The sequence below is a fragment of the Acomys russatus genome, chromosome 3, assembly GCF_903995435.1.
Source record: "Acomys russatus chromosome 3, mAcoRus1.1, whole genome shotgun sequence".
NCBI lineage: Eukaryota > Metazoa > Chordata > Mammalia > Rodentia > Muridae > Acomys > Acomys russatus.
In genome coordinates this window covers 70,923,911-71,048,246 of record NC_067139.1, presented here as the reverse complement: position 1 = coordinate 71,048,246, position 124,336 = coordinate 70,923,911, and the positions used below count along the sequence as shown (strand labels likewise).

The window sequence follows — 124,336 nt, the reverse complement described above, 5'->3', positions numbered from 1 at the left end:
CTGTGGTGCTGGTTGCTGTGGTGTGGTAGTGTTGGTTGGTGGTGTGGATGTCGGTGTAGTGTGGTGTGGTGTTGGTCGGGTCTTGCGTGTGATGTGCGTGGTGTGTAGGTGTGTACAAACAAGTTGGATGGTCGTTCGTAGTGTGTCGTGTGGTGTGGTGTGGTGTAGTGTGGTGGTTTGTGTGTGGTGTGTGTGTGGTGTGGTGGTGTGTGGTGTGGCGTTGTGTGGTTGTGGGTTGTGGTGTGTGGTGTGGTGTGTGTGGTGGTTGGGTGTGGTGTTGTGTGTGTGGTGTGGGTGGTGGTGGTGTGGTGTGTGGTGGTGGGTGGGTGGTGGTGTGGTGTGTGGTGTGTGGTGTGGTGTGGTGTGTGGGTGTGTGTGTGGTGTGGTCGTGGTGTGGTTTGTGGTGTGGTGTGTGGTATGTGGTGGTTGGTTGTGGTGGTGTGGTGTGGTGTGTGGTGTGTGTGTGTGTTGTGTGTGGTGTGGTGAGTGTGGTGTTGTGGTGGTGTGGTGGTGTTGGTTGTGGTTGGTGCGTGGTGTGTGTGGTGTGTGTGTTGTGGTTAGTGTGTGTGGTGTGGTTGGTGTGGTGGGTGTGGTGGTGGTATGTGTGTGTGTTGGTGGTGTGGTGTGGGTGTTTGGTGTGGTGTGGTGCGTGGTGTGGTGGTGTGGTGTGGTGGGTGGTGGTGGTGGTGTGGTGGTGTGGGGTGTGGTGTGGTGTGTGGGTGTGTGTTGGTGTGGTGTGGGTGTGGTGTGGTGTGGTGGTGTGTGTGGTGTGTGGTGTGGTGTGGTGTGGTGGTGTGGTGTGTGGTGTGGTGTGGTGGGTGTGTGTGTGTAGGTGGTGTGGTGTGGGTGTGTGGTGTCGGTGGTGGTGCGTGTGTGTGTGTGGTTGTGGTGGTGGTGTGTGTGGTGTGGTGTGGTGTTGTGGTGTGGTTGTGGTGGTTGGTGTGGGTGTGTGTGGTGGTGTGGTGTGGTGTGGTGTGGTGTGGTGGGGTTGTGGTGTGGTGTTGGTGGTGGGTGGGTGGTGTGTGGTGTGGTGGTGGTGTGGTGTGGTGGTGGGTGTGTGTGGTGGTGGGTGTGGTGTGGTGGTGTGGTGGAATGTGGGTGGTGGTGTGTGTGTTGTGGTGTGGTGTTGGTGGTGGTTTGTTGTGGTTGTGGTGGTGGTGGGTGGTGGTTGTGGTGTGGTGTGGTGTGTGCTTGGTGTGGTGGTGGTGTGGTTGTGTTGTGTGGTTGTGGTGTGTGGTGTGTGGTGTGGTGTGGGTGTGGTGTGGTGTTGTTGTGGTGTGGTGTGGTGTGTGGTGTGGTGTGTTGTGTGGTGTGGTTGTGGTGGTGTGGTGTGGTGTGGTGTGGTGGGTGTGGTGTGGTTGGTGTGGTGTGGTGTGGTGTCTGTGGTGGTGTTGTGTGTGGTGTGGTGTGGGTGGGGGGGGGTGTGGTGTGTGGTGTGGTGTGGGTGGTGTGGGGTGGGTGGTGAAAGAGAGTAAAGGTTAAGAGGAAGTTTGGGGAGTTTGGGGATTTGGCGTACGAGAGACTTGGGAACAGGTGAGAGGTGGTGAAGACTTTGGGCTGTGCAGGAGGGATGTAAGAAGTGTTCCTGAGTTGTAAACTGGCCTCTTGTAAAGTTCTTCCAGAGATTCAAGCACAGAATGGCTTTCTTGCCTGTTTTCCATCTCATTTTAATTTTTTAATTACTTTCTGTTGCCAGACTATGCTTCTTTTTTAAAAATATATTTTATTAATTTATTCACATTACATCTCAATTGTTATCCCATCCCTTGTATCCTCCCATTCCTTCCTTCCTCCCATTTTCCCCTTACTCCCCTCCCCTATGACTGTGACTGAGGGGGACCTCCTCCCCGTGTATATGCTCACAGGGTATCAAGTCTCTTCTTGGTAACTTGCTATCCTTCCCCTGAGTGCCACCAGGTCTCCCCATCCAGGGGATGTGGTCAAATATGGGGCACCAGAGTTCATGTGAAAGTCAGTCCCCGCTCTCCACTCAAGTCTGACTATGCTTCTTCATAAACAGTTCAGCGCCAAAATGGAACAAGACATTTCCCCAGACTTCTCTAGGCTTTGTCTATATAACGAGTATTCAGAATTTGGTGTGCATATAGCTAGTGTTCTGCAGTTTGCAGGAGACCAGGGGGGAGGGGGTAGGACTGTTTCTTTACAGGCTAAGTTCTCATTTCAGACTCCCCCCACCTCACCCCTTCCAAGGTACCCAAAGAAAAGAAATACAAAGCTTTTTCTTTTCAGTATACAAACATCTAGGAACTACCTGCTACATTAGTTAAGAATACAAAGGAGCCCAAACTAGAGGGGTGAGGCAGCCATAAGCAGACCAGTCTTAGAACAATGAAGTTCCATGAGCAGAAGCCTCTGCAGATGGGGCGGGGGGGGGGGGGGGGGGGGGGGGGGGGGACGGACACACTTTCATGGCCAGGGGAGACTTTTTTTCTTTTCTCACAGCTGTGACAAATACATGACAAAGGCAGCTTAAGGAAGGAAGGGTCTATTGTAGTTCACATTTAGGGGGGCAGCCGGTGGAGGAAGCGTGCAGCAGCTGATCATGGGAAGCAAAGAGATGTGAGAGCTGGGTCTCTGCCCACTTTCTTCCTTTTTCCTTTTAATTCAGTCTGGGCTCCCATTCCATGGAATGGTGCTCTCCACATTCTGGGTGTCCCTCACTCCCACCCCCCACCCCCAGCTAGGTACCTCTGGGAACACCTTCACAGACACATCCAGAGATGTCTCCTTTTAAATCCAGTCAAGTTGACAATGAAGATTAACCACCATAGAAGGCTTCCAAGAAAGACTGCCTTGAATGATAAACAGGGGCTTTCCAGACTACTTCAGGGAGGGAAGGATAAGGGTGTGCCTAAAGACAGAACTAGGTGTCTCAGTGCCGAGGAAGGAGGCAGGTTCTTTTATTCACCCACTGGTAGACACAAGATTTTAAGAGGCTAAAGGCTGCAGTGTGGACAGGTGACATCATGCAGGGTCTTGTGTGCTGTATAAAGGGGCTTAGGCCTGGATATCATAAGCCATGAGGAGGGCAGAAAGGGAAGAGTGAAAACAGGGCAGTACAATTCCTAAAGTAGCTTTTATTTGCCTGATGTAATTGTCGTCTCATAGGCTTACTGCCTCCGTCTGCTAACCTAGGCCTATTCCTTGAAGCTTCTAGTTTCTGTACAATCTAACCTAGGCCTAGTATGTTTTTAGCCTCTGAGACTTATTGCTGAATAATCTCACTCTTTCTACCTCTTTCTGAACTCTGGCTGGCTGTCTCAACTGTTCTTACTCAAACTCCTCTCCTAGCTGACTTAAACTAGCTTCTCTCAACTTCTGACTGAATTACTCTCCTTGGCCTCAAAATAACTCTAGCCGTCTGTTCTAATCTTCTGGCTCCTTCTCATTCTCTGCCTTGTTCTGTCTTCACCTGTGTCTAGCTCTTCAACCTCTCTGTAAAACTCTCCCAGTAAAAACTGCCTCCCCCCCCCCCCCCCCATCCCTCTCTCTTTGACTTGTCACTTTTTCTGCCTCTCAATTAGACATCACTTTCAAACATGGATGCTTCCTTCTACAAACTGACTTTACCTTCATTGTTAGGGATTAAAGGTGTGCACTAATGGTGTGTCCAGCTGGATCACACAGACCTAGAAGGTCTTTGGATGTGATCAAAGTGGCCATGTTGCTGGATTAAAATTCCTCAACATGAACCAGTCAACTCTTTTTGGAACTGTAGTTCTGGTGAGCTGACTTAGAATGGCTGGAGGTGGAACTGCATAGCAGGGAACATTGCCGTCACACAGGGAAACCCGAAGCAGTGGGACAGAAGGTCGTGGACAGCAGGGGTAGACAGAGAGCATCTGGAGTAAACAGATAATTTAGAGGTAGCAATCAAAGACTGATTTACTTTCAAACAGCAAAGAAACAGGGGTCTAAGGCCATCCTAATACTGTGGGTACAGTTGGTTGATTTGCCTCATTAAGAAAGAGGAGACTAGAGAGAGAGAGATAGGCTTCAGATCCAAGTAGTGTTTAGAACTCCAAAGACCTTCTAGCCAGAATGTGCAAAAATACAAGGAAAACATCAGGCTAAAATGATGCCCTTTGTGTCCTTATCAGCCCCCAGTATCAGATAAATACAATACATTCAACAAGGCATTAATTTCTGCAAACAAGAACAGCAATGAATGTTAGGGTGGTTTTCAGATTTTTACCTCTGCATCAATCAAATGTATGTAAGGTAGCTTGCATCTGACAGTTGACAGCATAAACATTTCACCCAAGGGCAAATGCTCATTTTTCTGATGAAATGGATACTTTGTAGACCTGGGTCAGGGCTTCCTACGCTTGGGCTCGAGCCCTACCCTGGACTAATCTGTTTCCCTGGCCCAACCATATACCCACATTTGATTTTTGTCTCCTAAAAAAAGAAGCTGCTACAGCTGAAAGCAATGAGGCTGAAGGCAGGAAGGGAAACATCTTAAAAGCTAGTTTTTGAGTTTGAGGAGTTTGGCTGGCCTCTCCTGGAGCTGGGCAGATCAGCCTACTATGAGTTTTATGACCAGAGATGAAAAGATGGATGAGGAGGCAGCAAGACAAGTTCTTAGTGATTAATTGTTGAACAGAGATTTTCTTCTAAAAGCTAAAATAGAAGTACCAACCCCTTTTTCAGAAAGAGAGAGAGAGAGAGAGACAGAAACAGAGACAGAGGATTAAAAGTAAAGATCTATCTGAATCATAGTTAATGCTAGATTCAACTGGTCTAAAAATGACCAAAGTCTTGTTTTTATAATTTCTTCAAACTTTAAACACGTTTTAAAATTTGTCTTGGGCTTTTGCATCACACACACACACACACGCACATGCGTGCGTGCGTGTGTGTGTGATATGTATGTATGTAATTTACATTAGAAATTTCTGTAACCTTTGGCACCAGGCTTCCTGGCTCAGTGATAATCCTTCTGTTTGTTGTTACTTTAGACTTGGTCCCTAGGTTTTCACTTGAAAAACAAGCAAATAATCAACGACAACAAACAGAAAAACTTAGTTTTGTAATTTCAGATGTAGGTCCCTTACAACAAAATGATTTCCAAGAAACTCATGGAACTTGAAATCAAAACAAAAAAGGGAATCCAGGGTTGTCCTAGAACATTCCACTGAGACTAAATTCTGTACCTGCCAGGACGACGTGCTGTGGTCCCCAAGGTGTGTCAGGAAGACCCATGTGATGAGCCTGCATCAATCCTGGATTGCTAACATTCCTGTCAGATTCCCTGCTGGAGAATGGAGGTAGAACAGGACCTTAAAAATACAGCTGCTGGCCTTCTTCTTCTTCTTCTTCTTCTTCTTCTTCTCCTTCTTCTTCTCCTTCTTCTTCTTCTTCTTCTTCTTCTCCTCCCTCATCAGATTTATTTATTTATTTTGTATGCAGTGTTCTGCCTGCATACCAGAAGAGGGCACCAGATCTCATTATGGATGGCTGTGAGCCACTGTGTGGTTGCTGGGAATTGAACTCAGGACCTCTGGAAGAGCAGCCAAGTGCTCTTAACCTCTGAGCCATCTCTCCAACCTCTCCTTTTCCTCTTTCTCCTTCTCCTTCCTCTTTTGAGACAGGGTTTCTCTATGTGTAGGCTTGCCTGTCCTGGACTTGCTCTGTAGACCAGATTGGCCTCGAACTCACAGAGATCCACCTGCTTCTGCCTCCCGAGTGCTGAGATTAAATGCGTGCGCCACCATGACAGGCTGGAGATTACTTTTAACACTTGAGAAGTTAGTTTTCTAGGCCCTGGCTTAAGGAAGGGTTTATTATTTACACTGGAGACAGGGCCTCACCATGTGGACCAGGGGAGCTTTGAGCTCAAAGTGATTCTCTTGTCTCAGGGTACTAAGTACTGAGACTCCAGATGGGAGCTACCACACATCACCTCCCTTCTGGAGGACTCACTTTGCCACCCCAGCCCTCCCACTCTGTCCCCCTGCTGGTGTTTAAATGGAAGCTTATGGCGTGCTTCCTTAATCCAGAGAGAGAACAGCTCAAGCCTTGGGTAAATTGTTACCACCAGGGCTCAGCTGTGAGGATAACTGTGGGGGAAGCCAGGGGAACAAACACTGGTCTCAGTTTGGCTACTGGCCGCCCAAGCCACTTGTCACCTCAGTTTCCACTTCTTGTAAATAATATCCACTAGTATGTGCTGAATACTTTTCCTCTGTTCCTGGAATATTAGAAGCACCATGTGTCTTATTTAGCTTTCAGATTTTTCACTGTGAACTATTGGTGCAACCATCTCTGTTTTTCAAGTGGGGAAACTGAGGCACATAGAAGTTAGGTAATTTGTCTAAATTCACCGGCCGGAATGAGAGCTCAGATTCTAACTCTGGTGGACAGCCTGCCAGTAGGTTCAACCTTTACCCACGACACTGTCCTATCATCTGAATTGGTAGCGCCCCTTCCCACCTCAGCCCTACCAATATATATGTGGCGGGTGGAAGAGGGGACCGTTCAGGACCACCCCTTCATTCATTCTTTTCTTAGCCGTTTCACTGTTAGGCCCCTCGGCATTGCAGCACTTGGCTTCACTCCCCTGCCACAGAAGAAGTCCTGTGGGGCCATTATTTTCTAAGCATATGGGTTAAATAAAATCTCAGTGGTAGGGAGACCGTGGGGGAAATGAAGGCCCAGGAAGGTTGGCCACAAAGGCAAAAACTCTGGCAGCAAGAAGCTGCAAGCTGCCTGGGAATGCAGATGGGCCATAAATCAGAAGGAGCTCTCCAGGCTGGGGGGGGGGGGGAGTGGGGGAGCACTGGCCCAATAAAACGCAGTAGCCCACCGTTCAGAATGAGAAAGCAGTTAGGTGTTGAGAAGGAGACCCACTGAGGCAGTGTGTGGACGCTGTTGGGAGATGAGGCCTGGGAAGCCAGAAAGGGAAGGAGAAGACACTGAGCAGGAGGGAGGTGGGCGTGGAGGGGCGCTGGAACAAAGGGGTCCCGGGGATCAGAGACACATTAGCAGCAGGCCAAGCCGCTTACTTAGAGGAAGCCCTGAAGTGGAGTGAGAGGCAAACAAGAGAGCTGGCTTGCTACCCGATGCTAAGAGAGGAGGAAGTGGGAGATGCGCTGCTTCCTGTAGAAATGATGATTGAAGACAAAGCTGGGTGGGGACTCACGCTTGGGTTGCAGGGGCTGCTACACAGGCAGAGACGCTTGACGCTGCTCTCTCGGTGGGCAACTCCTACTACGGCTGGGCTGGGCTGGGCTGGGCTAGGCTGGGCTGGGCTGGGCTGGGCGGGCCGAGCTCACCACCCATCTGCTCCGCCAGGGGAAGCTGCTCTCTAACCAAGCCTCCGGAGCCAAGCAAGGTAAAGGACACGTTTTCCGTGTAGCTCCTTTTGAGATAAAATGACCGTGCCTGTGGGTTTTAGGGCGATTTCTTAGGGAAGCGAGGGACATTGTTTCAGGCTTGGGAGAAGTGATGAAGATGGGATTTTATTTATTTTTATTTTTATTTTTCGAGAAAGCCGGTCAGATCCGTGACACATTTTGTTTGGGGTGTGGGGAACTACCCTCAGTGTTTAGGAAAACAGCTGCATGTGTAAGAAGTGGTTTGCTTAGCTGGCCCGCCAGGCAGGCAGGTCTGAGTTGCAGTCAGCTAGGTTGTAAAGCTGCACTGTGGGCACCGAGAGTGGCAGACCCTTGTTTTGGGGTGTAAATAGTGAAAAATGTTAAGCACATTCATAATATGTATGTATTTCGCTGGGCCGACTCTTTGCAGCATTGTGGCTGTGGTTTGGCTATGAGGAGGTTGGGTCCTTTTGTACATAGATTTTTATTTATTTATTTATTTATTTATTTACCAACAAAGGCTCGGATTTCGCGAGTGAGGGGAGATATTTACCACTAAGGACCCGGTGTCTTCCTTTCTCAGCTGCCGTTTGTCAATAGGTCTTACCCTAAAGTTGCATCCTTGTTCAAAGGACCATGGCCTGACTAGGGACCATAACTTGCTGAAAATCGGATACCAGTGTGTGAATGGATTTTTATGCCTATATGGATTTTATTCATTTCCAGACCAAAGCGATTGTTAATTCCAGACAGAGAGATGTTATCAAAGTGATCTGGTGTGTTTCCTTGTCTGTGTGTGCTGTACACTGAAGTAATACAATCAGGGTACAATTTTTTTTTCTGTAATTTTTCCGAAGCAGTGCATGCTGCTAACGAGTGTGGGATGGTAACTCATTCGCGCTTATGCTATATGATATATGTTTATGGTACATGTAAAAGGGCAGGAAAGAGATCTAATGGGCTTGAACTGACATGAGTTTTCTTTGACAGATCATGTAGGATAAACAGTTTAATGAACTGTAGCATAAATTTAAAAAAATCTTCAGCACAAAGTGTGGTTAAGTATAACAGCATTAATTACAATGATTTAAAAAAAAACTTTTTTTGTATAATGAAAGGAGATAATTTTTTCAAAGCAAAGAAAAAAACCTTCACTGGTAGAATGAAAACAATAAAACAGGATGTTTGAATACTCATGAATTATTAAAATACAAGTTATTTTTTTTAACACGCAAATATACCAATTGAGAAAGTATGTACATTTGTGCTAAACCATTATCAGTTGAAGGAGCCATATGGTTTTGATTCTGTTTTGTTTTGTCATCTTTATGAAATTAATTTAGCTTCTCAGAATTTGTGGAGTAACAGTGCATTTTCTGAGACAGGAAGCTTTCCTGGGCACTGAAGAAATAAATTTCTGTTTCCCTGGGTATGTGTAGGAGTTGCTGTAACCATGGGACTCTGGGGAAGGATTTCTTGAATTGAATCAAAGCAAGTCATGTCAGGATTCCACAGTCCCCATGCATCCTAAAGGCAAATATGTAACCCCCTTCTTCTGCATGGAGACCTAGGCCAGATCTAGGGGCTGGCGATGGGGCTGTGTGTCTCTAAATGAAACAGGAGGCTGGGCCTCTGGGTTATATGGCGGGCAGGACTTTGCTTTCATACGGATCCGTCTACAGCCTGTGCTCCTCAGATGATGCCAACACCCTGCTTTGTTTGGGGGATGTCTAGAAAATATGCGTTGCTCCTCCCATGTGTCTCACACGAGAGTGAGATGAGGAAACCTTGGCCAGTAGGCACAGGGGAGTCAAGGGGCCCCCTGCCATCTTCCTGAAAACAACTGAGAGATGCCTGTTTTCCCAGCACAGCACAAAACACTTCCTTAATTCCTAAATTTCAGCTTGGGGCAGAATGTGAGAGAGGAGCTGCAGATCAGTGAGGATGAGGGCAGGGCTCTTTCTTAAGCAAGAAACAGATGGGTGGGTGTGTGCTTCTGCGATGCAGAATGAAGCTGTTCCTGCTGTTCTGGCCAACAGGCATTCTTCTGCTCAGGGTATTAGTGGCAGTGGAGGGAGTCAACAAACACTGTGTGTGTGTGTGTGTGTGTGTGTGTGTGTGTGTGTGTGTGTGTGTGTGTGTGTGTTTTCCTGACATATGGTCAATGGCTGAATGGAAACACGACTCTTATTATTTTATGGCCGGCCCTGGGCTTTGTGTGGTGGGTATGCAGTGATGTGTTCAGCTGGATAACTTTTTTTAGTCTGCTTCACCAACTTTTAAGTGTAAAAGTAGAAAACCTGTTCACAAAAGATCAGTGTGAGGAGAAGAAAGGAATGCCAACGAATGCCAGGAGCACGGGCTTTGGAAGCAGAATGTCTGCCTTTGGCCCTTGCCTGTGCTTCGTACCACTTGACTCAGAGTGGTGAGCCTTAGTTTCTTCCTCCTGAAGGGGGATAATGACACATAGTCAGGGTCTTCTGTGGCTTGGCCTTTGCTTCTGTGTGTGGATAAACGTTCAAGTGCCACTTTGTCCTTCTGTAGTGGTATCCGGAAAAGTTAGCTTAGGCTTGGCCTCTGCCGCCGCCTCTGAGAGTGGAGATTTCTTTATTGTAAAAGAATATTCACAACACAAAGTGTCTCATTTTGATAACCTTTAAGCGTGCAGTTCTGTAGCATTAAATATAGCCACGTTATCGTGCTGCTTTGCCACCATCCACCCCTGAGTTCTTTTTAATCTTGTAAAACAGAACCTAGTAGAAATGGGATCACATAATGTTTCATGATAAACTTAATTCATCTTCTATATCATCTTCAAGGTTCATCCATGTTGTAGCACAGTTGAATTTTTCTTACCTTTTTAAGTTGAATCACATTCTATCACATATATTTGTCACATGGTGTTTGTCCATCGATTGTTTGATGAGTACATGAACCAGTTTTTTTGTTTTTTGTTTTTTGCTTTCACAAACAATGCTGCTATGCATATAGGTGTGTAGCGTCCCTGGCTTCTGTGTTCAGTTTTTTGAGGAGCCACCATATTGTTTTCTATAGCAGCTTACACAATTTAACATCCCACCAGTGAGGCACAATGGCTCCAGGTCACCTACATCTTCACCAACACTTGTGGTTGACTCTTTCTCTTTATTTCTTTTGATAGTTGCTATCCTAGGGTAAAGTGGAGTCTCTTTGTGATTGGATGTACATTTTCCTGACTGTAGCCACAGAGCCTCAAATGCCCCAACCCCATCTTGCAAGAGCAGATCTCATGTGTTTGACATTTTCCCAATGAGTTTCATTTTTCATTTACTTTTGGCCACTGGTATATCTTCTTTGAAGAAATGTGCACTCAAATACTTTCCAGTTTTGAATTTAATTTGATTCTTCTTTTTTAAAAAGATTTTTTTTCTTTGTTTTGGGTTTTGCTTGTTTGGTTTTTTTGGGGGGGTTTGTTTTTGTTTTTGTTTTTTCGAGACAAAGTTTCTCTATGTAGCCTTAGCTTTCCTGGACTCATTTTGTAGACCAGGCTGGCATTGAACTCACAGCAATCCACCTGCTTCTGCCTCCTGAGTGCTGGGATTAAAGGCATGCGCCACCACACCCCGCTTGTTTTTTTTTTTTTTGTTTTGTTTTGTTTTACTTTTAAAACTGTGTGTGTGTGCGTGTGTGTGCGTGTGTGTGTGTGTGTGTGTGTGTGTGTGCGCGCGCGTGTGTGTGTGTGTGTGTGTGTGTGTGTGTGTGTGTGTGTGTGTGTGAATATGAGCACATGTGTCTACAGAGGCCAGAAGGTGTCAGATTTCCTGGAACTAGAGTTACTGGAACTTGTGAACTGCCTGACCTGGGTGTGACAGACTATCTCAAAAGCCAAGGTGATGGTGCCCATACACACACACACACACACACACACACACACACACACACACACACACACACACGCACACGCACGACTCTTCCCATATGAACATGTACACAGCAGAGGGTACTCAGTTATCTTGGAGTGATTGCATGCTTCTTTGAAGTGACTTGACTGCAGAGGTTTGAAATAAGGTAGCCCGAGCCTCCTATCTCCGGGAAAGTATGTGCAATGGGACTTGCACTTAGTGGGAAGGCAGGACTTGGCGCTTAGTGAGAGGACAGAAAGACTAGCCAGTGTCTTAATGGCTTCATTGGCCTAGTTGGCCTCAGGCATCCACTTTCCTGAGCAGCTCCCATGTGCCTAGTCTCCGAGGCAGGAGAGAGGGCCTGGAAAGTAGGTTGCCTGCTTCTCTTTGGGATTTACCTCCCTGCCGGCATCCCCCTCCTGCTCCCCTCTCTCTTTCTTTTTTGTATTTCACTGTCACTCTCTCCCATGCATTCCCAGTGAAAGCTGTACAGCCCCAACCCCCACTCACTTTGTTCCTTACAGTTGGCCCAACCCTCTCTCTTTTTCTAACATGCACTATAGGTGTCCTCGATTCTTGTTCCTTCAGACTTTCTGTTTGTCTTCATTTATCTTAGGCCGTTCAGACTGCAATAGCACCAGCCACAGGCCAGGCCATTTGTAAACAACAGAAATTCATTTCTCCCAGTTCCTGAGCCTGGAGATCATGATGGCAATAGAATAGGTGTTTGATGAGGGACTCTTTTTCGGGGGTACTGTCTTCTTGTGGCCTTACCTTCCAGAAGGCTCTCTTCCACAAAGGTATCAGTCCCAACCATCACCTGATCATCCCTGCAATGACCCTGCCTCCTCTAACCCCAGTGCGGCTACACTAGGGTTCTAACATATATGTGGGGGTAGGAGTTCAAAGATCCAGACCAGAGTCACTGTCTGAAGACAGTTTGTGGGAGTCAGCTCTCTTTCTACCGTGTGTATTCCAAGGCCTGCATTCAAGTTGTCAGCCTTGGTGGCAAATGCCACCTCAACAGCGCAGGGTTTCTTTCCTTAATTCGCTGCTCCCCTATTACCTTAGTTTAGTTTTCCTTACACTCATAACTTAATAAATAAAAGCTACTGCCAACTTTCTTTGAGAGGTGTGTGGCTGGGGGGGTCCTCACAATGTAGCCCAGGTTAGCCTTGAAGTCAGGCGTCTCCTGTCTCAGTGTCCTGAGTACTGGGATTACAGGTGTGTTCCCATGGTGCCTGGCTCCACTTGACTTTTGTAACCTCTGCTGGCTCTTTTGTTTTCTCCACTCCCCTTGAAGGTTCCCAGATCCATTAACTCCTACATAGAACGTTGGGCTCTCTGCCCATCCTCTTTCCTTCTCCCCAACTCACCGTTCCTTCCTTTGGTCCTAATCATGGTTGTGTGTGTGTGGGGGGGGGGTCAGCCCCACCTCACCTCTCACATCTGCCCGTTCACTGGCTCCCAACCTGGCTTAGCAAACCCTCCAGAGCACCTGACCTAACTCTCCTGTCTGAAACAGTAGTCACAACCCTTTTTACACCTCAGCTCCACTCCTCCCCTGGGGCCGTGGCCACCGGTGATTAGCAGGCTTCTCTTTCAATTTTGACAGACAAAAACTCAGCCTCACTGTCGTCCTCACTAAGCAATGTGAGTGGCAGTAAGCTGAATAGCTCTTGCAGCTGAGATTGGAGGTAAACCCCGATGCTGTCTACTCGTTTCCATGGTAATAACAGTCTCTTGGTCCAGAGCCTCTTGGTCTCTAGCTGGACTCCTAGATTAGCTTTTCTACTTCCCCCTCTGTGTTTCACCCGACAGTCAGGCTTCTGCAAGCAGCTAGAGTCTAACTGTTCCAGTTTAGGGCTTACGTCTTCTATAAAACCTTCACTTGTTACTTCTGCAACCCCCCCCCCCAAAAAAAAAACCCAAAACGATATTTTCCTTCCCTGATTACCTGTTCTTACATCACAGCATTTAGCTCACTCTGGTGTGTCTATGAAGTTTGCGCACGCCCTCCCCACTTAACAATGCAGCAAGCACTTTGCGGATGGCAGCTACATTTGGGTTTGTCTCTGTCTCCCTCATAGCACACAGTGCAATTTGTTTATCGCCCAATTATCTAATGAACTTTCTTGAGTGACTCATAGTCTTGATGCAGAGTGAGCTAGACACAAAGCTTGTCCTCTGGGCACCCCCAGACCACTGGGGAAAATCGACAGATACAGAAATCACAGGCAGGCTGTCCCCGAGTCTGAAAAGAATGTCTGCCCTATGCCACCTGCCCTTGGAGATACCAGGGAACAAAAGAAGCCAGTTCCTTCTTTCCTTGGGACTTAACTTCTAGTTTTGAGAGAGACTCAATAAACATACAAAGCAGAGGCTCGTAGATTCAGCTACACATTAGAAACCACAAGGGGTAATTGGAAGGGGGGAAAAAAAAGTGTTGTCCCAGCTTCACCCCAGACTATGAAGTCAGAATCACCAAGGATTGGAAACCACGGGCAAGACAAATGACAGCACGAGAAAGCGTCGGCTCCTACCGTGTGCTGTGTGAGATGGAGGGTGTGACGGTTTCTCAGTTGCTTGTGTGATGGTGGTGGTGCTGGGGGTTTTGCCCGTCTGGTTTTTGTTTTGTTTTTGGTAATCCCAGAAAGCTGCTGAAGAGTCAGGCATGTGCAGCTCTCGTCTGAACAGAGTGTTTCCCGGCAGAAAGTACAAGTACCTTTCCCAAGCAAGGATAAGGCGAAACCGCAGAGGGACTGCACCCATCCTCCCACACGACCTACAGACTCTCTTCTGCTGGAAACAGCTTTCCAGTTAACCTAGACCGAATGCTTGGCTACTTTGTTGCGTATTTGGCCTGGCTTAGATTTTATTTAGATCAAATTGATTTGCACAGTCAGAAAGACTTCTCCATTTAATTATAGACTTTCCTGTGCTGCAATCAACTCAACAGGGCTTGTTGTCTGAGGTAAACACTACCCTTATTGTTTAAAATAACCTTAGCTACACACCACTCATCTCTTAGATGAATAAAGAAGAGAAAGCAATGATTTCTGCCCTTAATTGTGTTTGGGGGAAGCAGCAAAAAACCCTTACAGAGGAGTCATTCAAGGCACACGCAGGAAAGCACCCCGCCTTGTCAGAGGGGACGGACGGCCCCACTCTCAACAAGCCAGCATTTGAGGAGCTTCAGTTAGTCCCTCAACTTTGTATGTTCTGTTTTCACTCATCTTGAAATTAACCATGTGAAATGAACTCCCCCCTCCCCCCGCCACATTATTTTGAGCTGCTGGTGAAGGGGGGGTGGTAATGGGGGGGGGGGGGGGGGGGGGGGGGGAGAAAACGCTGTGGCCTAAATAGGAACAATAGGAAATTTATCTCAAGATCCATCCATAGCCTGTTATTTAGCAGCTGAGCAGTGTCCTTAACGAGATGGATTCTTTTATTCCTCCCACCCTGACATCCTCCTCAGCATGCTGATAAGCTCTCAGGCCAGCTCCCTCCGCTATGTGGCGAGGCCTACTAAACTCCAAATTAAGGGCAGCTCAGTGTCCGTAGGCACAGCTGACGGCTCAAGCTCTTCCCCTGAAGCTGGCCTGTTCGTTCGTGTATTGTCAGTGTCCCACTCAATACACCAGAGACTCCTAGAGCTCATCATGTAGTTCAGGCTAGCCACAAACTTTGACAATCCTCTTGCCCCAGGCTAGTAAATGCCGAGATAATAGGTAGGAGCCACTATACCTGTCACTCACGCACCCTCTTTTAAAGCCGAAAAGCAGCTTGTGTAGTCAGCTGTACACTGGGGAGGAATGGGTGGGAACTCCTCAAGGATGACTCTAGCCTGGGCTACGTAGGGGAATCAAGGCCATAAGAAGCTATGTGGACAGATCCTGTCTCAACAGATAAAGGCTGGAGATGTGTCTGAATCACAGAGCACTTGCCTGCGTGCCCAAGACCTCAGATGTGCTCCGTAACACAGCAAAAGAGGGGGGGGGGTGAGGCTGCTTTAAAAAAAAGGGGGGCCTCTCCAGCTGAATTCTCCTCCTGATTCAGGCATGACCAAGCAGAAGGAACCACAGTGATTGGCTAATTTGGGAGTTTCCTTCCAGAAAGCCTTGGAGCAAACCTCTGTGAAAACCATGGTCACTAGAACCCAGGAGAAAGACGCTCTACTATTAACAAAAACAGAGAGAGTTAGTGGTCCCCGGGGTGGCTTTCAATATATTCTGCTATTGTTAGTCCCACTTGGCAAGTGACAGTACCAACACTTGGGAAGATCAAATAGCCTCCCCAAACCACACAGCTTGATCTGAGTGGTTTTCTTGTACTTCTCTTTGAGAGAGCAATGTGCATGTGCACACATATTTACACACACACACACACACACACACACACACACACACACACCACTTCAGTTGGTTCTCTGTGATTGGTCATGAAAATCAGTTTGTTCTAAATAAAAGCCAGCCTGGCCTGAGTAATGAGCTCAGAGCCCAAGGACTCCATGAGCACTGTCAATCCAACTTAAACGAGGAAGCCTGTTTTCTCCTGCAGCGGCGGCGGCGTATATTTCGCTGATCACAGACCCTGTAAGAGAGGCCTGAGTGATCTCTAGCTTGTCTGATTACCCATGACTTAGACAACAATGACTTCTAACAGTAATCCGTTCGCTCCGGAGGCAAGCTCGGGCTTCAGACAGTGCATGGTTCGTCTCTGCTCCTACTTCCTACTCAGGTGTATTTCCGAGGTGACGAGTGCACTGCAGCAGTAGGGAAGGTGGGGTGGGTGGGGGGGACTTCAGTGTTGTGACAGCTTGTCGCCCGCCTGTGTTTCTGGGTGTTCTCATTCTAGCACACAGGTGCTGGTGGGAGTGTGCTCTCTCTGCAGTAGATGACTGAGTGCCTCCTACTCCTAAATTCGCATTTTCAAACAGAAAGAAGAGTTAATTTCTAGGCTTTGCCAACAGAGCCCTGTTTAAGAAAGGTGTTTATCTGATCTGTGTCGAGCCATATAAGAAAAAAAAATTGCATAGGAACAAAAACTTCACTGTCATTTTTGAGGGGTTTCCTTGGAGTCTTTGGAGTAAACTGATCTCTCTTGTCTTTTTTTTTTTTTTTTTTTCTCCTTCATCAATGTATTTAGGGATCACTGACACCCACGAGTATTAGTAAACCATCTCACTAACAGTTTTATTATTTTTTCTATTTTATGCAGAAAATGTTGATACTAAACAGTTTAAAATTTTTTTCATAAAAGCGAAAGGAAAGATAAGAATTTCTAGGCCAAAATATATAATCGAATCTGTCTTTTATCAGATCTTAAAATAATCCAAAACAAAGCAGTGTAGAAAAATAAGAATGTTAGGCTTAGCGTATAGAAGTCAAGCAGTTAAAGGAGATTTCTGTGGAGTCAGAAGAAGTTGTTTAAACTGCCTATGGGTTTCCTTATCAGATAGCTAGATGGTACCTGTTTGTCGTATGCCTGAGCTGTAGTGATTATTCCAGCAGTGGAGATAGTCCTGTAAGTGTTATAGCGTTACAGCCCTGAAGAAGAAAGCCTGTTTGTTTAACTGAGGCCTTCTTACCACTGCGCAGCGGAAGGAGCCATTCTGACCCTGCCGGTGTTCACTGGTGGAGTCTGGAGTCAACCGAGGAAGCCGGTTTCCCTGGCACAGAGCCGGCAAGGCTCTGACTTAGTAAAGTGTTAATCTGAAGTTTGAACTGTATATCTAGGAGGCCACGGGCTAATCCATAATCACTTCCAGTTTCCTCCCAACTCCTAATAGGCTTCCGCTTCCCAAGCCTGCTTTTGCTAGCTGTGGCTCGATGGGTAAGCAGCGCGGAGCGTGCCGTTTGTAGAAAGAAGTTGTAAGAACCGTATGGGAACTGGCCGTGCTGGGAGGACAGCAATGGCAGCCACACCCTGAAGCTTGGATCTGAAAGTGAAGAAGACACAAGTGCGCTCTCTACACTGATCTGTAATGACCAGAGTGACAGCGATAAACAGGCTTTGCTGGGTATACAGGGGCTGTTGTCACAGTACAGCCTTTCCCATAATGACCGATAGGTCTTTTGCTTTCTGCTTTAAACCATGGGGGTGGTTATTGCCGTTTTTGTTTGTTTGTTTCAAGACAGGGTTTCTCTGTGTGGCTGTCCGAGACTCACTTTGTAGGCCAGGCTGGCCTCGAACTCACAGGGATCCACCTGGCCCCTGCCTCCCGAGTGCTGGGATTTAAGGTGTGCGCCACCACCGCCCAGCGGTTATTGCCATTAATACAAAAGACATGTGCACAATTCTGAAGATAGGGCTTTTAAGTGCCCTTTTTGTGACGTTAGTGTGTATATAAATGTTACTAAGGGGGGGAGATAATTATGTTTGAGTAATTTATGTTTTAATTTCTTTTTGAAATAAGGCGTACTTCCATTTCTCATAGAGGAGATTGGTATACCAACATGATTAACATAGCTTTCTTGGAGGGAGCCAATAGTGGTACCAAAGTCAGAGCTGCGGTGCTCAAGTTAGGAGGGGTCTACACACAACAGTGCCTTGTGGGTGTTCAGAGAGAAGATGAAGAGCCAGGCCACGGGCCTCTATCATGTCCCAGCTACAAGCAATGATTCGTAGTTCACACACAGGCCTTAAATGGTGTTTATTAAATAGATAGAAGTCATTTTCATTTCTTCGAATATCTGGATTCTTTCATGATCTAATTCTAAAAATAAATTAACTTGGGATACCCATTTTAAAATATCTTGATATTATGATTTATAATTATTCTTTTGTAACAGCCTGTGCTGGATTTAAGTTATTTTGTTTGGTATTTCTTATTAAATGTTTTATTTTACCTGCTTATTTCACTTGAGTCTCTACAACTATTTGTATGGGATACTTAAATTATTTAGAAGCAATTAATTATCTCCCATAAGCAAATTCAAATTAATTTCATTGTAAACCTGTGGTATAAATAGATTAATCTTGGAACAGAGGGCACTGATTCGTTCTTTTCTACTCCTGTTTTCTTTTTCTTTCTTTCTCTCGCTCTGTGTTTTCATCAACAAGGAGAAAGGCCTGTTTGACTTTTAGATCCTTCCTCATAGCAACAGATATGCAAACAAGAGCCAAAAAAAAAAAAAAAAAAAAAAGCAAAACCCAAAACTTAAAATGAATTTCACAAACCAGCCAGAACCTTGTGTGTCTGGGGCTTCTGGGGAGCAACCTGTGAGTCATTGCAACGAACACACACTCATAATCTCATAGTGCATGAGGTTACCATGGTAATGAGGCCCTTCGAGCTGCTTTTGTTCCTGTAGAGGGAAGAAGGGAAGAAAAACTGTGAACTCTGAACTTTGACTCTCTGCTTCGGTGAGGGGTTTCCCCTGAACACACTGGCGCGGTCACCCTGGAGGGAAGTGGAGCCATCTGGACCCCTCCCTCCCCTTGTTGTTATTGAAGACAAATGGCCTATTAGTGTTGGAGATTGTGGTTCCCGGGGCAGAAAAGGACCGATTGGCACTCTCTGGGGGAAGGAAAGGGCGAATGGTTTCTTTAGCTGATATATAATTACAGGTAAGTCTCTAAGGTCGACCTGGTGAAAATGCTTTGAGTGTCTGTGCACAGGGCTCTAATGATCTCCTAAAAGGCACCGGATGCCTCTGGCATATCATTATTGCAGATTTAAAAGACTGCTACCCAGTCAGAGTCTGATTCTAAGTCTCTGATCTGATTCATGGGTGAACCTGTTGTCTTTTCATTATTTCTGGACTGGATTTGACTCCTTTATATTGGGCAACCATCTTATAATGCAGGCCCACAGGTCTCCAAGGAGACCATCAGACTTACAGGAGTCCTGCTAAATCTGTCCTTGCTCCTAAGGAAACCAAAGTCAAAGCACACACTGGCTCAATGGCTGCCCAAGATGTCCTGGCGCCCACCCAGTTGGTGGGATTTTATAGACACAAACAAGCAGAGCCATGGGCCGAAGACACGGGGGCACATATAGGACTTTCCAGACTCCCCTCCCCAAGGCTGTGCATCCTCTTATATGGATGATTACTCTGTATCTGCTGAAATTTCATCCTTCAGGCCATGCCTCTTCAGGGCAGGTTTTATTTAGAGTTATGTTGAAATTTCCTCATTCCAAAGTCTTGAGATCAAGTGAGGTGTGCTTGATTTGAGCCTCCCTTACAATGTTATCAGTTCTAAATTACACATTCATTCTTATTCTCAGAAGTAGAAATAATTATTACCCACACTTTATTCTAGACTTGATTGTCTTAACATGAATACATAAAACTTGACTTGGGCCAGTAGGATGGCTTGAGAGGTAAAAGCGTTTGCTGCTAATCCCGAGGACCTGAATATCGGACTCCTAGCTGGAGAGAGAATTGACTCCTGAAAGTTGACCTCTTGGCTTTCCCACACACACTGTGGTATGTGGGTCCATCATCACCCATGTGCACACACACTGGATAAACATGCAGAATAAAAAACACACCTTTTAAAACCTAATTGTAAGCCCTAACAATATTACTGATCATCAAATGAATTCATGGGGAACGTTAAAAAATTGGAGATAATATTATAAATTATGAATAACAAAAGTAAGAATAGCCCGGTTTATTAACTTCGTTATGGGTTGAACTAATTGATGCGGTGGGGACCCGATCTTACAGTGGCTGAAAGCAATTAGAGAGTATTTATTCCTTTTAAACACAACAACCCAGAGGTAAGTGATGAAGAACTGCTTTGGCTGTGCTACAGGTCATTCAGGGGACCCGGCTCTTCTGCCAGATTGTTCCGTGAGTCTCTTGTTCTTGTGGTCTGAGGTGGCTTGCTAGAAGGATCCAGCAGGAGGGAAGAAAGGACAGAGATGGACCCACAGCTACATCTATTACCTTTGCACTTCTCCCATCAAACTCTGTTACATGGCTGCACATCTAGCAGCAAGGGAGGCTGGGAAAAGGAACTCTTCTGAACACGCACAGGCATGTAGCCTTCCTCAAAATGCCTTAGTCCGGTACTCACCCGATGTGAGATGATAAAATTCCTGCAGGATAAAACAAATTACATTAAATAGTACAGGTAGTTTAGCATAGCGTTAGGCTGCTATTTGAGGAGTCTTGGCAGCAAAACTCTGCGACGAGATGTCTAACAAATGACTCCAGTAAGCGGCGAGGAGGCGGGCAGCATACACAGTGTGGCTACTTTGTGCAGAGATGATGTTTAGTATCCCGGGAAGGACTGAGGAGATCAGAGTGATGTAACTTAAAACTTCAGAATTATCCATTCCTGGAATTTGCTGTTTTCCATATATTAACAGGCTGCAAGTAACCAAAACTTAGAGGAACACGTTTTGAATGGGACTGCAGGATGTACAGAGTTACACGTTAGGGGAGTGGCTGACATTATTGCTGTAGATAATGCTTTGTCTTAACTATCCCAGGTGCATTTTCCTCATCATTTAAAGTTCTTGCATCTGGACCAGGGATGAAGCTCGCCGATAGAGTGCTTGCCTAGAATATACAATAAGCACCCTCCCCAGCGCCTCCCCCCGCCCCCCAAGTCTCGCATTCATCGTCAGTTCACCGTACAGGGTTTCCTTTGCGTAGGAAGTTGTACTATTGACGATTGGGCCCTTCTTTGGTAATAATTTCTGTCTGCAACTGTTGTTAGAATCAAGGAGTGGAATCACGAAAATGATGATTAAGCACATATCTAAGTCCTTGATAAATAATACCAAAGTGCTTTCCAGGGACTTGTGCCAATTTAAGCTATCAGCAATAATATACCAGCCTGCACCTCAGAGCACCCTCGCTCGCTCGGGCTTGTTTTCTAAGTCTCACTTAGTCATTGTTATCCCCAGGGTTCAGTCTCTGAAAATAGGTTTGTTTTTTGTTTTTTTGTTTTTTGTTTTTTTTTCCCCCCCTTGGCTTGTTTTCTTTTTCTTTGCTGTCATTAATCACAAGATAATGGTTTTCTTTTCTTTTCTTTTTTTTAAATAACTTTGGCTCATTTAAAAATATGCAACCCCTTCTAGCACTCCAAGAATACAGTTGCTTGGGCTGAGATTGAAGCATACATGCCGGTCTCGTGCAATGTGGGATCTCTGGAGACACCGCTGTCCATTTAGTTCTCTGACCCAATAGGAGTTTGAAGTCCACCCCGAGTCGTGGTCCTCTTGGTGTGAGCTAAGACACTTTTTTCTTCCTTCTGAGTCAGACATGAAGCAGGGCTGGGAAGGTGCCCCCCAGTGCGATGGAGTGGGTGCTCTGAAGATCGCCAAGAGGGAGAAAGCTGCTCTCTCTGGTGGGAAGCTCAAAGGCAGGAGGCTCAAGTTCACAGGAGCATTAGCAGCTAAGAGTGCAGCTGCCTTTCCACCTCAAAACAACCGGTGAAAGACTACAAGCTGAAGAGGACCCGTTACACCTGCCCGCTGGCTTCCACCTGCCCTCTTAAAGGGCGGATACCTACACACTGTGCACTCTAGCTCTTCCACCAATGCCTAGGGCAAGAGGAAGTACAGTCTTTGCTTTGGTCTCAGTGGGAACCAATCAATTTAGCCCAGGAGGAAGAGTTTAGGTACTTATCTTCTGCTGCTGAGTACAAGGTACTAAGTACTCCCAGGGTACTCAGTCTTTGCCACCAAGGACTCTGCTTTGTTGGGGATCTTCAGTGGCCATTGTTGTCACTGTGTGTTTTATTGTTGCTGTTGTGTGTGTGTGTGTTGAGGAGGATGGTGAATTTCACAAGGCAAAGGATTCCTATTTCAGGTACTATACACATTTCTAAAAAAATAAAAGTTCACAAAATGAAGGTTCTGATATGTAAGTCCACGAGCCCTGACCACAGAAGCATTCATTTGTTCATTTAGCTGTTATACATTTTGCTTTTTCTCATTTTCCTAAAATATGTTTTCTTCTGCTTCCCAAACAGCCAGATCTGCCAGTGAGCCTCCGGCCTTGAACATTGACCAGGTAAGAACTCTGATATATTTTCTTCTAGGATTGCCATGAATCTAACTGAACTTCAGAAGGGTCCATGAAAACCTCAGTGATCTTATAGACTTGGACACTTACGCATGTGATGGTTTCACAGAAAACAACCAACAATGTGGGTTGTTCAACAATGTGGGTCCGCCTTTGGTATTTAAAGAAAACATGGTTCTCTTTAGTGATAGTTAAACTCAGATTTCCCCTTATCTTCTTTAAAAAAAAAAAAAATCTGAGCTGGAGAACATTTGAAGTTGTTGACTTAATAACGGTGTCCCTGTGGTGCCAAAAGTGATTAAGGGATTTCAGACATTAACATAACCTGTGCAAGACAGAGTCTCAGAGTAATTAGTTTGGAGACGTTAGCCTTGATCTTAATGGATTGTTACAGACAGTGCAGGAGCTTTTTCCCTTAGCAGCAGCCAGAACAACAGAAGGTCAGCTTAGGGCTGGTGGGCTTCTTCTGGAAGACACTTAATTAACTTTGGAGATGAGTTAAAGCCATTCAAAACTGGCTGCAGACTTGAAAGTCCCTGTTACCCCGAGCCAGGTGATACTGTAGTTTGCCTATTCCAACCCGGATGTGGAGTTTCCATTAGTCAGTGACTCGGAATTTTCACTCCAATTTAAAGTTCAACTTCATTATGAAAACACTTAAGCATATGTGAAAAAGGATATGTCTGTCATTAAAAAAAAATCTCATGTCCTCATCACCCAGTGTGAGCCCTTATCCACTCACAGCTGGCTCTTTTATGCGCTCATCCATTTCTCTCCTGTCTCCAATGGCTTGAACTGGGTGGCCACATGAAGTTGGTGGTTGGACCGGCATGTATTTAGTTCTGTATGTCTTTAATGGCCACAGCAAAATGCTGGGTAAATCAAAAAGCCTCATAGCCTGGCTTCCTCGCTTTCTAGAACTCTCCATTTTTGTTTCTTCACACAGCAAATGTGTACTTGGCATTTGCTGGCCACTGGACCTTCCTTCAGATAAGAGGGTCAGGGTATTTTTTTTTTCCCGACTCACAATAATGAGGTCCCCAAATTGGGACTTTTGAGATCATGAAATGAAGTTATCCATCAGAGACACATGGTCAGAACAAAAAGGTGAGGTCCACCATATGACTTTAACAGTCAAATATGCATTTCACATATATTCCACATTTAGGAACTTGGTAGGGGGTTGTTTCTTAACTTAATCATATAGTGGGATTATAAAGACCACACACAAAACAAAATTTCTCCCAACTCTCTCTCAATCTGTTTAATCATGAATGTTCTTCCAGTGATCTGGAAATGCCTTCAAGAAAAGCTCTGAGAAAGCAGGTGTGGTTTCCAACCTAACAATTTTGCTTCCGGCGTGTAGCCAGCATGCTTGGCATTTGTTATATACTTAGTAGAGGTGCTGAATGAATGGACAGAAGAATTAATGCCACATGTATGAGCATGAAAACCACACAGGCCACAGCATTGCCAGTTGCATGGGGGAGTAATATGGTACTAGAGGCCCCATGGGTAAAGTGTGCACAAAGAGTCACCAGCAGGTGGAAGAGGGGCCTGGCCTGATAAGCGCTGTAGAGAAAAGCTTTGAGTAGTGGTGAGATGCCCTCAGTCTAAAAGGGAGAGAAAAATCTGACCCAGGTATAAAGAATCATGTTGGAATACACACAGACTCCAAATGGCCTGGTGTGTTCTGAAAGCCTTCAGACATTTAGGGTGGCCAGAAAGTAGTTGACTGAAGAAATGGGGCTTGAGTAGCAGGCCAACTAAGCATGGAGGAGCTCTGCAATCTTCTGGGTGGGAAAGCAGAAAAGAATACGCAATGAGAATTTTTCTTGCAAAAGATGATCCTACAGGCAGCAGGGAAGATGGAAGGGCAGTGGCAAGACTTGGGTCTAGGAATAGTGGGATGCGTCTGGGAGAACTGACAGGATTGACAGTTGAAGTGAGACATAGAGGAAGCATCTAGAATACCTTTGAAACCTTTCTTTGGGGAGTTGGCCTGGGGAGTAATCACCAAGCTTCAGATGCAAGAAGAGAGTATAGAATTCAGGTCTCAGGAGTGGCTTCTTCCACAGGGGTATGCCTGTAGGCTGCTTCCTGCTCGGGAGAGCAGCATTCTGAGTTGTGGCTGTCCATCAGCACCTGCAGAAAAACATGGAGACACATGGCTACACGGAAGTCTCCCCCCCCCCCCCCACCGATCAGTTGCATCAGAAACTTTAGCGGGGAGGCCTGGATATCTGTGGTTTCTCAAAGCTCTACAAAAGGTTTTAAGGTGCAGCCAGGGTTGAGGATTTCTAGTTGAGAGCTTATTTAAAGATCTCTCCTCCTCCTCCTTCTCCTCCTCCTTTTCTTCCTCCTCCGTCTCCTCCTCCTTGTCCTCCTCCTTCTCCTTGTCCTCCTCCTCCTTCTCCTCCTCCTTGTCCTCCTCCTCCTTCTCCTTCTCCTCCTTGTCCTCCTCCTCCTTCTCCTCCTTGTCCTCCTCCTTTTCTTCCTCCTCCTTCTCCTCCTCCTCATCCTTCTCCTCCTCCTTCTCCTCCTCCTCTTTCTTCTCTCTCCCCTCCCCTCTCTTTCTCCCTCTCTCTCCCTCCCTCTCCCCTCTCCCCCCCCTCTGACCATGCAGAACTTCTGCTGCCCTGTAATCAAGTTCTTTAGATCTTTTGGGTGAGGGTTGGGTCACCCCAATATTCCAAATATCACTAATAGCTAAGACTGTTTTATACATCCCTGATGAGGGTTGGGCCACCCCAGTATTCCAAATATCACTAATAGCTAAGACTGTTTTATACATCCCTGATGTATTTTTGTTGCGTTGTGTGGGTTTCATGCTAAAACATAAACTAAAAAACATTCTAGTCAATCCAAGCAGAGTTGCCCAGTGGTGCTTGTTCATGTGTTCAGAGGCACAGCTCTTCATTGTGGGCTTGGTACTCATAAAGGATGCTGGCATCCTCTAGTCCTTGTGGCCTCTGGAACACTTTAAGGACACACTGAGAACTACCATGCCTTTGCACACAACTTTAAAGGAGTTAGTTGGCATTTTATGCTCCTCCGAAAGCATTTTTTTCCTTCAGACAAAATTATTGGTCTCAGAGCTACTCAGTGGTCCCTTACCTAAATAGTCTGTGGGTTAATAAAAGAAAGAAAGAAACTAAACAAAGTAGACATGTAAAAAGTGGTGTTGTTTTGTACTTTCACAGGGATTTTTGAGTAGATTTGGTTTAGTACTAAGTCTGTTTTTTAAAGTCTAAACAGAGAAGCAAGTTAGACAGTAGGTAAGAAATGGTCAAATATTATGGTTTGAAATAAAATCTTGCTAAGGCACCAGGCAAATGGTACAACAGTGTTGGAAGAGTATTAGTTTTCTGTTGCTGCTGTAACAAATTATTATAAGTTTAATAGCTTACAAACATACAAATGTATATTCTAGTGCCGTGGGGTGGGATCTGTGGGGATCTCACTTGGGCTGAAGGCCACATATTAAGAGAATCCATCTCCTTATCTTTTTTTCATCCAGCTCAATTTTCAAAGCCTGCGACATTGCAAGTCTGTGTGGCTTTGCACTGTAGGCACATCACCTTCTGACCCTTGAACAGAAAAAAAAAAATTCAGACCAGGCACATCTACATGAACAGGGATAACCTCATCATAAGGTCCTTAATTTACCCACATCTTTAGAGTCCCTTTATTCAGGTCAGGTCACACAGTCACAGGCTCCAGGGGATGGAGATATGCTCGTGCCGCGCATTTGGAGGTGGTTATCTCGCCTACCACAGAGGAAACAGGTGAACCGTTCAGAACAGTAGAAATGCTTCAAGTAGTGGAACTGGGATCACATGACACTTCATTATACCAGACTGAGACTGTGTCGTGCTCCGGAGTTAATGAAGCACGTTCTTGGCTTAGTGCTGCAGTTTCTATTCTGTGGGTCCCAGCACTGGAGGCTACTGCTTTCCTTAGCATACTTGGCAAGTGAAGCAGGCAGATTGAAATCCAGTGCCTCCCTGATCTTGGCTAGACTCTGGCAGCACTGTGGGTGTGGCCTCTGGCGAGGTTGCTGCTTTTGGTGTTTCTCCAGCTCTGAACGCTTGTCTACTGCTCATAGGTTCCCAGGACTTTGAATAGCACCAAAGAGTGTGAGGGATTTATCCCAGGCTGCTATGCCTGCCTGCCACCTCATGCATTATTTATTAGGCTCAGAAGTGTGGAGACTGTGAGGAAATGCCTTAACGCTCAGCATCTCTGTGTCGCGTGGCTGTTCCAGGTGTGTCTCAGTCCCCTCCACATGGTAGGTAGGTTACCCTTGCCAGTAAGAAACCATTTCTTGGCTTGTGGACAAAATGGATTGCTGGAAGCTGGGTGAGGTGGTGCATACCTGTGATCCCAGCCCTCAGAAAGGCAGAGGCAGGTGGGTCGCTGTTGAGTTCAAAGCCAGCCTGGTCTACAAAGTGAGTCCAGGACAGCCAAGGCTACACTGAGAAACTCTGTCTCAAAAAAAAAAAAAAGTATTGTTTTTTTTTTTTAAGTCCATCTTTTAAAAGACATGTGAGGTTGAAGACTTTGGTGGAGAATTTAACTTTAGATACTCCAGCCCACAAGTCTGAAGTGTAAACCTAGAGCTATTGGCAAAGCATTAAACTGTCCTGATTTTTCCCAGGAGTGGGAGACACAGTCTTTCTTTCCCCCCCCCCCCCAGGACACAGGACTTTCAGAACTAAAGCTTGGAGACTCTTAAGCATTATCAGGATAGTGGGTGCCCTGGAAGCATTATCAGGATAGTGGGTGCCCTGGAAGCATTATCAGGATAGTGGGTGCCCTGGCTCCAGCAGACGTTGCTGTCATACTGATGAGTTTTTAGGGCACACACAATGAAAACAGCCCCCAGGGTTTGGATTGGAAATGGTGGAGAATCTGTCTAGTTTGGAAAACCCGGTATCTCTTTTGCCCTCTGTACTCATGGGTTCTGTATCAGTAGAATCAAGCAACCACGGATAGGAAGGTGCGTATCTCAGCATGTAAAGTGCTTGCCTGACATGCACGAGGCCCTGGGTTTGACCTACAGCACACTGCTCAATGGAAGCACTCGAGAGCCAGAGGCAAGGGGGTTAGGAGTTCAAGACCATCCTCGGCTACATAGGCAATTCAAGGTTAGCCTGGATTATGTGAGGTCTTGAAAAAACAAACAAAGTAAAACAACAACAACAACCCTCCCCTCAATTTTCTAGTGTGAACCCACACGCTTTTTTTTCCTGGCTGTCCCATAAACAGTACAGCGTGACAATACTTTCATAGCATTTACAATGTGTTAGGCATTACAAGCAATCTAGAGATGACTTAGAGCCAAAATGGATAACAGGTTATATGTAAATATTTTGCCACTTGACAAGAGGGATTTGAACAGCTACAGATTTGGGTATCTGTAGGGGGGCCTTAGAAACAGACCTTCATAGGGTACCTCACAAATGAGGACGTCGCGACACACGCGAATGCGGCACAGGTGACAACAAACGCCTAGGATTCAGAACAGCCAGCAATGTGTGTGAAATCACAAGGTCGATTAAAAGTGGTTGCCTGCCTGGTTAGCTCCCTGGTGGCAGCTGCTGCCTCCTGCGTGCTGCCTCTGATAACGGAAGCGTTAAGGACTGCACTACTGAGGTGTCTGCGGGGCTTCCCTGAATCTTCTTCGGTATGGCAGCATGTAGAGAGGTTATAATGCCCAAGTCTGCCACAGAGCTCTCTTAGTTTTAATTCTGGCTTTTGTATAACAGAATTGAACATTGGCTCCCTAATAGACAGCATGAAGTGTTTATGAAGAAACAGGTCGTTGGGAGAGCAGACAATGGCTTGGATGCTGCTGTCTCTGCTAACCACACCTGTTCAGCCGTCCATAGCAAAGTCCAACAGCAGGAGATGCTGACCATCCCAGGGCTGTATCCCTTGCTCTTCTGTGACTTTCATTTGGAGCTTCAATCTCTCTAAGCCATTAGGACTAAACGGAGAGAATTGTAATTGTCCTGGGAAGAGCAACGTGATGGCTTCCTCAGGTCGGAATTTGACTTTTAGGAGTCGCAGGGTTTTTGAGTTGTTGTTGAATTTTGATTGATATTTTTAAGTGTGTTCCATCATTTTCTATCTTCCAAATTATGCTGCTCGATACATCTAAGGAATTCTCTTCCCTTCTCTTTCAAAAAAGATTTGACATTACCAGTTGTTAAAGGTGACTATATTTTTGAAGAGGGGTCCTGGAGTGATTTGAGAATTTATTTGTTTGCTTAGTTATTTATTACATAGAGGTGGGAGGCCAGGCGCATGGTATTTTTGGGCATGTGCACGTGTGCCATGGGTTAAGCACATCTGTGTCACCATGCATGTGTGGAGGTAAGAGGAAAACTTGAAGGAGTTGGTTCTCTCCTTCCACCATGTAGGTTTTAGGGATTGAACTCAGGTCATCAAGCTTTGCGGCTCCATAACATGTTGAGCCATCTCCCTGGCCCAAGTCTTATGAATTACTCTTTCTCCTCAATCATATTTTGAGTTTTTTCTTTCTAAAACTTCTGATCACTATCCTATCTATCTATCTATCTATCTATCTATCTATCTATCTATCTATCTAACATTTATCTATCTTCTATATAACCTATCTATCTATTTATTTATATTTTGAGTCAGGGTTTCACTGTGTAGCCTCCCAAACACTTGGATTTTGGGCGTGTGTACCACACACGGAAACCCTGGGGTTGTTTTTTACCAAGACCACCTTTGGCCTAAGGATGCAGCTCAGAGGCAGAGGACTTGCCCAGCTCCAGTGAAGGCCCGAGTTAAGAGTCTTAGCTTAGGAACAAATACACTGAAACAACAAAGCTCAAAGCATCAGTAAACCTCTCATTTCAACGTCTACTGGCGTTTTTGTGAATTAATAAGTTCTGTAAGAACCTGTACAATAACTTAACCCCAGATTCTTTTAATTCTTCTTAAAAGAGATATTAAAGAACAGGTGTAAATAAGGGATCAAAAAGCCTTTCGTGCTGGGAACAGGGTTTTCTTTGGGGTGATGGAAATATCACAGAAGGAGATAGAGGTGATATCTGCATAATTATTAAATGCTGTTCACTTGTTCATGTTAAAGAAAGGTGAATAATTTGACCTTGATTTTAAAACACTGATCAAACTTCTGGAAGGGGAAAAAAAAAAAAAGCTGCTTCATCCGGCCTTCAAATTCTGGAACAGATCTGTACCCGTTGTAAAGCATTCATGTTTAACTCCCAGCCCTCAATTATCATCTGTTCTGTTCTGTTACTGGGAGACAATATTAGCCTCAGAGTCGAGGTGGCACTGAATGGGGAAGCTGCCGAAGGGTCAACGTGGACCATCTCCCTATTAGACACTAGCTCTCGTTGTGAACGTGTGTCATTTTTGTCACTAGGTTATTGACTGGTCTATCCTTGGCAAAGCTTATCACAACAATATGTTTTTTAAAGTTTAACAGTTTCAAGGGACTTGGCTTCCTTCCACTGGCCATGGGATAGAAGTCCTTTTAGCAATGTTGTAAGCTTTTACTATCCTGTAGTACAGGGTGTAATTGGAAATGGTAGAATGGAAGAAGTCCAGATGTGACAATCTTAATGAAATGTGAACAAGATAATATATTTCATAGATAGAAATATCTTTTATTAAACTATCTCCTTAGACATCCCAAGGGCCATTAATTGATGGGGACTTCTTTCAAGAGATCATGAGCAAACGTAGGCTTAATTATGAAATCTTAGGGCTTTAAATTTCTGCCATATTTAGAGATAACCATTTTAACCTTTCTACAGAGATGTAACTAGGCAACCAATATAGCAATGGTCTCTGCACAGCATCCAAAATGTGTAGTTATTGCATCATTTTTTAAAAAAGAAATACTATTTAAATCTCTTCTTTAGCTTTGACATATGCTGCCATGTAACCTTTATTTTCTTTGAAAATATCACACATATCCCCAGGCTAGAATGTGATGTGGTCCCTAGAAGCCCAGGATCCCTCTTAGCAAGGCAGTGTGTACACAGGAACAGTGATGTGGTTGACAGTGGCCACATACACTAGGTTTTATAAATAAGGTTAAGATAGTAGGTGTCACTTTAAGAAGCTATAAAAATATTTTATGCCAGGTGTGGTGGCACACGCCTTTAATTCCAGCACTTGGGAGGCAGAGGCAGGTGGATCTCTGTGAGTTCGAGGCCAGCCTGGTCTATAAAGTGTAGTCCAGTACAGCCAAGGCGACACACAGAAACCATGTCTTGAAAAAACAAAAACAAACAAACAAAAAAAACCAGACAAACAAAAACAAAATACTATGAAATATTTTAAAAATATTGTATTTGAACCAGCCTGCGGGGTCTTCAATGGGTACCTGTGGAGAGGGCAGACAAGTGGGGGGACAGGACACACAAAGAGATGAGGGCAAGTCTAGATTCTGATCAAACACCGTTTATTGACAATTTTCACAGAGTTTTTATAGGCACAGGGGCATGGGTATGTGCGTAAGGAAGGGTTGCTATGGATACCTAACTCAGGAATGCTCCAGCAGGTGTCTACCTTTACAGCTGCTATAATCGCAGAAGATGGAGAAATTCCAGAGAGAAAGGGAAGTTGTAAAAGATCTGGTTAGTCAGGAAAAAGTTCCTGGAACTGCTGCTCGCAGGCAGCTGGCCTTTAATCTGATCTTACCAGTAGTCTTACTGGAAAAGCTAGTTTATAGCCAGAAAGGAGTAGCTCTTACTATGAGCTTGGGGGGTCTTAGAATGACCGTCCCCCACAATAAACCACAACAGATATCTAACTGACGAACCACAACAGGGTCAGCTGGTTTCTGGTAAATGAGAGACTGTTGGAGAAATAGGAACCTAGGCTCTGACAAGATGGCTGAACATTGGCCGTATGGTCTACTGTCCCCACATTTATTAACCCTTTGATAATCTCATACAATGCGTCTTGATCATAATCACCCTCATTGCTCCCCCTTTTTCAAAAGATTTGTTTATTTACATGTACATGTATATATGCGCGTGTGTGCACGTGTGTGTGTGCGTGCGTGCGTGCGTGCTTGCGTGCGTGCTTGCGTACGTGCGTGTGTGTGTGTGTGTGTGTGTGTGTGTGTGTGTGTGTGTGTGTGTGCTCTATCTGCATGTATACCTGTAGGCCAGAAGAGAGAGGGCATCAGATCACATTATAGATGGTTGTGAGCCCACATTTCATGTGGGAAATGTGTAAAAGTTCAAATCTCTTTCCTCAGTAGGTAAAAATGAGCATTTTTTAAAAACAGTGTGATTAATGAAAACCATATATACCTCAAAGAAGAAAACTGGGTTCTATTCTAACGAACTTGCCTTTACTGTGCTATATATGTGGTAACTGGAAATATCAAGTTTGCTCAGGAAGCATGAACTAATGGAAGCATTTTGTCTCAAACACTCTCTGCGTAGGCGCGGTGTTGCTTTTTTGTTATAATCATGATTTAAGTTTTTTAATTAGCATTTTATTAAAAAGAAGTTAAAAGTATTAGAGGTAGGTATAAATGAAGAGTAACAGAGTTTTCCTTAACCGGCTTCGAGTTTCACTGTCCAAAGGCAACTGAAGTGATCGCTTTCTGGTTGGTGTTAGAGCGCCTGTCCCCATCCCTGTCTCCACCCTGCCACCCCGTCGCCGTCCGCGTCCCTTCCCTGTCCCTGCTGCTCTGGACAGGAAAGGCTGTGTGTGTTGAGTAGTACAGCACCGTCTGGCCCTCAGCTCTCTTCTAAGCTAAATTTGTAAATTTTGAAATGCTGTTTGTTACTTCTTTTTCCAATGTGCCTTTTAAAAATGGTCAGGACCGAAGTGTGGCTGACGGAGAGGGCTGAGGGCATGGAAGCCGGCAGAAGAGGCAGTGCGCATAGCAACCAAGGAACAGTCTCTAATGCTGTTTTCTATAATGCTCGTACCACCTGTCCCCATATCCTTTGGGTGACCTGTGACACAGCAACCATTTACTGGTTCCCAGAATTATACAATTTGCCCAGGATCTTGAGGTCACAGAGCTGATCAGTGGAGAGACTGGATTAGGATAGAAACCAAGTTTTAGCCTGTCTCAGTCAGTGCTCTATTTCTGTGAAGAGACACCATGATCAAGGCAACTCTTCTAAAGGAAAGCATTCGGCTGGGGCTGGCTTACAGCTCAGAGGCTTAGTTCATTGTGTTCATGGTGGGAAGTGTGGCAGCGTGCAGGCAGAGGCGGTTCTGGAGAGGGAGCTGAGAGCTCTACATCAGGAAGAGAGAGCCTCTGGGCCTGGTTTGAGCTTCTGAAATCTGAAAGGCCACTCCCAGGGACAGACTTCCTCCCACTAGGCCACACCTCCTAATGCCGCTCCCTAAGCATTCGAATAGATGATCGAGTGGGAGCCGTTCCTATTCAAAGCACCACCCAGGCTGGAACCAGGACACACTGATAGCCATGAGGATGAGGTTGGGACCAGCTTGGTGGCTCCTGAAGTGACTGATTGAAAGGGACAGTGAGTTCTCACGGCCTGGTTACACACTCATAACCGACAAGTTATTTAAGGCAGTGCAGACTAGGGGAGCCAGCTCTCTTCTGTTCAGTTTCCCCAGTGGCTGTTCTGTCCCCATTTTATGTCTTTAGGGAACTCTGGGTGCAAGATGAGACCTTAATGCTGTTCCACCCCCAGATCACAAGGGCTAGTTTAGAGAACTGGCACGTGACCAGCAAGGGCCAGAGAGTTCTTTGCATCATCCAAAAGTTGAGTCAGGTAAAGGCCCCATCTTTTCTGGTCTCAAGGCAGTAGGGATTGTGGCTGGCTATGTTCCAGTCTATTCAGAAGATGAAGTCCAGTGCATGATGTGTGTGGGGGCGGGGGAGAAGTGGGTGGCAGAAAGCAAGGGAGGGAGGGAAAAGAGGAGGAAAGAAAAGGGAAAGAATGGGAGAGCATGCCTAATAACAACCAGGCCCGGAGAATGCAGTTAGTGTGAGCCAGCACATTCCCACTTTTTGTCTGAGCTAATTCAAGTTGTTACTAAGAGTCCTGACCAACCCCTCCAGCCTTCTGTTTCCTCACCCATAAACTGGGGTTCTACTTGCTCTGACTGCAGCTGAGCTATTGTAATTAAACTGGGGTTCTACTTGCTCTGACTGCAGCTGAGCTATTGTAAGTAAACTGGGGTTCTACTTGCTCTGACTGTAGCGGAACTGTTCTAAGTAACAGATGAGACAAGAAACAGGAGAGATCATGCCGTTGTAAATTGTAAACCATGACCCAAACGCAGGACGACACTGCTCGTTGATGTTACATTGAGCTAGCAGAGTTGAAAGGATGAAATTACCACTCATTTGGAAAATAAGAGATGAGAGCTCATGAGCCATCTGGTCTTGAGGAAGTTGCCAGAGTTTCCTAGTTTTTCTTTTCAAACCTACTTTCAGAGTCCTTCAAGTCCTACATGGCGCCCACACTGAATGCCAGGACAGACCCGTGTTAGCCCAGTGGGCTTCTCCTCTCTCCCTCTTTCCCTTCTCTATCACCCTGGTCACACACACACACACTGTCATGTTACTATTTCAGCATTTTAGCTTGCTATCCATTGAGCTTTGCCAAATAGCCATGCTAAATAACGCTTTGGCTTTATCAGAGAAAACTCACGGGAAAGCCATGGAAACAGTGTAAAGCATCCATTCTCAATACATCTCTTTTAGAATGGCTTTGTGTAGGTGATTCTGGGAGCTGCAAGTCGGTTGTTTTGGGATTTAGATTGGCTCAGAATTCACTTTATTTCAAAGAGAATATCTTGCTAGAAGCTTGAAGTCTTGAGATTGTAATTTATTCATGATGCAAGATTCATATTTCAGTTTTATAGTTTTTTTTTTTTTTTTTTTTTTTTTTTTTTTTTTTTTTTTTACTATACATGATAGTTGCCTCCCAATGAGAGGAAACAGATGGAGTCTCCACAAAGCATTAGCTTTGCTGTTTAGGACGTGTTCGTTGTATTAAAGATCCATTTCTCTTATGCTTGATAATTAGAACCTTCCTCAAAGTCATTTAAGGTTTGAATCTGATATAAAGCCATTTGTGGAAGGGTTGAAGCCAGTGTGGCAATATGATTTAGAAATGCTTTGCATTTCACACATTTGACAATCTGGGAAACATGTCCATCTCCTTCACTGGAATCATGAGGATGTGTCGTCTGACAGCCACACGTGTGTGTGTGTGTGTGTGTGTGTGTGTGTGTGTGTGTGGGCATGAGGTTGAATCTGTGATGGCGGACTCCCCCCACCCCGCAAACACACATCCTTCACCTGTGTGCCTGGCATTGTTGTGATCAGTGCCAGTGAATTCGTGTAAACTTAGAACTGGCTCATATTATGAATAAGGTCCTGGGTCTTCAAGCTGCAGATAACGCCAGCTGTATTGGAAACAGTTGACACCCTCAAATTCATTTGTTTCAGCCGAGTTTAATACAGAAAGTGACTTTCAAGGATATGACGGGGAGTCTAGGAAAAAGGAAAAGGAACATGTAATTGTCTTTGTCACCCTTTGCCCTGAAGCAGTGACAGAAATGAGGGAAGGACCTTTGAAGTGGAGTTCAAACAATCAGGAAAGAGATCTGACCACGTTATGATCCTATAGACAGAAGTCCCAGGAAGCAGCCTGAATTGATACTTTCCCCCTCTAATCTGTTCATGTTTCCCATTGGCCAAACCCACTGGCAGTCAAAGAGCCAGGCTGTCTGCAATGGAGTCTATGCCGTTTAGTTTCCTGGGGCATAGAGCCAGGAGAACAGCAAATGGAAGATACCCAGCCTGGCCAATCTATGAAAGTCTTGCATGAAACCATTGGCCGCACTTCTCTCTGATGTAACCCTCCCACCCAAGAAAGTACTATCTTAGTAAAACGTTCATGTTTCCATGCATTTTACTCACTCAAGGCTGGAGCCCATGTTCAGATGGACCCAAATACGGTGGCAGCATTTGAGCAGAGCTCAGTTGCTTGGTGAACGATGCCTTGGAGGAGGTTGCGGGGTCATGAGACCACCCTCATGCTTGTTTTACTCAGGGCTAGAATGGCAACTCGGATGAACAGTTTGCGTTCACTGCGTAAAGTAGCTGGGCATCATCCAGAAGTTTATGGCCCATAGTCGGGGGCTTTCCAAAGTTAAAGGAGTGACTGTCACCTAAAGAAGCGCCATGTCCAGCCAGAGGGCCGAGGGTCCAGGTCCTTGTTGGCTCTTGTTTTTTTTTTTTTTTTTTTTTTTTTGTTGTTGTTTTTTTTAATGTCAGCTCAATTATTTTCATTCCTTTGCCTAAGAAACCAATATTTCTTGCCTTGATCAATTAAGCACTTAACATGAGTAAACCCACTGAGCTGGATACACCTTCCTAATCAGCAAAGGCAGTGGGAAGGACAGCCAAAAGAAGTGTGCACACCCACCCTTTACCGTGAACCTCTTCTGTGGACCAGGAAACCCCCTGGCCTGGGAAATCCAGGTGGGCAGAGCTGAGTAGAGACTAGGAACAATGAACTATGCGGGGCGGAGAAAAAGAACTTGGACATCAGGTATGGAGTAAGAGGTCGCAGCAATATAATATCCATGAGCCTTTGCTGAGTCACCAGACTCTACCTCAGCTGTCCTATGGAGCACCAGAGGAATCATTTGAGTTGCTTCAAAGTTAGCTGACTTTATGTGTGCCAAATGAAGGCATCGCTTGCCACCCAGTAGTCATGAACACCTGGTAACTGAAACAATGCATGCATTTAATGTTTGTAATGTGATGTGTGGATCAGGTGCGGCAGTACATGCCTGTAATCCCAGCACGCGCAAGGCCGGAAGGAGAGAATCACAAATTAGAAGTGAGCCCGGGTTACATATTAAGATCCTGTCTCAGAAACAAAGCTAAACAGAAAACTACCAATTGGACTTGGCTCACTTTATAAAAATGGTTACTTCTTATGTTTATTGATATATAACAAATGATACATCTAAAGAGTGTGGTTTGATGAATGTAAGCAGCATGAAACCATAGCCATAGATAAGATACTGATGACGTCCACCCACGAGTCACTTTATCACAAGATTAAGCCAGATCCCCTCCTCATCTGTGTCACACCGAGATGCAGGCATGCTGTTCACATCACCTATTTATTCCTTTTAAGGCTGAGCAGAATTTACTGCGGTTGAGGTTGTTTGCCTCTTGGTAATTGTTATTCAGTTAAGTTTTAAGTCCCTCCCCTCCCCTTTTTCTCATTAGCAGTGTAACAATCCTCTGCCCCCCCCCCCAGAATCCCGTGTTATTACAGTTGACAGCTCCACTAGCGGTTTTTGTTTGTTTGTTTGTTTTTTGGAGCGTCATGGTAAGCGAAGACTGGGCACGATGCAGACAGAGCAGAAATTGCATTTACTAATCCCTTGTTTTGAGTTCAGAGCTGAAGCCTGCTTCCTTCTGCTTCCTAAGCCTCCTAAAAGCAAGCAAGATGGCGGAAAGAACCTAGTGGTCACCAGCTGATGAGCGGCCACCCAAACCATGCTGTGATTGTTCATCCGTAAGAAGGAATGAGGTAGCAATGCACACTCCAACACGCATGAACCCGAGATCATTATGCTAAGTGGCTGGAACCGCATACTGGGAGGTTTTATTCATTGACATATCCAAAAGGAGGACAATCCATAGAGGCACAAAGAAGAGTGGTGGTGTCGAGAGCTGGTGGGAGGCAGGAGAAAATAAGCATGGTTCTGCTTTTGCTGTAATGAAACTAGCCGGGGATGTAATAACGGTGATGGATATGTCACTTTGGGTTGCATCCCGATAAAGCTACATGGGGGTGTGTGGGGGCGTGTCCGTGTGTGGCATACATTGCAGAAGCCAGTGATCAATGTTGGGCATCTTCCTCTATCCCTATCTGCCTTATTTTTCTGAGCCAGGCTCTCTTACCAAACGTGGAGCTCACCGATTAGGCAAGAATAGCTTGCCAGTGAGCCCCAGAAACCATCCTGTCACTGAGCCCCCAGCACTAGGGTCACAGGTAAGAGCCACCATGCCTGGCGCTTCACACAGATGCTAGGCATCCAAACTCAGGTCCTTTGTTTTGGTGGCAAACACTTTACTGAGTCATATCCCTAGCTTGAAGCTATTGCTTTAAAAAAAAAAAAAAAAAAATATATATATATATATATATATATATATATATATATATATATATATATATATATATATATATATATATATATATATCATGAGACATGAGAAGCTTTGCTTGGGAAGAAAGCATTCTGAAACAGCAGTTAATTTAATTCTTCCTTCTCGTTGCGTGTGCTGCATCTATTCCCAGGTCTGGAGCACGGTATGGAACAGCTCAGTAATAGGTAGGAGAGCCATGGCACCTGTAGATAGACGGTATTGGCTGGTAGAAGGGGGCTCAGCACTGCAGTGCTTTGGTTTACTTAGACCATAAAGGAGTTGTGGCCATTTTGACTTTGTCTTTTTCCTTTCCTTTTTTTTTTTTTTTAAATAGTACAAATCTGAAGGTGCAGCGTGGACTGACTGAGAACAGGCTTCCTCCATTTCTAATTGTTCTCCTTCAACTGGGAAAACATTATTCCCTTTAAAAACCCTTTTAGCTCTCATACTGCTGTGGCGCAGGATGACCACTCACCACCTAAGTGGAGCCAACTGTGTCTAACTTAGTAAGCCTGTGGCTCCCAGGTGCTTAAGGTATACAGCAGAGAGAAATCTCCACCCATTCCCGCCGCCTCCTCCCTTGAGAAAATCTTACTAGCCAAGGTTTGAGTTTTGATGCCATTTACTTTAAACCTGAAGGTGAATACAAAGGGCTGCCAACCTAAGACGCATGCAAAACCAGCACAATCGCCACTCAGAAATGTTGCCTTTGCATCCCACTGTAGTGTGGTAAGTTTTGTTTTTCCGAGGGGACTGGAGAACTTTTATAGTGATGTGTACATTTAGCTGCTGATTTCTGTTTGTTCGCTAACTTCTGGTACACTACAAAACAATACTGCATATCCTTCCATTTTCCCTCGGCACTGGAGGGCAAAGTGCCACAGTGTGCGTCTCCGGGTCTTATTCTAGTAATCCGTGTAGCAAACGGAAGTGGCCACATGGTGTCCGCAGTGAGAGGATGGGTCGTCCGGCTTGAGCAGACAGACCCGAGGATGGATGTTCTTAGGATTGGCATCATCCTGATATCTGGGGTGGCTGAGCATATTTTCATACATTTTCATCGATCTTTTGAATTTCCTCTTTTGTGGGCTGGTGTTTCTCATCCTTTGCCTATGTTTCTCCAAGATTGATTGACTCAATTTGCATCGAGTTTTAGTTGGGCCGTGATTACAAGTGGTTCCGTTTAATACAGTTATCTAGTTCCCTGGCGACCATTGCGCTTTAGTTTAGTTATAATGACTTTGGTTTTGCTTTCATCTTTAGTCACATGTCTATTTTGTGTGGCTTCTTCATTTCTTGCCTTGCAGAGGGACTTTTTCCTTACCCAGAGTAATTAATATAAATAGATTCCTTATTTTTTATGACATTTAAAATACATTTTCAAATACATATATTATGGAATATATTGCTATGGTTTGCTTAGGGTTATGCCACTATGGACTCAGGCTAATGTTACAGTGCTTTTTGGGGGTGCTGGGAGCTGCCTGAGAGCAGGAGTGCTATTTCCTTCAATTCTCAAACAGCCACGGTTTTGCTAAAAGTAATCTGCATAGAGGAGATGAATTATTATATTTCAGTGTAAGTGCTCCTTGAAGCAGAACCTTATCTATTGGCTAGAGGCTCATTTTCTGACAAAGCCCACAAGGTGCATGCTGACATTAGATAAGAAATATCATTTATTAAAGGAATTTCATTATCTCTGCAAAGCAATCTGTACTTGTTTTATATGAGCTCATTTCTAACGAGTAGAATTTGTAAGTAGAACGTGGTTACTTCCGAGATGCTAATGGCCCAGGCAGTGGAAATGGCATTCCTGAGGCTACCAACAAATGCCCTAAAATAATGTGAGCTCAGCCTCCAAAGTGCAAGCCCAAGAGGAATTTTTCAGAGTATCCATTTCATTTTTAAAAGTCATGACTCCAGAGAACAAATCTACAGAAGAATAGGGGAAAAGGAACAATGAACTTTAGTGTGATCTGATTTGAAACAACTAAAAAGTCTCAATAAGAATTAACAACAGCAACAAAACCCCACAGCCTGAACAATACTTCACATGAGGGAAAAAGAGAGATAAAAAGCACAAAACCAAAGCTGTGCTGTGGAAAATTGAAATGTCACAATTTAGGTTGTTTTCAGAAATAGTAAAAAAGGGAGGAAGACAGAAGGGATTGCATGGTTATAAGAAGAGCTAACTAGACTAGCTAGTTAATTAGGTAAGCAAGTTTGTTGATTATAGAATCAAATAAGATGTTAGATGGCTTAAATAACTTTTCAAAAATAATTCCAGATCAAGTTGACCCATTTTTAGAATGAGACATAGTTTGTTACTTTTTTTTCAAATATTTATTCTTAACTTTAAAATGAGGTGTTTGTGGCATTAATACTTGAGCCAATAATATATAAAGTCTTCCTAGAATTCATTAAAGATGTGGCATATGTGTGTAAGTTAGCATCCAGGGAAAGATGCTGGGGCTGGACTGGCAACATTTCAAACTCCAGTGTGGAAGAAACCCTGAAGTGTCCGCAAAGTAAGGCCAGAGGGCATTCCAAATACCGATTTCCCATGCAGCAGCTGTTACAACCATGAACTCTCCAAGGCATTGAAATAACATCTGCAACTGTATTTATATAGAGAACAAAAAAATCCAAACAAGATGGTTATTCATTTGGAAACATTCAAGAAAGATTTCCACATCCTACCAATTCTAAGTAGTCGTTGACTTGTACTCGAATTCCACATAGCTACTGCTCCATACTGTGGCCTCTGGTCAGGTCCTCCTCTTAGACACATTAGCCAGGGTCTGGTGCAGGGTGGTGGCGGCGGAGGCAGCAAAATTGGCCGTGGCCGTGGCCATGGTGGTGGAGGTGGAGGTGGTGTACTCTATCCAACAGAGTAGCTCAGACCTGCTGCCAGAGGGAAAGAAGGTCTCATGTGCTTCTCCATCCTCACTTAATAAAAGTAAAAGTCACATGAAACAAAGCTTAAAAAGATGAGAGAGAGAGAGAGAGAGAGAGAGAGAGAGAGAGAGAGAGTTAGAATAGCAGCTGCAGCAGAAGTCTGATGGAAGAAACAAAACAGCTACAAAGAACAGAAAGGCCCTTTGTCTGAATTAAAAATGAGGGAAAATGGTAGGATGTGAGGTGACTGTAAATGCTTCACTCACTGCAGAAGGAAGGCCGAAGCTCTCTGAGTCTGCAGCTGCCCTAATGAGGCCCGTCTCTGCTGCCCCTAGCTGGGACCAAGTCACCAACGCTGCTGTCTTTGCAGTCAGCAACAGCACTTGGCCAGTGTTAACTCACTCCCTATTAGCTCCTGCTGTCGGGAACTGGTAAAGATAAGATAGGTTGAGTGAAGCAGATCACTAATTCATAAGGACAGATTCTGAAGGAGATGAGGAGAGATGGCGGGGGGTGGGGGATGGGGGGGCGTACATGTGGCCACACTTCGCTGGCTGATGGTTTTTTGTTGAGCTATCTTCAAACATTTCTCTCTTGTGGAAGACACCTTCAAGAACTCACTGATTACCAAGGAAGGAGATTTGCCCTTTGAATGTCACTCTTGTCTGTGACGCATACAGACCACTCTCCGATAAAAGCGAGTTTGCAGTAAGGAAGTTTGGGAGAAGTGCACTTCCTAAGCCATTCCTGCCCTTCAGTTCTTGACTGGTACATCACAGACTTTGAGGCTCAGATGAATTATCTTGCTTTAATTTTTTTTAAAGATGTATTTATTTTATGTGAATGAGTGTTTCAGGAGCATGTGCATGCCAGCTACTCACAGAGGTCAGAGTAGTAAGCAGCGACTCCTGAAACTGGACTTATCGACAGTTGTGAGCTTCCATGTGCCTGCTGGGACTAGAACTTGGGTCCTTGCAAAAACAAGTGCCCTTAACCATGAGCCATCTCTCCAGCCCCAATTATCTTGCTTTTGTTGCCAATGAAAAGTAATTCCCCCCGACAAACATAAAAAGCTATAAAAATGAATCCTCCTTTTGAACATACTGAAATTTTTAGTAAGAACCAAGAAACCCAAAGTTATATATGCCAAGTTTATATAACCCGTAGTACAGCTCTTCTCAAAATAATGTTGATTAAAAACAACAACTATATTTACAATCTTTCTGTCATGACCAAACAACTATAAAGGGAGAAATTATTGATTGCAAATGTTTTATCCTTCATTCCTGTTGTAATTTAAATAAAGGTAACTGTTAATTGAGTAGAGAAGAGAAAGGATGGACAGTGTTGAGAATGAGATGAGAAAGCAATGAATCTTTGAGGGCATCCGCAATGCCCCCAGGGGATTTGCACGCTATTTTATTAATTTCTTCAGCAAGCCTGAAGGGGAGACATTGCTGCAGCTATTTCCCAGGCGCAGGCTCTTTATCTTGCTTCCAAACTTGCAGCCACTGGACCTATTTTTGTCTTTCTATTCCAGCACCAAGTTAATTAATTTGAATCCAGTTAACAATTCCAATTGAAATACCGATAGGAAGGGCACTTTATAAATGATAATAAAGTCGCTTTAAAACTGGTTGACAAGAATTAATTTCTTAAATGGTCCCTGGAAGTCAAGGAAGATTAAACCCAGTAGTTATTAAAGTGCATTAATATGTCACAATTCAAACTGGCATGGTGTAGATAGAGTTACAGATAGAAACATAGATTATCATACGAAAGAAAGAGCTCAAGAACAAACCTTCATTCAGTTAGGATTTAATATGCAATGCTGCATTTGTAGTTGACAGGGGAAGTCATTCATTGTTTGACTCAGTCTCAAGATTTTGTCTGCATTTGAAAACAATAATAAACTCTGGTGCATGCTGGCCAGTGGAAGCTTTGTGTAGAATGTGTGGGTTCGTGGGGTATGACGTGCGTATAAGTGCATGCATTCATGTGTGTGCATACATTCATGAGGGGAGTGTGTGTGTGTGTGTGTGTGTGTGTGTGTGTGTGTGTGTGTGTGTGAGTGTGCGCACGCGCTTCCGTTGGGACATCCTTGCTGCAGCTTTCCAGGATATCTGCCATTCGTCTTCTCACACTTGTGTTTCTGTGTAGATCTGGCCCCTTCAACACCTAGTATTGTGACTCCTGATTTACAGTCCTCCTCCATCAGTGCCTCTTAGAGTTCAGCATGTAGAAAGCACAAGTACTTAGGTCCTGTTTCTAGGCCTCATATCATATCAGAGACTGTGCTTCAGTGGGTCTGGGATGGGGCCAGAGGCTTGGCCTTTCCAGCAAGTCCCGGATGCAGTCTTTCCTCCACTTAAAGTGAGTACATTAACAGAGACTGAGCACTTAGGAGTTTTCATAGTAGTCGGAAAAGCTTCTGTTTTATAGAGTAAATTGGACCCTTAGAGCTAATAATTAAAAAAAAAAAAACAGAGTCTGCATTTTCAATGAACCTTTTTTTTTCATTTTTCTAGTTAGGTATTGTAATTATTAGATTTTATAATAGCAGCAGACTACACAGCACTGGAAATTAAAAACAGACAAATAGGGGCTAGAGAGATGGCTCTGCAGTTAAGAGTGCTTCCTGGTCTTACAGAAGATCTGCATTCAATTCCCAACACCCACATCAGGTAGCCCACAGCATATCCAACACACACACGCACACACACACACACATCTTTGCTGAAATGGACAAATAAATAAAACCATATCCTCAGTGTGTATTGTTCGCTGTGGTTTCTCTTGAAAGAGTCACATAGTTCGGGGCAGAGCATAGCGAACAAGCCCTTGGATATGACCTAGTCAAGGAAGTAGAGAAGATTTCAGTACGACACAGACACCTGCCCTCAAGTCCCACTAAACATGGGAGCATAAGACCACATGGCACTGCTGATTTGTATGTTTACCGTGGAAAACTAAACTACCGTCTGGAAGGGTTACTCATATTGAGTTCTTCCCTGATGAGGAAAGTCACTGATACCAAGATAATACTTAATGAGATTAGAAATGCTAAGAAAAGAAGGACTCCATGGCCCCTGTGTTTAGTGTCAGCAGATGGTGCTGTGTGTTTCCTAGTATCACCTACTGTGTGGGCACCCACATCCCCCTTGGTCATAGGTAGACATCTCTTCTTTTGAATTTTTGGGTGTGTGTGTGTGTGTGTGTGTGTGTGTGTTGCAAATGTGTGAGTACATGCACACCATGGCACACACATGAAGGTACGAGAACAGCTTTGGGGAGTCATTTCTGTCCTAACACAGGTCAAAATCAGCCTTTATGGCAAGTGGTTCTACCCACTTAGCTGTCCTGAAATTAGTTCAGCCGTCTCACTGCCCTGTCTGGGGCCGTTGTCTGCTCTTGTTGGTAACTTGGCAGACCTCTACCTCAGCCCATTACGTCATAATGTCAGAGCACGCATGCCACACAGATACGTAATAGGAACGAGGCAAGCGTTAAGTTAACACATTAGAGAACGAGTCAATACAAAGCCTGCTTTAAAGGAGACTATAGTGCAAGTTCTCTGAGGAACGAAGAACGCTGAAGTGTGGTTGCCATGTTACGTAAAAGCCAGTTAGTGTCCTTTTGGGTAATTACCTCGTTCTGATAATTTGCACTTCTATTAGGCAAAACTAACTGACAATTTATCAATCTGTGATTAGACTTCCAATTTCCTGGCATCATGGCTCTACTACACATGAAATCAAAGGTGTCCAACATAGCAGTGAACGGTGTCAGATGAGCTTGGGCTCGGTCATGACATCAGAAAGACAAACAGTTGTCTTTCTGTTCCTGAGCTTTGAAAATACTGTCTTCACAGACTTGAAAGTTTTGCTTATAGAGAGAAATCCTTGGCTTTGTTTTCTGTGAAGAAGATACTGATGAGTCTGGGGAAAGAACAGAGGGAATGTTCATCTTTCTGATGTCCAGAATTCTGAAATAACAGGTGTGGCCTTAAAGCACATTTGGAGCCTGCAAAAATGGCACAGTGGGTAAAGGTCCTTGCTTCCAAGCCTGATGGCCCAAGTTCGATCCCGAAGCCCCAGGTGGTGGAAGGAGAAAGACAACCTTCAGTTGTCCTCTGGCCTCCACCCATGCCCACACACGTAACACAACACATGTGCACGCACATGTGCACACACACACACACACCCCTAAATTAATTAATGTAATATTTTAAAACTTGTTTTAGGAAGTTTTGGGATCTACTGCCTAATTGCCAGTAAGAGTAGCACCATTTACATAACTGAACAAGAATGGAAGTATACTTGTGACCACTGGCATGTAAATGCACCCCTGGCTAACTAGTGGCTTTGTTTATGTGGGTTAGAGAGTCAGTGCTTAAATGCAAAGCTTAAATGAAGAATGTGATGCCCCCACATTCCCATATTCTGCCATGTTAACCATCTCCAATACCTGCTGTCTAAGCATGATAAACCTCAGGAATTAGTTTTCCTAAATTGTTGCTTAATTAAAGTATTTGTTTGGAGGAACCCAAGGGCCATATGTACCAGGGGAGCTTCAGTGTTGATGCACTGAAATGAGTTCTTACCAGTCAGTAAAAAGAATGTATTTCAGCTGGGAGTGGTGCCGCACACCTTTAATCCCAACACTCTGGAGGCAGAGCCAGGCAGATCTCTGTAAGTTCCAGGCCAGCCTGGTCTACAAATCATGTCCAAGATAGCCAAGACTACACATAGAAACCCTGTGTCAAAAAAAAACCAAAAAATAAAAAATAATGTATTTCTTCACTAAGATTCAAAGTCCCTAATGATGTGACCTCTTGGTGACCAGGAGGGTGGTAACAGACTTATGAAGTGTGCCTTAGCTCAGTCTTGAGAATCCATGTGGTAGAAGGAAAGAACCAGCTACCACAAGTTGTCCTTGGACTTCCACTGACCCACATAAATAAATAAATAAATAAATAATACTCATTGATTAAATTTACGGAAAGTGTTTTATTCAAAGCTAAAAGGGTGACAGAAGCTTCTGGTAAGTCGACAGCAAAAGTGTAATGAGCAGTTTGTAAAGAAGTCATGATGGGCATAGGAAATCCTGATGAGAAGGCCAGTGCTGGCCTGGACCTGGCCTCTACACCTACCTGGAACTGACTTGACACAAGTTAACTGATTAAATGAGAAAAAAAACGACTCAACACAGGAGCAACTCATTGGCCTGAGCAGTAGTTAAGCATATGCAAATAACAATGAAATATAATTTCACACCTGTTAGTTCAGCAAAATTAAAGAAATCAAATCCATGCTAAAGGACCTTCGGGAAAACACAACCCTTGCTTGAAAGGGCTTGTTTGTTTGTGTTACCCAGGACCGCTCACTTTTCCAGCCCATTTTGAAGAATTACCCTCAGGAATCAGTGGTGAAATTATTGTTTATAGTAGGACTACTAACCCTGAAGAAAGACACAAACTGCATATCCAGCTACTCCATGGAATATTATGCAGCCCTCTGAAATAATGTACTCAGACCCAGCCATGTCAAAGCCAGCACAAAACCACAGAACATGTGGGCTGGGGGTGTGGCTTGGTGCGTAAAGTAAAATTGCGCACATATGACAATTTCAACCCCACACTCCAAGCAGCATATAAAAAGCCGGGCCTGTTGGCATGTACTGTAATGCCATACTGGAGGTGCAGAAGTGGAGCATCTTGCTGGCCAGCCACTCTAGCCTTATAGATCCCCTTTCTCTAAACACACTGTCATCTGAGAATCGTGGATCTGCACAGTAAGCTCTGAGAAAAGGCTGTTTTCTTTGATGGACCCATGCAGCACTTTTCCTCATGTCCCACAAAGTTTGGATAGTGATAACTACTCTCAAGTCTGTGCTTTGGGAAGAACTCAGGTCAGGACACAGCAGCTTCGACCCAAATTCTGATCATACAGCTTACACTGAGAATAACAGAACTGTGCTATCTCTTAGCTCTACCCTCTGGGTCTTAATCGCTTTAATATTTGTCACTTAAATGTCTTGCTGAGCCAGGCATGGTGGAGCAGTCCTCTAATCCCAGCACTCAGGGAGGCAGAGGCTGGCGGTCACTGTTAAGTTCGAGGCCAGCCTGGTCTACAAAGTGAGTCCAGGATGGCCAAGGCTACACAGAGAAACCCCTGTCTGTCTTGATGTCCTCGTAGGAGGAGCTATAAAAGTTGAAGTGTCTTTGCTTTCTGAATTGACGGCTCCCTGCTTCTCTGCCTTTAAGTTACCCTCTTAACCAGGAACTAGAAGGAGTAGGGCCCTGGGGGGCTTTGAATTAGAGTAATCCTCACAGGCTCATATATTTAAATACTTGGTCCCCAGTTGGTGGAACTGTTTGGGAAGGATTAGGAGGCGTGGCCTTGTTGGAGGAGGCGTGTCACTGTGAGTGTGAAGTGTCAAAAGCCCGCCCACATGAGGTCCAGTCTCTCTCTCTCTCCTCCTTGTGGTTGTGTCTCAAGATATGAGCTCTCAGCATCTGCTCCCGCACCGTGTCTGCCTTGCCAGCTGCCAAGCTCTTCACTATGGTGGTCATGGATTGTAAGCCATTGAACTGGAAGCCCAAATGAATGTTTTCTTCCGTAACTTCCCTTGATCATGGTGTCTTATCACAGTAACAGAAAAGTAACTAAGACAGTCCCAAGCAACTATTTACATTTTGCTGTGACCCCCTTCCCCACCCCTCCACCCCCCCTGCAGCTCTTAGGAAACCCTAGGCTTGCTTTGCAGACCTTGGGGAGTCTGTAATATTTTTATTTGAAAGAGTTTTGTTTGTAGAAGATTTACATTTTCTTTGAGTCAGCTGTGGTTTTGGCTTTAGAGAAGGTTTGCGCCTTCTATCAATGAAAACTGTAGTCAACAACAGCTTAAAAACAATACTTGTTACCGTGAGAAAAACTGCAGTACAATTTCCACTCACACACTTCTCCTACCTGACTCAGCGGAACTGTTCCCGATCACAACTTTGAATAAGAGGAAAAAATAAATATATCACATGGTAGCCTGTGAATACATTCAGCTCTTAACTTCTGAAATTATATAGATATTATTTGGTATCCTATATAGGATTATAATACAACACAACATCCCCTCTTTCCCTTTCCTCCCTCCAGCTTCTCTCATGTGCCCCTACCCTGTTCTCTTTCAAATTCATGGCCTTTTAGCTGTTTTTCTGCATGTGTGTTTGTTCCTAAACATATAAATTCAGCCTGCTTAGTATGCATATGAACCCAGCCATATTTGAGCAGATGCTCTTGGCTGATGTGAAACCATTGAAAGTGGGGGGTCGTGAGTGGGAGCACATTAGCAGTCATAGCAGCAGGGGATTCTATAACACGGGACCTCGTATCCCTCTGTTCCCCTAGCATTAGGGGAAATTAAGCCTTCATACGAAAGGACGTCATTTCTGCACTCGTTGGAGAGTCCACTTAGCAGGAGAATGATAGTCCCAGCATGCTGGCCTCTTCTCTTTGTTAGGGTGTGCTCCCGTGACATTTAATTTGAGTCACTATCTGGCTCAATAATGTAACAGTGAGTTGGGTCAAACAGAAGTCTTCCTTAAAGGTGCAGGACTTGAATCTGAAGGCTCAGTAACGCATCAGTCCCCCGCTTTGTGACCCCTGTGACCTTCACTGGACTCATCTGCCTCTCTTCCTGAGGAGGCAGAACACCCTGAGGACAGAACAAAATGTCTTGCGCTAACACTGGTGCATGGTCTTTACCAGCATAGAGCTGACACACAGAGTGGTGTGAGATTATTTTAGATTGTGGAGACGGAATCGATGACTGGAGCGGGGGCTTTGAAGTGTGTCACACGTACTTGTGAGTAGGGACTGAGGGAGCCTGGAGATCAGCATGGCCTTGGTATACAGCCATGAGCATATGTCAACGGACAGCCATGTGTCCCTCAGCCAGAGGTAAGGGAAATGAGTCCGCTAGGCAGATGGGAACTGACCTCACAAGTTTCTGGAGAATTCTGGATTTTATCTATGTAACTGTTTCTATGGAAATCCTATAGTCCGGCTTGAGCTCATTTCTGGATATGGGGACTGCCTTTTGGAGTTTGAGGAGTTGGGTTTCCCGTGGACCTGGCAGGTTCCTTGTGTGTTTGGCATGTGGTCTGTCCTGAAGCTGCGTTATGAAGTGGGCCAGGGCTGTGAATCTAGTTTCAGCTCATCTGTGGAGCTATTGGCAGGAGGCCTCAGTTCCTCACCACAGGGACTTCTCTACAGGCCTCTCATGACAGGCTTTCCCAAGAACCACTGATCCTCCAGAGCAAGGCCAGAATCATAGTCTTTACTATCTCATTTAAAAAGCATCAAATCTCCATTTCTGCCCCTTCTGTCGCTCGTTCAGGATGTGGATACCAACAGGGAATAATTCTAGAAGGCCATTTTGGAGGCAGGCTGCCAAAGGTCACGTGGCTAGCTTTTCTAGGAAGCACAGGTAGCTGTGTTCTTCGTAACTGGTATTTGATCAAAGTAACAGTAACATCATATTTTTTTAACTGTGCTCTTGTTTAATTTTATATATAAATAAAATATACCTCTAATGTATAAATAATAGATACTAGAATATAACAGAGATTGAAACTTTCAGTAATATTCATGGTTATTGACACATATTTATTTATCACTATAATATATATCCACTTAAAATATTCAGTATTCTGAATCTTGCTTTATTTTCCACTTAATATTATATTATTAATATCTCATGATGCCATATAAAACCTGTGTGCCACATGAGAATCTTTAACTGCTTTCGAAGCATTATATTGATTGGCTATAAGAAATAGAATTCCCTTATCTAGAACTGTGTAACCAGTCCCCATCACTGGACACTGGAGCTTTCTCCTCTCTGCCCCTCCCCCCCCCCATTTGAAAGTAAGAGTCTAGTTTATACATGTAACTTTACGTGCTGTGAGAACCTTAGGGTAAATCATTTTCAGGCAGCGAATCCGAGAGAGAAGGGGTATGTTGCTAGATGCTGCTGAGTAGTCGGATTAAAAAGTGCTGAACACAATTATGCTCTCACTGGTGGTGACAAAGGGGACAGTAACGTGTGACTCCGAAGCCAGCATTGCTTTACCTGCTGTGACTTTAAGGAAGCACAGTGTACCCGGCAGAAGAATTCAAGAAAAGGAAAAACAGGAGAACAGCAAGCCCCGTTGAGCAAGAAGTTTCTATGGCTTGGCTGCTGGACCGCAGCACACCCTCCGTTGCTGCACACAGCTCCTGAGATCTGCTCACTCAGCATCTCTCTGAGTGAGCCAACTCTGGTGGCATCAGGCGTGGTTCCGTCCACTGAAGCCAGAAAGGGCAGGAAAATGAAGTCAGTGGTCGACCATAGAAAGCCAGATCCCCTCTGTTCTTCCCAGTTTTCCGCTGACCTTTCTGAAACTCTCACATTGCTGTGGCCAATGCCTCAGACTCAAGAGCCTTTAAACAACACACAGATCACAAACAAGGCACAAGCAAGGTGACTGTTTCCCAGTTCTTGAAGAGACCACCTATGACAATGAAGTTCATTCATTCACTGGATTGCATGACATGATGACAATAGTGAGTGCCACCGTGTGCCAGAAGCTAGAAAAGACCCTAGGTATGCGTGACAACCGTCACCAACATGGAGCTTCCTCCCAGTGTGGGACATAGACAACAAGCAACGAGTCCCAAATAGGTATTTACAGATTGTAACTATGTCTAGGGAGTGAGTGCATCTCAGAAATCCCAGGAGGTCAAGTCCAAAGGATGAGTCTGAGGTCCGAAAGAAAGCTGAAAGGATTGTGCAAAGCAGGAAGCCAAGTCACAAAAAGACCGTGCATGCAAAGGCCCTGAGGTAGGGAGTAACTGGCTGTGAGAGAAGCCAGTGTGGCCAGGGGGCTAGACATCAGTGTGGCCAGAGGGCTAGACATCAGTGTGGCCAGGGGGCTAGACATCAGTGTGGCCAGAGGGCTAGACATCAGTGTGGCCAGAGGGCTAGACATCAGTGTGGCCAGAGGGCTAGACATCAGTGTGGCCAGAGGGCTAGACATCAGTGTGGCCAGAGGGCTAGACATAAGGTAACGGAGGAGGCAGGAGGAGCCATATTATATAGGACACACCCAGGCTGCTGGAAGTAGTATTTTCAGAAAAATAGACTCCCAAGATGGACCTGTTAAAGGGCTCAGGAGGGCATGGGAGTGGCACTTGCCATGGGACTGGTAGGAGACACCTCAGCCAGGAAGAGGCACAGCTAGAATCTCTTATTAGTCTTGTCCTCCTGGGCTTTGTGAGCAAAATTGCATTGTGCTTACCCTTACTGCATGTGGCAAGCAGCCTCATGAGGATTTTCCTTTGTGCCTGCTTTGCCTGTCTGCCAGCTGGGAGCCTTCCAACCAAAGTCCACGCTATGAACTGAATTACAAGAGGCCCTGGAACCTTCAGGGAGACTCATTCCATCTCCATGTCACGTCAAGTGTTCACAGCTGTGATAAGCCCATGGCGGTAGGCCTCCGCAGCGTCACTTAACTGACACAATGTGGGTCGCCTGTCTACATGGAATTCACTCCAGTAGCTTCCAGAACAACCTGCTTCCCCTCCCTTTGCCATTAGCTGTTGAACTCCTGAGATGCATTGCTGGGACTCTGATCAGTTTTGAGCCACTGATATCTAACAGATCTTTGCTTCTGGCTCCTGAATTTAGCTTATGGTGCAACTATGGGGTGGAAAGTAATGTGTCTAGGGCCCTCAGGGCCAGGCCAAGGCCTGTAAGTGATGCTCAGCCATCTGGTGGCTTTAGCACCATAAAGCAAACAGTGCAACATGAAGACGGGGGGATGTGGCTCTGATGGGTGCTCACTTAGCAGCCATGAAATCCTGCACTTGACCCCGAGGACCACGTAGACTGTGCATGGCGGTGTATGCCAATTTGGAAAGTGGAAGCAGGAGGCTAGAAGTTTAGTCATTTCTACAACATAGCAAATTTGGTGCCATCCTGGGCATCATGTGAGACCCTGTCTCAAAATAAAAGTGTCACACAGCTTGGCGTTCTTAGAAGGGCTTGCTTTATAAGAACTGTGCATGAGTATATATGTGTATGCAGTGGGGCCAGGGGTGGAGAAGGAACTTGTCACAGGGCACAGCAGGGTGTGCTCATCCATGCCAGTGGCGTAGCGATAGTCCCTAGAATGCTCATCCGTGCCAGTGGCATAGCAATAGTCCCTAAAATGCTCATCCCTGCCAGTGGTATAGTGATAATCCCTAAAATGAGCATGGCACTCTCATGTAGAGGCTCTGGATGCCAGAGAAATGATCAGGCAAGGATGTGATTGTGGAGACCAGAGTTCAAATCCTGCCACTTAGCCAGTTAGTAAGTTACTAACTGGGAAGTCTCAAATGGTTAACGAGTTTACCCGAGCTCCATTCCCCTCCTCTGTGTACCAGTCGCACTGGTGGGTGTTCTTCGTGGGGTTTGGATTGGGATTAAAGTAGTGGAGGCAGGAAAAGCCTATTATATTTAGTGGTGTTCCCCCCCCCCTAGGAAATGGAAAAGAAAGCCAACAGCATCGGGATTTATCTAATCTGCACAAGATCCTAGGAGGCACATGTCCTTACCATCACTTCCCCCTCTACCCCCTCCCCGCCACCCCCTCTGCCACCACCCCCACCACTTCCCAGATAAGGAAAAGGAGGCACAAAGGCAATGTCACTTTCCACAAATCACTTCTCTAGTAGGTGAGGTGGAGGCTGGAGTTACGAGCAGTAGCACTCAGAGTCCAAGCTCTTAGCTGCCTTGCTGCACACCTCTCCCAGCTGCAGAGAAGTATTTGCTTATGCTCTCACCAAGGACAAAGAAAACATAGTGGTGAAATGTAAGATGGAACAATCCATCAAGGAGCCATACACCAGCTACCTCAAGTTGATAGCAGTTGCGTCTACTCTCTGTCCCTGTCTCTCTCCACACCCTTCGATGCCCAGGGGCTCCATCCATGAAAACTCCAGCAGTTAGCAAGTAAAAGCATAAAATGCACAGGTTCAGTCACCAGCAGGAGTAGTGAGTGAGAGCTGCTGCCTCCCAGTGTTTGCTTTAGCTCTTCTCCAGCCGCCTCCCCCCACCCCCACAAGGAGCCTCATAAAGAACTAAAGCAAGCTGGGTAGCTAGGTTAGAAGGTGTTCAGTGCCTATGTCTGGTGAAGCAGAGAAGAAAGCAGTGTCATGTCTTGGTGCCTCAGGCCGGACTGGAGGTCGTCCCCACCCTTTGCCCTGACCCTGCAGCCTTTCATTCCAGTGAGCCAGCCCGACACTCTGTCCTGATAACGCTCTGACATTCCACTCACTGTACACAGTTGGGTAATAGAGACTGTCAGGTCCTTTTCTCACTGCAGTTTCCCTGGCTTGTGGAGGGGGCGATGGGTCTCTCCTGGGGTGCGTGCTGTGAAGCCCTCCTCCCTGCTGTGTCTTGTCAGCTTTCATTACTGGTGGATGTCTCCAGAAACATTCTAAGTCCCCTAGAAGGAGAAATTCCCCAAACAGAACTACATGATTGACCCAACCTGACATTCCAGAGCCAGGCTGTCCCTGGGGACTTGCCAGCCTAGATTCTTCCTCCTGAGATCTCAGTGAGTCTAGTAAGAGGTCAAAGGGGGCAACTCTGGAGGGGCAGGATCCTGGGGAAGTCCTCTCTCAGCAGTGTGCCATGGGGCTTCCCTGTGGCCTTGGTAAAGCTCAAGGGGTTTTGTTTGCTTGATTGCTTCCCTCCAGGTCTTCAGCTCTTTAACACAGGATCCCAAATAACCTTGGTGAACTTGCTACTTCCCAAGTAACACCATCTGATTAGAATGTGATGTAAGTGGTTTTGTTGTAGTTGTTTTAAACCTACTTAAAGCTTCAAAGGGACCACAGGAGTAAAATACTTCAGGTGCCATCTCTCTAATTAGTTAATTCATTTGTAAGTAAAATGCCTAATGATAGCAGGCTGGGGATCACCTCAGCGGCCATGCTTTTGTGGATCTGGTAACAGAAGATGGCTCATGATGCACGTGGGACTGGCCCTTGTGCTTTCTCAGATGTTGATAGAAGGATGTTGTTGTTGGTTTACGTGTCATGTAGGATAGGGCTGGCCCTGCTGCTTACCAGCCTCCCATTGGTAGCTCTAAGAGAAACCTGGTGACAGAATGTAGGGTCTCTCTCAGTTAACATGGAGGGGTGTGCATGGGCAAGAGAGTGTTTGTCGTTGCTCTGTGGCCAGCAGTCACCCACAGCCTGCCACTTCATGACAACTTGCTTAGGTACCTTCAAGACTTTCTTTCTACTTTGGAGTCTGCTTTGGCTTTGGTCATTTGCCAGAACACTATGACACCTGAGGAATAATATCCAAAGTTTATCACAGTCTTCTACATGTAGACAGGTGTGTGTGTGTATGTGTGTGTGTGTATGTGTGTGTGTGTGTGTGTGTGTGTGCGCGTGTGCATGTGTATGTGTGTGTACCTGCATACACATGCACACCTCTACATGAGACATAGAAAGAGACAGAGATAGACACACACACATAGGGTGGAGAGAGGGAGAGGGAGAGGGAGAGGGAGAAGGAGAGGGAGAGAGAGAGAGAGAGAGAGAGAGAGAGAGAGAGAGAGAGAGAGAGAGAGAGAATATGAATGAATACAGGGAAGAGCCAGCACTTGGTACAGGCAGTTAAGACCTTGTGAATGAGAATGCCAATGTTTGAACACGGAATTCCCCTCAACATTTTACACCTCTGCTCCTTTGTGAGGGAAACGATGTGTCCAAGTGTTGTAACCATGACGGGCTTTAACGGTGTGCTTTACTCTTTGTCTTGTTACTGCCCCAAATTAAAGAACAGAAGTAAGCCTGTAAGTGGCCTCACAAGCTGGGCTGTCTCAGGGTACAGGAGGAGCTTAGGTTAGAGGCAGCAGGGAACAGCTAAAGGCAAATGGGAAACTGAGGATGCTGGGCAAACCAGCCACGTAGTTACAGCGACTGTACTCTAAGCTCCCCCCTTTAGGCTTGATACCCTTTTTCTCCTTGATAGGAAATTGGTATTTTTCTAAAATGCTTTTTAAATTAATTAAATTTATTCTTTGACAAGTTTATACTCCCATACTCGGTGTGTGGTGCACGACGGAATCTCTCACTCCCTCCTGTTCTCTCATTGCACTCCCTGGAATATTTCCTGAGAAACTGCTGTCACTAAAAATGCGCTCTCAAAGAGGGGTGTCCTCAACCTGGAAGGAGCAGTTTCACCTGCAAGGGAGTTCAGGGGCATGGGAGACATGCTGGGCAGAAGCACACCACAGATGCCTCATCCGCCCACAGTTCTCTGGACTGTGGTGGTAGGCAACAGCTGAGGAGCTATATTGAAAGATAAACCAATGGCTGGTCATTTTTAGAGAGGGAGGCTTTTGAAAAACAAAGATAAAATGGGACTACACCAGTTAGCCTCAGAGCCTCGTCCTGTCTATGTGTTTCTTCATCTCTCCTGTACAGCATACAGCAAACAGTTGGCACCACCTGGGTGAATGAAGGACAGCCTGCCCCTCCCCTCTCTCTCTGTCATCTTCCTCATGTGAAAGGTCTTGACATCAGTGACAGCACATAGTCTCTAAGCAGGACTAACTTTACGGGGGAAGCCATGACTTAGAACTCATTATTTTAGCCAGAAGAAAACACTGAAATGGAGTGGGTGCTAGAACACAGCCATCCCACGCCCACGGAATGGTTGCCAGAGAAGCACTTCCAGAAACAGGCTGGGAAAAGCCTGTTCCACTGTGTACCTCCATCGCCAGGGGTCAGAACACCAAAGGCCACATAAGAATGTGTTCTTGCAAATGATGTTGTGCTTTTTGAAGGTCAGTGACAAGACTGGTTGAGTTCATTTGCAGTAGCCTCTGTAATCTTCCTGAAAGATCACCACCCTCTGGAGGATTAGTGTCAGAACCTCAGCCTGGGGCAGAATTGATTAGAATTGCATCTTTTCTATTGCTTAGCATCCAGCAAACAGAATTAAACCTTCAGACACCAAGCTTCCTCAAATTAAAAGTATGTAGAATTAATCAAAGGAGATTTGGTATTCCCTGATAGTGAAAGAAATAAGTTTGTTTTTTAATCTTACCATGAAGCTTGTTAATTATTCTTTTGATTACAAAAGAAAATCTGAACCTTTCCCTTTATTAATCATCAGAAGCATTTTGTTAGAAATGAACAAAGAAGGCTGGGGAGATGCGATGGCTCAGTGGGTAAAGTACTTGCACCGCAAGCATGAGGCCCTGAGTTCGAGCCCCAGAACCCATGTAAAAAACTAGGTGTGGTAGCACATGCCTGTAATCCTAGCACAGGAGAAGTTGGCATATGTGGATCTCTGGGGTGCACTGGCCAGCCAGCCTAGCTTACTTAGTAACCTCCAGGTCAATGAGAGGCACTGTATCTAAAAACAGGTGAATGGCTCTTGAGGAACATCAGAGATTGTTTTGTGGCCTTCATATGCTCATGAATGCACTGGCACACACACACACACACACACACACACACACACACACACACACACACACACACACACACACACACCCCTCGCCCACACACACAAAAGGAAGAAGACAAAAGTTGCAGGAGAATGTACTGGAAGTGGCAGCAACATGGGTGGAAACATTCCTGGAAGCATTTTTATTCTACAGACCTTTAGGTGCTTAAAGGCTGGGAGCTAAGAGCTTTGACTGTGTCATCATGACACCCAGTATGGTGGTTTAAGTAAAAATGGCCCCCATAGGCTCATATATTTGAAAGTTTAGTCACTAAGGAGTGGCACTATTTGAAAGGATTAGAAGCATTAGGAAGCATGGCCTTGTTGGAGGAAGTTTGTCAAAAGTCCATGGTAGGCCTAGACTCTCTTTCTGCCTACAGATTAGGATGTAAAGCTCTCAGCTACTTCTCCATGCCCACCTGTGTATCACCATGCCCACCTGCGTATCACCATGCCCACATGCGTATCACCATGCCCACCTGCATATCACCATGCCCACCTGCGTATCACCATGCCCACCTGCATATGACCTGCATGGTGACAATGGACTAAATCACTGAGACTCCAAGCAAGCTCCCAACTGATGCTTTATCTCATAAGAGTTGCCTTGGCCATCATGTCTCTTCACAGCAATAAAACACTTCACCCCTTCTGTACCTTATTCTGTGTGGCACCTCACTGTTTCTATACCCAAAACTATAGCTCATTGGCTTCTAGTTGCCTTTATGAGACAGAAGTCTTCACTGAGAGGGATCCAAGTCTCAAAAGTTTGTCATTTACCAATGTTTTCCAGTTTCATCTTGATAAAATGAGGCAGAGGGTCAAGTTCAAATTTAAAACTGTCTCTCCATCCCAACTTTCACAAAGGAGTTTTCTAAAGGCAGTAGGCAGCTAGCTGTTCATCTCTGGCCTGGCCCCAGTAGGGTGCTTACTTTTATTTGCAGTTTGTCCAATGACTTGTGATTCTTGACATAAGTAATCAATAAAAGCCCTCACACAGAAAAAGACCAATCTACGAGGCTTTTGCTTGGGGAACAGCTTTGGAATAGAACACAGCAGATTGTCACATCCCCATGGAAATTATTGCCAATGTACCTTCATCACGAGGGGTCAGAAAACCAAAGGGCACGTAAGAATGTATTCTTGACACCTTTCTATGCCGTCACCAAAGAGATAGAATGTAGGAAACGTTTTTGTATTGAGCTACAGTAAACACTATGTTCATTTTGATTCTGTGATGCACTGTTTATTTCAGACAGTGACTGGCAGTTAATTTCACTCAACAAACCTGCTCTGTGTAGAGACGCAAGTGACATCAGTGCACTAACAATAACACTCTGTGACAATGGTGGTTAATACACTAAAGAATAGTTCATTTTTAAGCATCTTTGGGACTAGCTCTTGAGGCAGGTAGATTAGTGCACGCTACTAAATAATGCATAGTTCTAATTCTAGAGCTTGAGAAGGGTAGGCAGGGAGATAGTGAGTTCAAGGATGGCCTGAGCAATATAGAGAGGGCTTGGCTTTAAAAGGAAGGAGTGAGGGGAAGAAGGAAGGAAGGAAGGAAGGAAGGATGGAAGGAAGGAAGGAAGGAAAATAGAAATAGCTTTTAGTACATAATTACTGAACATGCCACCCATCCAAAAAAAAAATCATTTTATTTAGCCTTTCAGTAAGGACCTCACTGAAGTGTCTCCTTGATGGAGCATATAATTTAGACATTTCAGATGGCCATTTGGTCTCTGCTAAGTGTTGTGTTGAAGCCTTGCAGTATTTCCTGTCCCACCTACAAGGGACCAAGAGGGTTTCAGGACACCCAGTGACAGGAAGATTTGGAAGTCAAGTGAGCTTTTGCTGTTGATTTGAATACGTTCTGCCCTGGTGAGAGACATGGTCCTATGGCATGGTGACACAGCGGACTTCGTGGGCTCAGAACAGTAGGTGCTTCTTAGGCAGAATATGGATGGCTAAGACCATCTTTCAAATGGTGCTGCTGAGAGTATGGCATAAATGTGTTTAACATGTAGTGAGTAGTTGGGCCTACTGTGTATCAGGTTCTAGTATTTCCAGGTGAATCCACACAGCCCCTGCCCTCATGGAACACGCAGAATAGCTAGTGAAATGGGTAAATGCACATCAATTAGATGTGCCTGCAGATCATGTCATGGAAGTGGTCTGAAGAGCAGGAACAGGAGACACAGGCCAGGAAGTATTGCGGGGAGGGCTTGCTGTGGGTAGAATTTATAAGGAGTGGTCTGAGTAAACACAGGTGGCCTTGAGCTTTTAGAATAAGTGGAGTGGATCCAAGCTACCTTCCAGCCTGAAGGCACTGGAAGGAGGGAAAACGACAGGAATGTCCCTACTATGAGCTCTACCTGTGCACCCACAAGACGCCGTGGGGTCACATGGGTCTGATGAGTGACGGCCGCTAGAGTCATGGCAACGTGTGAGCTAGGCTGGGAGTGGAGGGCTAGGATTAGAGGGGTTCCATCCAGTTGAACCTTACCAGGAGCCAGTGCGCTCTCCAGGAGGCCCACCTCACTTCCCAGAGTCTCACTTTTTCCTCCTTTAAACTGAAACAATTGAGGTCATCTCCAGGACCCATTTGGAATTCAAACTCCTGGAAGGCTGGATGACGTCATGAGCTTGAAGCTCATATACTGCATCCAGTCTACAAGCATTCTTATCCCTGCTCCCTGCTCCCTGTGTGGCTAGGCAGGCTTCGCACTATGTCAGTGAGGCTGGAACACATTAATGCTTGCCACCACATTGATGCTCAGCACGTTAATGCTCAGCACATTAATGCTCACCACCATATCCTAGAGAAGTGGCTGCGTTGACTCAGTGCTTAGAGTAGTGCCTTTAAGGCTGCGATTGCATCCCCTGAAAGCATGCTGCCTCCTCTAAGGACCAGACTCCCATGGGGAAACACTTGCAGGGGTGAACACAAAGACAGAAGACAGTGTGAGGGTGAAGGGTGTGCCAGTCTGGGACCCCAGCACAGCCCTCTGTTTTAGGCTCTGAAGCAATGAACACTCATATCAGTGATGTCTCTCTCCCATGGAGATTGTTTCGGTGAATGGCATTCAGTTTCAAGCTTGCCAACATTGTGTTTCTCGTTGTTTCATAATGTACCCCACCACTAAGGCCATGCCGCTTTGCCACGCTATTTTCAGCCTAGACCTCATGATGCCACCTTTTGTATACTGCTTTGATATAATGGTGAATTGTTATTAAATGTTGAATTAATAAAGAACAAACTAATTCTGAGGGTGTAGTTCAGTCAGTTAGCAGAGTGCTGGCCTAGCGTGCATGAAGGCCTGGGTTCCATGCCCAGCACCACATAAGCTGGGCGCATGCCTATAATCCCAGCCCTGAGAGGTAGATGCAGGAGGATGAGCAATTCAAAGCCAGTGTCATCTACATACTGAGTCGAGGCCAGCCTGGACTACAGAAGACCCTGTCTCATAACAAATAAAAGACAATTTTGTGTGTATGTGTCCAAGGTTAGCCTTTCCTGCCTTCTGCAGAGATGATTTTGAAATATCTAATATAGTTTTGGGAGGTTCTGCCTCTGTGTTGACCTCTGACCTCCACACTCACGTGAACATACATACAAACGGGCACACATGCATCCAACCACACACACACATGAAAACAAACAACTCAGGAACTACTTCTGTGGTAACAAGCAGGTATAGTTTGCTTGTAAATCTTTGGTTGTTTGAGACAGGGTCTCACTATGTAGCCCAGGCTAGGTTTCAGGCTATACTCTGGTCTCGGCCCCCCATGTGCCGGGATCACAGTTGTGAGTCACTAAGCCTGTCCTAAATCTGGCCTCTGAGTCCCACTTGCTAGCAGCGACTGGACACCATCACCTTCACCTTGCAAAAGTGAGGCTCAACTCCCAAATGAGGGCCACTGACCCTCCCGTGAGACTCACTAACCCTCCCACACTGCCAGTTTTGCACTGTCCTCCCGCCAGCAGCCTTCCTGCAGTAGGCATCCCTCCCTCTCCAAAGACTTAGGAAAGAGCTCAGCTTTTCTAAAGAGTACAAAACAAAAAGGCCTTTATGTAGGAGTCTGCTGAAGAAATAACAGCCTCCTGTGCACAAAGACCCTTTTCTTTCACTCTGCCCTAGGCCAACAATTTCTGAGCACAGGGGAAGATGGCTTAGTGGTCCAGAGAGAGATGGCAGCCACTTTGCCAGGCTGCGGTGAAGAGTGAGGGCGATGCTGTCCACCGGCCGCTCTATGGACACTTGGCACAGGATTTACCCACAGCAGCTGCTGGAGCTCCTGTTTAAACAGGAAGATGTGCATCTGTGAGCCTGGCAGTCTGTCTGACAACTGCCTTTCTTTATGGCTCCCCATAGGCAGAGGAGGAGTGGGTATGGTGGGCTGGTGGGAGGAGGTCGGTCTATTTTTCATAACACTCATTTTAAAATTCCACCCTGAGCAAAGGAAATAAGTCACCTGGTAGGAAATGCTGTCCCCTGTGAGGTTTCCTTTTCCCATGGGTTAGCAGAGTGCTGGCATCTGCAGCCAGTGATCTGTGGAAACCTATAGGGACTGTGCTGTGGGGCTGTCACCAGCGTCCCTGTGAATCTCAGAAGGACGAGGAGCAACCAAGCTCCCTGGAAACAGGAAGTATAGATCTGGACTGTGTCGGAAAAGAGGAGTATTGTAGAGAGACAGGCAGCACTGTTGGAAGTCAAAAGGCAGATTCATTTATTTGACTATGGCACCCATAGACAAATCTATATGTACAGCACATTTCTATTTTCCTATTCTCTCTGGGTATTTGATTTCAAGTCCAGTGGAAAGACATTTGCTTGGCAAAGTTTAAATGGGCTCCCTCCCATAGCAACACCTTCTTTGCGGGGTGGAGGGCAATGGTACAAGCTAAACTTCACTGTGCTGAATTTTTTTTTTTTTTTTTTTACTAAACCATGAGCCGATAAGCAAGGTGTCCTTGAATTTAGGGTGGGACAGAGTGGCTGCCTGGGTGGAACGGACTCACAGATTTCTCTTTCTGTCCAGCGAATACAGTGGGTCACCTCAGCTTAGCACTGTTAGTGAGAAGAAAAAAACCAAACCAAAATAAAACAAACCCAGAAAGATCCTCTGTTCAGAAAGCCCTGCTTCTACCCCACCCCCACCTTCATCATGTAATTATGAATCCATTAATCTTTTAAATGCAGGTGTCTCTCCATAAGCATAAAGTATTAGCCATTCACATTTTAGTATGAATTACTTTAAGCAAACATTGTTCTCTTTTGATTGTCTTTAAGGACAGCAGAAACTGGGGCTGGGGAGATGGCTCAGAGGTTAAGAGCACTGGCTGCTCTTCCAGAGGGCCTGAGTTTGATGGTGACTCACAACCACCTATAATGAGATCTGGTGCCCTCTTTTGGTGTGTAAGAATACATGCAGGCAGAACACTGTATACATAATAAATAGATCTTAAAAACAACAACAACAACCCCTCCCCCAGAAACCTTGATTTCCTAGCCAAGGGGCTCCTTTGACAATTTTGTGTACTGTTAAATAAATGAGTGAACTTATTTGAACTCCAGTTTCTAGTCTGAAAGTAAGAGTGACCACACCTGCCTACACACCTTAAAATGGCTGGGGTGTCAAGGTGGCATACTAGGGTTGGAGGGCCTCAGTGAAATTATGACATGTCCTGGTCAGGTGTGAAACTGCACACACGCATTTCCATCCCCCAAGAAGACTGAGGCAAGAGGAAGCAGGATGTCTGTGGTAGTTAAGGTTTCTCTTGCCCTGAGAAAACACCATGACCAAAACCAAACCAAAACAAAACAAACAAAAAACAAAACACCATGACCAAAAACAATTTGGTGAGGAAAGGGTTTCTTTCAGTTTACAGTTCCACAGCACAGTCCATCTATTACTGAAGAGAGCAGGACAGGAACTAAGACAGGGCAGGAACCTCGAGGCAGGAACTGAAGCAGAGGGTGTGCTGCTTACTGCCTTGTTCCTGCTTTCTTATATATCCCAGGACCCCATGCCCATGGACTGGCACCACACACAGAGAACTAGGCCCTCCCCTATCAATTATCAAACAAGAAAGCAGGCTTGCCCACAGGCCAACCTGGTGGAACATTTTCTCAAATGAAGTTCTGCTATCAAATTACTCTAGTTTGTGTCACTTGATATAAAATTAGCCAGCACAGTGTCCTTTCTTGTCCTTCCAATGGCCTTTGGGCTTTCTCCCTCTTCCTACCTCTTCTTCATGGGTTGGCTCCTATGTTTGTCTTCTAAAACTTACCAGCAAGGGATATATCCTTGCTGATGCTGTCTGACCCTGGCTCTCAGCATACTGGGTCTTCAAGGAGATGTCCCTCACCTCCCCCAGTCTCTGCATGTGAAGAAAGCCTAATCCCAGAGGGCAGGCAAGTTTTCAGCTGCCCGGTCAGTATAAATGAGCCTCCTAGATGCTCTGAAAGAATGGTACCATGGAATGGAAGGCTGAAAGAATGGTACCGTGGAATGGAAGGCTGAAAGTTTAAAAACCACAGCAAACAAAACAAAACAGAAAACAGTCTTTTGGTGTCTTTTTCAAACATCGAGAAGAAAGGTCAGCCATGTGGAGTTACAACCCCCATGGATTCCTTCCACGGGAACACCAAGGCTCCTGGAGACCCCTGTTGGGTGGGACTCTACCTGTCGTGACTGTCTCAGTTGGGTATAGATCCTTGGGGTCGGGAGTTTTCAAAGCTTCGGTGGGCAAGAGATAGGCGAGTGACACGCAGACTCAAACTTCCCCTGAGTTGGTCTGTTTGTCACTCACCTATCTCTTGCCCACCAACGCTTCGAAAACTCCCAACCCCAAGGACTTATACCTGACTGAGATGGTCCTCGACAGTTGGGCAATGCCTTTCTCCTGCCTCTGCACTCTCACAAAAGTGAGTGAGTGAGAGCCCTGTCAGAGCCCATTGTAAACCTGTTCTTCAGTTTTAGCGAACCACACCTTCAGGAGTTTTGGAAGACTCACTAAATATTTTGTCCCATGACTTGTGTATATGTCTCTCGAGAACAAGGAGGGCATCTATAACAGCATTGCTGACTTCAGAGTTTTAGGGCTGTACTCCATGACTTGAAGTTCAAAAGCCATCTCCACAGTGTTAAAGCACTCTTTAGGCTGATTTGCTTAGTCACAAAGTCACCTGGGTGAAAAGCCCAGCACGTACCGTGCTGAGCTACCTGGTTGGTGCTATTGCTCCAGCTATTTTTAAAGAGCTACTGTAATGGGGCCTCTCCTGACTGCAAGTGTTGATTTTTCACCCCAGTGATGGATGAAGCTCATCCCAACATGACTCATCTGGTGTTCTGTGTGCTGCATCTGTGAAAAGAGGAGGCTGCTCCGAACCAGCACTCGCTAAGCAGCCTTCCAGAGCCTCAGAAAATGAGTCTCCATAAATCACATCAGCCTCTTAGCAGCTCCAGCAGAATTTGCCCCTCCAAGCAAGGCATGGGATGACGAATACCAGGCTGTAGTCACAAACACAGGCTGTGAGCCCGCAGCCAAAAGTCAGCCGAGGTGGGTGGAGTTGGTATTATACAGCATTCAAACTAGAAGCCATGCCGATGTCTTGTTCAACTCTGCTTGGATTTTCATGGAAATGTTCACTGGGATAGGACTGATGCCACTTGTCACAGAACTATGGGGCGGGGGCAGGGGAATTAGGCTGAGGTTGGAAGGAGAGGCTGGCAAGGGTCATTTGTGCGGGGAGCCCCGATCTCAGGGTGACAGACAAATGGCAGCTTTGATGGGTGATGCATACCTCTGGAAAGCTTTGCTAGGATGATGCTATCTGCTTTTATCAGAATATGTATCTCCCTCATTTTAACTAGTAATGAAGCAATTGTCTCTAGAAATTTGATAAACCCTCTTCCTACCCTTTTCTATGCAGTGAGCTGAGGGGATGCTGCAAGTAGTCCCAGCAGCCAGTAAAGAGGCGAGAATGAAAATTCTGTTCAGTTTGATTCTGTCAAGGATCAAATCCTGGGGAGTCTGATGCCAGGTGGCTAATCCCCAACAAATTTAAACACATATAATTTGGGGGGCTGCCTATTGTAATATGATCCCTGATGCATGAGGAAGTTTAATTATTTCAATACTCGGCTCTTAATACTTGTCATTTCTTCCAAGAAGATGGCTTCTAGCTAGGCCTCCTGTACTAGTTTAAAAGCTTAAGGAAGGGTCTGGCCTGGTCTTAGTCAGACAGATATTGTAGAGGTCGTGTGGGCTGTTAGCCACTTCCGGTCCTGGTTGTAGGAGCTTGAGAAGCTTCTGGATATACAGTTACTGGAAGGGTCCTTTAGATTATTAGCCACCTCTGGTCCTGGTTGTGGCAGCTTTATATGGCCTGGCCCAACAGATAACAGATGACCAGGCTTAGTCACCTCCAGTCCCCAACCTTTTACATGGGAGAAGAGGTTTTACATCTTTCCCTTTGGAAAGACAATCTTGTGTGTTTAGCACTCCTGGTTTCTCTGGAGATCTGTGCATGCCCTGAACAGGGAGCATCTGCCTCAGTCTCAGTGTATACAACCGGGTGCTCAGCCCTCAGCCAAGCCGGGCAGGAATTGCTTCCTGTTCCTTCATATGCGCTTCCTGCGGTGTATTTGGAGAATGTGCTGTACAAATGTGGACCAAGTAGTCTCGTTCCTGGCAGTGTCAGCTCTGTCTGTCCAACTCCATCCTGTCTTGGTGATAAATGCTATAACCGTGAGTCTTAAGCATTTTCTACCCACAAGAAGCTAATGGCTCGGCATGTGAGCGCTGTCCTTGGCCCCAGTTTGTGGAAGAAACGAGTCATGTTTGTGTTGGGCCTTGCCTGGGAAAAGAGTCTGGCTTTCTGGAGGTTTCTAGTGTGAATACTAGTGCTCAGGGTGTGCAGAGCACTTCTGGTGAGTCTGGGATCTTAGTCAGGCCACATGACCTCCCTATTGTTTCTTCAACCACAAAATCTGTTTCTGTTTTACCCTAGCAGTGTTTCCTCCAAACAGAAAAATACAATATGAGTCCTTGAAAATGACCTTCCTTTCTGCTGCCTACTTTTCTAGAACTTAAATGAAACTAACAAGTCCCAGATGTACCACATAAAGTGAGCATCAGCAAGAGCAAAGCTTAGACACCAACAGGTTATCTTTTTTCTTCTTTAGAATTTCACACATAAGTATTGTATTCATACATTTCCTCTTTCTTCTCCCTACAGCTGTTCCTGTGCCCTCCCCTACCTCCCAAATTCATGCCTCTTATTCTTTAACTATTATTGGTTTATACACACACACACACACACACACACACACACACACACACACACACACACAGACATGCTCACACAGAGACACAGACATACTCACACACAGACACACACACACCCAGAGAAAAGTTTATAAATACAACCTGCTGAATCTGTTTAGTTTTGCCTCTATGTATATGTGTTTAGAGCTAACCTCTTGAGATTGGATAATCTATCGTGGGGCTTGTCTCTGGAGAGGATGGTGTCTCCCTCTCTCACCAGTGATTGCTCGCCTGTAATTCTTCATCTACGGATAGGGAGTCTGTCTTGCTTTCTGTTGCTGTGATAAAAAGTATGACCAAAAGCAACTTGAGGAGGAAAGGTTTTATTTGGCTTGCATGTCCCACTCCCAGTTCATCACTGAGGGAAGTCATGGCAGCAACCTCCAGGCAGGAACTGATGCACAGGCCACCAGAGGAGTGCTGCTTGCTCAACTTGCTTTCTGAGAAAGCCCAGGAACCCACCCAGGGGTGGTGGAATCTCCTACAATGAACTGGGACCTCTCACAGCAATCATTACTTAAAAATATGCCACCGCAGACTTGCCTACAGAAACCCTGATGGAGGCATTTTCTCAGCTTAGGTTGCTTCTTCCCCTATGATTCTAGCTTGTGTCAAATTGAGAAAAACTAGCCGGCACAGGATCTTGTGACAGTCCCCTCCGTCCATGTTGGTACATCAGTCGGATTGTCTTTGTTTGGGTCTTGTTTAGGCAACCATACTACTGCCGTTTCATGGGTACAGCTTCTGTGTCATGTGTAAAAGACACTATCGCTCAGCAGACATCCGGGTCTCTGGCTCTTACAATCTTTCCACTCCTTCTTCTGAGACGTTCCCTAAGTCTTTGGTGAAGAATTGTTTGTAGATGTATAGATTGGGGGTGAGCACCCCATGCTCAGTTGTTCTCCCCCCCCCCCATTTTTGATGAGTTGTGGCTTTCTGTATTGGTCTCTGCTGCAAAACGAAGCTTCTTTGGTGAGAGATGAGAGCTACACGTACCTGTCAGCTGAAGGATCCGTGTTTAGAATGCGGTTAGAAATGATACTGGTTTAGAGAAGCAGCAATATTAGAGTCTCCTCTAGGACCCATGTCCCCACCAGGCACTGGGAATGGGCTCAGATGGTGATGGCAGGCGCGACCTCCCTCCTGTTGAGCATCCACTCAGGTGGTTGTTGGTTCCCCGCTGGACATAAGCGTCTCTTTTGTACTTTTCAGGGTATCTTGCTGTTCTTCTCGTCAACAAGAAGCCTTGAAAGCTAGCATCCATTAACCTTCTTTTGTTGTTAATAAAGTTCCAAAGCAGCAGACCTCTCAAGGACCATCATCAAATGACTCTTGGACAAAAGCAATGTGTGCACCTCATTTATTCATTCATTCATTCATTCACTCAGCTCATACTATGACTAGTTACTAAAAATGAACCATGATTTATTCACTCGTACTACCAGAAGTCAGACCCCATTCCAGACTTAGCGATACAGCAGTATGAAAAAGGTACTGTTAGAGGAGACACGGGACTAATATGAAAAGAGGAAAAATATGTCAAACTGAGGCATGGGGAAGTGCAAAGGCCCCAAGACTGTTCTAGAAACATCAAGTTGATACTGTAATCATTCAGAGCTTGAAGTCGGTTGGAAGGACTTAGACCTGTGGCTGTGAATGTGAGTTGTGAGCAGCCCAACATCTTGCTGGTGTGTGTGTGTGTGTGTGTGTGTGTGTGTATGCACAAGCATGAGCACATGTGTGTGAGATGGGGTGGCAGGAGTTGAACTTAGGACCTCACATGTGCTACAACCGAGGTATATTTCTATCCCTGGCTCTATTTTTATTTTTTATTTTTTATTTTGTCACAAAGACTTGTTAAGTTTCCTCAGCTGCTCTTGAACTCAAGCTACAGCCTAAGCAGGTCCTGATCTGAAGATACCCCTGGCTTGACCACTCAAGTAGCTGGGGTTGCAGGCCTTACCGCCTGATGCATCTCTTAGAAAGGAACACTCAGGATAGTGTACAAAAGCAGACTGAGAGAGACAAGGGCAAAGTTTGGAACCATAGGCTGCTACTGAAATGTTCAAATAAGAAAGAAACGTGGTTAGACCTGTGAGGTAGTGGTGAGGTGAGGAGAGGAGGCTGGATTTCCCACAGCGCTGGAGTTACAAGCCTGGCTCTTTTTAAAAACACAAGTACCAGGGTTTCAAACTGAGGCTCAGGCCTGGTCATCAAGCATTCTTGCCTACTAAGCCATCTCTCTAGCCTAATCATGTATGCCCTACGATGAGAGGTGGTCTAGCATGTTTATATGCTGGTGCTAGTGCTCCAATAAAGAGACAAAAGCTACTATTGATGTCAAAGAGATCTGGAAACACACAGGGCAGAGGAAGACAGGACCCAGTGATCCCCCCACTCCAGAGGGAGCAACCCTCCCTCTCACACAGGACAGGAGGCACTCCCTCACCCCAGAGGAGCCAAGCTTAGGAAGGAGGATGCTCAGGCGAGGCAGAGGGGACATCCCTGGGGAGCATGGATGCCCTGGTCTAGATGCTGCCATTTTATTACTGAAATAAGAAGCAAAGTTACCGGCTGAGAATGAGCCTGGGCAGCAAGGGTAGAGAAGCCATTCAAAGAGAACTAGGGACATGTGGGTGGGAAGCAGGACCCACTGTGGTGGACTCTGGGTTCTCGCTGATCTGGTCGCTGTGGCCTCTGCTCACTCCCTACAACAGCCCCAGACCCACCTAAGCTCTGTGTCCAGCCAGGACTGGTGGGGAGCTTACCAGCTGCCATGATGGAAAAAGAACCAGGCAAGGCTGCCAGGAGGGGAAAAGGGAGGTCCCTTGACAGATGTGCACCTATGAGCTTTGAGGGACAGTGAAAAGGCAGTGAATTCAGTAGGTTTCAGTCGAGGGTAGGGTGCTGGGGCTGGGGGTGGATCAAAGACCAGTCATCGGGAACAGCACTTGAAACCCCTCCATTAGATAGCTCGTGTAGGATCACTCAGTAAAGCTAACATTCAGATCCTGAGTTCTCGCCTGAACTTTCAGCAGGAGCCCTCTCCTCGCCAATGCTCTCTGAGCACCAGAACCACCAGGGCCGACTACCAAGGATGCAGTTCTCACAGATTGTAGCTTTGCTACTTTCCCAGCGCCTCTGTCTTGTTTTTCCAATTCCCATCACAAAGTACCACCCTTACAAAAGAAAAGTGCCCTTAAAAAAAAAAAAAAAATCCCTGGAGAGCCACACAATTATCTTTCCTCACCCTGCACAACATTAAACATATTTTATTGAAGTGCAGAAACCGGCTCAGCAAATACTAGTCACACTCCAATCAGGAAGCGTCTGTGATTCACTTTTTTCTCCCTTTCATTTTAACCCGTCTGTAAAGCAGCACAAAAATAATAATAAGATGATCAAATCAAGGCTGGTGCCTTTGATCTCATTCTATCAGAACAGAGCGACGGCCACCACGGAGCTAGGGTTCACTGGGCTGGCGGGCATCGCAGCTCTCAGAACCTGCCTTTCTGTGCTTGCTCCTCACAGGGTCGCTCTAGTTGCCACTGTTGATGTGAGGGGAGAAGAAGACAGCTTAGCAGGAAGTCTGGACCTCAGTTATGCTCCCAGGGTTAGGGAAAGGCACTGTCAAACGCTTTTCTAAAAACTCAATAAGTTTAAAAAAAAAAAAAAAAAAAGGTAGGTTAGGTTAAAGCTGATTTTTGAGTACTGGGTTCTGACATTTGTCCGCAGTTGTGTTTCTAAGGCAATTCTGATAATCTTTTGTCTCTTGTATCTAATTTACCCAAAACATAAGATGTCGTGGTTGAACAGGCTTCAAATGCTTCATATTTCACACCTGTTTAAAGCGCGTGAAGGAAATGGATACTAGAGCCTTTTAAATTTTGTGTTTATTCCTAGAAAAATCTTCAGCCAGTTCCTGAAGAGAGCCTTTATGAGCTAGCCACACCCCATCCCCCACCCCACCCCCCCCCCCACAAAATAAAAGAAAAAGCCACATTTATTAAATAAACAGTATCACTCTGGGCACCATTATTTAAGAGGGCTTTAATAGCTGGGCAGTGGTGGCACACGCCTTTAGTCCCAGCACTCGGGAGGCAGAGGCAGGTGGATCGTGAGTTCGAGGCCAGTCTGAACTATATAGGGAGCCCAGGACAGCCAAGGCTAACACAGAGAGACCCTGCCTTGAAACCCGCCCCCCAAAAAGGATGGCTTTCATAAACCTGTATGACACATGTTTAAAGTGTTTAATTATTTGTTATGAAAAAGATCCCTGCTTCGGACAGATGGTCCTATCCACAGGACAACTGTTATGTTTAACTTTGGGAATTAAGGATTTTTGGTATGTTACCTAAGGTCAGTTAAGGTCACAACCTTGGCCTCTTCAGAATTGCTCTGGGTGCTTGGGGGCCTCATTCTATGATGGTAGGATGGAGTGGAAGGAGATAAATATCAAACATGGCTTAATTTCTCCCTAAAATAGTACATGCAATGATGGTGGTTTTAGAACTACACAATTATTGGCTACTCCAAAGAGATAAAGGCATGTATGCATCATCACACATGTATTAGTCCACACTGAGCATGTCTTAGCTATAAAACTTGAGACCCAGAAGTGTGGATTTTTATTCTGGATTTTGCAGTACTTTCATATATAGTGAGATATCATGGAGAAGCTCACGATAGTTCTACGTTAGTGTTTTTAGTATTCCTGTGCTTTGCCCACAACCTGTCACAAAGGTCAGGTGTGGATTTTTTTGTTGTTGTTGTTGTTTTTTGTTTTTGTTTTTGTGCCATCTTGGCAGTTTGCAGCATTTCGCAGTTCAGGTTTTTGGATGAGCAATGTTCAGGCTCTTTGTGAAAGGTGAGCTCCCAGCCCCCAAGTCAGCACACAAGCAAACTCTTCCGCCCTTTAGGGACGGTGAATTGCAGGCTCTCTTAGAAGGAGCCTTTGTTTGGTCCACCGCCGGCCTGGGCATTTCCGAATCGGCAAAGTAACCATCCACTCTCTGCCTTGGTGACTTTGTGAGCAGAAGGTTACATGGCCCTCACACTCTTGCCACTTACATTTTGCCTCTAATCACTCCTTACAAATAAAAGGGTATTGGCATGGCCATTTATTTTGTGTACTTAGAGAAGGAATTTAAAACAGTATCGATTACAGGAATAAAGAGAGGCTCCGTACTGTGCAGTGCTCCTGGTGGGACTGCTCATTATCAGGTGTAATATAAATGTTGACACATGAGTGACAGGGAAAAATTAAAATCACCTCATTCTCTGGAGGAGATGTATGAATAGTGATAATTCCTGCAGTGCAGATAACAATAACTCACCCCAGAAAGTCACGATTACACAGGGCCTAGGAAATGACCACATATAAGTTAACATTACCTTCTTGGCAGTGGGACACACACACACACACACACACTTACAAAAGGAAGCTGCACCATGCATACTGCACCATCAGGGGCATGGGCCTCTGAGTCCGTGGGCTGTGATTCTATCGGAGACCAGTGCTCACAGACTGACAGAGGAGCTCCTAGTTGGGCCACAGTCTGCACTTGCTAGTGGAGTATGCGTGTTGCTGGCTGCTGGGAAAAGGTGAAACCCAACCTAGATCGCCTCTGGTCACCTGCAGATGAATCGCCTTTGAGTGGTTGCCAGAGAACGGTAAGAGGGAAGTTGGCCCACTGGTCTCAGCCTTGCTGTTTGCCTCAAGGATGTGAGAGTCCTCAAAGGTGAGACGTGCTGGGCTCAGAAGCTGGGTGGTCCCCTCTTGGGAATTTGTTATGTGGCCCTTCTGCCACCGAAGAGCCAGATGTGTTCAGGAGCATGTGTGGTCGGATGAAGCAGGAGTCCACGCTGAGGCTCTGCTTGTTTTCAAGGGTGGCGCACATCTTATTGTAAAGAGGAAGGCGAGTACAGGAGTGCCATGGAGGGCGTCCATTCATTAGACAGTGTTTAGTAGGCACTCACTGCGAGCACTGTCAAGCTGATGTTCTTAGTTCACATTAACGAAAGAAAGGAAGTATTGATGACTAAATTCATTTAATACTGTACCACATTAAAAGATTATAGTGCACTGGGAAAAAAAAAAGAACAAGAGGGGGCTGGAGAGATGGCTCAGTGGTTAAGAGCACTGGCTGATCTTCTGGAGGACCTGGGTTCAATTCCCAGCAACCACATGGTGGCTCACAACTATCTGTAATGTAATCTGAATCTAAATCTGTCTTCTGGTGTGCATCAAGGCAGAAAACACTCATTACATACATACATACATACATACATACATAAAAAGAAAAACAGAACAAGAGTGATACTCCAGGGAATGACAGCAGCTGGCCAGAGGCCCTTCAGGAGGCATGATCAGGGAGCTTGATGTTTGAACCTGGGCCTGAGTGAGGAGTTTGTAGGCAGTACCACCTGACAGCAATGCAGCGCTGCAGACAGGGGAGGCAGCATGTGCAGAAGCCCTTAGGGGAAACCTGGAACAAACTGTTAGTGAAGACAGGTACACGACTCTTCACGTGGTTCAGTAGCAGATCTGATGATTACCTATCATATAAACGTCTGAATAAAATAGTGGTCTTTAATAATACCAGTCAGCAAGCAACAACAACAAAGTCAGGGAAATGGCTTGGGTTATCCTGGTACAGCTGTCTGGGCTGTTGTGGACTTAAGTCGCTGAGACGCTTGTGGGAAAGACACACGACAAAATCACCACACAGCTGGTAGACAGAGCTGTGTTGGGAGAGCAGAGAACTTGGCTGAGGATCAGAGCTGGTGATGTGGGCCCAGGGCAGGCAGCAGTTCTCTTGCCAGAAGCACTTGCTGTGGGCTCTGCTGGTCCTTTGCGTACAGGAAACAGGCCTGAGGACAGATGCAGCAGCCAATTCCACAAGCCTGCCTGCTAGGCTTGCCAGCTTATTCTGTGGTACAAGAAACCTTTGTAGATGCCATTTGTGGACATGGGTCTGGCCTGCAGAAGGGAACAGTGAGAGGGAAGCTGTCTTCTTAGACTCATTGAGGAAGCTCACAGCACGTTCTAGAATCTGCCTGGCAGCTGGTTCCCATAGAAGCTTAATAGACATAGACAACACAGTGGTTGCTTCTGGATGCCACCCATTAAGCACTCAATGAATCCTTGATAATTTAAACCCACAACTGAATTTCAAATTATCATCTTTTGACGATTTCCTGAGTATCTTTGACAGGTTGCTCGTGCAAATTAGAAATTTCAAATGTAGATGTGAGGATTTCCTTACTCCTCCAAAACCGAGCCCTCCCCCAGAGTGTTTTAAATTCTCATTTATTATCTAAGTTCTTTGCTAATAAAGCTCACAGAGTTTCTTCTTTGTGTTTCTTATTTCATGATTCCTCTTCCATGGTCTTTGCTAGAGGGAATGTGCGGCACTCCATAATTCACAACGGGCTGCCGCAAGGTCAGGCCCACCTGTGGAATGCTCCCTTGATAGCTCAGCAAGAGAGGCCCTAGGAAGGCTGGCGTCTTCTGCCTGTCATAGCCGTGAGGTCCTGTGCCAGCGTGAGTCCAGCGTTCCTGTCTTCTGATACATGCCTTTTCAGGCTTGTGTCGTGTGTCCCTTGCATCAAGGGAACGCCCAGACAATACGACAACCATGAAAGCAAACCTGAGCAGAAATGGCCCAGTTCCCATTTGGAGCGCTCAGCATCTCTGTTGACCAGCTAGCTGCCTTGTCTCATTTAGTAAGCAGCAGGAACCTCAGCATCTCGGCAAGGAAGCTCAGGCCGGGAAGCCCGCCGAACTCCAGGAAGTGGGTTTTTCTTTGTTTGTTTGTTTGTTTGTTTTAGATTTGGGATCTACTAAGGATTTTAGAATGAAGCTGGGGTTTCTGAAAAGAGATTAATTAGCCAATAGATAATCTCTTCAAGGAAGCAGAAGGCTGCTGCCCATCACATCCGCATTGCCTGCTGTTGCAGAGGCTTAGGCATCAGTAGGTTCACAGTCATTTCCATAGAAACTAGCTTGTATTTCTCTGTCCTCAGAATCCTGCAGCTCATGGTCTAGGCTTCCTTCCATACATATAATAATTTTTAAGAACCAACATATATCACACAGAATACTAATCTTTCCTTGGCGGGAACAAAGCTTACCCTAGTATCCAAGAATACCAGCTCCCATTTACTGAGACAAGCCATGACTTTATCCAGGCTCAGATGAAAACTAAAAGCTGACTTGCCATCTTAGCATGGCTGATGTGCCGTCTCAGCACGTCAATGCAGCTTCTTTCCTTCTGTTTCACTTTATAAAACTCGTGATTTTGAAGGTGACATTTTTACCAAGGCCTGTATTTTTCACAAAGGTCGTGAAAATCTGCTACCCTGTGTCCATGAGGAAGATTCCATCTTGTAGAAGCTAAATGTTTCCAAAAACAACAGGCTAGTGACGGTTTCTGGTACAGGCGGCCTGCAGGCCATCCTCTCCACCCACACCCCGGAATCAAGCCTCCTGCAGAGTGCAAGGAAGTCACTGGAAGCACTTGCTTCCCAGGGAAATCTCATAGGAATAGAAATGTGGATCTGAAGTCATTCCCGTTCGGTCTGATAGCAGCTCTGGTTGTTGGTTTTGTTCACATTAGCTTTTCCGGAAGCTACAGAGACCTACAGAGCATAATAAATGGTTTTTTGTGTGTGTGAAATGGCGAAACATGTACCACAGACTCCACATTAAGATCAGACTGGTGCTTCTGAAGATGTGAATTTGAGAAGCATCTAAAAAAAAAAATTCTTTCCCAAGGAGACAGGAGCATCCTTCTCACAAATGTGCCCACTTATCCTAAGCATCAATTCCCTCTGCGTCATGCCGGGAATTAAATAGGGTGATGCTTGAATGAACCTGCCCCAACCGGCAAGCTTTTGGTGTACAAGCGAAATGTATTCACATGAACTCCTTGTCACTTAGTGAAAGAATAGAGCCAGGAGAGGAATCAGGGCTGGGGACCGCTCTGGGGAGATTTCTCTTCTGTTTTTCTTACCATCCCATCTTCACTTTAGACCTACAGAGCATAATAAATGGCTTTTATGTATGTGAAAATGACTAAACATGTATTACAGACCCCAGATCAGGACCACTGGTTCCAGCCCATGGTATGATGACAGACCAGTGAATCCCCTGAGGCTACCGAGGGATGGCTTGTCGTGCTCTGCCTCCTCACCACTCCTCCTGCCCCTCCCTGTTCTGCCTCCCATCCCTTGTCTTTCCTGTCAGTGACTCATGGAGTCCTGGAGCCCAAGATCGTCACACACTTTCTGTGTCCAAGCTCCCCCGTGCTGTTGGTATGAACACCTATATGGGAGTATAGGCCCTGCCCAATCTGTTTTCATTCTCTGCCTCAGGCCTTCACAGTATTGCTCAAAAGTGGTCAAGGGCAAGGAAACCAAGACACCATGACTCCAGAAAGATCTTTGCAATCCGTTGTTGAGTGGCTGGGGCTGAAGGAGCAAAGATGTACAGTGGATTCTGACCCAGATACCCCAGGGCTTGACAGTGTTAAGGGAGGAAGAGCAACTTATAATAACTCAAAGGAAATGAGTGTGTGACAATTGGCAGAGATCAATACGATATTTTTCTGTCTCCAAGTCCAAGTGGCCAGCTGGTAGAAGAAAGAGATGCAAGACCAGAGTTACCATAAGACCTGGCAGATTCACGTGTTATTATTTGACCTGTACTGCAGCCACAGTGCGTAAGTTCACTAGTATCCTGATGGTGAAATTGTAAGTGCATAGTATCTGATGTTAGTACATATGCCAATCTCATCAGTATATACAATACAATTAATTTGAATTTATGTATCACATATAATGTATATATATATAATATAGAGATATATAATGTCAGTGTATTTGCAATAAATTTGAGTAACGATCAAAAAGTGAATGGCAAAAGTTCCCAGGCTCCAATTGGATGAATATAGTGTGAGCATTTAGTACAGTTATATATACAGATAAATCATTGTTGAATCTCTAAAAAAAATTTTAATTGGCACATTCTAAAATTGGTCTTCCAATTTAAAATGAACTAACCACCAAGCACCAATGATATGGCAAGCTGACCAATGAAAATAACAAAGACATTATCAAGTGGCTGGGAGACTGTAACCTCTAATTTGTATTCCAGATCTATAAATTAATTAAACAAAACAAACTAATCAACACCCCCACACAAACCTACTGCAAATATCAAAGCATGGTGCAGAGAAATGCACAGTTGTAATTAAAATAAATGTTCCTCCAGAAATCTGTCTGAATGTTTTTAAACAACAACAAAAACCACTAAAGGATGAAAACAATAAAAAATCCTTCACAATTAACCTACATTTTCTAAGGCATTTTCAAAACACTTATTTATCTTTGTGTCGTAGAAATAAAGGGTTGTACATTTTATTACAAAGTCAAAGTGACAGGAAAATGTATGGTTCTTTAACCAAAAAGTTGCTCCTGAAGAAAATGAAAGTGCTGAGTTTGTTTTGAGGACAAAGAAATTGTTACCGCCCCCTTATAATTCTCCTGGTCCTTGGATCAGGCCAGGACCCAGAGACTGAATAGAATAATGTCTTGTGTGTTCTTCTTGGGTTTGGAATTCAGGTAGGATGTGACATTCCTGCAAACTTCCTCCAGTCCCTCGCATCTAATCCCTGGGGCTGTTCTAGAGTCATTTGATATTTGTGGGGGCTTTTGTTTTCTGCTGATGGGCAAATCCAGCTCAACATAATCTCGGTCTACCAGGACACTGCACAAAGAGACTGTGTTCTACTTTAAATTAACAGGGACCACAGACCCCTAAGGCACAGGGATGCTAATGAGAATGATGAGCTCTTAGCCCTCATTCATCACTGGGTGGGTCCTGGGAATCATAAAATATCAGGCTCTACAAGTAGGTAGTAGATGCTTTCTGCATGGTGCATGTTCTGTGAGCAGCTTTGTTGTGCACAACTTGATGGCTGTCTTTTCAATGCTCCTCCACTGAAGGCACCAGAGGCATGTGGAACAGCACCCTTCATGGTTATGTGGCAAGCTGGAGAGCACTGAGCGTCTACCTCAGCACATCACATATCACTTATTATCTCCATTTATTGTCACAGCCAGAAGCACACACACATTTCCAAGTGCCTTCCGCTATCACCACCAGTAGATCAGGAAAATTCAAGAATGTAACCACATGTATTCTAGGCGACATTGAGGTCTTCTGAACTTTCCCCCAGACTCAGTTTTTTCTGCCCTGTGGCTTCCTGGGACTCCTGGAAGGGAGGGCCTCCACTGCCCGGCACATCTCTGTTGGAGTCTTGAGGCTCAGGGCTGGGCTGGGTTCTGCAGAACTCTAGAGCATCACCAAGGACCAGGCTGATGAGAGAACAGGGAGGAGGTATATAGAAATTATCACTTTGGTGTGGGGTTTGGTGGATTGGGGTTTTGTTTGTTTTGTTCTGTTATGCTGAGACTGAGTTGAATTGAATTCAGGGCCTTGGCATGCTAGGAAAACACTGTAGCAATGAATACATCATCCCTGCCTGCATTTTATCAAAAAGCCACTGCCCCCCCACCCCCACCCCCGCCTCTGATCTTTAAGAGGTATGTGCAATCTGAAGCTTTGTCTGCATGTTTTCAGGAGAATTTCCTTTTCTTTTTAGAGTTGTTGCTACGATTAGTAAGTTTGAATTAGGTTCTTCTCTCTTAGAATAAATGTTGTCCATATGTGTAAAATGAAAATGGAGCATTATCAACGTGTGAGCTGTGTGTTGGTCAGTCCCTGTGGACTAAGCACCTGATGGAATGGACCTCTCCCTTAGACCCCTTGTGTTCACAAAGTGCAGTGCGTTCCTCAACCATGCTTCCCTATGTATGCGATTGCTTTCAACTCAGTTTGGGAATTAGTGAGGGGCCGTTTCTATACACTAAGAAGAAATGATCTGAAGGAAAAACTTATGAAAATGGTTGTACTTACAATAGCATCAAAAAAAGGAATATTTAGGAATTAACCAGAGGTAAAACATATGTTGGCTCAGCAGTTAAGAGTACTTGCTGTTCTTCCACAGGACCTGAGTTCAGTTCCCAGCACCCAAGTCAGGTGACACACAAGTGCCTGTAACTCCAGTTCCAGGGCATCTCTCACACTCTTCCAACCTCTACATGTACATACATACATGTGCAAATATCCACACAAACAGACACATAACATCTTTTAAATGAATCTATTTTTAGAAAGAAAGGATGCAACCCTAAAACTTAAAAAGAAAAAAAATACAACTTCTTCCTACCCATCCTGGAATATTCAAGATGGCCAGAAGCAGGAGAGAAATCAAATTCTTCCATCAAGGACATCACTGCTCGTGTCTTATTGGACAAAACTTAGGTGATCATATCTATCTGCAAAGGAGGCTAGAAAATGGATTATTCAGCAGAGGATACCCAGCTAAGGTCCAGGGTTTCTGTAATTGGTGAAACAGAAAAGAAGGTGGGCTTGGGAAGGTGGGCAAGCATGAAGTCCTGAGTTTGATCTGCCAGAACCCACGTACAAATACTGGGTTTGGGGGCATGCCCCTGTAATCCCATGACAGCAACAGGAGGAACAGGAGGATCCCCAGGGCTCACCAGCCAGCCAGCCTAGGGGAATCAGTGAGGTCTGTATTAAATGAGAGACTCTGACTCAAAAAATAAGGCAAAGAACAGTTAACATTGACCTACACACACACACACACACACACACACACACACACACACACACACACACACACGCACCCATCCACACATGAGCATACACAAACAGGTAACACACACACACACACACACACACACACACACATACACACGAAAAAAGAAATAAAAAGGTGCCATTACAAATGAAAAAAGAGAGAAAGGGGAATTGACAGATAAATTATGTATGTGTTTCTGGTTACTAGATGATTTAGTTTTGATTCAAGGCAGAAGAGTAGCTGGCCAGACTTCTGAGTCTCTTTCAGGCCCAGCGAAGGTTCAGTAATTCTATGATTATCTACATTCTCATGCGATGAATGCATTCTAGGCAGAAGCGTTAGCTTCACAGAACAGTGTCCAGGGACTTGGAGACCGTGGCTGTTTCCATCTCGGGCTGACTGGGAAGTCAATACTCCATCTCAGCTTTATTACGTTTTGCTAGGCTATCAAATGTCTAGTGGGTTTCGGACATATAATCCCCTTGTGCAAGGACCAGGTTCTTAACTATGCTGATGAGATCATAGTCTTTTACATTTATTTTGTGTGTGTGTGTGTGTGTGTGTGTGTGTGTGTGTGTGTGTGTGTGTGTGTCCCTGTGTGCGTGCGCACGCGCGTGCGTACTCTTCTTCCACGCTGTGGGCCTTCAAGGGACGGCACCTAGGCCGTCAGGCTTGGCAGCAAGTTTGTTTACCCATTGAACCATCACTCAAGCCCATTCTTGTTGTTTTTACATGACTTTCTGTCTCTCTTTATCTTCAAGCGTCTGAAGGTACAGTTTGGAGCTCCTTGTTGCTTCAGATATCGCTTCAATTTCCCCCTCGCTGTGTTGTCTCCAAACCCTCCAAACCCTTTGAAACAAAGTTGAGGGAACAGTTAATTGCCCTCCCGTTTACACTGCAAATGTTGAACAGTCTATTTGCAGCATTCATTATAAACCAACCGTCTCAGAAGGAACTCGACAGAGAATTATACAAAATGTCCTCTTTTATCTTGAAGAATTATGCATGAAAAAAATACAAAAGAGGTCATTTATAAACTTGTGTTCTTAATACAAAAAAAAATCACTTATAGTCCTTTGCTTTTGTTTTTTTCATTTTAGTGATGGGTAAAATTGTCTATGGTTTATTATGGGTTATTCTTCATCTCTTGAATTTTCTATGTGCCCTTGCTTTTTTTTTTTTTTTTTTTAAGAACCTGGTCCTGCTCCATTTCTACTTTAAAAATTTCCTAAAGTGGGCAAGAGTTTTGGCCTTTAGTATAATGGATCCAGAACAAGATTGAACCAGTGTAGACCCATGCCATGTGTCACGTTTTATTTCCTAGGTCTGGCACTCCAGTTAAATTAAAGCTCCTGGATATTGCTATCCTGTTAAATGTCAGGAACCCCCAAGGGAAGCTTTAAGGGATAGCTTGGAACTTTAGTGAGGAGCAAGACCCAGTCACAGCATGGAACCCTGATGAGGAGCAAGACCCAGTCATAGCATAGAACTTTAGTGAGGAGCAAGACCCAGTGAGAATTTGGAGAGTGTGGGAGGTAGGCCACAGGAGGGGCTGCGGGAGCACTATCAGGCATCCCCTCATGTTCCACACTGGCAGAGAACTTCCCTTTCAAGGCACAAGGGCACAGTCTTAACACTTTTGTCATAGTTCCGTCTCCCCTTGACACGGTGGGTAGGTTCCTGAGGGACTGTGAGCAAAGAGCTGCAAACTGAGACCCAGTTCAGAGTGTTTAGGGACAGCTCTTCACAATGTGCAGCTAGGTGGCATTGGAAAGCCAATGCCCACATCCACCACCGCCCCTGCCGCCCCAGTTTCGTGTCCCCGAGGGAAGCAGTTTGCAGTGGTCACAACTAAACAGCAGTGTAGGGCTCGATTCTGTCAGCGTATCGGGAATGGTGTTGAGACCTGAAGGAGACTCAAATTTGCCTTTGACCACTCTGCTCAGCTTCCCCTCTCATTCTCTAAGGACACTTCACCCAGCCCTGGATGATAGAATGGCCACAACCCGCAGCAGCCACTGCCAAGGCACTGTATAAGTTAAGGTGATTCAATATCATATATATGTATATATTGGTGTATCTTACACTGCCTAACTTGGGGAACATTCCTCTTGGGACAGGGCAGAAATGGGAAGTCAAGTCCTGCTAGTGATCCATGATGCTGACGGGGATGTAGGTGGCTGGGGAACTGGGCCTGGTTCCCATCACTGCTTGAGATTTGCTGGTTGTAAAGAACTGCATGTTTGGCAGCTTGTGAACTCTCTGATGCAGTCTTCCTCCATGTTTTCTAGAGCGTCTGAAGACCCTACCCAGCTCTCCAATGGCCAGCAACAACACCGCCAGCATAGCCCAAGCCAGGAAGCTGGTAGAACAGCTGAAGATGGAGGCCAACATCGACAGGATAAAGGTAAGGATGACGTCATCTGTAGTGTGTCCAGCTTGAGTAAGGAGCAAACGTCTTATAGCCAACTGCTGTTCAACCGGTTTTCCATAGAGATGGATACTATCAGTAAGGCTAGGAAAGAGATCTAGCAATTCCACTGATACTTGTCTCTCTAAGATATCTTTGCCTTTTTGAGGATTTCTCAACATAAAATAATGATATGCACTGAAGTAGGGTCCCTATGTTGAGTTAGAAATAAGGTAGAGGCAGCACGTTCTAGAGTAAGTTCCGGGACAACCGGGCTACAGAGAGAAACCCCATCTCAAAGAACCAAAAAAGGGTGAGCACGTGAGACATCAATCTACTAGTCACCTCCAGGACCCAATAAAGACCTTCTTCTCATTTTGAGTTCTAACGTTTTCTGTCCCATTCAGCATCTAAGACTAAGTGCTGATTTTATGAGTCTAATCTGTTTTATTCATTCATTCATGCCTGACAATTTTTTTCATCTATGTCTTACTGGTTTTTTTTTTTTTTTTTCTTCAAAGCACGGTAGTCACACTTAAGGCATAGGTAGATACTCAGGGAGTGAAATGCCTTCTGTGCAAAGAAGGGGGCTTGAGTTTGGATTTCTAGCACCACCACAAAAGTCAAGTGTGGGTCTACAAGATGGCTCAATGGTAAAGCTACTCACTACCAAGCTTAACAATCTGAGTTCAGGAGAAAACTGACCCTCTCTGACTTCTACATGTGCTCTGTGGCACAAAAATCATACCACACACACACACACCTCACACATTCAACACACACAATACACAAACACACACACACATAACATGCAGACCACACAGACACACCACACACACACTAAACACACAGACACAGCAACATGCATACACCCACACGCAATACACACCACTCAAACCACATGCACTGCACACACACACACACATACATACTACACACAAACACACCATACATTATACACATACTAGTCACACAAACCACACACACCACACACATACTACATATACACACAACACACACACGTGGGGAGGGAATGCTGTAAGTAATGATGCAAAAAAGAAAAAGCTAGATGTGGCAGCGCGCGGAAACAAGCAGCTCTCAGGGACTCACCAGCCCAGCAGTGAACAGAAACAGCACGCGACCCTGTCTCAAAAAATAAGGTGGGGAGTGATAGAGGAAGCTGTCTGGGCTTCACCTCCGACCCCCACATGCACGTACACAAAGCCATACTGGATGTCTCTTCAAAAATCAAACAGCACAGACGTTTAACGAAGGTTCGTGATCTATTTTTTCCTTTCGTGCCCCAGACTTAGCCTGTCAGCTTTATTGAAACCAACTTAAATAGAGGCACGGTTTTTGTCCTGACCCTTTGTTTGGCATATTTTGAATGTGAATCTCCCCACTATGTCATTATAAGAAGACAGCTATTATAGGATGGATTACCAGTAAGGTTAATTTTTGTCACTCATCACAATTTGACTTCCTCAGAAGCACTTTAGGAAATGGAACTCAGAAATATATCTCACTGTACTAAAATAAAAATAGAACATTGTTCCAAGTGCCTTAAAAAAAAAAACTACAGTATTTTTCTACTTTTTTCCCCCTTATACCTTGAAAAATCAGGATCGTTCAGTGGATGCATTGGGGTGTGCAATAGGCAATAAAATGTGGTACAGGACCCAAATCCAGCCCACACTGTTTTTAAAAATAAATTATCATCAGGGACATAAGGATACTCGTTCACTTACATTTGTGTGTGGCTCATTCACAGTCCAACCACAGGATAGAGGTGTTAACAGGGATCACACAGCCCACAAAAAATAATGACTTTCTGTCATTTACAAAATGAGTTAGCTGGCTCCTGATTTAGAGCTGTTCTCAGCCCATCTCTATGCTCACAGCACCCAAAGGTTCCAAAACAAACTGCTTCCCAAACCACACCAAAAGGAAAGCCAGTTAAGTTAGGGTCTCTTGGGTTTAGGATTCAGGCATCAGTATTTTTCTTTCTTTCTTTCTTTCTTTCTTTCTTTTTTTTTTTTTTTTTTTTTTTTTTTAATCTTCGGTTAATTCCAGTATATAGCCACAGTTAAGAACTGCAGCCTCCGGGCAAGGGGTTTGAACAGTCTCACTGCCATCTGCTCAGTGAAGGGTGAGCTTATCCACCTTCATAAAGAAGCTTGGCAAACATCCAGGAACATTTCCCCATCCGCCTAGAAACCTCCTTTGTAAACGTGGACTCCTGGTGGACGGCACACCATCATCAGATCCTGCCTGCTTTTCTGTGGCATTTATTCTTCCTTGGGTTGCTAATGAGATATTTCCTGAGTGTTTCCTTCCTCTGTCACTTTCTGGCTTCTTCTTTTTTCATTCCCCTCCTGAAAAAAATACAAAGAGACTGGTGGGTGTTTTAATTGCCAGGGGAAGGGAGGTGGCCTGGGGACTGCTGTGTCAGAGACACTCTTTTCCCTGACGAGAGACGGAGGAGGCCCCACCAGCCGTCATGCTGAGGGACAGTGCTTTGGTCGTCTCTATGGAGCTCTGCTGTGCTTGGCATTTCTGCCTCCTCAGAATTCTTGGACACTGGTCCTGAAGGAGAGTGTGATGTACTGATGGGTGATTAAAAAAAAAAAAAAATGACAACGGGGACAGAGTTGGGGAGGCGGGCGGTGGTTTTCAGCCCAGCCATCTACTCCTTGGATCCTTGAGCACTGTGGTTCCCACCTGGAGCCCTGTAGTCTACATCAACCCGCTTCCATCAAGCTGTCGGTTGGTTACCTGTCATGCTGCTGCCAAAGAAAACTTTCCAGAAGATCTCAACATCTTCCTTTCACACTGAAAACAGCTCCCCAGTCCTTGTGCATTGAATCTCAAACTCTGTAATGGTACCCACAAAGTTCCCCTGCACATCTCGTCAGCTTCAGCCCCTTTCTCTTGCCCACACTGGTCATTTCAACCACTTGTGAGTCCCTCAAAAGGAACCTCAAGTACCCTGAACACCCTACATCCTTCCCTTCACCTTTTCACTTTACTAAGGGCATGGCCTTAACTCTGTGAGGAGTCAGACCAATCATTAGTTGCTGAAGAAGCTTTTCAGGGCCCTCCCTGTGAGGTTGGGTTTTTCATCTGTCCATTTATTCATTTATTTGTCTACTAACTATTTCACTGAGGTTTTCTATGGTGCCAGCACATGTTAGGTTTTAGACCCAGAACCTCGATAATGTGTAGCGTAGTGAGTGGTTACAACAGATACGAACAAGACTTATTATTAGAATATGCAAAAAAAATCCAGGAAGCACAATTGCCGATGTCAAAGACAACTCCCATTTGCCCTTTGAAAAGAAATAAATAAATAGATTCTGAGAGAGATCCTGTGGCATGCAAAGGTTAGCCCAGTAAACCACGCCCTGAGTGGCCACTGCGCAGGTGATCTTCACGGATACGCCTCTGAATCCTTCTTGATGTCATCAGACCTTTCACTGGTGGAAGTACAGCAACAGACTGTACTCTGATGTTTGCTCTGCACTGCACAACCAGGCAGGCATGCTGTGATGAAGTGACAGGCTATTTTTAGTTTTGCTGTTGGGTAAGACTGTGAGTATATTGCCACCGTTGTCAGCTAACTGGCTATCTGCTTTCAGAGGTCCTTCAAGGGCTCTGAGACTTCCGGCTGCTCCACCCACTTCCTATGCATGACCCTTTCAGCAAGAGTGTTGTTATAATGAACAGAAATCCCAAATGTTCCAGTTTCCTAACAAAGACTCAGGAGCCAGATGCTGGGGTAAAACCTGCTAGCTCAGAGAGGCAGAGAAATCACCAGCTGACCTTCCTACTCAGCTCGTGTCCCAAAGGTAAAAACCAAAAACCCAAAAGCTAAAAGCCAAAAGTTTGCCAGCTCAAAGCTCAAAAGCCCCCTCTTCTTATCCACACTGTCTTAAATAGCCTCCAACTCAAAGTCCCTCCTACTCTTTAATCCCTGACAGCTGGTTTCTTGTTCCACCTCTTGACCTGGAATTGACTTTATTAAATCCTGTGTACAGAAAGCTCTTAGATTAAAGGTGTGTGCTAGGACAGAGCCACACCATAATCACCTATTCACAATAAACAGAAAGGTCTTGAATTAAAGGTGTGTGTTAGGGCTCAACCACACCAAACAAGAAACAGGGTTTGTAGTTCACAATCGCAGGGTTCACAATGGGATCAAATATCCTGCAACACAAAAAGGGACTTTTTTTTTTCCAAGACAGGGTTTCCTTGTGTAGTCTAGGATGTCCTGGAACTCACTGTGTAGACCAGGCTGGCCTCGAACTCACAGATCCACCGGCCTCTCCCTCCCAAGTGCTGGAATTAAAGGTGTGTACCACCATCACCCTAAGAGGGGACTCTTTGGAAGATACCAGGCTTATGACTTTCCAGTTACAGCAGAGTAACCTTATCATATAATAGCTTTATGTATGTCTGGAAGAATTGGCTGTAGTAGAGGTGATCTGATTAGGACCCTTAGTAAGAGGAGATAGGGTGCAGCTGCCACTGAAGCTGCTAAAGATCCCATAAGCAAAGGGGGTACCTTATCCCTCGGGTGGCCTCCAGAGTAGCCCAGCCTGCTTGCTCTACTGGACCTGAATAACACTTTCTGTTTTGAAACCTTTCTTGATTTCCAGACTTTGTATCACATGTCCAGGGAGCCTTGAACTAATGGAGCCCTTATCTGGCCATAAGCCCAGATATAGATAGATAGATAGATAGATAGATAGATAGATAGATAGATAGATATAAACACTCCCAGATTTTCCCTATTTCTCTGTCAGCATTTCCTTCAAGGATAAGGAGTAAAAGCCAGGGAGTCAAAGTAAAGGAGTCGAGAGGGATTGTGAGCAGTGGCGCTCAGATTCCTAACGCAGGGAATATACAAACACTAGCAGTGAGCCAGGGGGAACCTTATTCTTAGAGTCCAGGTGGGGACACGCACAGAAGCAGAGGGCAGCTGGGTTTCAGGAGCATCGTATTATCCCCATATTAAGACTCTCTGGGCGTGGAACAGAAACCTAAAGCAAGCTAGCTTACGCAGAAAGGGAGGATTAATTCTAGAAGACACAAGGTGTCTTGGAATCCAGGGGTGGAAGTGCAGCTGGGGTCAGCACTTGAAGGGATGGCTAGAAGCCACTGGGACCTGTGAGTGCAGAAATGAGCCCTTGCTTCTCCTGCCACTTCCTGGGAAGATGGATTTCTCAGCTGATTGGCGCAAAAGACCGACTAACACAAGATGGCCACCCTCAGCTCTCAGGGTAACAGGAAGAGACTTGGTCACTTGTTTTCAGCCTCATTCCCATAGTCTGGCATCTCTGTTTAGTAAGAATAAGACATCTCTAGCTTCAGCCTCTTGCCATCGAAGTCAAGCTGCAGGAAAAAAAAAAATCATGGTTCCTAAGAACCAACCCACCAATAGTGGATAAGAAAGGAGCCAGGAAATCCTGCCTCCACCAATACCCATGAGTGATGCCCAGTACTACTTTGTATGATGCCCCTGTCAAGGTGACATTATAAACCTGCCCCATGGCCTTTCTCGCAGTGCAGCAGCATGATGAGGGCAGTTCTGGTGATGAGACTGTGAATCCAGGTCCAGACGTCTTAAGAAAGCAAAGTGTTGTCTGTTGAATGGGAGCACAAGGCAAGGGATGCTTCTCCAGAGCCTTCCTGCATCAGGCTGCAGTCACAGGTGGGGCTGCTCAGCCTGGAATGTCCATGAAGCCACAGTCAAGTGTTGTCACACCACTTCCTGCTGCCTTACCTTTGTTATCGTCTTACTTTATGACATTGGGCAAAGTCTATATTCTAAAGATAAAAAATAAATACAACAGAATTTTTAAAAAGGAGCCAGGAACTGCTGTAAGGTAGGTGATATTCTTTGACAGTAGCTACTCTTGATGTTACAAAAAATAATCTAGAGGTAAGAAGAAAAATGTCATAGGCCAGGAACATAAAGGAAATGGTTTCATAAATTGAACTCACATAAGAATTTTCAAGCATGCTCATTTCTCTCAAATTATTTACAATATACCTTTTCAATGAATGATTCTTATTGCTTTAACAGTGTATTATGTAAATCCCCACTTCCTGGTTATTCTGGGTTCTTCAGACACCTCACACCACAGCACGCCACACCACAGCACTCCACGCCACGCCACGCCACGCCACGCCACACCACAGCACAGCACACCACCCCACATCACACCACAGCACACCACAGCACACTATACCCCTCTTTGCCTGTGCAAATATATTCCTCATTAAGTGTTAGCTCAAACCCTCACATGTTCATGAATCTTTTTATATTCCTACCAAATTTGCTAATTTAACTTTTATTAAGTATACTTTTCCAAATAGACTTCATAGTCCTTAAATTCAAAGGCAGTCTTTGAATATTCTAAATATAAATGTAATTAACTAAATAAAACTGCAGTAATCAGAGAGATTTCAAATGCCATATAAAAAGGGGTAGGATAGGTGGTTTTTAAAGTCAAATTGTTGTGTGTCATAGCGTGACTATAAGTAAATGCCATTTGCAGTGCACCTTTTTAAACAATTCCAAAAAAAGGCAGGCTAATATTAAAATTGAAAAATATATAAATTAGTGAGTCAAGTCTGAACATTTCTAATTTCTATCATCTTTCTGGAGATAGATCCATACTACATAGGAAATGAAATTCACAGAATGGTGTACTGAGAACCACACTGGTTGAAATCACGTTTGGTGGTGTGCACTGGTAATCCCAGGCCTTGAGGGCTGAGGCATGGGGATTGCTGCAAGTTCAAGGTCAGCCTGAGCTACATAGCAAGACCCTAGAGGGAGGGAGGGAGGGAGTTAGACAGAAGAGAGAGAGAGACACAGAGACAGAAACAGAGAGAGAGAGATCCAGAAACACAGAGAAATAGCCAAGAAATGAGCTAGTTAAATAACATACTAGAAAAAATAAATAAATAAATAAATAAATATCATACTAGATGCTAGAGACCTAGTCTAGGTTTGAGGCTTTATAAATATTTTTCCAGCATTTCAATTGAAAGCTTTAATATCCCTTCCTCAAAGTGGTATGTTTAATTTTATTAGGAAGAATAAGGTATAATCCTCTTTATGGGTCAATTGAGAACATTTCCATAGATGATAAAATCAGTAAAACATATGAAGGGCTTATAGACATTCAAATACAGCCAGTCTTAACTCATTGTAGCTGCTGGAAGTGAAGCAGAAGTTTTCAATTAAGTTCTGGTCTGCATTGACAGGAGTGTGGAACCTGTATTTCATGAAGGCTGATAACATTTTCATGACTCAGTAGCTATTTGTTCAGTACAAGTATATACTTAGCCTTGTGTGCTGTTCGTACCACCGCAGAAGCAGTATACACTAAGCATTCTGAATTCAAAAACCCCAAAATGCTCCTGAATCCATGAGTTCCAAGCGCCAAGACAGTGCCACTAGGGGAAAATTCCACACCTGCCCTCATTTGATAGGTCACAGTGAAAACATAAGCTCACTAAAAATGCTATAAAACACTAGCTTCAGGCTATATTCATGAGGCGGATGGCAAATGGAGTGTAAATGAATTTTGTATTTTGACTTGTGTCTTAGCCACAAGAAGTCTTGATATAATTTTCAAAAATACAGTGGTGGAAGGATTTGATATCCTCAATTTGCACATAAGTTTCAAATCCCTGAGAAATTAACGTTTTGAAATAGCCTAGTTTTCAAGGAAGACTCTCATACTAAAAAAAAAAAAAAAAAAAAGACTGTTTAGCCAGAGCTGGTGGTGTAAGTTTGTAATACCAGCTACACAAGAGACTGAGGCAGCCTTGGATAACCACAATAACACAGGTGAATCAAAGGAGGCTGCGACTTCATCACTGCTACCCTTCAGTGCACAGCAACTCCCCATGGGCAGAGGCAATGACAGCCTGTCCGGACTTATTGCTCTGCCTGATGGCATGTGTGCATTCTGTGACATGAATCTGAAGATGGAGCTCAAGCTCAGGATGTAATAAAGACAGAACTGTGTCTTTTCGTTCCATTTAAGTTTGACGGGAGGTCTGTTTTTCATCCCTATAGACAGCTGCCTTTTCTGCAACTCTCAGAGACATCAAGGCCTCTGCCTGCCTAGAATAGCTTCATTTGTATTTCGGAGCCGGTAGTCATAGTCTGGTGGCCTTTGTTGAGGCTCGCTCCCTTTCCTCCCTCCTTGGTTTGAATTTGGTGAAAGTACGGAATAGCTAGATGTTGGATCAATGCTCCTGTCAAATGTAGACTCCTGGGCTAGAGAGAGAGAATGCACTCACTAAAGTTCTTGTCACTGAGGCAGGAGGAGCCAAGTGTGAGCCTCAGGCCCCACGTGAAAAGCCAAGTGTGGCAGCGTGCTGCCCCTGTAATTCTAGCACGAAGACAGGCTAGGACTTACTGACCAACCACTCTAGCTAAGCAGAGGGCTCCAGGCCAACAAGAAACCATGGGCAGGATGGGGTGGCGGGGGCGAGGGCTTGCACTTAGCAGCTAAGAGTACTTGCTGCTCTTACAGAAGATCAGAGTTGAATTCCCAACACCTGTGTTAGCCAACTCACAACTACCAGCTCTAGGGATTTGATGCCCTCTTCTGGCCTCTTTTGTGTGTCCACTCATGTAGCATATACACATGTATACATAAATAAATAAATATATATATATATATATATATATATATATATATATTTTTTTTTTTTTTTTTTTTTTTAATCATGGCCCTCTTTCTTCTGTAAAGTTATTTTTGCCCCGGAGATATCTCAGTTATGGACAAGTTTTTCCTACCATTCCGAGTAAGTTGAGAAAATGGCCTATCACCCTTAAATGCTTTAATGTCTTATTTCCTACAACTAAAGACATTCTTCTCTGTGGTCATAGTGCAGTCATCAGAGTCATTGTTGACACACAATGTCATTCTAATCTGGAGACCCCCCAGCTAGAGATAGAAAAGCACCCCAATAACAATTTCTTTATCAAAAGGACCTGATTGAAAATCCTGTCTTGTGCTTAGCAGTCCTGTCTGGCACAGTTCCTTTCACGACCTTGACACATTTTATGATTGTGGGCCATTTATTTTATGCAAGATCACTCAGTTTGGGCTTGCCTGACATTTCTTTCCTTTCATCATGGGGACCCTGGGGATCAAACTCAGGCCATGAGACTTGCCTACAAGGACATTTACTGCTGAGCAGCTTTGCCCTCCCCCATATCTGGTATACCAGTCTGATTACATTCTAGTTAGAAAACTTTGACTCAATGGAGTGTTCCTTTATTGTGGTTTTTTTTTCAGTGGGACTTTGTTTTGAGTTGTCACTTACTAGTGACATTAACCTTGATTGTTGACTAAGGTGGTATTTTCATGGTTTCTCGGTGAAAAGCAATTCTTTTTCCCTTTGCAGTTCTTCAGTATTTGGGAACTTGGGAGAGGCAGCTCAACATTATGTAATTATTTTATTCTGTTTTTTAAACAGTTTAAGTGCATTGCTATGTGCTCAGAGGATCCCATTGTAATCAGTGGTTTACAATCTCTATTAAATTCCATATTATTTTATTTTATATGTACAGGTATTTTGCCTACATACATATTTTGCACCATGTGTGTGCCCGGTACTCGAGGAGGGCAGAGGAAGGTAACAGATCCCTTTTAAGCAGCCATGTGGATTCTGGGAATTGAACCCAGGTCTGCTGAAAGAGTAGCCGTGCTCTTAACCATTAAACCGTGTGTCACTCCAGCTCCCATAATCTATTATTTTGATATTAAATTAGCCCAGGCCACAAGCCAGTTATGTGTCCTTTGGGTGTGAATCCCTCATTCCTTTGGGTGTGAATCCCTCCTTTGGGTGTGAATCCCTCATTCCTTTGAGCATTTACCTACTTGGAGTTAAAGCCGGTTTTCCTTATTTTCCCTTCCCCAGCCCTGAAGTCATCCTTTGCTCCAATGAGCCTTGGTGCCTTTGAGAATGTTTTTTTAAAACTTTGTTATTATTATTATTGTTATTACTACTACTACTATTAAATGTTTGCATGTTCTGTTTGCATGTACACCTGCATGCCAGAAGGGGCATCAGATCCCTTTATAGATGGCTGAAAGAACAGCCAGGGCTTACATGCCATTAACAATATTTGATGGACACTAGATACTGAAATTGCCTGTAACTCTACTCCAAAGAATCCAATGCCCTCTTCTTGCCTCCATAGGAACTTGTAAGAATATGGTACCCATGTATACACTCAGAGGCACACACATAGAGACACAATAGATGATAGGTGATAGATAGATAGATAGATAGATAGATAGATAGATAGATAGATAGATAGATAATGTATAAAGACAGGATATAAAGGATAAGGATAATTGCTGTCTATCTTCATTTTCAGATACCATTACAAATACTATCCTATGTCATTATTCTAAATTCCTTTTCTTTTGATTTCCTGATATTTTCAATTTAAATAAAATATTCTTTATCTTCATCAACTTAAATGCTATAATTCAAAATCAGGAAACACTAGACTACACTGTAAATAAATACTAAAATACTGGAATTTTTAATAGTCCTTTAAAATTTTTGAGTTTTAATGTGGGTGCAGTTAAGTTGTTTAGAGACATTTCAATCTGTTCAGACTTACTTTCAAACTTTGGTAGGCAGTGCCCCCACAGCCTCTAGCATGGGATCAAGCACTACCATAGAAAGAATACGCTTTTGGAGTCTTTGCTCCAAATCTTGCATATGAAGATGCCTTTCTCCTCTGGTTGATGAAGACAAATGCTGCACGGATCCTGTACTGTCTCTGGGGCTATCATCACATGACCTTCACTGCTCTTTGAGTGGCCTCATGTGGCCCTCATATAGGTGCTGATGGGTGTTCAGCAGAGTCCAGGGGAACCCTCTGAGCCTCTGGAACTTTCTCTTTCCAGTGTAACTCTTTCTTCCCTGTTATCCTCTCGTCAACTCATTAAGACTGACAGATTCTGGGTTTCCCGTTATGTTGCTGAGGTGACTGCGTGAGGGAGACACTGTCACATACTGCTTATAAACATTTCCTCATCTACTCCACTTAGTTGAATTTGAGGTGGGAAAACTTAGTCTCTGTTCCTATATCCCTGTCCAATCTGAAAGTCTGGGCTGCTCAGAGCTCTATGAGAACAGACATCTTCTGTATTTTCTTTTATCTGATCATTGCAGCACGCAGAACCCATACCTGGAGCATTAGGCACACAGTGACTATGGTGACTATTAGTTAAATGAAATATCTGTTGACTAAGGTTATATTTGAGAACTCCTTCAGCAATTACTTGCGCCTCATTTATGAGGTGACGAGGAATGAGACAGATAAGGTTCCTGTCCTCATACCAGGTAGTGTTTGAAGGGCTAGAAAATATTAAGCAACCAATGAATAGACCTAGAAGGGTAATCACAGCGGGGAGGGGGAGGGGGAGGGAGGGGGGGGGAGGGGCATGGCTTTTGTGAGTGAGAAGAGTGCACCACTTGGACAGAAAAGGAGGAAGAAAGTCTCTTTGGACAAAGTGATCACTGGGTGTCCTACCAGGAGCCAGATTTCTGTTGATTCCTGGGAGAAAAACAGGAAGCAGGCTGCAAAGGATGTGAGGAAAGAAAGTTCCTTAGGAGCATATATATATACTCAGAAAGGAGTATTAAGCTTTCAAAATGAAATGGGAGATGAGCAGGTCCAACATGTTCAGGGTCCACAGGCTAGTATATGATGTAATTATTTCTACAAAGTATACTGGGAAAGAACTGATGATTTCAGATAGGGAGTTACAGAAGGGCAATGTGGACTTATGCGTTTATGTATTTAGTCACTTTACAGCCCTATCATAGCCCCCTCCCTCCAGTCGTGTGGATTTTTAAACTCTCTCTACAGCCACAGGATGACAACACCACTTGCGACAGCTTCAAAAGCAAGGAAGTCATCCAGCTTCCTGGATATTTTGGTGTCTTTGTCCCAATCGGCTGTCTGCTAGAGTTTGTGGTCCCCTTAGCAAACTGATGCTTTTAAATTACAAAGTGTCTGATACCATGCCTATAACTATAAAGTGGATAAATATAGATACAATGTTGAGATATGAAGATGACTGTAATACGATTGAAAATATCTGATTCTATTGACTGACTGACTCTTCTGTACAGCTCATGCTAGCGTCCATGTTTACAATGAAAGGATACAATCAACTTCTATTTGAGGCTGGTGAAAATAAAGGAATACTTTTTATCATCAAAGTTCGTGGGCCACTCTTTAAATTCGATCCTTGGCCCATTGGGGGGACTCAGTTACTCACTTTTTGTCCAAGCAGCTATCTCAGTTGTCCTGGAGAGGGTGGAGCTCCAACTATTGGGCTGCCTAGAGATGACAGCAAGGGATCTAAACGTAGGGTATTTTTGAAGGATGAACCGACAGAACAGAAAAGGTTCTGAGAAAATATTCACGGAACAACTAGACCTACGAATATAAAAGCAATTGTGTGCAAAGTATTAGAAAGGATAAGCCCCAAAGCATTAGAATGTCACATAATTTACTGTAAGGTAAGGGACACATGTGACAGTCTAGGTAGTGATAAACCAGGAAGATGAACTCTTGGCTGCTCCTGAGCTGAGACCTAAGCCATGCACTTACTCAGTGAAGCCTGGAATCCACACACCCACCTTGAGGACAGTGTTGGACATGATGGCGCACATCTGTAATCCCAGTGTCCAAAAGACTGAGGTAGGAGAATCCTGAGTTTTACACCAGCCTGAGCTACATAGTAAGATCCCATTTCCAAAGACAACAGAGCAGCGCATGAGCATATTAATAGCTTACAGACTCTGCTCTTCCAGAGCATCTGGGTTTGGCTCCCAGCACCCATGTGGCCCTTCACAACAGTCTGTAACTTCAGTCCCAGAGGATCTAGTGCCCTTTTCTCACCTCCTGGCGCACTGCACGCATAGGGTGCACAGGCAAGCACACAGGCAGACACTCATGCACATAAACTGAAAATAAAATCTCAAAAATAAAAGTGTTTCAGATGCCTCATACCATGTGTTTGTATGCGAGCATCGTGGATGAGTAGGCGTGGATGGTGCCAGATCTCTTCCCAGCAAGTGGGATTTCAGTATTGCTGTTTTACGTTCCTGCTTAACACCTTAATGAGTATTGCTCAAATAAGTAAAAGTCATAGGAAAAAATGGTCTCCTCATCCAGGTGTGGTGGCGCACTCCTTTAATCCCAGCACTCAGAGGCAGAGGCAGGCGGCGGATTGCTGTGAGTTCGAGGCCAGCCTGGTCTACAAAGCAAATCTAGGGCAGCCAAGGCTACACAGAGAAACCCTGTCTCGAAAAACCAACCAACCAAACAAACAAACAAAAAAGTGGTCTCCTCAAAATCTGACCTTTGCCCTCATTTGGGGGAGCTAAGCCTAGAACAGGCCAGTTCCTTTCATTTTGCCAGCATCAAGTTTAGAAAGCTGCAGGAAGGACTACAGTTTCCACCTGTGGAACTAGCTGGGCATTTGAGTGAATGCAGATGGCTGCAGCTGAAGGGCAGAACATCAGAGTCCAAGCTGTTCTTCTGCCACCTAGTTTGCTGTCTGCCTGCGAACCAGCTCTGGGAGCCTGCTGATCCTCAAGTTGTCATCTGCAGAAGGCAGATAATGAATTTTGTTTGTTTGTTTGTTTGTTTGTTTTACTTAGGCATTGTCAAAGGCAGGAAGAAAAAGATGACTCAATAGAACAAACTGGGAGCACAATAAAAAAGATTTCATAAGTACTGTAATGACTATTAAGGAGATAGAATTTGGAGCAAATATACTATACCACATAGTGACCCCCCCCCCTCAAATTCCTGTTCTCCTAGAATCTTAGAATGTGACTTTATTTGGTAATGGGGTGTTTGTAGGTGTAGACTAATTAGAAGGAGGTCATACTGGGGGCAGGGTAGATCCTAACAATGACGGACAGGATTTAAGCAGAGAGAAGAATGCTATGCAAAGACAGGGGTCAGCACTGGGGTTTGTTGTAGGTACAGAAGGTACAACAGGGAATACCAGAGATCACCACAACCGCTAGGTGCTGGAGAGGTGGCTCAGTGGTCAGAGCACTGGCTGCTCTTCCAGAAGTCCTGAGTTCAATTCCCAGCAACTACATGGTGGCTCACAACCATTTATAGTGAGATCTGATGCCCTCTTCTGGTATGCGGGTGTACATGCAGACATTTCTTTCTTTTCTTTCTTTCTCTTTCTTTCTTTCTTTCTAATACATAAATATTTTTTTTAAAGAGTGACATGGAGCAGAGTCTCCCTCAGAGGGTTGGGCACTGACCATGCTGACACCTTAGTTCCTAACCCTGTGAGAGAATGCACGGCTGCTGCTTTAAGCCATCTGGTTAGTAATGCCACATCAAGGCAGCCAGAGGAAACACATACGTATATCAATGTTTGTATCCAAGTCAAAGTAAGCTGGGCTTCCTGGCAGTAACTGTTCCCCTCCTCTTCGGCACTTCCAACACAGCTCTACCTCCCACTCCTACTACAGAACAAGAGAAACATGAACTTCTGGTCAAGAACAAACCAGGCTTATGATTGCAGAGCTGCTATGAAGATCTGTCCTAATCAGATCTGCCGCCACTCCACACCATGTCACTGTCCTGTCACCAGGAACCCTGGCAGTGTCTGTCTAGAATATTGCTTCTGTCTTGTCTGTGGCAAAGAGAACAGAGAAGGAAAAGTTGAACATTTATTAATTGGGACTATGAAATTGATTTCCATGTCCAACCTGTTAATCATAAAACTGGGGTATCTGTAAGTGATGAGAGTCTAAGCCATTTGGTCCTGGGACAAGAGTCACAGCCAGGACGTGGCCACTGATTCACCCATGGAAACCTGCGAGTCAGGAAGCGAGGTCCTAGTTAACATGTCACATGGACAGAGTGGCAGATGGAAGAGTGCCTGGAAAGGCATGCCTGGATTCTTCTACCCCAACGTGATTACTCTCAAATTCTGCTCAGTTTTCATTGGCCCAGAACAAATCATTTGGGATATAACCAAGTCTGACATCACCATGTGGCTATCTGGGCCCTACCTGGAGTGAGGGACATGTTCTACATTTAGCAATAGAAGATTACACTTGCAGTTGTCACCGTGAGGACTTCCATACCCTACGGTGATGGTATTTTCATAAGCAAGGGGTGGCCTTCAGCACAAGTGTACCATGCCATATAAGAAACCAATGACTGACATCGTTTCTGATTCCAAGTGGCGTTCTTCTGGGGGATCACCTACCTCATCCCCAGATGTCAGTTTATCTCTCAAAGTTAAATTTAGCCCCTCGTGCAACAAAAATGTGCAACAACCACACAGAAAAGCACCCACCAGCAAGTCCTCACAAGGAGCTGGGGCTGTGCAGCTCAGGATCTCCAAAGACAGGGAAGCCCCTCTAATGGGATCCTTGGGGGTTGGAGTTACATAGTGATACTGCGATGTGTGTGTTCTGTATCAGCTTGTGTGTGCGCATGTGCATGCATAGGCGAGTGTGTATCTATAAACACAAAGCTATGCCTCCTGGTTAGAAAGGGACACTAGCCTGGCTGAAGGCATTCCTCGAGGAATTCCAAAAGCAGGGGTATGGTTTTAGAAACATGGCAGTGGCTATCCTATGTAGGAAGCTTCCTCTGTGTGAGACTTGATGTCTTTCCTGGGTCATCTCGCTGGTATAATCCTTGCCACCAGTGCTGGGACTCGGGTGCAGCACACTAAGGTATCAGGGCACAAAAGTATAAGAACAGGGTTGGTACTCGCAAGCCTAGCTCCTTTGTTTGAGGCCCTAAGTGTTCTGTTCCCTTTACCCTAGATCCCCACCTGCTGGCAACAGTGCTGTCAGCTCCGTTTTATTCATAGCCTTGTCTACAGATCAGGAAGCAGAGCTTGTGCAGGTTGGGGTGCCTCCCTTCACATTTATACTTTGCCTTCAAGTGGTTTGCTGGATGAGCCCCAAGGTAGTGGACCCCAAAGCTTGGGGCTTGAGTGACTGAGTGATGGTGTTTGGGCCCACGCCTGCCTATCCTTTTAGATGTTTCTGCCTTTCCCTTGCAGGTATCCAAGGCAGCTGCAGACTTGATGGCCTACTGTGAGGCACATGCCAAGGAAGACCCTCTGCTGACCCCAGTCCCGGCCTCAGAAAACCCCTTCCGGGAGAAGAAGTTCTTCTGCGCCATCCTTTAAGTCTCTGAGAGGAGGCTGAAGAGCCCTGGGGGCTCCTGGGACATTGATGTAGAGTTCCTAGCAAAGTGGGCACCTTTCTCGTCCACAGCATTTAAAGAGAGCGAGGAGAACCATCCTGGACACTCCGGGCTGTGCATGTTTAAAGAACTGTCCCTTTATGAGAATGAAAGCTGATTCCACATCCCAGCTTTAGAGATCTGACCCTGCAGACCTGCCTGGAGGAAGGCAATGTATAAAAACAAAATCGATGTCATTCTTTTCTGCTATCCCTCTAACGACCTTACATTTCTGCTTTATATTTAAAAACAAAATAAACATTAACGCCGGTGTCCCAAGCTGAGATATGGCTGACCTTCTGGGAATGAGAATTGTCTCTTAAGTACCCTCTGACAAGCTGTTGTCCCGTGTAGCCACCATTTGGTTTAATGGCGTCCTTGTTCAGTCCTGTGTGCCTTTTTGTTTTCCATCCCTTTCTCTTTCTCTATCCCTCCCTATTAGAGTAGTAAGGAGTTAAGGCTGGGTTTGTATGTTAGACTAAACTCTGAGGTGTTTAGAAAGCTGTTCCTTGTGGTATTTCCTCACAAGAATAACAAGAAAGAAACAGAAGGAAAGAAAGAACACACACACACACACACACGGACACACACACACGGGCACACTGACACATGCACACCACAATGCCGGCTGGCTGTGCTCTCTTACCCCTACTCCTAATATTTGTATATGATAGTTTTGATTCTGCGAGTAAAAGTAAATCATGTGTTGTGACTGGTGCTTTCATATCTTTGTGATAGTTTTTGCGTAATACTGCATGAAAATGTCCCTATGTTGCATCCATTCAGAGGTTTTGTTGTTCAGCTGGAAAGCTAAGAAGAGAAATGAGAGGGGAAAAAAGGTGCCAGAGAGGGAAGAGAATCCTCTGTGTTTTGAAAACTGAGATCACTTCAGCGCCTTAGCCATGCCTGAAATACCTCCACGTGAACTGTGGTATAAGTACCTCTTGACAGATTTCCCCAATGCACAGCATTCGGACTCACCCAGGACCCAGGGCAGCACAGTCACCTCACACTGGAGACCGGGGCAGGGATCCGCCAACACATTTCCACTTTTCAGGAACCGTGGAAAGCATGTGCAAACGAATATTTTCCATGTTCATAACTAGACAGCCATGGCCCCCGTTAGCTCAAGCATCAGAGGAAATATAGAACCCCAGCTTCAAAGAAGGTGGCCACCTTCAGAACGCCCGTTTGAGAGACAAAGTCCCTGGGTTGCATTCTGAGCAACCCTAGCAGCCGGCTCTTCTCCCTACTGACATGTTCCTCATTTCTCACTCCCCCAAAATGTCAAAGCGTTCATTGCTTTGTTCTCCACACCATTTGTCAGAGCCTCTCTGCCCTGTTGACAGCTTCCTTTGCCTAGTGCTCTCTTCCCACAATCAAACACTGAGAGAGATTTTGCCGCTGCAGCTGTAGCCTCCCCCAGCGTCAGAAGGCCCTGGAAGCCTTTCTACTTCCTGTGTTCCTCCTCCCAGTCAAAAAGAGCCTCCTAGACATCTCCTTTTGTTTTCAAATCTTGAAAGACCACTGAATCCAAGTTGACTCTATTTTCTCCTCTTGCCGTTCTCTTCCTCATGTTTTAAAAGTGGGGGTTATTTGGAGGGAAGAGAAGTTTAGAAAGACTTCCTAGAGCAAGGACACATTTTGAAATAGATTTGGTAAATATTTTTCTTAACTCTTCAGTGGGTTTTCAGGTAGAGAAATAAATATGTCCAATTAAAGTTTATACCTGGGGTTGGGGAGGTGAGGGTACCAGAACATTTATCACTGTACAAATGTAATTCTGTAAACTGAAACATCTGTTCTAGTCAGGTCTGGGGTGGTATAGCTGGTGGAATGCTCATGAAGACTTAGTGGTTCAAAACAAACCAACCAACCAACAAACCAACAGAAAAACTGTCAGTCTGTACAGACATACACCATTGTGCAATTAAGAGCACCATGGAATCAGCTAACAGCATCACACAAAGTGAGCTGAAATGTCAACAGCTGTGACTAGGGGAACTCTGCTGGGGGTGGGGTGGGGTGGGGTGGGGTGAGGCGGGAGCATCTCTAGAAAGATTCCAGATTCTGTGCAAACTTAGATCTCTGAAGCAATTAAAGTGGGGTCACAGTCTTCAGAGTACGCCTTGTACAGGTCTGGCAATTTAAAAAGTACAGATCTGCAAATTCCTTGTGAGCTTGCTCATAGGATAAGAAGGCAGAAGTCACATTCCTCTTCCACACAAAAGGTTCAGGAAATGTTCTTGTCTTTTTCACAATTTCATATCCTTCAGTATGGAGCTATGATTAGAATCAGTTTTGACTTATTGATGTTTGTATTTGTTAAAGGGGGAAAAGATTTTATTTACTTGGGGCTCCAAAGAGCCTAATTCTTTTGGAATGTCAACCATCATTTTCACCAGCATACTTTTCTCTTAGGATAACTAATAGGAAACTCCAGCTTAATTATTTATTTCTATATACCCAGATAATAATTAAGATCTGCCATGGAATTAATAAATAGTAAATGTCATGCTTATAATTCAATGTCTATTAAAATAACTGAACCATTTTCAATATCAACTCCACTTTAAAATGTTTTTAAAGTTTAAAAGCAAGTAAGGTATAATTTAAATCATCAGATTTAAAGAAAGATTACGTTTTCCCCATATGTTTGTGTTTATATAATGCATTTTAAGAAAGTCAAGCCGGTGGCCTTTAGGAGATTTTTTTTTTCATGCTTTTTCTTTTTCTTTAGTGTTTTGTTCCTAGCTGCTCCTGGGAATGATGACTTATCATGTATGTATTGCTGTCTCATAGCCCAACAATTGTTCAGCTCTTCACACTTTTCCTGTATAAGATCTATGGAACGTGTCTTTAAAGAGAGGAGATCAAAAAAGATGGGGGGGGGGCGTTGTATTTTGATGGGGGTTTTTCTTTTGTTTGGTTTGATTTAGTTTTTCAAGACAGGGTCTCACTATGTGGCCCTGGTTGTCCTGGAACTTGTTCTGTAGACCAGGCTGGCCTTGAACTCAGAGATCCCTCTGCCTCTGCCTCTCGAGTGCTGGAATTAAAGGCGTGCGCCACCACAGCCCAGCTTAAAAATGTTAAAGCAGGAAAACCTGAATGTGATGTGCACATTGATCCCACATGAACTGTGTATTTGTTTTAATAAATGGAATTTTCAGATTCATTTCCTATGGGGTCACTTTCATTGCAAAGACCTGTGGGCCACCTCCCACATCAGTGTTGATTTAAAGCCGACCTGGTAATACTAACAGCCTGGGAAACACAGAGCACAGTGTCTTTTAGGAATCAGTTCACAGCAGTTTTAAAGAAGAGAAAATACACCTCGCCTGAAGCTCTGTGTGAAACTCTTCTCCCTTGGCCCTTGGAAGCAAAGAAGAAAGGGAAGGAGTGTGCTCAGGGCTCAGCAGGCTGGACCAGAGAGGGAGCTGAATTAGCTGCTCAGGCACTTTAACTTGCTGTAACTACACCACAGTAGCGCCATGCCCTCGCCCACGCCACTCAGACTGTGCTATTCTCTGTGGTTTGAAAACTATACTGGAGGAGACAGAGCCTTCAGAGTCTAAATACAGAAGTTCCTTGAAGATCTCCGTCAACGAGGCCTTTTTCTCCAGTAACGGGATTGAGCCTAAGGTTGCACCAATATTGGGAAAGCACTGTGCCACTGATCTACATGCTCAGCCCTTTTTCTACTTTAAAAAAAACTTTAACAGGATCTTGCCACGCTCCTCAGACTGGCCTTGAAGTCATTCTATAGCCCAGGTAGTGCTCACAATTTTAACTCTCCTGTCTCACCACCACCTCCCCCCAGTAACTGGGGTTATAGGCCTATCCCACCAGACCCCACTAAGAAAGCCTTCTAGCTGCCCCTCAAATTGTACCAGTGGTCAATATTTCTAGTGAAAAAGGAAGTCAGGGCTCTCTGAGCATTAGTAGCATCTCTAATCCAGGGATGAAGGAGCCACGGGCTAGAGCTTGTGCCTTACTGTCCCAAGCCCATCACTGATTCTCAGATGGGGACCTCCTGCCTCAGAATCAGTTTAGATGCTTTTTTTTTAACGGAAAGAGCCCGCCCCCTGCCCACCACACACGTGAGCTCATACTCTCTGACATTGACTTAATAACACTCATTCTTGCACGTGCTCCCTGTTGTCTGAGTTTTGTTCTCTGTCCAGCGCTGCTTGCTTTTCCTAAGGCTAAAGAAAGGCACAGATTGCAAACATCGCAGGAGTGAACACAGGCCAGTAAGTGAAGATCCAGCCAGCTCCTGGCCTGAGCCCTTGTCTGGAGGACTCAGGTGGGCTTTGGATCCGTTCCTCTTTCACTGGGGCCCTCTGGGAGGATCCCCTCCAGCGCGCTTTCTCTAATAAGCCAGTCACATTTCAGACAGCACTCACGGTGACAGAGGGAATTAGAGCTGGGTCAGCGCCAATCCGCAAATTGCAAATAATTTGCCAAGGGAATCCCTTTCCCTTCGGTTCTGCCCCAAATCTACATTTTTCTTCTATTTAGAATCAGGAGAGTTGGACAGAATTGATTTCAATGATGGGGCCATTGAGTTCCTGGCCCTTCCTCATTGAGAACTCCCACCCCAGCTGGCAAACTGTATCCCCACCCTAAGTCACGGGCTGATGGTGTCTGGTGACCTCAAGCACATTTGGTACTCACTTCGAGTCCAGGACACGAGCTGACGTATCAGAATGAGGCCCCGGGTTCCCATGTGAATTCTGAACCTCCCCCTCACTATAAAACTGAAGGAAGACTACTGAATTTATTTGTCTTACAGAGTGGCCAAACAGAGCCCGGTGTGGTGGCACAGGGCTTTAGTCTCATCTCTTTGAAGGCAGAGGTAGGGGGAATCTCTGAATTTGAGGCCAACCTGGTCTACAGAGTAAGTTCCAGAATAGCCAGAGTGACACAGGGTAACCTTGTCTTAAAATAAAAAAGTGAACAGACAAATCAGGTGTCACAGAGGAAGCAGTGGCAAAAGAGGGCAGCCACCTCTTGCCAGCAACCCTCGAAGAGCACAATGCTAGGCAACCCCGCCTCAGCTCCTAACACGTTTGCTTCCCTCTCTAGCCACACCCCCTAGCTCAACCTAGTAGTGACTTGTGGCTGAATTTGTACCACACCCACTGCTATGATCTTCTGTACATCCACCCACTCTCAGCAATGGCACTAAAGTAAGTGGTCTATAATCGGGCTCCCTCGGTTGCGGGTGGCAGGATCTTCCTAACAATTGCCTGACCCAGAAGCAGGCGCTCTGTACACCCAGCTGGCTCCTGGTGCCCCGTCACCCTCTGTGCTTGCCTCTGCAGCATCAGGATACTGTCATCTCTCACCAGCCCAGCAGTTACAGGGAAAAGCCAATGACAGTCCCAGGAAAAGTGTCTGCCGTGTCCCTGGACCATGGCCTCAGAAGCTATCCTGGGGGTAGAGTACTTGTGGCCATGTAGGCAGAACAGGCAGCCTAAGGAAACTGAGCTCCTTTGCCGGACTGATTGATACCGCCAGGCTCGGAGCCCCGTGGTACTCTGCTTCAAGGTCCTCCATCAACTACACATGTCCTCCTTCAAGGCTCCAGAGAGTCAGGCCCTGCCTTGACAATCTTCCTGTTTCAGCAGGCCTCCTCTTCTCTTCCATTGATGAGAGTCTCTGCTTCCTCAAGTCTTTTGCTTATGGGCTGACCCTCTCATGGTTATCTACTCCATGTGACTGGAAGAGAAACTGATACACACACACACACACACACACACACACACACACACACACCTCTTTGAGCAACTTCATCTTGCTTGTCCTCAGAGGCCAGTCTGAAGTCCACGCTGTCTTTGACTTTATCTATTTCACCTCCAAACAAACGGTATTTTGCCGTGTTTACGGTACTTTGTCGGAGCAGACAGGATGGTTCTGGCTGTGTGGAACTTGCAGGTTAATGGAGAAAGTAGAAGTAGTTGGCCAGTTCCCAAGGACAAGGAAGCTGGGAGGAAAGCAAAGGTGAATTGTGGGCCAGAGGGGGTGATGTTGAAATTAATAGCCCATCATGTGAGGATCTAGTGTCCCGGGTAAACTAACCGTAGCCACAGTCAGGAATACCCCTGTGGAAATGTCCCTTTGCTTCTCCTCCATCCTTAAGGCCACCAAGAATGAAGTTCTCCACACAGAATGATGGAGCAAAGGTCTTGGCCTCCTCTCCTGACCTGTGTGAGTGAGTTCCATGTCCCCATGCCATGGCCATAGCTATTCTGTCAGCCATTAATTCCTTGACCTCAGCGACAATTCTGAAGGGCCTGTGGGCTTCTCCAGGTTCAGTGACCAGAGACTGTACACAGCTTAGACCTGAGGGAGGGGCCTCTTCCTCCATCACTGAGATCACTGTCTGGTTGCCCTCCATTCTGCCTATGTGCGACTATTCAAAGTCAGCTATAAGTTAACTAGACCTCAGTAAAATTAAATTTCCAGCTCCTCAGATAAGCTAATCACATGTTAAGTGTCCAATAACCACACTCAGCCAGCAGCTACTATAGTGAATGGCACAGACGCAGGATGTTTCTGTCACAGCAGAGAGTTCTGTCACATGCTGTTCTGGAGCAATGGTAGCTGCTTTCCACCCAAAGGACTGAGCATACTTTATCCTTGTATGCAAATTTTGACAGTCTAATTTTTTTTTTTTTAAGGAAGAAGGAGAAAGTGAAAGTCTATATGAGCTTGCTGTCCAAGGGTTCTGCATTTGCAGATTCATATATAGGTAGAAAATATTCAGAGGGGAAAAAAAAAAACCCTTCATCTCTACTGATGATGTTTTTATTCCTTGTCCTTAGTCCCTAACTAGTACAGTATAGTGACTCTTTACATAGCATTAACATGAGGTTAGCTATTATATGCAAACTATAGTTGTTTTCCATTTCTATAATAATCCATAATTGGCCTACTTGGCCATAGGCCATGGCTGCAGATTGTGCCATTCCTGGAAACCTCTAATCCACACATTGTCACTTGTCTGTCACTAGTTAAAGTATGATGCTAATAACCATGACGGTGATAATGTCTATAGCAGCAACAATCAAGGGGACGTGTATTAAGCTCTTAACCGGGCATCGAACATGAGGCCCAACATTTTGTACACAATAGTCCAGTTAATTCCCACAGTATTTCAAGGGACATCATGTGTCCCCTGAAGCAGACTCCTTTTGTGCCTCCTAACACACGCATGACCCACTTCTGACTTCAGAAGCAGCTGTCAGAGTGTTCTCAGCTGACATTGGCTTCCCAGAGGAAACTGGTGCCCTCCTCTTAGTTCCCCCTCTTAGTTCCACCCCCCCCAATGAGGGAGAAGAAGGTGGGGACAATGTCTGAAGCTCCACCCTCCGGAGGGATCATGCTGGGTGCAGTTCCTAACTGGCTTGTCCCCAGCCATCTGTAATAGTAACCAGCTCAGTAACACGCTCCACTGACTTATGCTCCTTCAATCTGCCTACTTTACTCATTAAAATGTTTTATTTTTAGTTATGCATGTGTATGTGCATCTATGTATATATGCAGGTGCCCCTAGAGGCCCCTATGGGGTGTCAGATGCCCTGGAGCTAGAGTTACAGTTGTGAGCTGCCTACCGTGGGCGCTGGGAACCAAACCTGGGTCCTCTGTAGGAGTAATAGATGCTCCTAACCACTGGGAGCGTTGGTCTAGCCCCATGCCTCCTTTCTTACCGTGTTTTGCCTGATGTGCTCATTCTCAGCACTTTCTCCCTCAAAGCTCCCTACAGTAGATGCACTAACCCAGGCCTTGACCTAGCAAGAACACAAACAAATTCATCCTTTTTTTGCAAACAAAGAATGTGAGGTTTCAAAAGATTGGCACTCTTCCAAATAGCAGATGAACGCTACCTATGTGGACTCATCTCGACTTCAAAGACTCTGTTCTTAATTACTATCCTAGAGTGTAAATTGGAATGAGAGTGCCAAAGAGGGAAGGTTTTAAGTGAACGTTCTGACTGTGTTGTTATTTATAAGGCACACAGTTTATGAACATCAAGCCTCTAGATTACCTCTCTGGGATGAAGAAATCAATACTGAACCCTGACTTCACTGGGCTGACTTGGCGCCTAGACAGTATTGGTGGAAACTGCCAGGTTTGCCTTGCACAGAGAATCTTTCTTGGCATCACGGAGCCTGTGCAAGGAAAATCAAGAAGATTGATTCTATCAGGGATGGTGGCGATTATTTCTTTAAGACTTTCAGGAGGGGCCAAAGAATTCTTCCTTTTCCAACTACCGTTTCTAACAGCAGCTACTGTGTCAGCTAAGCCCAGCAACTGTCCGTGGGTCGGACACAGAGACAGCTGGTTGGCGACAGAGGCTTCCGGGGCTTTCTCCCCTCTAGCCATGATTTGAGCAAAGTTCAGGAAGAAAAGCAAGACCATTGCCTTCACCCATGCGGCTATGGTCATCGGTGCCTAGGAGAAAGACAGGACAAGGGTGCTCACTTCCACCCCAACCCCCATCCTGTTTCTGTCCAACTGCCAGGAACACGGGACAGCCCACGCAAGCATGGATCTGAATCACAGCACAGATCCACAGATGCTGCTGCACACGTGTGCACCCGTCCACATGCACACATACAAGGAAAAACTGTCCCAGAAGGCTTGTGGAAGCAAACCAACATTCTCAGATGGGGACTAGCACAGTGTACCGGCACGTCCCACCATCAAAATGTCACTGGCCCCATCTGTATGTGGTTTGTGTTTATTTTATAATGGCAGCCCTCACAGAGTACTCCAGGAGATCTTAGGGTCCCCAGGCCCTTCTGGGCGATCTCCAAGGTCGAGGGTGGATTAGTAATAGTCCTGGAGTATCGCTTTCCCTTTCACCTCCTCACAAAGTAAGGTGTTTAAGAGGCTACAGGGTACTGATGCCACAACAGACTGAATGCAGGATTCCATATGCGACTCTAGCTGCCTACTAATAAACCGCACATCGAAAGAATCTGCAAAAATTATGAAATAAGGTCTATCTCTTCTTACCATGGCTTTGGCTTGGAAAATGTAATTTTTCACAAAATCATGTTAACATGAAATGGTTTGGTGATGTTATTTTCAATGGACTAACACACATAACTTCTGTTCAGTTGTTGTCTGTATGTTTTTGAGTCTCACCCTGTAGCCCACTATGTCGCTAAGACTGACTGCACACTAATGAAATGGTGCCCTCCCACTTCAGCCAAAGGTTAGAATTATAGGTGTGAGTCATCCTGTCTGGTAAATACGCATATTTCAAAATATACGGCTTTTGTCTTTAGGGTGGTAAGTGATGAGAAGTATAACTCACATAAGCTGAAGTCCTAGGCACTGGAGGCGGTGGTCAGTAATTTAAAAACATAGGAGTCCATAGGCCATGAAATATGAGGACAGCTGCTGTGTGATAGAATGTCTTCTTGTCTAACTCTATCTTGTGAGTGAGAAATTTAAGCAGCATTCAAAGTCCTCAAACCATTGGGAGGAAGAGTCATGAGCAGATGTAAGTAGAAAGAGAAGATGATTTAAAAAAACAAAAACAAAAACAGGGAGTGGCACTCTTAGGAGGTGTGGCCCTGTTGGAGGAAGTGTGTCACTGTGGGGGCGGGCTTTGAGGTCTCCTATGCTCAAGCTACACCCAGTGTGTGGCACACAGTCCCCTTCCGCTGCCTGAGGACCAAGATGCAGAGCTCTCAGCTCCTTCTCCAGCATCGTGTCTGCCTGCACGCTGCCGTGCTTCCCGCCATGACTATAATGGACCTCTGAAACTGTAAACCAGCCCCAATTAAATGCTTTCCTTTATTGCCGTGCTCATGGTGTCTTTTCATAGCAATGATGTCCTAACTAAGATAGAAGTTGGTACCAGGGACTGGGGTATTGCTGTGATAGGCCTGACTATGTTTTTGTTTGGAGGAATGTGGACTTTGGGTTAGGAAAGCAGGGAAATGCTTTAGGCGCTGTTTGATGGGCCATCCTAGTAGAAGCACGGAAGACAGTGATGCTGAGGGTGATTTCAACAGCGGGGGCCTGGCTCAGGAGGTTTCAGAGGAGAAGAATTCCAGTATGTTGCCTAGAGACCGTAAGATATAGTTGAACAAGGGGCCATGCTTGAGCCCCAGCAACCAACAGAACATGGGAGCCTCAGCCACGCGGTTAGAAGAAAGGGATTATGGAATCTCCCTACACTAAGGAAAAGCCACTGAGGCCAGGCACGTGGCAGGGACGTCCTTCAATGGAGGCTCAGAGAGGCCGTAGATGCCAGAGCTGTGGGATAGCTGCCGAGGAGAGCTGCTAACAGGAGTGGAACCAGGCAAGAGAAAGAAGCGGGGTGCAGTCAACAACCCTGAGAGAGCTGGAGATCTGCAGAGCGTTTTTTTACATCAGACATGGAGGTGCAGCGTTTAGAATTTGTCTGGCTGGTTTTCAGTCCTGCTTTGGTGCAGTGTTTCCTCGCTGTGCTCCCTTCCCTACATTTTGGAAATGGTAATGTTTATCCTGTGCCATTATATGTTGGAAGTATGTGATCAGGGTGTTTTGGGGTTTTTTGTTTGTTTGTGTGCGTGTGTGTGTGTGTTTTAATAGAGAATTGAGGTTAAGAGATTGCACGAATCTCAGAAGAGACTTTGAACTTTGAAATACTGTTGGGACTAATAGACTATGAGGCCTTTTGACATTGCCCTAAGTGGATTTTGCATTGTGTTATGGCCAGAAGACTTAGGGAGTGGAATGTGGTGGTTTGATAGGTGTAGCTCCCATAGACTCGTGTATTTAAGGCTTGGCCCATAGGAAGTGGCACTCTTAGGAGGTGTGGCCTTGTTGGAGGAAGTGTGCCTGAGTGTGGGGGAGGGGTGGGCTTTGAAGTCTTCTGTGCTCAAGCTCCGCCCATTGTGGTACACAGTCCCTTTCTGCATCTTCAGGATCAAGATGTAGAGCTCTCAGCTCCTCCAGCACCACGTCTGCCTGCACGCTGCCATGCTTCCCGCCATGATGATAACAGACTAAAGCTCTGGAACTGTAAGCCAGCCCCAGTTAAACGCTTTCCTTTATGAGAGTTGCCATGTCATGGTGTCTCTTCACAGCAGTAAAACCCTAAGTAAGCTGCAGGGTCTCACTATATAGCTCTGGCTATCCTGGAACTCAATATATATGTATATACACTAGGCTAGCCCAAACTCACAGAGATTCTCCTGCCTCTGCTTCCTGGGTACTAGGATTAAAGGCACATGCCTCTGTGCCCTGCTAAAAGGGAAGATGAATAAAGGAACAGAGAGGAATGCATTGAACTGTCTCCTAGGATGCCATTAAAGCCTTTCTAGGAAAACATTTCCGATTTCAAGTTCATAATTAAGCAGGAAATTAAGGGATAATTTTCCATGCAAAAAACAAAATCATAACTGACATAGTGTTGAAAGAACACATATCAAAGATTTCATTTAGCTCATTATTAATAAGTAAATTAGGCAGATGTCATAATGAGCTCAGAATGGAAATCAAAAGGCAGAGACATTTATAGGTTTGAAATACTGATGAATCTGGAGATGGATGCAAATCGGGCTTTGTTCATAAAAGGGAAACAATCAGCTGAGCTTCTGGGGGCAGAACTCAGCTGTTCGGCTAAAGCAAGAGCCACCTCACCTTGCTGTCAGTGGTCTCCATCAGGAGCCAGCCAATAGCTGAAAGGCAGGGAAGGGTACAGGCACTCCTGCCTAGACTGTTTTGTATTAAAGCCTAGGATTTCTCCTTCAGTTGACAGACAGACAGAGAGAGAGAGAGAGAAGGAGGGAGGGACAGAGAGACAGACAGACAGACAGACAGACAGACAGAGAAAGAGAGAGACAGGCATAGACCGAGACAGGCAGAGAAACAGAGAGGCGGGGCGGTGAGAGCTGCTAGGCACTCTGATCCCAGGATCTTATGGGTTTATTGTAATCACAGCCTCTGTCCTGGTCCTCATACATGGCCATTTCTTGGGCTGTCCTTCCATATCTCTCTCTCTCTCTCTCTCTCTCTCTCTCTCTCTCTCTCTCTCTCTCTCTCTCTGTTTTGTTTGTTTGTTTGTTTTTGGTTTTTCGAGACAGGGTTTCTCTGTGTAGCCTTGGCTATCCTAGACTCACTTTGTAGGCCAGGGTGGCCTTGAACTCACAGTGATCCGCCTGCCTCTGCCTTCCGAGTGCTGGGATTAAAGGCGTGTGCCACCACGCCCGGCTGTCCTTCCATCTCTTAATAGTAGAAATTATCATGGTTGAAGTGCCTACTTGAAGACTTTAATATGAAATTCTCCCACAGGCTCATGGTCAAATAGTTGGTTCCTAGCTAGTGACACTGTTTTGGAAGGCTGTGGGGACTTCGGCGGGTCTGGGGAAGTAGGTCACCGAAAGGATGTCTTTGAAGGTTATATCTGTTCCTGCTTGGACTGGCTTTCTGCTTCCTGTCCACCGTGAAGCAAGGAACTGCCTGAATACGCTTCCGCTAGCTGACCACACAGCCAACACAGAGTCCTGCGGGCTCAATCCTCTGCAACCATGAGCAGAATAGATCCTTCCTGCTTTATACTGTCTCTGCCAGGTACTTTGTCGGGGTGAAAAGTTAATATCTACCTATTTTATTCAGGTTTTTTGGCAGCCCCATAAAGACTCATCGGATAATTTTCCTTGTAGTGTGGTAAACACGCTGGAGAAGTTGTGTCCATCAGTAAAGCTTGGCTTGGCTTCAAATCCCCGCGCATCAAACCGCACCTTTTCTCCCTCCGTTAATTCTGCACCTGGCCACCAGAGGGCGTGCTTGACAAGAAGCGCATGGTTGCTGGTCACGCCAAGAGAGCAGTTATTTCGGCTTTGAGAATTGTTTATATTATTCTGACCTTCGTCCCAGTTTCTGTTTGCTCATATTTTATACACATGAGTGTTTTGCCTGCGTTATGAATGTGAATCATGTGTGGGCAGTGTTTGCAAAGACCAGAAAAAGGTGTCAGATATCCCTGGAACTGGAGTTACAAAGGGTTGTGAGCTGTCACGTGGGTGCTGGGAAGGGAACTCTTGGTCTTCTGCAACAGCAATGACTGACCATAACTGCTGAGTCATCTCCCCAGCTCCTCAGTTCCGGTTTTTAAAAGCTGTTTCTACTCAACAATACACAGTAGCATCTCAGAGAGGTGTTTTTTTGTTTTGTTTTGTTTTGTTTTTTTAAGATCATTTCTTTTGTTCTTTGAGGCATGGTCTCTCTACACAGCCCAAGCTGTCCTTGGAACTCACTACGTAGACCAGGATGGCTTCCAACTCACAGCCATGCTCCTGCCTCTGCCTCCTGAGTGTTCCAAGTGACTTGGGTTTTTGTTGTTGTTGTTGTTTGTTTGTTTTGTTTTTTAGGTTTGTTGTTGTTTGGGGTCTTGTTTGTTTGGGTGGTTGTTTTTTGTTTGCTTTTGAGGTGACTGCCTCTACATGGGACCAGGAAGAAAATACTGACCCAGGTATGCCTAAAGAGAAACACAGACACTACAGATGAAGTTCAGATGTTTAGCTAAGCATTGGCTTAGACCAGGAGTTAACAAACCAAACATGGTGTTTGTACAAGCTAAGATTGCTTTTACTCTAATGATTAAACATTCTCAAAAGAATTGGGCTGGACAGAGTGGCACACAACTTTAATCCCAGCACCCATGGGGAGGCACAGGCAGGCAGGTCTCTGAGTTCAACGCCAGCCTGCTATGCAGCCAGGGCTGCAAAGAGAAACCTTGTCTTTAAAATAAATAAATTAATTAATTAAACTTAAAAATATGTATCAAAAGAGAAGTTTGTTTGTTTTTAATGTGCATTGGTATAAGGGTGTCAGATCCCTTGGAACTGGAGTTACAGACAGTTGTAAGCTGGGTGGGTGCTTGGAATTGAACGCAGGTCTTTTGCAAAAGCAGGCAGTGTTATCACTAAGAATGAGATGCTGGGGCTGGAGAGATGGCTCAGAGGTTAAGAACACTGACTGCTCTTGCAGAGGCCCTGAGTTCAATTCCCAGCACCACATGGTGGCTCACAACCATCTATAATGTGATCTAATGCCCTCTTCCGGCCTGCAGGCAGAGCACTGAATAAATAATAATTAATTAATTAATTTTAAAGAAAAGAATGAGATGCCATGCAACCGCAACCGATACGATCCAGAGAGGTTTATTTGGGGGAAGGAAGGGGGGGAGGAGTTAGGGCCTGAGTGGGCCATGAAGGGAGAGAGAGACACAGAGAGACAGTGGGGGCGGAGGAGAGAGAGAGAGAGAGAGAGAGAGAGAGAGAGAGAGAGAGGGAGCACCTATTAGAGAGATGTTAGAGAGAGTGCAAGAGAGATACGAGATGGTGGGTTTGTATTTTTTATCCTGGCCTGTGGCATTAGCAGCAGGCGATGACATCAGAGGTTGCTAAGTAACCTAGAGGCAGGCTAGTGGGGTTACCTAAATAAAAAGAGACAATGCTCTTGACCACCGAGCCAGCTCTCCAGGCCCCCAAAAGAGAGACGGTTTCTGACATATGGAAGTCGGTTGGCATGCCAACCGCAGTTCCCGTGTTATCATTAGGACACAGCCTCACCCATCAGTGCCATGCTCTTGTGGCCTGCCTTCAAGCTGCGAGGAAGCTGCAGGCCAAAGAACTGTAGCTTCTCTGCGATTCCCAGCCAACAGTGACTTTCTTCTCGGGAATAATTTTGCGGAAACCTCAGAGTCAGTAGCTCTCAAGAGCCTAAACGTTGCATGTCCTAAATCCCACAGATTTTTTTTTTTAATGGGGATGGGGCCTGGTACCCTGAGTTTGTGTGGCACCATGGGAAGGGTCTCCACGGGGCTCCCTGCACTTAGCACCTCCATCAGTTCTCCTATTCGGGTTTGTGTCCTGTAGAAGTCTGCTTGAATTTACCATTAATCACAATAACTAATGGCTCAGTGTTTAAAAGAACTGACTGCTTTTCCAGAGGACCCTGGTTCAATTCCCAGCACCCACATAGCAGCTCACAACTGTCTATAACTCCAAGCTCTGACTGCGACAGACACACATGAATGCAAAACACCAATGCACATAAAATAAAAATAAATAAATTATTTTTTTAAAATCATGGAGCCTCCCCTGTGGGAATTTTCCAGCTCCTGGACAGAGGTGTTTTCTCATACTTTTTTCTCAAAAGCTCCCTCTAGTGACTGGTTCTCAGAAGGACATTTAACTGCAGAGAGATCAGGAAGGAGCCAAAGCTATAGATCTAAAGAAACAGGTTACTTGGAATATCAACTTTTTCACAGTGCATGGATATCAACATCTGAGCATATACAACTTTTTTACTTGATTTTTTTTCTCAGAAAACCTATACACGAGCACTGTTTCTATATCACTCCAGCCTTTTAAAAAATATTTACTTATTTTGATGCAGATGAGTGCCCTGCCTGCATGTACTCCTATATACCAGAAGAGGGCATCAGATCACTTTATAGATGGCTGTGAGCCATCATGTGGTCCCTGGGAATTGAACTCGGGACCTCTGGAAGAGCAGGCAGTGCTCTTAACCACTGAGCCATCTCTCCAACCCCATTCTAGCCTTTTTTCTTCTTATACCAACTCCTCCTGTGTCTCTCCTCCCAGATTCATGATCTCATCAATCAAACTTGTGATCTTTTCATTTATTATTCTTAATATAACCTACTGAGTCCACTTAGCTTTGCTTATATGCCCACGTGTCCCAGTCTGACTACTTGGGATTGGACAACCTTCGTGAAAGCTCATCCTGGAGGAGACCCAGCTCCCCCTTTCTCAGAAGCTCCTCCTCTAGGGGTAGGATATATGGACTTTCCCATGTCCACATTGGCATGTCATCTGGTGACATCATTACATTGGCCTTGCTCAGGCAACTATGTCACTGAGAGCTCATGTGTGCAGCTTCTTTATGTCACAGCGGACATCCTGGTCTTTTGGCTTTTACAATCTTTCAGTGCCCACTTCCACAATTATCCCTGAGCCTTGCGTGTAGGTGATGCATTGCAAATGCATCAAATAGAGCTGCGCAACCCATAGTCACTCAGCATTTGGACCAGCTGTGGGACTCTAGTGGCTCTCGTGTGTCACAGAAAAAAAGTTTCTTTGATGAGGGATGAGAGTTACACTCAGCTGTGGTAGAAGGATATGTATTTAAAACACAGTTAGAACCGGGCGTGGTGGCACACGCCTTTAATCCCAGCACTCAGCAGGCAGAGGCAGGCGGACCGCTGTGAGTTCGAGGCCAGCCTGGTCTACAAAGTGAGTCCAGGATAGTCAAGGCTACACAGAGAAACCTGTCTTGAAAAACCAAAAAACAACAACAACCAGAAAAAAAAAAAAACCCACACACAGTTAGAAATTATTTTGTCAGGCTGGAGAGATAGCTCAGCAGTTGAGAGCACTGACTGCTCTTCCAGAGGTCCTGAGTTCAATCCCAGCATCTACATGGTGGCTCACAACCATCTACAGTGTGATCTGGTGCCCTCTTCTGGCCTGCAGGTGTACATGCAGCCAGAACACTGTTTACATAATAAATAAATAACCCTTTTTTAAAAAAGAAATTATATTGTCTTAGGGAAATGGCACTATTGAGTTCTTCTCTTGAGTCTCTATGGGCTCTCCAGCATGGGTGGTTGACTGAGCTTACAGTACCAGGCGTGCATTCCCTCCTGTTGAGTAGACCTAGAGTTCAGTTAGGGGACTGTTGGTGACTCCCAAGAGAAAAGTGCCACTATTGCACCATTGGGAATATCTTGTCAATGCAGTTGCTGTTGTGGTTCATGGACTCCCCAGATGGATAGGAATATTGAATGCTCCTCTCCTGTTAGCCTGCACAGCACCTGCCCATTCTATGAGCGCTAGATCCCAGGGAGGAGGATTCCAGGTCAGATGCAGCTTGTTTCCTCCAAGTTCTGTGTCAAACTAAGTGGCATCTTCAGCAGTAAGGTCGTACCTTCAAGTTCTGGGAGGTAATGAAGGGCTGTGGCAAAACCCTATATTGTTTGGGGAGGGTGTCTCTTGGAATCCCCCTGCTAACAACTAAAAGGGAAATTCTCCATGCCTGGCCATGGGGTTAGAAGAATGTGTTGTTATTTTATGTTTACCTAAAATGCATATATAATAGATAAGTATATTGCAGGCATATATAAATAATTTAAATGAAGTCACCTCACTTTGGGTGACAGTGCTCCCCCAAGAGCCATAGCTATGGTCCCTGTGAGAGAACAAAACTCCCTGTGAATGCAAATGAACAATTCTAAGCTGAGTGGGAGAAGCCTTGGCAATCAATGCCTTCCTGAACGTGGGCTCCCCAAACACCTTGCTAGTGACACACAGCGGATGTTCCTGCTCAGACGCTTGGGAAGGATAATCCTGCGTAGGTGGGAGCAGAGTAATGTCTGCCTTATTAAGGCTAGTTAGGTGTCACGTGACAGAGGGAGGCCAGCTTGGGACTGGATAAGACTGTGGGATAACTGTTATGACTGTTGAGTGCAACAAGGTCATGGGAGTCTAGAAGTATAAACTGTTGGTTGGTGACTTAAGGAAACCAAACCAAACATGGAAACCAGGCCTCTGGCAGGCCTGTCCTTCCCCCATTCCTTCTGCCTTGTTAAAAAACAAAAAAACAAAAAACAAAACAAAACAAAAAAAACCATTAGATTACATTCCTACAGGTAACCACCCACTAAGGTCTATTCCCTTATTTGGCCACTTCCTCCTCCTGAGGCTGACCTCCAAGGTCCAGCTATCAAAGTCTTGAAATCCAGCAATCAACAGCCCCCTTTGGCTTCGCTAATTAACATGCCCACTCAAAATTAAATGCCTCAAGTTAACATGGGATTTCTCCTTTTACCTTTACAAACTGTCACTTACGTGTGGACCACATCTATCTCCTCTGTATTCAGAGGCAGTCCTTTGTCTCTCTGGGGCAAATACCCCTCCCCACCAACCTCTATCTCCCATCTTTGTCTCTTATTCCCTGCCCTTTGTCTCAGTGGGGCAAATAAGTCTCCTTTGTGCTGAGAATTTGGTCTTAGAGGTCTCGTGCCAAACACCAGTCTCTTCAGAAACATCCTGTACTTTTCTGCAATAAAACAAAATTCGTAGTTTGTTCTTCCTGACAAGACTCCTCAGACTACTTGATTCCAGAGGCACCACTGAGCCCCTGCAAAGTGTCAGGGTTTGACTTGGTACCTAGAATTTCATCCTCGCTATATGGTGATCATGTGGGTACAAGGAAGGGCTAATAGCCAGGAAGTTTTGCTTGAGATAACAGAGACCAATGACCCTCACTAAGAAAGTGGCTTTGCGGATGGAACGAGAATCATTTAGCGGCTATGTGAGTCAGACTTTTTGTTGCTATGAAAGGTTTATTTTGTCTCACATTTTCAGAGGTTTTGATCATAATGGGGAGAGCCTGGGCCACCAATGTGACTCTGTTACGGCTAAAGAAGCTCCATTTTATGCTATGCATCCATCTTGGTACCCATCAGCCTTTGTCTCCGACTCTGGTCCCTGGGAGATAAGCTCCCAGTAACCCCGACAAAGTGACCCCCACTCAAAAAGGTACAGCTCTGACCATCTACTTGCTATGATATGAGTAACTGCTTTTTTTGCCTCTGTAACTTGCTTATGTAGATACCCAAAGATGGCTTCAAGTTGCCTTGACCACTTAATTTAGCAGAACAGAACAGACTTTACTTGCTTGCATAGATATTGATGGTCTTCATTTTGTGTTTAAGAGAGGAAAATGATAAGATACAAGATAATAAGATAATAAGGGGGCGGGGGGCTGGAGAGATGGCTCAGTGGTTAAGAGCACAGTCTGTTCTTCCAAAGGACCCTGGTTCAATTCCCAGGACCCACATGGCAGCTCACAACTGTCTGTATGTAATTCCAGTTCCAAGGAACCTGACACCCCCACACCAAAGCACATAAAATAAATTATTAAAAAAAAAAAAAAAAAGATAACAAGGTACCAGGCAGCAGATATTATGTTATAAAGGAGTTTATTAAACAAGCCCGGAGAGAGAAGGAAAGGGGGGAGGGGTACCCCAGAGAGAGAGAGGAGTGGGGGAGGGGACAGAGACAGAGACAGAGGAAGAGAGGGCAGAGAGAGGAAGAGGAAAAGAGAGAGAGGAAAGAATAAGAGGGAGAGAGGGTAGCGAGAAAGAGGAAGAGGCAAGGGTGAAGTAGGACTGTCCTTTTATATGGCCCTGGGCAGGGCCATGCCCCCGTGGCAGGTAGGCAATGACGTCACAGGTAGGCAGACTGAAGCAGAATCCTAACACTTCATGTAGTTTTTTCCCCTTTAAAAGTTCTTCCCCATACCGTATACTCCTTCATGGCAATCTCAATTTTGACTCAGAGATTTTCCTTCTAGCAGCGAATCAATAACTTTTTAAAATTAAAATTGGATTGAGTCTATGGTCTTTACCCAGTGGTCACAAACTCCGTAACATTTGGAGACTCCAGCGAGGTTCCTGGGAGACCCTAGACTCAGAGCCAGGGGTCTGGGATAGACCCCAGGGGAAGCAACCCCGAAGTAGGTTTGATAGGCCCCAGGGGTCCCAGACAACAACAAATTTGTAAGTCAAAAGTAAGAATTGCTGGCTAGCGTGCTTCCAAGGCTTGGATCTATCAGTGAGTTGTTGTGTTTTGGAATTCGGACATTTGGAAAAAAAAAAGGCAAGATCTGATCTCATAGGCCCAGTCTCTGGGACAGAGGGGATGCCCCACTGCTCTTCTGGTTTTAGTGTGTGAGTGAAGCTGGCCACCGTATGTCTGAGTTCATCTAGTTTTTGTGTTTTGTTTTGTTTTGTTTTTCTGACTGTGTTGTTGTGCTGTGTTTTTCTGTTCTCTTGGATTTATGTTTTCAAGCTATGTTGCAGAGATAGGAATCAACCTGAGCACAGCCAAATCTCGTCGGGATCCACACGATACTTTAAGGACTTCCGGGAGGTAGACTGTCCTGGCTGCCTCCACGCGTCCTACCGCTGAAGCTTGCTCTCTCTGCTCCTCTCGTTGCTCGCCCGAGCCTGCTGTTTAAGTCGCACCAGGTACTTCCCTACAGGGTCCCCTCACTTTGCCTCAGAAGGCTGTGTTTTTCCAGGTTTTCCCACCTCCCAGCTGGCTCCTGTCTCTAACTTCGGAGCTCTGGCTGCCTCCACTCCCCTGCTGCTGGCCTAGGGTGATGCGAGCATCCCTGGTGTGCCACCCTGATGGGCACCATTAGCCCCCTGTCCCGCTGCCCTCTGTGCTGCTGCAGCTGGCCTGCACCCAGACTTCCTTACCTCTGCGCCCTTCTTTGTACTCGGCTTGCTCTGGTCTCTCCCTCTGATCACTGGATTCGATTTTTGCATGGATTAATATTAAACTATTGTTTCATGCTGTTATACTTTATTAAAAATCTGGCTCTGGAGCTGGGGCAGAGCCTCCCTCTTCTGCCCCAAGCACTGTTGTTTTTAATGTTCCTCCAAAGTCTCTGTCCTGGGTCAGAAGACCATCTGACTCTAGGACAGAGAACAGGACAGAACAGCCAGGGGGAAAAGACACTAAGTGCTTTAAAACAGCTAAAACACAAACTTTCTGTAACTTACGACTTGTGAGATATTGGCCATGGGTTAACAATCTGTCAAACAAAAATCCATAAAGAAAACAAAACTGACCTGATGCCAACATTTTCCAAGTTCCTGCAGACGTCTGGATTTTAGAGTTTTCTGTTTAGTGACCTTTGGTTGCAGATACTTATATTTTTCTACAACTTAATGACTTTACAAGATAAGGAATACTTATTAAGCTTTTCAGGTTGTCTGCCTCCATCTGCAGACACACGCAAATTGGTTATAAAATAAAATCTCCTGTCTAAAAAAAAAATCTCAATTGTAACCATAGATATGCCTGCTTGAAATAATCAGAGCTGGGCTTGTTAAAAGTTAGTATTTCTTCAAAGATCATTGGACCTTCACCTAAGACTCCAGTCACTCCTCCCAGGGGCTATATGTAATCGGGCCCTAATCGCACACGGGGCCTCGGGTTTTCTGGATTAACTAGGGGACACAGGCTGAAAACTAAGACTAAGGACAGGATCCATCCAAAACAACAGAAAGCTGCTATATACACTGGATGAAGGCTGCAGATACTGTCTAATGGTCCCTTAGGGAAAAAAAAATTCTTACAACAAATGGCAAGTTTATTTGTTACTCTTATGTCTCACGTTATTTCAATTTTTTAAAAAGGATTTATATAAAAATTAGGATAGTTAAATGTGATCACAGCTGTTTAGCTCCTCGACTTCACCCCTTTCTTGCTTCTTGTTCACACAATGTGTTCCCTCATTTGAGATCATGGATGTTCAAACTCTTGCTAAAATGTAAAACTTTCTTTTCTCAGGATCTGTAAGGTGTTCAAAAGGTGGGGTGGCGGGAACCTATGAGATTCCAAGCCAAACAAACAAACAAACAAACAAAAACCATAAAAACAAAACAAAACAACCCCCCCAAAAAAACCTTAAAACTCATAACCAAAGGCTAATAATCAAAATCTATACAGGGATAATCTTAATTTGCTATTGCATGCTCTTATGTAACATGAAATCAAGTCTGGTGATTTCCTTTTTAGACTAAGGAGACAACAACAAGCCCCCAGGATATTTTGGATTAGGATGGATTATTATATAATAATTTTTGTCCTGAAATTTTTAAATAAAAAACCCATATGTTTAATATGTTAATATATTTGATAAATACAGTTTATAAATTCCTAAGGTCTGTCTATTCAGATTAACAATAACTGATGTAAAGATAAAGGTCTAACCCTCTTTGTCTTTGCTGACTTCACTATGTTTTAACTATTTGGATAAACAGAGTCATATAAGAAACTATAATGTTCTGTAATGGTGTATTATAAAAGAATAAAAAAATAAGTTTCAATCTCTCTATGAGCTATATTTCTAATTTTATACAATTCCCAGTCTCTCTGTGGACTACAGTTGTGACTTAAAGTTTTATTTTGATACTAAATACAAAGAGAGCTTCAATTCAAAAGTTATACTTTTTGTTTGTTTGTTTGTTTAATTTTTTTATTCATTCATTCATTTTACATCTCAATAGTTATCCCATCTTCCCACTCCTCCCTCCCTCCCGCTTTCCCCCTACTCGTGTGTGTCCCCTATGACTGTGACTGAGGGGGGCCTCCTCCCGCTGTGTATGCTCATGCTTGTTTGTTTTTTCGAGACAGGGTCTCTCTGTGTAGCCTTTGCTGTCCTGGACTCACTTTGTAGACCAGGCTGGCCTCAAACTCACAGTGATCCACCTGCCTCTGCCTCCCAACTGCTGAGATGAAAGGCGTGCACCACCACACCCGGCACTCAAAAAATTATCATTTTTAAGGCTAAAACTTAACACAGATAAAACTGGAAAATCCTAATCTTATTAAAGCTGCTAATTTCTTATAAACCATTAAGGATAATTAGGACATGAAAGTTAATATTCAGTCTGTTAGTATATAGGCGATTCTGCTAACTTGCCTTCAGGGACCTAGTAATATCTTATTTCCTCACCTGATGGTTGGTCATCACCTGCCCCCAGATAAATAGACCCCTGACACCCCAGTGCTCACATTCTCTCTGTGTCTGTTCCAGCTTCTTTCGTTCCCTCTGTTTCAGGGCTCCACTCTTCCTCCATCCCCCTCCCTGTCTTGGGGCAACCCCCTCCTCCAATTACCAGGATAATGGGCCTAAGAGATCCAAGTATAAGATTTTCCTTTAAGTTCCTAAACTTTAACTTCTATTCCTAATCTATATATTTGTCCCAGCAGAATTCCAATCAAGTCTACAAACTACTTCAAACTCACCAGCCTCAGGTGGTCCCCCAAAACCGGCAAGTCCTGGACTTGAACCAGGTGCTTCTGACAACATTTCCTACCAGCTCAAGCCCCAGCTTTGGATCAGCATTCCAGACTCCTCCAAAGCTCCCTGCATTTTCTAGCTTTAGGTGGTCCAACAAAACATAGACAACAAACCAGATGTACCTGCCCCTTCTAAGCCTTTGACCAGAGTGCCAGCTTTCCTGGGCCTGACAACAGTGTCCTAGTTCAGCTGAGAAGACAGTACAAAAGAGACCACATTGCCCCTGAACATGAACAAAATCCCAGAATGTTAGGTCCAAAGAAAAACAGTTCCCTTCTACCAAAGGAGACACTCCCAAAGAAGTGCTCCAAGGGATTCGCCCCTCCAAACTGATACCCAGAAGGTTTCATTTTTGTTCTTAATTTTTTTCCCTCCTGTTTAGGACAGTCGAGTTGTAAGGAAGATACCTTTGTTTAATAAATTCATAATAAAGTTTAATTGTTAAGGAACCAGAGCCAACAACTTGCTATGATATGACTAACTGCTATTTGCCTCTGTAACTAACTTATGCAGAAACCCAAAGATTGTTTTGAGTTGCATTTACCACTTAATATAGAACAGAAGAGACTTTACTTGCTTGCATAGATATTGAAGGGGTGTGTGTGTGTGTGTGTGTGTGTGTTTTCTCCTTTAAACGTTTTTCCGCATACCCCTCCTTCATGGCAATCTCAACTTTGACTTGGAAATTGTTCATCCTCCTAGAAGCAATCAATAACTCTTTTAATTATAATTGGATTGAGTCAGTGATCTTTTCCCAGGGATCACAAACTGTGTAACAGCTCCTACCATAGCAGCTAGGTAAGAGAGAGGGAGAAAGACTCCTGTATGTTTTTTTTTTTTTCTTTGCTGCATTTTATTTTATTGGGTCCCAAAACTATGGGATAATGCCGCGCACTTCAGGGTAGGTGGCACGCCTTGAATTAATCCTCTGTGAAAACACTCTCGGAGACACCTGGAGAGGGGCTTTATTATCTCCTAGGCACCAGCCAAGCTAACAACCAAAATCCACCAACACAAGACCATCAACTTGACACCCAAACACATCTCTTCAGGTTGTGACCAAGGCCACTGACTACGGAAACGAGAAAGAGTTTCTGTTTTGATGGCGCACTAGACTTTGGTTCAATTAGCTGAGATAGGAAATGGATTGAGTGGGTTTGGACACGTCAGCTGAGTCCAGAGGACCAGGCTGTCCTAAGATATGTGAACTCGGAGCTCCTCTGCAAGATAGGGAATGACCACACAGCTCTGGCCTCTCTCTGAGTAGTAAGAAAAAGCCACAGAACAGGTCTAACTCCCAAATAAGAGTGAACAGAAATAAAGACAGCCATAGGAAACTAGCATCCTTTGCTGTGGCATAGGCTGAGCAGAGCTGCCTGGCTGAGTTCTGCTGATTCCCCCCGCCCCACCCTCCCCATGCCTCCTGCCCCCACCCCCACCCCAACTCCCCCCACATCAACAGAGGGAGGACATGAACCTGTACTGACATCTGGAGGCTTTGGCCACCTGACAGATGCAAACAACAGGAGTGTGCTCCGGAGAAAAATGGAAAGACAGCCACCGCCAGGAAAAAACGGGGGGACAGGGAAGGTAATAGGTTTTTGCAGAACAGAAGATGTGGCCTATTTCTTAGTCTGAATTTAATCAACTCGATGCCTGAATAGTTGGGAAACAATAGAAGTGGGGGGAAAGAAAGAATTACAAATGAAGGCCACCTCTCCAGGGATCCAGTTGGCCCTGAAGGCAAAGCAAGGCAATGCCTGGGCTGGGGCTCATCTTAGCTGTTGAACAAGAATGATGAATCGATAGTCCTGAGGGGAGGCAGGGTACAACAGAGGCCCAAGAATGAGCCTCAGCTGGGAACTCCTGGTTGAGAGGCCAATGGTGTAATCATCTACTTGACATAATTACCAGCAACCGCACTGTTTAGATCAATGAAGAGTTTTAAGTCCTTTTTATTGATGACCAGACCAAGAGCAAGCTTGAGCCTCTGAAAAGTCTCTTGGTGTCTAAATTTAGGAATACAGAATTTTTAAAGGCAAAAACCACAAGATACATCAGTTGGATGAGGGTCAGAGTAACCTTGAACCATTCATGCCTGGTGAAGCATAGTAGTTATTTTAGGCATAACTTGTCAATTGTTCTGGTTAATACGTCTGTACCATAGTCAAGGCATACATGACCATTGAAGGGAAGGAGGGTAAAGGGCTGAGAACTGTCTAAGCAAACACAAAATGGAGTCAGGACAGAATGGTGTTAGCTTGGTCATCTCATTCCCCATTTTCCCCCCATTTTATTTTATTTTTTAAACATTTTTTACATATACAGTTATATTATTACACATATATACAATAAACTACCTACAGCAAGAAGAACCATGACACAATCAGGAATTATATAAATGTTGCATTCTTAGTGTTTTGGCTATTTGTATTTGGCAGCCTTGAAGAAAACATCTTTCCTATCTTGGTGCATCTAAAATTCTGAATGTAAATCAGCCTCTATCACGTCTTGTCGTTATCAACTTAAAATATCTATCTAGGCATAAAAATATATTTTTTATATCTTTTTTAATTTTTTACATATACATTTATATTATTACACATACATACAATAAAGTACCTATAGCGATGGGTGCAGAAGACAGAATCCAGGAGAGCATTAAGGGGCTTTGGGGCTTATCAGAAAAAAAAAAGGGGTCTTGGTCTTCCAGCTATACAGATCCAAAGAAGAGAAAATCAGGAACATGCTGGGGAAGAGTTGAATTAAGGTCTAACACCCTGAATCCCATTAAGTCTTTTTGTAATGTCTTAATGTAAGGAGCATAGCCCAAGGAAAGGGTGACACCCTTCTTTTCAACCGTTGTCCCATCCCCACCCCTACCCCTCTCCTCTGGAAGGAGCTGCGCGTCTTGGGTGATCGAAAAACAGGCTAGGATCTGAATCCAATCCATGGTGGGCCTTCAAGCAGGGAAGCCCACAGGGCAGTAGGCGAAGTGGAGCAGCCCGCCCAGTCCCAGGCTTCGCACGGACAGAGCCGAGAGGAGCAGAGGACCCCACCCTGTACCCTCGCCAGCGCCCGTGGCGAATGCAGACTGCATGGGTCCCAGGGACCTTGCCACGTGAAGCAAGCCGTGGTGAGGGGCCCAGACCCTGCTTAGCAACGGCAGAGGGTGCCACCTACTGGCAGAATCCGGAAAAACCAACAGAATTTTAACCAATTGGTCAGAGCCAGAGATCCCTTTTAGAACAAAACAGAAACACCAGCAGCAAAATCAAGAAATCAATTAAACAACCCCTAAACCCAAACATGCGCGTCACACGTTCAATCATCTCCCTGGACCAAACTTGCCCTTCATGCATTCAGTCATTCACACAGTTGGCCAGCCATTCAATTCAAGCAAAATCAAAACCAGATATCTCATGAGAGGCAGAACCAGGAGACAGGGTTCTCACTTTCGGCCTTCCAACTTAGTGTGGACCAAGGACTAGGAAAGAGTTTCCTGTCTAAAATTGTCTTCCTAAACCAGGACAAGATTCTTGAATATTCATCCCTCTTACCCAGAAGAAGAGGCGCGCTCACCCGCTTCGGAGTCTACCTCTCTTATCCAGAAGGCTCCTGTGGGGGCTTGGCCTCTTCACCCAGAATGCAGACTCACCTTCCCAGCAGTGGCAGCTGGTCTCTGTATTGGTGCTGGGAGCACAGCAGTCACTGTAGATCTCCTCGGGCTTAGTGCGCAAAGTGGCGCCCTGGAACATTTTTTAGAAGGTGCCTCCTCTGCAATCTCTCCCCGTCAGGGAGGCAGAGAGCAAGGCTAAGTCTCCCTGAGCCTATGGGGGATCTCACTATGGCCTCCGATGTAAGGATCCACATGAGATACTTACTGACAGCTATACTGATAAGACAAGAATGTAAGGTCCTTTTTATTGATGGCCAGTCCTAACGGGGGCTTTGAGCCTCTGAAAAGTCTCTTGGGTTCTTAAGTTCAGGGATACAGAGTCTTTAAAGGCAAAGCCACAAGATAACACTAGTTAGGTGAGGGTGAGAGTTACCTTGAAAAATTCATTCCTGGAAGAACATAGCTGTTATTTTAGACATAACTTGCCAATTATTTTGGTTAATACATCTGGACCATAGTCAAAAGCATGGAAACCTCAAGGCAGATGTGGCTTTTGTAGGAAAGAGAAAGGCTAAAGGGCTGAGAACTGCAGACACAAAATGGAGTCAGAACAGAATGCTGTTACCTTAATCATTTCAACGGGAAGCTCATCCGGTTTGTGGTAGCCATTTTCAGGCTTGTACAGCACAGACAGCCCCCACCCCAACCCCCGACCCCGACCCTGATCTTCCGCAAAGTTTCAATCAGCAAGTCTGAGGTGTGATGGAGCCTGGGAAGTGGGTATTTCTGACAGAGTTTTGCTGCCCAGGCTAACCTTAAGCTCATAATCCTCCTGCCTCAGCTTCCTATGCGCTGGGATTACACGTGTATGCCACCACACCCAACTTGAAAATGTGTAGTTCTAATGAGCTTCTGGCAGTTCCACGGCCGCTGTTCTAGGTACCATGCATTTATGACGCCCGAAAAGGACAAGCTCCATACCATTAATTACCCCAGTGGTTCTCAGCCTTCCTAAGCCAACCATAAAGTTATTTTCTTTGCTACTTCATAACTGTAATTTTGCTACTATTATGAATCATAATGTAAATATTTTTGGAGATAGAGGGTGGTCAAGGGGGTCGCAACCCACAGGCTGAG

General features: G+C 45.0%; 1 protein-coding gene across 1 annotated transcript; it reads left to right on the top strand.

Moving 5' to 3' along the window:
• Positions 1 to 7,200: 7,200 nt before the first annotated feature.
• Positions 7,201 to 98,640, top strand: Gng2 (G protein subunit gamma 2). The gene is made up of 5 exons (XM_051142555.1): positions 7,201 to 7,219; positions 7,318 to 7,357; positions 22,160 to 22,200; positions 80,224 to 80,339; positions 96,473 to 98,640. The coding sequence occupies exons 4-5, from the start codon at positions 80,253 to 80,255 to the stop codon at positions 96,599 to 96,601; spliced, it is 216 nt and encodes a 71-aa protein (XP_050998512.1). The 5' UTR covers positions 7,201 to 7,219; positions 7,318 to 7,357; positions 22,160 to 22,200; positions 80,224 to 80,252; the 3' UTR covers positions 96,602 to 98,640.
• Positions 98,641 to 124,336: the final 25,696 nt, after the last annotated feature.

Excerpts from the sequence above, each read along its gene's own strand:
- Gng2 (XM_051142555.1), top strand. The coding sequence starts at position 80,253 with ATGGCCAGCAACAACACCGCCAGCATAGCCCAAGCCAGGAAGCTGGTA. Across the intron at positions 80,340-96,472 it reads CCAACATCGACAGGATAAAG|GTATCCAAGGCAGCTGCAGA; the intron begins GTAAGGATGACG and ends TTTCCCTTGCAG.